The 144,179-nt window shown below is 46.4% G+C and overlaps 4 protein-coding genes across 4 annotated transcripts in view; all 4 read left to right on the top strand.

Moving 5' to 3' along the window:
* The window catches only part of LOC137535014 (zinc finger protein 436-like), a 20,948-nt gene extending 14,691 nt beyond the window's left edge, over positions 1-6,257 (top strand). The window contains exon 9 of the mRNA XM_068256776.1: positions 3,219-6,257. Coding sequence (XP_068112877.1) covers positions 3,219-4,225 — 1,007 coding nt within the window. The 3' untranslated portion in view covers positions 4,226-6,257. The remainder of the gene's footprint in view (positions 1-3,218) is intronic.
* Positions 6,258-53,919: 47,662 nt separating this feature from the next.
* LOC137535010 (zinc finger protein 271-like) lies at positions 53,920-63,367 on the top strand. The gene is made up of 8 exons (XM_068256772.1): positions 53,920-53,968; positions 56,137-56,253; positions 56,381-56,551; positions 56,680-56,758; positions 56,878-56,975; positions 57,057-57,287; positions 57,404-57,548; positions 60,883-63,367. The coding sequence occupies exons 2-8, from the start codon at positions 56,161-56,163 to the stop codon at positions 62,457-62,459; spliced, it is 2,394 nt and encodes a 797-aa protein (XP_068112873.1). The 5' UTR covers positions 53,920-53,968; positions 56,137-56,160; the 3' UTR covers positions 62,460-63,367.
* A 1,610-nt stretch (positions 63,368-64,977) lies between these two features.
* LOC137535011 (gastrula zinc finger protein XlCGF53.1-like) lies at positions 64,978-71,597 on the top strand. Its single transcript, XM_068256773.1, has 6 exons — positions 64,978-65,055; positions 70,118-70,237; positions 70,628-70,762; positions 70,848-70,971; positions 71,104-71,201; positions 71,314-71,597. Exons 2-6 carry the CDS (start codon positions 70,160-70,162, stop codon positions 71,584-71,586), a joined length of 708 nt encoding a protein of 235 aa, XP_068112874.1. The 5' UTR covers positions 64,978-65,055; positions 70,118-70,159; the 3' UTR covers positions 71,587-71,597.
* Positions 71,598-71,686: 89 nt separating this feature from the next.
* On the top strand, positions 71,687-127,920 carry LOC137536979 (zinc finger protein 721-like). Its single transcript, XM_068259143.1, has 13 exons — positions 71,687-71,896; positions 79,083-80,057; positions 84,951-85,121; positions 85,209-85,282; positions 85,320-85,631; positions 87,127-87,333; positions 88,278-88,302; positions 118,700-118,800; positions 119,041-119,175; positions 119,261-119,384; positions 119,520-119,617; positions 119,730-120,312; positions 125,129-127,920. The coding sequence occupies exons 1-13, from the start codon at positions 71,698-71,700 to the stop codon at positions 126,694-126,696; spliced, it is 4,572 nt and encodes a 1,523-aa protein (XP_068115244.1). The 5' UTR covers positions 71,687-71,697; the 3' UTR covers positions 126,697-127,920.
* Positions 127,921-144,179: the final 16,259 nt, after the last annotated feature.

Here is a 144,179-nt window from a genome sequence, read left to right as displayed (position 1 = left end):
CCAGGGATATCAAATCTAACTCAAAAAAGTTTTACAAGTACATCAACTCTAAAAAAAAGAAAGGTTGACTGTATAGGACTCCTAAAGAATGAGGGTGGGAACTCTATGGTGGATGACCAAGGTAAGGCAGAGTTATTAAATGCTTTCTTTGCTTCTGTCTTCACAAAGGAAACAGCACTGTTGCAAATTACAGAGGCAGAATGTAATGATCTGCTCTGCTGTCTGCACAGGCAGACAGCTTTTTGACCATTTTGTAAGTCTGAGTGCTGCAGGTCCCTGGAAAGGAGACCTGTCTTCACTCTGCAACTTGCTGAGCTGCTGCTCTGGTGAGGAGTTTGCATCCACTTGGAATGCAAATTGCTTAGCTGCTTCCTTTGATGGCTTGCAGTATAAATACCATTTCCTCCCAGAATCCCTTGCTGGTCATAGAAGTTTGTTCCTGCTAACTTACCTGGAGTCTCAGCCTTTGCTAATTGTTTGCTAAGATTATCTTAGAGTAATTCCTTGGGAGTGCACTAGCATTCCTTCTAGCGTAGTCAGGTTGTAATTATCTGTATTGCCTTGTCTGTCTATCTGTTGCGATTGTCTGCCAGCGGCAGTCGACAGGAAATCGGTCTGTCTGTTGGGATCGCATTCGCCCTAGCGGTAGTGGCGGTGGTTCCTTTTGTACTCTGTCTGTGAGTGTAGGCCAGAGCTGCGGTTGCTACTGGTTACTCCTTCTGTCTGTCTTGTCTGGATTGAACGCTTGCTGTAGTGTCGGTGAGGGAACCGTTTAGCAAGCGTTCACGTTCTCTTTTGTTTTCGTGTTTCTTTGGTTAGTGAGGGTTGGTACGCTTTGTCGCTATTGCGCTTTTCGTGTGGCGACTGTGCCGGGCACGCGCTTTGTCGTTATTGCGCTTAACGTGTGGGGACCGCATGTAGTTAGTCCTGTCTGTTCCTTTGCTTTGTCTTATTGTGTGTTCACCGTCGCTGGGTGGCGACTAGATTGGTGGACACACATACATTCTGTCGCTGTGCTCACTCTCTCTTTCTCAGGGCTATCTTGCCCTGCATTGTTGCAATTTGTACAATTCCCATCTGGCATCTGTGGCAGTGCAGAGGGGTTGTTCCTCTGCACTCCACAGCTCCATCTGCCGGTGGGAATTTCCCTCTACAAGTGCATTACACCAAAGCTGGGTTCTGTCGTTTTATATGCTTGTGGAGGACTTCTACAGTGTCAGCGCACATCTTATGCGCTGACCACGGAGATAATTCCACAATCGTTACACAGAAGAGTCTCAATCTTCTAACTGTAATATTAAATACTTAACGCAGGTAGAAGTGAAGGCAAGACTAAATAAATAAAAAATAGACAAGGCACCTGGCCCGGATGGCATGCATCCTCTGGTCCTAAGGGAATTAAGTTCAGTTATAGATAAACCCCTTTATCTTATCTTTGTGACTCTTTCAACTGGCAGAGTCCCAGTGGATTGGCGTACAGCCCACATCTTCCCATTATTTAAGAAGGGCAAAAAATCAGATCCAGGAAATTATGGACCTGTAAGCTTAACATCAGTTGTATGAAAACTATTTGAGGGGTTACTAAGAGCTACTATACATGACTTCATAGTAGAAAATAATCTTATTTCTCAGCATCAACATGGGTTTACTAAAGACAGGTCCTGTTTGACTAACATGCTCAGCTCTTATGAGGTAGTGAATGCTAATATGGATATTGGGAATGCTGTAGATGTGATATGCTTGGACTTTGCAAAGGCCTTCGACACTGTTCCCCACAAAAGTCTGGTGCAAAAGTTGAGGATGCAAGGACTGGGGAAGAGTCTGTGTGCATGGATAGGGAACTGGCTAATGGACAGAAAACAGAGAGTTGTGGTCAATGGATCGTACTCAAAATGGGAGACTGTTAGCAGTGGGGTACCACAGGGGTCTGTACTGGGTCCAGTGCTCTTCAATTTATTTATTAATGACCTAGTAGATGCAGTAGTGAGCAATGTTGCTATTTTTGCAGACGATACAAAATTGTGCAGAATCATCAACTCTCAGGAAGATAGTGTCATATTGCAACAGGATCTGGATAGGATGGCTATATGGGCACATACATGGCAAATGAAATTCAATGTTGAAAAATGTAAAGTCATGCATATTGGTCGTACCACTGGTCTAGCACCATACAAAATAAATGGGATACAGTTGGGGACATCAAACTTGGAGAAGGACTTAGGAGTACTCATCGACAACAAGGTAAATAATCGTACTCAATGCCAAGGCGCTGCAGCTAAATCTAACAAAATTTTGGGATGCATTAAAAGGGATGCTAGCATAATATTGCCCCTGTTTGACTCTCTAGTAAGGCCACATCTGGAATATGAAATTCAGTTCTGGGCACCACATTACAAAAAAGATATTGCAGTTTTTGAGCAGGTGCAGAGACAAGCAACAAAATTGATACGTGGGATGGATGGTCTCACTTACCAAGAAAGGTTAGATAAACTGGGTTTACTTAGTCTAGAGAAGAGACGCCTTAGAGGAAATCTAATTAACATGTATAAATACATCAGAGGGCAATATAATAGCTTGGCGGATGATCTTTTTGACCCTAGGCCTTCTCAAAGGACTAGAGGACATGATCTGCGCATGGAGGAAAAACGTTTTAGCCATTTATTTAGGAAGGGTTCTTTACAGTAAGAGTGATTAAGATGTGGAATGCATTGCCACAGGAAGTCATTATGGCAAACTCTATACCTGCATTTAAAAGGGGCTTAGATGTTTTCCTTGTGTTGAAAGACATCCATGGCTACAATTGCTAGGTAATGCTTAATGATGTTGATCCAGGGATTTTATCTGATTGCCATCTGGAGTCGGGAAGGAATTTTTCCCTTTTGGGGCTTATTGGACCATGCCTTGTAAGGGTTTTTTGCCTTCCTCAGGATCAACAGGGATATGTGAGGGAGCAGGCTGGTGTTGTACTTTATACTGGTTGAACTTGATGGACGTATGTCTTTTTTCAACCAAAATAACTATGTAACTTGATGACCACCTGCACTGTACAGTATACATAGCACTTTATGCATCCTTTGAATTCTCAGCAGATCTTAGATGTACTAGTAAAGGTTACCTTAACATTTTAACATTTGTGATTTATTTTAGAGCAGCATACAGGATTCCCAACTACAAAACAGGAACTATAAACATTATTTTATATTTTGTTCCCCCAACAGACAGAAATGATGTGAGGAACCCCTCGGAGGTCCATCCTATTCCACCTCCAGATGGCGCTACAGAAGATGGTGTCACACAATGTTCTCCAATTACTGGAAATACACATCATAGAGATCACAGTGCAGGTGGATCATTCTCTGACCCTGAGGAATCTTTTGACCAATCATATTCTATAAAAACTCCACCTAATGCTGAGGACTCTGCCCGTAACTCAAGTGCTGCTAAGAGTGGAGCTGGTAAACCATTATCATGTTCTGAATGTGGTGAAAGTTTTAATAGGAGAGCCACTCTTATTTTACATCTTAAAACACACATAGAGGGGCATCCTTATTCATGTTCAGAGTGTGGGAAACGTTTTACTGAGAATAACGATCTTCTTCAACACCAGAAGACTCACACAGGTACAAAACGTTTTCCATGCTTACTTTGTGAGAAGTTTTTTGTTACTAAAGGAAACCTTGTTCAACACCAGAAAACTCATGAACACGAGCATCCTTTCTCATGTTCAGAGTGTGGGAAGAGATATTTAACAAAGCGAAATCTTAAAAGACACTTCAGAAGTCACACAGGTGAGAGGCCTTATTCATGTTCAGAATGTGGGAAAGACTTTTTTCAGAGGAGTCACCTTATTAGGCATCAGGTATCTCACACAGGCGAGCGTCCTTTTTCATGTTCAGAGTGTGGCAAGAGGTTTTCAGCAAAGGGGGACCTTGTTGTACACTTCAGACGTCACACAGGGGAAAAGCCTTATTCATGTTCAGAATGTGGGAAAAGTTTTGCCGAGAGTGGAGCTCTTGTTAAGCACATGAAAAGACATAGAGGTGTGCAACCCTTTTCATGTTCAGAGTGTGGGAAGCGATTTGCAGCAAAGAATGACCTTGTTAGACACGTCAGAGGTCACACAGGTGAGAGGCCTTATTCATGCTCAGAGTGTGGAAAATGCTACGGCGACAGTAAAAATCTTCTGATTCACATGACAAAACATATTGGTGAGAGTGCTTTCTAACATTCAGAGTGTGGGAAATGTTATGTTGATAATTTAACTCCTGTATAGCACTTGAGAAGTCATAACATGTTGTTGTCATGTTCAGAAAGCAGGAAAAGTTTCATTCAGACAGAAGGTCTTCTGAGACATCTGAAAACTCACACAAATAAGCCTTCCATCTCATGCTTACCATGTGAGAAATAATTTGATATTAAAGAAAGTATTGATCAACACCAGAATTCATGAAAGTGAGCATATGTTTTGGATGGTGGATGGTGTAATGGTTAAGGGCTCTGCCTCAGATACAGGAGACCTGGGTTCAAATCTTGGCTGTTCCTGTTCAGTAAGCTAGCACCTATTCAGTAAGGAGTCCTTGGGCAAGACTCCCCTACACTGCTACTTCCTATAGAGCGTGTTCTAGTGGCTACAGCTCTGGTGCTTTGAGTACGTCAGGAGCAATGTGCAATATAAATGTTATTTGTCTTGTCTGCTTTCATGTTCAGAGTGTGGGAAATGCTTGAATTTCAAAACAGAGGTGTCATACAGGTGCCTGTTGCTTTGCGTACTTAGTCTATGGAAAAGCTTACACTCGTAAAGACCGTCTTCTAACTCAACAGAAATATCACACAGGCGACAATCATTTTTCATGTTTCGAGTGTGGGAACGATTTCAATGAGAAGAGTCATATGGCATCAGGCAGTCAATCTTCAGTTCAGTGAAGGGAAAGAGATTTTTTGGTAAAGGGTGAATTTTTTTTTAGACTCCTTTGAAGTCATACAGATGAGAAACCTTATGCATGTTCAGAGTGTGGGAAATGCTTCCTTAAAGTGTACCCGAGGCGACATGTGACATGATGAGATAAACATGTGTATGTACAGTACGAAACATATTAATAACCAGGGTGTTTTACTTGTTTTATTTTGCTGCCTGAAATAGTTAATTTTTAAGGCTGGATATGACAGCTTCTGTCTTGTCAGAACCTTGTCAGGAATATAGTAAACATCACTGATAAGAAAATTACAACCATAAAAGTTTTTTGTGGCAAAATACATTTTCTACATATTTCTGAGAGCAGATGGAGAGAGAAAGGGTCAATATAGTTCATGTATTTTCATTTAGGGACACTTAATAGACTGCAACTGAATAGAGACAACAAAACATTCAATCTACTTTCTAAATGTTTAAATATAAAACAAAATCCTGGGATGTCTTAAAAAGTCATTTTTAGGAGTAGGAGGATAATTATAATTGTTCATCTCATCAGTTCATTTTCACCTCGGGTTCCCTTTAAGGGTGGAAACCTTCATCAGCACACGAGGAGACAAAGAGGGGAGCACCCTTTTTCATGTTCAGAATGTGGGAAAGGTTTCTTTGAGAAAAGCAAACTTCAGAGACACCAGAAATCTCACACAGACAAGAACTCATCTACACTGAAATTAGAAACAGGCTGACCTCTTCTGTCACTAGAAAGCTGGATGATGGGGAGGAGTCATTAAGAGATTGCTCCACCGAGAAACTATAAGTGGAGTCTGGTGGGAGGAGAGATTTGCTGGCTTCTTTTATCTCTTGGAGACTCCAGTGGTGACATCACTGTGCCATCATTCCTGGCTCTGCACCTGCTAAAAACTCTCTGGTGTACCCGCCCACCTTGTCATTATTATTATAATAATTGTAAAGTGACTACCCTTGGTTTCTTATTATCAGTTTATGGTGTCCTCGACACTCCCCCCCACCATACCCACCGTGGGCAGCCAATCAGACACAGGTGTGTCAGGAGACATCTCTTGTAGTGTTCAAGACCTGAGTACTACAGCAGTGAGAAGACTTCTGCATACACAACTCACCAGTCACACCAGCAGGAGGCGCTCCATGAAATCAGATGTTAATTTGTAAAACTTCATATGTTACTGATCAATGTTTTCTTTTCTTACTTTCAAATTCCATAATTAAGTAATATGAATAAAGTTAATATATAGAATAACAGTAGATGCTGTCTTCAAAGAAAAAGCGAGTTGAAAATAATGATATAATGAGATAGACCATTCTATTTATCCTTCTACTACTAAAAATTACTTTTTTTTTTTTAATATCCCATGGTTTTATTTGATATTTAAACATTTACAAAGTAGAATTAATGTATTGTTGTCTCTGCTCAGTGGCAGCCTATTAAGTGTCCATAATGAAAATACATGAACTATTGACCTTTTCCCATCTCTCCCTTGTTCTCAGAAGTTGTATTCTGAAGTTGTATTGATGACTGTAATCTGTTTATCAGTGATGTTTACTATATTCCAGAGAAGGTTTTGACAAGACACAAGCTGTCACTTCCATGCCTAAAAATTAACTCTTTCAGGCAGCAAAATAAAACAAGTAAAACAGCCTGGTTATTAATGTTTTTTCACTGTACATACACAGGTTTATCTCCTCATGTCACATGTCACCTCGGATACACTTTAAGATGGCAAGGAATCCAAAATCTCTTTGTAGATGAAATGTTTTCTAGATACTTACAGGTGTACTGTATGTTGTAAGCTTTTTCTTTTGTTGTGGAAAAAGTAATAAAATGTATTTATATATAAAAACCACAAGATTTGTCTCCTATCACCTCAGGCTGGGCCGGAGCAACATAGATTCTGGGGAGGAGCAGCACAGAACTGGGAAGGGGGGGAGGAGCATAGATCCTGGGGAGGAACAGTATACATCCTGGGGAGGAGCAGCACTGAACCTGGGGAGGAGCAGCATAGATTCTGAGGAGGAGCAGCATAGATTCTGGGGGAGAGCAGTGTCTGAGGAGTCACTCTGTGAAGAGCAGTGCATAGATGAGCCAGACAAAACACAAGTTTGACTGGAGTTGAAAAATAAACACTTCATGTGATGTAAACAAATTGATGCATTACATCACAAAGTCAGCTACTACAACTAAGCACTATTGCTCACCTTAGCTGTGACACAGACAACAATAAAATCCACTAACAATATAAGCACAGGATAGTCCAGAGTCTCGGTCCACCTGCCACTTATTACTGTCCCAAAACACTGTGGCTACTTGAAGCTGCCATACATCGCTTAAATGCCTACCTTAACCACATAAGGACTGCAGTCATAAAACCCCTTAAGGACCAGACACTTTTTTTCCATTCAGACCACTGCAGCTTTAACGGTTTATTGCTCGGTCATACACCCTACCACCTAAATTAATTTTACCTCCTTTTCTTGTCCCTAATACAGCTTTCTTTTGATGCTATTTGATTGCTGCTGTGATTTTTAGTTTTTATTATATTCATGAAAAAAGACATGAATTTTGCCAAAAAAATGTTTTGTTTTTTTTACTTTCTGTGCTGACATTTTTTTTCAAATAAAGTAAAATTTCTATATACATTTTTGTCCAAATTTATTCTGCTACATGTCTTTGATAAAAAAAAAATCCAATAAGTGTATATTTATTGGTTTGGGTAAAAGTTATAGTTTACAAACTATGGTGCAAAAAGTGAATTTTTCCATTTTGAAGCATCTCTGACTTTTCTGAGCACCTGTCATGTTTCATGAGGTGCTAGAATTAAAGATAGTATAAATACCCCCCAAATGACCCCATTTTAGAAAGAAGACATCCCAAAGTATTCACTGAGAGGCATGGTGAGTTCATAGAAGATTTTATTTTTTGTGACAAAAAAAATAAATCAAAAAAAGTTTCTATTTCTGCTAACTTGTGACAAAAAAAATGAAATCTGCCACAGACTCACCATGCCCCTCTCTGAATACTTTGGGATGTCTACTTTCCATTTGTGGGGTGTGTTTACTGTCCTGGCATTTTGGGGGGGGTGCTAAATTGTAAGCACCCCTGTAAAGCCTGAAGGTGCTCATAGGACTTTGGGCCCCTTAGCGCACATAGGCTGCAAAAAAGTGTCACACGTGGTATCACCGTACTCAGGAGAAATAGTATAATGTTTATTTTGGGGTGTATTTTTACACATACCCATGCTGCGTGGGAGAAATCTCTGTAAATGATATTTTTTTGATTTTTTTTTTTTTTTTTACACACAATTTTCCATTTACAGAGATATTTCTCCCACCCAGCATGGGTATGTGTAAAAATACACCCCAAAACACATTATACTACTTCCGAGTACAGCGATACTACATGTGTGGCACTTTTTTGCACCCTAACTGCGCTAAGGGGCCCAAAGTCCAATGAGTACCTTTAGGATTTCACAGGTCATTTTGAAACATTTGGTTTCAAGACTACTCCTCACGGTTTAGGGCCCCTAAAATGCCAGGACAGTATAGGAACCCCACAAATGACCCCATTTTAGAAATAAGACACCCCAAGGTATTCAGTTAGCAGTATGGTGAGTTCATAGAAGATTTTATTTTTTGTCACAAGTTAACGGAAAATGACACTTTGTAAAAAAAAAAAAAAAACAATAAAAATCAATTTCCGCTAACTTGTGACAAAAGATAAAATCTTCGGGGGCGTGGCTTGGCGCTTCATGAAGATGGCTGCTTAAGTCTTGAGCTCCCGATCTAGATCCGCCAGAAGCTTAATTTCCAGCGTTCTCTGACCGACTTTCCTTGCTATGAGGAGCACCCGCAAGCAGCAAAGCACCACAGTCGAAACTAGACAGACTTTAGCCCAGTCTTAAAAGACAGTACCGGAGATATTCCGCACCCAGCGTACAAACAACCAGGCCTCCAAGATGGCACCGCCTAAGGAGCCGAAAGCTACGCAGACCCTGGCATACTCACCATCCTCCACAAGCTCGCAGGTCAGTGGCACACAGCACCCCTCTCCCACACTAGCAGACTTTAAGGCGCTGGCCGAAGATATATAATCATCCCTGCATTCAGCCATAGCGGAGGTCCGTATGGAGGTAGCCGCACTGGGAAATAAACTGCTCACCTTAGAATCAGATGGCGCCAAGCGAGACACCCAGATTGCCTCACTTAAACAATCGACGAGCCGCCACAATATCCGCTTGGCAGAACACACACGTCTGATAGAGGACCTAGATAACCGCGGGCGGAGAAGCAATATTCGTATTAAGGGCGTCCCGGAGTCTGTAGCCCCAGACCCAGCAGGCCTTATCCGCCATCTTTAATGACCTCTTGGATCGCTCCTCTGACTCCCCTATTGAGTTTGTCCGAGCTCACAGGGCCCTAAAACCGCGAGGCACAGAAGGGGATCAACCTAGGGACATTATTTGTTGCCTGGCATCATTCACCCTGAAAGAAAATATTATGCGAGCCACAAGAAATCAAGACAAGATTCTTTTTAATGAGAAACAGATTCACTTATACCAGGATCTATCCTTGATTACTTTGTCCAAAAGGCGTATCCTGAAACCACTACTGCAGGCTCTAAAGGAGAGGGGCCTGGCTTACAGATGGCGCTTTCCCTTCGCACTCACGGTGAACCGGGGCGGCAAGATTTTTGTGCTGCGCAATGCAGAGGGACTGACGGAGTTCTGCGTAAGTGCGTAGACCTGGATATCCCTCTAATCAAACTTCCGGACTGGGATTATGATCCCACTGTCACCAATCCTGCTGCCTTTAGAGGAGAGATATCCCGTTATCGCCGTGAGTCAGGTAATCGAGACTGTTCACCCTCTAGGGAGTCCTACTCGGCAACTAAGAAGCCACTAACACCCTCCCTGAGTATTCCAGACCCAAGTGAGGAAGATCGAGCAACTCCCTAACCTCCAACTTCAATTACCAGTTTGATGGCTCCCCTTACCTCTCATGCAGTGACACCTTTATTGCTTTCACGTCCCCCATTGGTGAATTGCCTTCAAACTCCGGTAGCAACTGTTGAACCCACCTTGACATTGACTACCTGGCGCAGCAGACATACGGCACAACTTATTACCTTGCTCTCCTGCAACCTCCACCTCCATATAACTGCTTTGCCTAACACACTTAAAAGATGAGGATCAGACAAATGAAGGAAACCGCTGGATATCCTCCTCCCCCCCCCTCTCTCTCTCCCCCCCCCCCCTCCCCCCAGCCCTTACATCCTACTTACCCCCCCCTCCCTTCCCCCCTCCCTCATCCATATCCCCGGCTTCAGTGGTTTACAACATGCCCAAAAGTGTATATTGCTGTCACAGATGTGGAGACACAAGAACATATTATGTGCTTTATATGTTATTTTGAGATAGATGTGTATACCCCATTCTGGGACCTGAGACAGGTAGAACCGCTATCTACTACGGGACAGCTATACAGAGGTACTGTCTATCCTATTCAAATCTAATCTCCCGTGCCTGTTGCATATGAGAAATGAGATATTCATGTTAATATAAAAGCTTCGGTTATAGCACTGTTATGAGGCGGGAGGGAGGTTGAGTGGAGTCATGAGAAAAGAGGATGATGCTCTCATATTTCTTATGTAATTCTGGTGTAGTTCGGGTTTAAACTGTTAGAACCTGGGCTTATTCAGCAGTTAAAAGAGCTCCCCGAGATGACTGAATCTGAATCGGTTAAGAATGCCTTTTTTCTCTGATCCAGTTGGCGGATCTAGTTGGAGTTCTTTTTTTATGACCATCTTGTTATTTGATATCTTTTATCAGCTTTTCTGGTGATAGACTTCTAGCTCTCTTTTATTGAACACAGTGTGTTGAATATACACTGACCTTTTTTTTCCCACCTTAGTGGTAGGTACGTCTATCCAAGCCGTACCTACGTGGGTTAATATACATGCGACTCTTTAGATTCAGTCTACAGAGTAGCTTTCTGCTCCTGTGCTGGTGCTCTCATATCTATCCTACTGTTCCCTTTCCCTCTACCCCCCCCTTCGCTCCACTGGCACACAGTGACACCAGCGGATACAAAAGACCTGGTCATGATGGACCCACTCCATGCTAACGAGATACAAAGGGTTGGTATGTTGAGATGGAAATTTATGTCGCTCAATGTTAACGGCATGAACACGCCGGAAAAACGATCTATGATTTTTGACTATATCAGAAAGGAAAATGTACAATTTGCTTTTTTACAGGAAACACACCTCAGAACCTCACATATTCCGGGCAGGTTTGATTCTCGCTTTCCTGTGATGTTCCACTCTTCCTCTCCTGGCTCCAAGTCTAAGGGGGTTTCCATTTTTATACGCAGAGATATTCCGTTTAAATCTGAGGAGGTGGTCAGTGACCCAGAGGGGAGATTCCTCTTTGTAAGGGGATCGGTGGGGGATAGGAAGATCACGTTGGCATCACTCTATGCTCCCAATAGACAGCAGCCTTCCTTCCTCTCCGCTGCGCTGTCTAAACTCGCAAACTTCTGTAATGGCATATTAATATTAGGAGGCGACTTTAACATCCCCCTAAATCCGCTACTAGACTGCTCAGATGGATCCTCCACTCTTTCCTACAGAGCACTCAGATTAATCAAATCACGCCTACAAAACATGACACTTATAGACTCCTGTACAAACAAAAGAAAAAGTAGTTCCCTAAAAAACCGCACCACTCAATTCAATAATGAATAATAAACCAACTTTATTCAGTATACAAGGAATTAAAACACTAAATCAATAGATCATGGGGCACATGATAATAGGATGAATGTAGTCACAAATCCACAATGCCAGCAGATATATCACAATAAATACACATATATATAAATTAAAAGAAAGCAACAAAAAAGAGAGAGTTGGCTCTTGGGTGCATGAAAATTCACAACAACTTTATTAGTACAAAAATACAAATATTCTAAAACTAAACATATACACACAATCTAAATATAAACGTTAAAAATTGTAGTCATACAACTCCGCCACAGAGAGGCCACTATGAACTCCAAATCTCCGTCTATACTGTGGGGCTGCAGTCCCCAAAAAAAGTTATGTATAGAGATGTTTCAATTAATGTAAAGGAAACCATGTATGGGGATAAAGATAGTTCTCCATTGTAAAAAACAGGATGTAGAGGTGAAGCAGCTGAGCCCCCCACTCGCAGGGGCTAGTTATACAACAAATGACACAAAAGCACTGTTATGGCTGTTGGTGTTCACATAAGTGCACCCCTCACTCGCAGAGGTGAATGGTGCTAGTAAGTGGTTAGTAAGCCAAGCAGGTTGTCAGGAGGTTGTTAGTGAGCAGTATAGTTTCAAACACAGCAGCACCTGGTGTATGGATCAATGACCACAATATCATCTGTAGCAAGCTGGGAAAACAGTGCGCAGGCAAGCGGTATGTTGATGGAGGCCAACAAAAATCCAGCACTAAAAGTCCCTTGGATCTGAGTGCGGTTATATAGCATATAGCTCAGCAGTACGCAAAGTTCCACAAACAGCAGTTAGCACAGTTCCACTACAGAATCTGTAGCAAGCTGAGAAGCCATATGTAGGCAAGCAGTATGTTGACCAAAGCCAGCAGGAATCCAGCATTAGAGATCCCTAGGATCTGAGTATAATGATATAGCGTATAGCTCAGCATTTGGTAAAGTTCCACACACAATAATGGAGATCCACATAGAGTGATGCATGGGTGGTGATATAGTTACCAAACCGACTGTCCAAATGGTTTCCAGAAGAAAGATGATGTTATTGGAGAGGAGTCCCAAGTGGCAAGGTGGCAGAGTATCTCGCTGTGATGTAGCCTAACATGTTTCGCCGTTTCCTAACGGCCTTATCAAAGGCGGGCAGCGGAGAGCATGTTGAGAGAGCGCCATGACGGCGTTCTTATGCTGGTCGCACTGGCCGGCAGCCCCAGTCACGCCCCCCGCGTCCCCACGCTTGGACGCCCCGCGCGATGACGCGGAGGTGCACAGGAGCGCGTCATTGGAGCGCAAATAGTGCGCTCCACCCTGGCAAATGGGAGAAAATGCCCAGGAACGGAGATCCGCTATGGCGCACTCAGAGGGGACAGGACAGGGGGCGGGAAGGGGCGGGGAGCCAGCGACAAAAGACATGCACAAGTATATGAAAAATTATATATATGTACAGATGTTGTAAAAATAAATAAACAAAAAGAAAATCTAGGTAACACAGTACATATAATGAATGTTGAGACATATAATTCAACCTATAGTGGCCAGCGTAGCAGAGCCTGGTGAAAAAATTGATTACACAAGGAAATCTGCTGTGGTCAAATGTTGAAGAAACATATCTTGTATAAACTACCACATTGGAGACATGTAAACAGCCGTATGAATAAATAAGTACCCGATGGGCATGCAAAAATCCCATGTCCATCATATAGAGTGAGTAGCATATATAGAACAGCGAGGACGAGAACAAAAAGGAAGGGGGGGATATGGGCCCCCTCCCCTAGCAGCTGAGGCAATGGAAGAGCAGGTGTAACAGTAAAGAGACAGGGGAACAGGGTCTGGAAAGCAGCCAATGGCCTCACTCCCTCAACAAGCCTAATTGGGGAGGAAGACCCGATAGTTAATGCTGTCATTAAGGCCTTTGTCTTTAGTGGCGCCCAGATTGAAAATCCATCGGGACTCCAATTGAAGTAAAGCTCTATCTATATTACCCCCCCTAGGATGTCGATGAATCACATCGAGTCCTATAAATCTGACATAATGAGCATCACCGCGATGTTCAAGATGAACATGACGGGAAATGGGGGATTTAAAGTTGCAGCATGTGATATCTCCTACGTGATCCTTAATTCTTTCTTTAAGAGCTCGAGAAGTTTTGCCAATATAAAAACAACCACATCTGCAATAAAGCAAATAAATGACCGCAGGGGTATTGCAGTTCACAAAATGTTGCAAATACCACCTGCGGCCATTGGGCAGAACAACCGATTTCCCAATTTGTAAATATTGGCAGTAAGCGCATCCACCGCAGCTATACGTGCCCTTGACTTTGCAGTGACTATCAGGTCCCTTTTTACCCCAAAAATGGCTTGTGGAGAGCAAGTCCCCTAGTGTCTTACTTCGTCTATAGGTAATCTCAGGTTTATAGGGAACAAATTCATTGATGGTATTATCTTTGGTAAGAATGTGCCAATGCCGCTGGAGAATGCCAACGACCCCCCGATTTTGATCGCTATATCGCGTGATTAAACGAGTTTCTTTGAAATCGTCTAAGGACTTAGGCTTTTTTTGTAAAAGATCCGAACGATTGGTCAATTTGGCTCGTTTGTATGCCTTTTTGAGCCAACGATCTTTATAACCTCTTTCTTTAAATCGGCTTCGCAATAATTTGGCTTCCTTCTCAAATGTAACATCATCAGTACAATTACGTCGGACACGTAAATATTGTCCGGTAGGTATACCACGTATAGTATGTGATGGATGCGCACTACTTGCATGTAAGTAGGCATTGGATGCCGTGGATTTGCGATAAATCTGGGTGGATAAATGGCCCTCTCCATCGGCACTAATGATGAGATCCAGAAAAGGGATCGAGCTGCTGTGACTCTCCATGGTGAATTTCAAGTTCCAATCATTGTGATTTAAGGACATAATGAACTCATCCAGTAGGTCCTTGCCACCAGTCCAGAACATCAGCACATCGTCTATGTACCTATGCCAAGATACAATGTGGCACAGGTACATGACGAGGGCGTCATTTCCGAAAAGGTGGCGTTCCCACTCCCCCAGGTACAGGTTGGCCAGAGAGGGAGCACATGTGGTTCCCATGGCCGCCCCCTGCACCTGGAGGTAGTGGACACCATCAAAGACGAAAACGTTATTCCGAAGAATAAACCTCAAGCAATCCAGGAGGAACTGATTATGTGGAGTCTCGCCCACATCCATTTCACTCAAAAATCTACCCACAGCATCCACACCTTTCTCCTGTGGTATGCTGGAGTAGAGAGCCTCCACATCCAGGGTCACCAGCAGAGCGTCCGTAGGCAATTGCAATCCCTCCAATAGAGTGAGAAGATGCAAAGTGTCCTGTACATAAGAGGGTAACCGATGGACATGTGGTTGTAGGTGTCTATCTACGTAGACACTAATTTTTTCCGTGAGAGACCCATTGCCCGATACAATGGGGCGTCCCGGGGGCCTAAATGGATTCTTGTGAACTTTGGGTAACGCGTAAAACGTTGGTGTAACCGGGTTCTCAACTTTCAGAAAGGCGCCGACTTCCGCCGTAATGACGCCCTCACTTACAGCCGTATCAATAAGATCAAATAGACTTCTCTGATTAGTGATGACCCTGGATGCGGAGACCCTACAGTACCATTCCCTGTTCTTAAGAATTTTTTGGCACATATATATATATTGCTCAGATCTCATGATAACCACATTCCCCCCCTTGTCCGAGGGTTTAATAATAATGTCTCTATTTTGGCGTAGCTCATGCAGCGCTTGAGATTCTTCCAACGATAAGTTGGGAGTATGGTGTTTTTCAGTCCATAATTTACGAATATCCTCCTCTACTAAAGAAACAAAAGAGTTAACACTAGGACATAAGGAGAAGGGGGGGAATGAGGTTGAGCGAGATCTGAACTGTTGATTGATGGAGCCACTCACAGATCTCTCCTCTGAATCAAATCCAAAAAAATCCCCACCATCAATGTGACCACTTTCTTCACTTAGTTTCACAAGGTCCATCAAGGCTCTGTAGTCCTGATTAGACCAATCTTTCCAATCAGTGATCATGCCCCCTAAGGGGGAATTTTCCTTCCTTTTATGCAACATTTTCAAAACAATTTTGCGTGCAAAAAGATGTAAATCTTTAACAAATTCAAATCTGTCCAAGGTGCTATTGGGGCAAAAGCCCAGCCCCTTAGCCAGAAGATCCATCGTATGGCTAGTGAATTCGAAGCCAGATATATTAATAACTTGCATATTGTTATTGGAAGAGTTTGAAGTGGAAGCGCCAGTCACGTTGGCAATATCTGTCTCCCGTCCTCCTCCAAAAAATAGGAGGAGGATGACTGGGAGCCAGAGCCGCCACATGCTCCTCCCTCCACTTCACTCTCCTCCTCCTGTGAGGTGTTAGCGGATAGGTATTTATTAATAGGGCCCCTCCGAGACTTTATTTCCTTCTCTTTTTGCTTGAGAATTTTATTTTTAATTTTCGATGTTGAAGTACCTTGGGACCCCTTTATAACCTTAATGGTTGATCTAGTTGCCGGACGCTGGGGGATGTCTGGGCCGTGTCCGGTGGAGGAGACTGATGTGTCACTCTCACGTCCTACCGATGATTCTGACTCTTCTAAAGGGCTAGAGTCGCCAGGGGCGTCCGCAGGGGGTGCCGCGGGGAGTTTATCGGGGGGATGATTAATCGGAACAGGCTTTTTGCCCCTGGGGGGAGCTTTGCCCCACCTATAGGCGTAGCCAAATTTATAAGCTGCTTTGTCTCTCTCCAATTTATTTTCTTTCCGAGTTAGTAACTCCTTATTATACTTCTCAATATGTAACTTGAGATTCTTATTTCTAGTTAGAAACAATGGATGTTCAGTAAATGAATTTAAAGATTCTCGAATTGCTCCAATTTTTTTATCGATTTCCAACAGATCAGTCTCCTCCAACTCCTGCATCAATCCAAGCATAACCCCAGAGCAATGTTCAAAATTATCCTCCCATTTTTGTTTGAAGTTATCTGTTAAAGGTTTTTTAAAAGGAAAAATCTGAATACGAAGCCATAAGGGAGCTTTCCCCTCTTGCAGATACTTTTCATTAAACTTAATATTCCACCATGTTCTACTCTTCTGTTCATACAGTTTTACCAGCTTTCTAAAGCTGGAATTAATTAGCTGCTCAGCATTGCGTGCCCCTCTGTCTCGTGCACATTCCTCCCCCACCTGCTGTATGATCTCGTCCCACTGTAACATGACCCACAGGTTTCACTGGCTGTTATCATACATATACTCCAATATAATCCCTCAACCCAGGTTTCCCAAAGGCTGGATGCCTCAAACATATATTGTGTAAATTACTCAAAGGGGAACCTGAGATTGATTGGGAATAGTGAATGGATGAATGAACACGTAGTATTAATTATCAGAAAAAATCTTTTTCATGCATCCTGCCAACAAAGATATAAGAAAGCAACAAAAAAGAGAGAGTTGGCTCTTGGGTGCATGAAAATTCACAACAACTTTATTAGTACAAAAATACAAATATTCTAAAACTAAACATATACACACAATCTAAATATAAACGTTAAAAATTGTAGTCATACAACTCCGCCACAGAGAGGCCACTATGAACTCCAAATCTCCGTCTATACTGTGGGGCTGCAGTCCCCAAAAAAAGTTATGTATAGAGATGTTTCAATTAATGTAAAGGAAACCATGTATGGGGATAAAGATAGTTCTCCATTGTAAAAAACAGGATGTAGAGGTGAAGCAGCTGAGCCCCCCACTCGCAGGGGCTAGTTATACAACAAATGACACAAAAGCACTGTTATGGCTGTTGGTGTTCACATAAGTGCACCCCTCACTCGCAGAGGTGAATGGTGCTAGTAAGTGGTTAGTAAGCCAAGCAGGTTGTCAGGAGGTTGTTAGTGAGCAGTATAGTTTCAAACACAGCAGCACCTGGTGTATGGATCAATGACCACAATATCATCTGTAGCAAGCTGGGAAAACAGTGCGCAGGCAAGCGGTATGTTGATGGAGGCCAACAAAAATCCAGCACTAAAAGTCCCTTGGATCTGAGTGCGGTTATATAGCATATAGCTCAGCAGTACGCAAAGTTCCACAAACAGCAGTTAGCACAGTTCCACTACAGAATCTGTAGCAAGCTGAGAAGCCATATGTAGGCAAGCAGTATGTTGACCAAAGCCAGCAGGAATCCAGCATTAGAGATCCCTAGGATCTGAGTATAATGATATAGCGTATAGCTCAGCATTTGGTAAAGTTCCACACACAATAATGGAGATCCACATAGAGTGATGCATGGGTGGTGATATAGTTACCAAACCGACTGTCCAAATGGTTTCCAGAAGAAAGATGATGTTATTGGAGAGGAGTCCCAAGTGGCAAGGTGGCAGAGTATCTCGCTGTGATGTAGCCTAACATGTTTCGCCGTTTCCTAACGGCCTTATCAAAGGCGGGCAGCGGAGAGCATGTTGAGAGAGCGCCATGACGGCGTTCTTATGCTGGTCGCACTGGCCGGCAGCCCCAGTCACGCCCCCCGCGTCCCCACGCTTGGACGCCCCGCGCGATGACGCGGAGGTGCACAGGAGCGCGTCATTGGAGCGCAAATAGTGCGCTCCACCCTGGCAAATGGGAGAAAATGCCCAGGAACGGAGATCCGCTATGGCGCACTCAGAGGGGACAGGACAGGGGGCGGGAAGGGGCGGGGAGCCAGCGACAAAAAACATGCACAAGTATATGAAAAATTATATATATGTACAGATGTTGTAAAAATAAATAAACAAAAAGAAAATCTAGGTAACACAGTACATATAATGAATGTTGAGACATATAATTCAACCTATAGTGGCCAGCGTAGCAGAGCCTGGTGAAAAATATCACAATAAATACACATATATATAAATTATATATGAAAAATAAAATACTAATAAATGTCAAAAAACCCCTGACAAGCTGTCAGCCGATGCGTGCAAAAAGGTAAAGTGCATAGTGCAAAGATGAGGAGGACCAGAGTGATAAACCCCCCAATGAAAATGTGGGATCAATAACCATGAGAAAAAATAGATACAGAAGTCAGTGAGGTGCTAATAGTGGAAAAAGGATAAAGGGCTGTATGCAGATGGTGAGAAACAGATAAGGGCTGTATACTAATAGTATGGCATGGAGAAGGCTGTAGCTTACCAGGTAGGAGAGAGAAAGCAGGCAAGGGAAGGGGGTGCCCCACGCACGCCGTCGCGATTCGCTGCCTCCAATGCGCAGCTTCGACTCCTGGCGGGTATCCCACCCAGAGGAGAAGGACTTTACATTTTTTTTCGCTCTCCATAGGAAATATACCAGGATTGATTATCTCTTTGTGACCCAGAGAGATCTCTCCATGGTCCTCGATTCCTCCATAGGTTCAAAGGTCATATCAGATCACTCCCCGGTCTTTCTCAACATCCAACTCCCTGAGAAACTGGCCAAGTCATGGTGCTGGAGACTCAACCCCAATCTCTTGGCTGAAAAACATAGTATTGAAGAAACCCAGCGGGCAATAGATGAGTATTTCCTTATCAATAAACGCCCTGAAACACCTAATCTGACAATTTGGGAGGCCCATAAACCAGTAGTGAGGGGGCACTTTATACGAATGGGTTCAAAACTTAAAAAAGAACGGGAAGAGGGGATTACCCAATTATCTAACAAAATCCTCCATTTAGAAAACAGTCACAAACGATCATTGGCCACTCAAACCCTGGAGGAATTGACAAACGCTAGAATAATGTTAAACAAGTTACTTTTCACTGAGGCAAAAAGGAAAATCTTAGCTGGTAAGAAGGTTTTTTATGAGATGGGAAACAAGAGTGGAAAACTCCTAGCTAAGGCTTTAAGGAAACAATCTTTCCAGAATCACATTCATTCGCTAATTGACAAAAGACAAGCTAAAGTCATCAAATCTGAGGAGATTGTGGAGGAATTCAGGGTATTCTATCAGCACTTATACAACCTCACCCCTAAGGAGCTCTCTGCAAAAGCCAGAGAAACTAGAGATAGCAAATTGTTAGATTTTCTATCCAAATACTCATCGCCATTACAACTTTCCCAATCAGAAAGAGAGGAGCTTGAAGCTCCCATCTCGGAGGATGAATTCCTCCTAGCGGTAAAAGGTTTAAAAGCAGGAAAGGCTCCAGGCCCGGATGGCCTAACATCCCAATACTACAAACTCTTTAGTAATAAACTAGCCCCAGCCTTCGTTGATGCTTTCAATTCAATTGAACAAGGGACCCTTCCCTCCTCACAATTTCTCGAAGCCCATATAACGGTAATCCCAAAACCCGGGAAGGACCCTCAGTCCTGTGGCAGCTACAGGCCCATCTCCCTGTTAAACCTAGACGCCAAGATTTTGGCAAATATTTTAGCCAACCGTTTGCTCCCTCACATACCCAGTTATGTTAAGCCAGACCAGACAGGATTCATTCCAGGCAGAGAAGCTAAAGATAATGTGATGCGCACAGTAGGAATCATGTCATTTGCCAGGAAAAACTCCATCAAGTCATTTATGCTATCAACGGATGCTGAAAAGGCTTTTGACAGAGTGGCATGGGATTATATCCATGCCACCCTGTCAAGCCTGGGACTAGGCCCTCTTATGAAATTATGGATAGGTCTTCTCTACTCCAACCCCTCAGCAAGAGTAAAAGCTAATGGCTTGCTCTCACAACCATTTCAAATTTCCAATGGGACCTGTCAGGGTTGCCCCCTCTCACCGCTTATATATGTACTAACGCTGGAACCCTTCTTAAATGTGGTTAGAACGGACTCTTCAATTAAAGGTATAACAATAGGATCCACTGATCAAGTAGTCGCTGCTTTCGCAGACGATCTACTTTTCTTTCTTCAAGACCCCTTAATCTCAATCCCAAACCTCATCCGTAGATTCGAGGAGTTCGGGGTAATTTCCAATCTTAAAGAGAACCCGAGGTGTGTTTAAAGAATGTTGTCTGCATACAGAGGCTGGATCTGCCTATACAGCCCAGCCTCTGTTGCTATCCCAAACCCCACTAAGGTCCCCCTGCACTCTGCAATCCCTCATAAATCACAGCCGTGCTGTGAGGCTGTGTTTACATCTGTAGTGTCAGTCTCAGCTGCTCCCCCGCCTCCTGCATAGCTCCGGTCCCTGCCTCCGTCCCTTCCCTCCAATCAGCAGGAAGGGAAGGGATGCAGGCGGGGATTGGAGTTCTGTAGGAGGCGGGGAGAGCAGCAGACTAACACTATAGAGATAAACACAGCCAGCTCTGACAAGCTGTTTGTCAGCAGCGTGGCTGTGATTTATGAGGGATTGCAGAGTGCAGGGGGACCTTAGGGGGGTTTGGGATAGCAACAGAGGCTGGGCTGTATAGGCAGATCCAGCCTCTGTATGCAGATAATATTCTTCAAACCCACCTCGGGTTCTCTTTAAGATCAATTTCCACAAATCCCAAGCCCTCAATATATCTTTAGAGGCCAATGAGGTAAAAATCTGCCGAAACTCCTTCCCATTTAAATGGGAGCCACAGGCGCTTAGATACTTAGGGATTAATATCCCACATTCACTTTCAGCTCTGTTCTCAGCTAACTTTGAAACCATAGCATCAACCCTGCAGCAAGATCTAGCTAAATGGGGTACTCAGAAAAGCCTATCGTGGTTTGGGAGGCTGGCGTCTGTAAAGATGAATCTGCTACCCAGGTTCCTATATATCAGCCAATGTCTACCAATTGCCCTTCCATCTAAGTTCTTAAAAGATCTTCAGACACACATAAATAGATTCATATGGGGTCAGAAACCACCTCGAATCAGACGTACAATACTTACCTTGCCTAAGGAATTGGGAGGGATGGGCCTCCCAGATCTGTTTAAATATCATCTAGCATCTCAGCTGAGTAAGGTTGTAGAATGGGCATGCCCTTCAAATCCCCAAAAATGAGTTTTGATTGAACAAGAAACCGCACAATGCGCGGCCCCTTCCATTGGTTGGGCCGATACTACAAATAAGCAGCGAATGGGATGGACTAACCCGATCCTAATAGCCACAGTTAACAATATGAGGCGATACCTACCTGCCTTGGGCCTGACCTCCTTCCCGGGTAAGCTCACCCCTCTTCATGACAACCCCGCCTTTGCCCCTGCATCGGACATTCCTTTCCTCCAACAATGGCCTAATGACGGGTGCCCCAGAGTCCGAGACTTTCTTACACCTAGAGCCATTAAGTCATTTACAGACATGAGCCACTTAAGAGAGGAGGTAAAATTAACCAACTGGCAATACTTCCAGATCCGTCACTTCCTGAATTCCCTTAAAGAGAATCTGTATTGTTAAAATCGCTCAAAAGTAAACATACCAGTGCGTTAGGGGACATCTCCTATTACCCTCTGTCACAATTTTGCCGCTCCTCGCTGCATTAAAAGTGGTTAAAAACAGTTTTAAAAAGTGTGTTTGTAAACAAACAAAATGGCCACAAAACAGGAAGTAGGTTGATGTACAGTATGTCCACACATAGAAAAATACATCCATACACAAGCAGGCTGTATACAGCTTTCCTTTTGAATCTCAAGAGATCATTTGTGTGTTTCTTTCCCCCTGTTCTCATGCACTGAAGTTTCAGGCTGCTCTTTTCTTCCTGCAAACAGCTTTGCCCTTGTTTGTAATTCCTCAGTATGTGAAAGCCCAGCCAGCTCAGAGGACGATTTATCCAGCTTGTAAAAGAGAAGAGAGAAGCTGCTCTAATCTAAATAACACACAGGCAGTGTGCAGAGAGGGGCCGGGAAGGGGGAGTTCATAGCAGAACCACAACACTGAAGAACTTGGCAGCCTTCCAGACACAGGCCGACAAGTCTGACAGGGGAAAGATACATTGATTTATTACAGACACTGTGATAGTATAAAGTGCTGCAGTTAGCCAGAACACATTAGAATAGCTTTTGGAACTTGTAGGATGATAAAAAACAGGATGCAATTTTTGTTACGGAGTCTCTTTAAAGGAGCCTTTGTATGGTCAAAACCCCTGACACCTGTTGAAAACCTAGTGGTAAGTCCCAATCCACATAGCCACTTAATCTCTCAAATATACTCTATGCTCTTTACTACACTGAGTAATCAAACTATAAAATTCCAGAAAGATTGGGAAGAAGATTTGGGTTCCCCCTTCTCAGAGGATCAATGGGACAAAATTCTTACGCTTAACCACAAAGGCTCTCTTAATGCTACCATTCAGGAACAGGGTTACAAGCTTATTTCCAGGTGGTACAGAACTCCCATACTACTACACAAAATGTTCCCTGCAGTCTGATGTGTGTTGGAGGTGTGGAGGGGGTCCAGGCTCCCTACTTCATATTTTCTGGAACTGTCCGCGGATAATCCCATACTGGCGGGAGATACATAGATTAATGGAACACATTTCAGGTTCCAAGATTCGATTTTTACCAGGCACCCTCCTCCTCCACGACACAACTGAATCAATCAAGTCATACAAAAAATCTCTGGTTCTCCATATGGTAAATGCTGCTTGATCACTAATACCTCTGCATTGGAAATCAGTAAATCCCCCCTCAGTGAAAGCTTGGATTAGGAGATTGGATACAATCGAGTCTCTAGAAGCTATGATTATGCTTTCTCAAGACCGTATGGAAAGATACATGGTCACCTGGGCCTCCTGGGTAGAGTTTCAGTACTCAGATGAGTACAAGGCAATAATGGCGGGATTAGACGATCATCCTCCTCCATCATGACATCACACCATAGCCACTTTGTGCACACTATACACCTATCCCCTCCCCCTATCCTCTCGTCGTCTCTCCATCCTATCCTCCCTTCCCCTCTCTCCCCACTGGCACAGGAGCTAGAATGGCTCAAGCATAGTACCCTTAAAATAGTTGTGTATATACTACAAGTCCTTAACTTCTATATACAGTTTCTATATCAAGTTAATGTATCCTCAGTCATTATATTTTTTTTATATGCATTAAGGCCCTAACTCACTACCTAGGTCCATCCGTGTAGTTATTAACCACCTTTAAGCAAAATATTATGGACTTTTAGTGAGAAGGCATGCTACTTCTAAGCAGACTGTTGATTCATTGTTCATGCTGATCTGTTAACTACCTATTATGTGTTTTTTTTACTACTGTTCAATAAACTTTAAGAGTGGAAAAAAAAAAAGATAAAATCTTCTATGAACTCGCCATACTCCTAACGGAATACCTTGGGGTATCTTCTTTCTACAATGGGGTCATTTGTGGGGTTCCTATACTGCCCTGGCATTTTAGGGGCCCTAAACCATGAGGAGGAGTCTTAAAACCAAATGTCTCAAAATGACCTGTGAAATTCTAAAGGTACTCATTGGACGTTGGGCCCCTTAGCACACCTAGGTTGCAAAAAAGTGTCACACATGTGGTATCACCGTACTCAGGAGAAGTAGTATAATGTGTTTTGGGGTGTATTTTTACACATACCCATGCTGGGTGGGAGAAATCTCTCTGTAAATGGACAATTGTGTGTAAAAAAAAAAATAGTCATTTACAGAGAGATTTCTCCCATCCAGCATGGGTATGTGTAAAAATACACCCCAAAACACATTATACTACTTCTCCTGAGTACGGTAATACTACATGTGTGACACTTTTTTTGCAGCCTAGGTGCGCTAAGGGGCCTAACGTCCTATTCACAGGTCATTTTGAGGCATTTTGTTTCTAGACTACTCCTCACGGTTTAGGGCCCCTAAAATGCCAGGGCAGTATAGGAACCCCAGAAGTGCCCCCATTTTAGAAAGAAGACATTCCGTTAGGTGTATGGTGAGTTCATATAAGATTTTATTTTTTGTCACAAGTTAGTGGAAAATGACACTTTGTGAAAAAAAAACAATAAAAATCAATTTCCGCTAACTTTTGACAAAAAAATAAAATCTTCTATGAACTCATCATACACCTAACGGAATACCTCGGGGAGTCTTCTTTCTAAAATGGGGTCACTTGTGGGGTTCCTATACGGCCCTGGCATTTTAGGGGTCCAAAACCGTGAGGAGTAGTCTAGAAACCAAATGCCTCAAAATGACTGTTCAGGGGTATAAGCATCTGCAAATTTTGATGACAGGTGGTCTATGAGGGGCTGAATTTTGTGGAACCAGTCATAAGCAGGGTGGCCTCTTAAATGACAGGTTGTATTGGGACTGAAGTGCAGGAAGCATAGGATGTTCTCAAATGTTGACCTGGACATGGCAGCAGAGAACATGGGTATGTGATGTATTGGGTGCGTAGACCAATAAGACCGCAATACATTCTTTTTGACTAGACCCATGTTAAGGAGAAGGCCCCAGAAAATGTTACATTCAGAAACTTGGAGTGGCTTCCACCGAAAAGGCTGGGCATAGTAGCTTCTTGAATTGGCGGTTGCGTATTGTGTGGCATAATGGTTGGTCTCAGCCACAATTAAGTCGTACCAGCAGTGATCAGAAAAAAAAAATTGTCACTGCGGTGGGGCGGGTGAGGGTTTGACCGGGTGATCAGAAGCCCGCAGGGGGGCAGATTAGGGCCTGATCTGATGGATAGGAGTGCTAGGGGGTGACAGGAGGTGATTGATGGGTGTCTCAGTGGGTGATTAGAGGGGAGAATAGATGCAATCAATGCACTGGGGAGGTGATCGGAAGGGGGTCTGAGGGGGATTTGAGGGTTTGGCCAAGTGATCAGGAGCCCACACGGGGAAAATTAGGGCCTGATTTGATAGGTAGGTGTGCTAGGGGGTGACAGGAGGTGATTGATGGGTGTCTCAGGGTGTGAATAGAGGGGGGAATAGATGCAAGCAATGCACTGGGGAGGTGATCGGGGGTATCTGAGGGTGTGGGCCGGTTATTGGGTGCCCGCAAGGGGCAGATGAGGGTCTGATCTTATTGGTATGATGGATAGCAGTGACAGGGGGTGATTGATGGGTCATCAGTGGGTGATTAGAGGGGAGAACAGATGTAAATAATGCACTGGGGAGGTAATCAGAGGGGGTCTGGGGGGCTATCTGAGGGTGTGGGCAAGTGATTTAGTGCCCGCAAGGGGCAGATTAGGGTCTGATCTGATGGGTAGCAGTGATGGGGTGATTGATAGGTGATCAATAGGTGATTAAAGGGGAGAATATATGCTAGCAATGCACCGGCGAGTTGATCAGAGAGGATCTGGGGAGGATATCTGAGGGTGTGGGCGGGTGATTGGGTGCCCGCAAGGGGCAGATTAGGGTCTAATCTGATGGGTAGCAGTGACAGGTGGTGATGGGGTGATTGATAGGTGATCAGTAGGTGATTACAGGGGAGAATATATGCAAGCAATGCACTGGCGAGTTGATCAGAGGAGGTCTGGGGGGCTATCTGAGGGTGTGGGCGGGTGATTGGGTGCCCGCAAGGAGCAGATTAGGGTCTAATCTGATGGGTATCAGTGACAGGTGAAGACGGGGTGATTGATAGGTAATTACAGGGGAGAATACATGCAAGCAATGCACTGGCGAGTTGATCAGAGCGGGTCGTGGGGGTTATCTAAGGGTGTGGGCGGGTAATTGGTTGCCCGCAAGGGGCAGATTAGGGTCTGATCTGATGGGTAGCAGTGACAGGGGGTGACTGGGTGATTAATAGGTGATCAGTAGGTGATTATAGGGCAGAATATATGCAAGCAGTGCACTGGCGAGTTGATCAGAGGGGGTCTGGGGGGCTATTTGAGAGTGTGGCGGGCGATTGGGTGCCTGCAAGGGGCAGATTAGGGTCTGATCTGATGGGTAGTAGTGACAGGTGGTGACGGGATGTTTGATGGGTGATCACTGGGTGATTAGAGGGGAGAGCAGATGTAAACAATGCACTTTCGGAGGTGATCTGAGGGTGGGTCTGCGGGCAATCTGAGGGTGTAGGTGGGTGATCAGGTGCCCACAAGGGGCAGGTTAGGATCTGAGCTGATAGGTGGCAGTGACAGGGGGTGATTGATTTGTGATTGACAGGTGATTACAGGGGAGAATAGCTGTATACAGTACACAGGAGGGGGGGGGGCCTGGGGAGGACCTGAGGGTGTGAGGGGGGGGGGGTGATCAGGAGCCCCCAGGGGGCAGTTTAGGACCTAATCTAAAAAATTGTGTTGACAGATAGTAACAGGGAGTTATTGATGGGTGATTAGGGGGGTGATTGGGTGCAAACAGGGGTCTGGGGGGTGGGCGGGGGGGGGGGTCTGATAGGTGCTGTGGGCAATCAGGGGGCAGGGGGGGGGGCAGATCAGTGTGCTTGGGTGCAGACAGGGAGGGCTGCAGCTTGCCCTGGTGGTCCCTCGATCATTACAAAGCGTATTATACGCGTCAATTGCGGCGATCAAGGGGTTAACAACCCGCCGGCGCCTCTGAATGGCCGGCAGGTTGACGTCGCGGGTGGCTGGAGCCTATTGCCGACGGCACGATAGAGTCCCAGGACCCGATGTCCTTCGGCGTTACGTGGTCCTGGGCATGCCACTTTGCCGCCGCCCATAGGTTGGGCGGGCGGCAAGTGGTTAAAGGATACCCGAAGTGATGTGACATGATGATAGACATGTGTTTGTACAGTGCCTAGCACACAAATAACTATGCTGTGTTCCTTTTTTTCTTTCTCTGCCTGAAAGAGTTAAATATCAGTATGTGTTTGACTCAGTCCTGACTCAGGGCTGGGGCACACCGAGCGGGTTTTCAGGCGTTTTTGCAGCCGCTTGCGGCTGTGGATACGGCTAGGGTAATGTATTTCAATGGGGTGGATCACACCAGAGCGGGAATCGTTTTGCTTAAAGAGGAGCTGTTAGGTATAAGGTCTCAGAGAAAATAAACACATATATCAGTAGCTAAAGATTGGCTGTACTTACATTACATATGCATTTCACTGTCCACGTTTGGATTTCACAGAATTTGTATATAGTATATGCAGAGATAGATGCTCCTGACAGCTCATGGCAGGCTCCATGTTTTTCTGTCAAATGTGTCGTCATGTCCTGCCTGCTTCCTGATCACAGATAAGCTCGTACTTGAACAACACAGTGTGCAGTGAATATTAATGAGCCATGTGGCTAGGAACAATAGCTGACTCCTGCAGTGTACTCTGCCCGAGATTTATCAGTGCTACGCGATTACAAGCTGCTGTAACGTCTCATTAGCAGCCGAGGGGAGAGCCCCAGAATGCTTTGCAGTATGGTATGCGGCTTGCGTCTTCTTAAGAATAACAGCCTTGCTGATAAGCACACATCAAAGGTAACTGAGATTTTTATCTTCACTAATTGCTTTTGGGCTTCCTTCTAAACTAGGAAAACTTAAGTCAAATAAAAAAAATGACATTTACTCACCTGGGGCATCCCTCAGCACCCCGAAGCTGGATGGTGCCCTCGCAGCCCCGCTCCGATCGTCCTGTCCCCGCCGGCGGCTACTTCCGGTTCGGCGACAGCCGCCGACAGGCTGGGAACGCGGCTGATTTTCCGCGTTCCCAGCCGCTGCTATCACCCTCTATGCTGCTATAGCGTATATATAGACGCTATAGCAGCATAGAGGGTGATAGCAGCGGCTGGGAACGCGGAAAATCAGCCGCGTTCCCAGCCTGTCGGCGGCTGTCGCCGAACCGGAAGTAGCCGCCGGTGGGGACAGGAGGATCGGAGCGGGGCTGCGAGGGCACCATCCAGCTTCGGGGTGCTGAGGGATGCCCCAGGTGAGTAAATGTCATTTTTTTTATTTGACTTAAGTTTTCCTTTAACACAGGAGAATAGAGGTTTAAATTAGCTTCTGCAGCCTGACAGTTACTCTTTAACCACTTCCCGACCGCCTAACGCACAGAGGCGGCCGGGAAGTATGCCCTGCAAGGACCGGCTCACCCACAGAGGCGGCGGTCCTTGTAAGGGCATGGGCGGAGCGATCGCGTCATCCGTGACGCGATCCTCCGCCGGCGCCTGCCGCCGCTCACCCGCCGCAACATCCCGCGGCCATATGGAAGCGCCGGCGGGATGTTAACCCGAAGATCGCCGCATACAAAGTGTATAATACACTTTGTAATGTTTACAAAGTGTATTATACAGGCTGCCTCCTGCCCTGGTGCTCCCAGTGTCCGAGGGACCACCAGGGCAGGCTGCAGCCACCCTATGTCGCACCCAAGCACACTGATTCCCCCCCCCCTGCCCCAGATCGCCCACAGCACCTCTCAGGACCCCCCCTGCCCACCCCCCAGACCCCTGTTTGCACCCAATCACCCCCCTAATCACCCATCAATCACTCCCTGTCACTATCTGTCAATGCTATTTCCCCCCCCCCCCTTGCCCCCTGCCCCCTCCTGATCACCCCCCACCCAAGCGCAAGTTCTATGAACTCACCATACTCCTAACGGAATACCTTGCGGTGTCTTACTTCTAAAATGGGGTCATTTGTGGGGTTTCTATACTGTCCTGGCATTTTAGGGGCCCTAAACCGGGAGGAGTAGTCTTGAAACAAAATTTCTCAAAATGACCTGTGAAATCCTAAAGGTACTCATTGGACTTTGGGCCCCTTAGCGCAGTTAGGGTGCAAAAAAGTGCCACACATGTGGTATCGCCGTACTCAGGAGAAGTAGTATAATGTGTTTTGGGGTGTATTTTTACACATACCCATGCTGGGTGGGAGAAATCTCTATGTAAATGGACAATTGTGTGTAAAAAAAATCAAACAATTGTCATTTACAGAGTTATTTCTCCCACCCAGCATAAGTATGTGTAAAAATACACCCCAAAACACATTATACTACTTCTCCTGAGTACGTCAATACCACATGTGTGGCACTTTTTTGCAGCCTAACTGCGCTAAGGGGCCCAAAGTCCAATGAGCACCTTTAGGCTTTACAGGGGTGCTTACAATTTAGCACCCCCCAAAATGTCAGGACAGTAAACACACCCCACAAATGACCCCATTTTGGAAAGTAGACACTTCAAGGTATTCAGAGAGGAGCATAGTGAGTCCGTGGCAGGTTTCATTTTTTTTTTTGTCGCAAGTTAGAAGAAATGGAAACTTTTTTTTTTTTGTCACAAAGTGTCATTTTTCGCTTACTTGTGACAAAAAATAATATCTTCTATGAACTCACTATGCCTCTCAGTGAATACTTTGGGATGTCTTCTTTCCAAAATGGGGTCATTTGGGGGGTATTTATACTATCCTGGAATTCTAGCCCCTCATGAAACATGACAGGTGGTCAGAAAAGGCAGAGATGCTGGAAAATGGGAAAATTCACTTTTTGCACCATAGTTTGTAAACGCTATAACTTTTACCCAAACCAATAAATATAGGCTGAATGGGTTTTTTTTTATCAAAAACATGTTTGTCCACATTTTTCGCGCTGCATGTATACAGATATTTTACTTTATTTGAAAAAGTTAAAAAAATCATTTTTTTGCCAAAATTCATGTCTTTTTTGATGAATATAATAAAAAGTAAAAATCGCATCAGCAATCAAATAGCATCAAAAGAAAGCTTTATTAGTGACAAGAAAAGTAGCCAAAATTCATTTAGGTGGTAGGTTGTATGAGCGAGCAATAAACCGTGAAAGCTGCAGTGGTCTGAATGGAAAAAAGTGGCCGGTCCTTAAGGGGGGTAAAGCCCTAGGTCCTCAAGTGGTTAAACGCGTACTCACGGGCTGAGGCATTTTTTGGATTGCGGAGGCGTTTCTGCCTCCAATGTAAAGTATAGGTAATACGCAAACCGCTCTGAAACACGCCAGTTCAGAGTGGTTTTGCAGTCGTTTTTGTTACAGAAGCTGTTCAGTAACAGCTTTACTGTAACAATATATGAATTCTGCTACTCAAAAACCACTACCCAAAACTGCAAAATGCTAGCTGAAATGCTTTAGAAAAATAAGAAAAAGCGTTAGCGGGTTTTGGTGTGCCACAGGCCTCAGACAGGAAGTGACTACAGTGTGACCCTCACCGATAAGAAATTCCCCTTTCTACCTCTTTCTTGCTCTCAGAAGCCATTTTCTGCAGTGAGGGTCACACTGTAGTCACTTCCTGCTTGAGTCAGGATCGAGTCAGCCACTTACATACCTGATGTTTAACTCTTTTAGGCAGAGAAAGAAAAAAAAGGAACACAGCAGAGTTATTTGTGTGCTAGGCACTGTACATACACATCTTTCTCATCATGTCACATGTCACTTCGGGTATCCTTTAAAGGGGAACTGAAGAGAGAGGTATATGGAGGCTGCCATGTTTATTTCCTTTTACGCAATACCAGTTGCCTGGCAGCCCTGCTGATCCTCTGCCTCTAATACTATTAGCCATAGCCCCTGAACAAGCATGCAGCAGATCAGGTGTTTCAGACTTTAAAGTCAGATCTGACAAGACTAGCTGCATGCTTGTTTCTGGTGTTATTCAGATACTACTGCAGAGAAATAGACCAGGAGGGCTGCCAGGCAACTGGTATTGATTAAAAGGAAATAAATATGGCAGCCTCCGTATACCTCTTACTTCAGTTCCCTTTTAAAATGCAGACTGACATTGCTGCACTCTTTACACATAAATGGTCTTCACAGGGCTGATAACTGTCCTCAGACAACTGAGATTGAACATATTCAATTCACAATCATTATTTGACTACCTTATATATTCGTCTATGTGCTTGAAAAGTCACCGCTTTGGCTTATATGTGAGTCACAGCTTTAGCAGTGCAGCTTAATGAATCAAGTCCATTGTAAGCAGACTGCTCATTAACAAAGAGTATAGTGGCCCATCCCCCGCCATGAGGATCGGGAACGGTATGCCTCTTGCAGTGAACCTAATTTTACTGGTATGTGATATCTCCCCAGCGTATTAACCCCCCCCCCCCCCCCCCACTGCGATGGAGCAGAGAGAGCAGCAGAGTCATGCGCAGTGCCCGGGGGATCCCTTTGCCGCTCTGACACAGTTACTGTGTCTCATATCTATGACACTATCTAGTGGCGTCTTGAGACTGTGACTGTGTCAGAGCGGCAAGGGAATCCGCAGGCACTGCATGTGACTGCTGCTCTCAGCTCTGCTCCATTGCAGACATAATTATCAGGGGCACAGTTCAGTGCACCTATTGCAGCGCTCTGATCACCACATTGGAGGGGGGGGGCGGGGACAAGGACACAGCAGGGGTATGAATCTACAATGAAGACAACACCTAAAGGTATTTTGGACCATAACCCTTTACAAAACATCTCTAGTTAATTCAGATTTGATGACTTCTGAGCATGGACAGCTTTCTTTAACTCACACCACAGATTTTTAATTATATTCAGGTCTCGGGACTGAGATGTCCATTCCAGAATGTTGTACTTGTTCCTCTGCATGATTGCTTTAGTGGATTTTGAGCAGTGTTTAGGGTCATTGTCTTGTTGAAAGATCCAGCCCTGGCACAGCTTCAACTTTATCATTGATTCTTGGACATTGGTCTCCAGAATCTGCTGACTCCTCTGTATCTCCAAGTCAGGGCAGACAGTGTGTGACTTTCTGATCTATGATTTGTCCAACTATTCCTTATTATCACTCTACAGGGAAAGGCCTTTCCAATAAATCACATGACCACATCACTGAGGATGGAGGACTGGAGTCACATGACTGAGAGGATATTAGACCTCACCGTGGAGATCATCCTACTAGTGACTGGAGAAATGAGGAGGATTCTGGGAGGGTTATATGACATCACTCTTATCTCTTTTAATAAGACACAACTAGTCTTTAAAGCGGTTTAACACCCAGCATTACAACTTTGCTTTAAAAGATTGCTTACAGCTTAGAAATTATTATACCAGATTTTTTTTAAGCAGAAATTCACTGAATGGGTTAAACATGACATTTTAGTGTTGGATTTAACTAGGAATCCGCATCCGTTCTTATCTTTAGTTACAAATGTATCTTTGTTTGGAATGCAATTAGACCTCTGAAAAGCCTGCTGGGGAAGCCCTCTTTGTTCTCTCAGAGCAGTGTTTGTTTATTACTTTGTAAATAGATACATTTGTAACTAAACCTAAGCACTGAGGAGGATTTCTAGCTAAATGCAGCACTAAAATGTCATGTTTAATCCATTCAGTGAATTTCTGCTAAAAAAAAAAAATCTGGCATAATCGTTTCTAAGCTGTAAGCAATCTTTTAAAGCAAAGTTGAAATGCTGGGTGTTAGACCACTTTAATTCTAAAAGAGGCCTTTGTTCCCACCAGAGGTGTCATACAGGTGACTATGGAAAAGCCTGTTCTCGTAAAGAACACCTTCTTACTCACAAGAAATGCCACACAGACAAGTATCAGTTTTTATGTTCAGAGTGTGGGAAATGCTTTACTCGCCGTGGACATCTTCTTGAGCACATGAGAAGACACACAGGCGAGCGTCCCTTTTCATGTTCAGAGTGCAGGAAATGCTTTGCTCACAAGCCTAACCTTGTTAGGCATCAAGCATGTCACACAGGCGTTCAACGTTTTTCATGTTCAGATTGTGGGAAAAGCTTCACTCGGAAGAGTCAACTTATTGGGCATCAGGCTTGTCACACAGGCACACATTCTTTTTCATGTTCAGAGTGTGGGAAAGGATTTTCTGAGAAGGGTAACCTTCTTAGACACCTTAGAAGTCACACAGGTGAGAGGCCTTATTCCTGCTCAGAATGTGGGAAATGTTTTCTTGATAATTATAGCCTTCGTATGCACATGAAAAGACACACAGGGGAGCGTCCTTTTCGTTGTTCAGAATGTGGGAAAAGCTTTTTTGAGAATAAAAATCTTCAGAGACACCAGGAAACTCGCACAGGTGGGAAGCCTCATGTATGTTCTGTGTGTGGGAAATGATTTCTTGAGAGAAATCTTCTTCAGCACACGAGGAGACGCAGAGAAGAATCCTTCTGAAACACCAGAAAACTCACACAGGCAACTAGAATGAAATTAGAAGCAGCTGATCCTGCTGGCTGCTGATAGCGGAAGGGGAGCAATGATTGGGGATGGCGATTTGTTCTGGCAGTTGCCGGACCCTGAATTACATCTCCTTGTGAGTTCCAACAACTCGGAGGGGGAATAGTATTTAATGCGGCCGGTGAGTTTTGCGGCAGCAGGGAGAGCCGTCATTCAGCTCTCCCTGCGCCCAGCTCACCGGTGACTCATGTGTACATATACGCGACACATCTGGGTCTGTTGAGATTCTGGGTCTGTGGACTTTATAAAAAGAAAGATGAATTTATTGTGTAATCTGAGCTGCCTTTCCTGCACAGGAAGTGATGTCTGTGAGCTCATAATTTATATCTGTATTTCTGGAGTGATAATTCCTTCTGCCACTAGAGAGGTGGATAGTGGGAGGAGCCTCTAAGAGATTGCTCCACCCAGAAGCTATAGGCAGAGTCTGGTGGGTGAAGGGATTTGCTGACTTTTTTTTATCTCTTGGGGACTCCAGTGGTGACATCTCTGTGCCGTCATTCCTGGCTCTGCTCCTGCTGACATTTAGCTGTTGCTAAAAACTCTAGTGTCCCCGCCCACCTTGACATGTGACTGCCCTTGGTTTGCTATTCTCAGTTTCTGGTGTTCCCGCCCCCCACAGTGACCAGCCAATCAGACACAGAGTCAGGAGACTTGGCACTTGTAATGTGGGAGGCCTGTATGCTACAGCAGTAAAGTGATAAGACTTCTGGTTACACAAATCACCAGTCACACCAGCAGGAGGCGCTCCATGAGATCAAATGTTTATTTGTATTATCATAATTAATTAAAATGTATACAATTAACAAAAAGAAAAACAGTAGATGACGGCTTTTGGATGGTGAAGAATCCCAGATGTCTTTGTATATAAAATGCGATTTGGATGATTATAGGCACACACGTGATGTAAGTTGTAAGCTTTTACTTTTGTTGTGTAAAAATAATAAAAAGAACGTATACAGAAAACCAACAAAACTTGTCTCCTTTCACCTTAGGCTGTGGAGGAGCAACACAGATCTTGGGGAGGAGCAGCATAGAACCTGGGGAGGAGCATACATCCTGGAGAGGAGTTGCAAAGATCCTGGGGAGGAGCAGCATTGATTGGGGGGTAGAATCTGGGGAGGAGCAATGTAGCATCTGGAGAGAAGCAGCATAGATCTTGGAGAGGAGGAGCAGCATAGATCGAGGGCGTAGAATCTGGGGAAGAGCAGCATAGAATCTGGGGAGGAGCATAGATCCTGGGGAGGAGCTGCATAGATCCTGCGGAGGAGCAGCATTGATTGGGGAGGAGCAGTGTAGCATCTAGCGAGAAGCAGTATAGATCTTGGAGAGGAGGAGTAACAGATTGAAAGGTTAGAATCTGGGGAGGGGCAGCATAGAATCTGGGGAGGAGCATAGATCTTGCGGAGGAGCAGTCTTTTCAATAACTTTCCCCAGGAAGGGGAGGTTGGAGACGGGCCCATAACTTCTCAAAGCATCTGGATTGAACGATGGATTCTTAAGGATGGATAATTTTTTGCTGTACTGCAATAATCCATCAAATACCGATTGAAATACCTCATGATTCCTTAAAGGAGTTGTCAGCCATAAAATGCTCCCATCTGATTTACTTACTCAGGACTTCCTCCAGCCCCTTGCAGTTGACATGTCTCACGCTGCATCTCCGCTCGCAGCTGCCGGCCAGTGCAGAGGCCGACCTTCTCTACTGCGCCTGGCTAGCTGGAGGACGCCCCGGGTAAATATATTGGGGGCAGAATTTTATGGCTGACAACTCCTTTAAAATACCAAATGAAATACTGCATCTTTGTGAATTTATCATGAATGTGTTTTTGGTCATTTACCAAACTATTACCTCATGTGTGAAAATCTTAGTGAATGCCAAAAAAGTTTTGTTTTTCTGCATGAGGAGATTTACCTCACATGAAATTCTTACCAAACAGGTGAATTGAGCCCTTTGTCTACGAAGAACAGGGCAAATTCTTTCATTGGTTCTTTGAGGATGTGATGTTAGGTTTCTGGCTAGATGGGTTGCATAGACTGTCAGCTGTGCGGAATAGCTGGACAGGTTTGTTGGCCACGTTTGCAATTTCCTGAGATACAGTAATAAGCAGGACTTTGTCTTGTTTAATTTTTTGAGTGAAGAATTAGGGAGTGTTTTTGCTTTGAGGAGTGATGTTTACACCATTGTTGTTCCAGTCGGCGTCTCTCTTTAGTTATTTGATACAGTTGTCAAATCATCATGTGTGATGTAATGGTGTGGGCCATTAGGGGTAACATAGATCCTGGGGAGGAGCAGTATAGATCCACAGGGGGGAATGGGGGGAGAAGCATAGTTCCTAGTTGGAATGGTGTAGTGTCTCAAGATTTGCAACAAAAACAAGCATATCTAATACTGCTATCTAGGCACACACAGCTACCTAATACTGCTATCTGGGGGCATACACAGCTACCTAATACTGCTATCTGGGGGCACACACAGCTACCTAATACTGCTATCTGGGGGGCACACACAGTTACCTAATACTGCTATCTGGGGGCATACACAGCTACCTAATACTGCTATCTGGGGGCACACACAGCTATCTAATACTGCAATCTGGGGGGCACACACGGTTACCTAATATTGCTATCGGGGGGGGGGGGAGAGAAAAGAATATGATTAAACTATCGAATACTGCTATCTGGAAGCACACAGAGCTCTTGGATACTGCTATATGGGGATAAATACAGCTACATAATACTGCTATCTGAAGGGCACATGCAGCTAATACTTCAATCTGGGGGCACAAGGATGTGCCTAATATTGCTATCCGCGAGGAGGGAGACACACTTAGATATCTAATACTGCTATCAAATAGACATCAAACAAATGACAGCGCTCATAGGCTGCAACTGAATTGTAGACCAACAGAGGCATGCAGAGCCCAACAGGGCTAAATACATGCCTTGAAAGCAAATCAGATGCAAATCATGTACTATCCTAATCTATAATTTGAATGCAAATTGATGCACATGGATGCAGCTAGCCATAAGTATACTTACATAAGTTTTGTACAGCAGGAGACATTGGCAGCGCTTCCAAACAGAGGCTGCACCCGAATTGACTACCTGCAATATATGTGCAGAGCTCCACAATTGTGGACTAAAATACACAACATGCATTCAAAACAGGTACAGCAAAGGAGGACGTTAGCTTCAGTATATATAATATGTGCACAAATTATTCCTTACTAGACTTCCCCACGGCGGTGACGGGTCCTCTTGGGGAAGACCTACCGCTAGTCTAGTGGAGCTCTGCACATCTATTGCAGGTAGTCAATTCGGGTGCAGCCTCTGTTTGGAAGCGCTGCCAGTGTCTCCTGCTATCTAATACTGCTATCTGAGGGGAACACAGCAACTGAATACTGCTTTCTAGAAAGACACACACAGCTACTTAATACTCCTAAATGAGAAGCACACACAGCTCCCTAATACTGCTATCTGGGGGCACACACAGCTCCCTAATACTGCTATCTGGGGGCACACACAGCTACCTGATACTGCTATCTGGGGACACCCACAGCTACCTAATACTGCTATCTGGAGACACTCACAGCTACCTAATACTGCTATCTGGGGGCACACACAGCTCCCTAATACTGCTATCTGGGGGCACACACAGCTCCCTAATACTGCTATCTGGGGGCACACACAGCTACCTGATACTGCTAAAAATCAACACATTGTTGAATGATGGGCTTAGACAAGGTATTTTGGACCAAAAGGAGTATGTTTATTTAAATATGCAGTAGGCCAGAATACCTGAACTGTATGGCTTACTATATTTCTCACCCTCACCGGGAGGCCAATTGTGTTGCGTATACACTCCAACTCAAAGCGCTTGAGCTGCAGCCACTAGGGTGTGCTCAGTAGGCAGCAGCAGTGTTAGGGAGTCTAGCCCAAGGACTCCTTTCTGAATAGTTGCAGGCTTACTGAACAGGAAGAGCCAGGATTTTAACCCAAGTCACCTGTATGAGAGGCAGAGCCCTTAACCAGTACACTATCCAGCCACTTCAGCAACTTCCTGGTCACTGGAGAGTGCCGGAAGATGACTTCTGAAGGGTATGGCAGGAAAGAGGAGACTTTCAAGTCCTCCAAACCAACCCATCCTGGGTGTGGCTGAACCAGAAAGAGTCATGCAAGTCATCTCCACCCCCCCGGGCCACCATAAGAAATGTCTGGTTCCCATACTGACAAACCTAGTGGGCCCCCACAAACAGGTAAAAAGTGCACCACCATAGACAATAATGTTAAAAGCAGCCTTTAGTAGCTAGCAGCAGCAATTTGAGCCGATAAAATAGCGGCCACCAGGTCTGTCCAGTATGCAAACTATGACTACAAATAAGGGGTTTAAAATTGGTGCTTATAGTCGCTATTTGTGACTTGACATTGCCACCTATGGTGAGACCCAATATAGCATAGGGCTAGGCGGTAGGGGGGTTAGGCACTGGTGGAAGTCCCATAGTATTGGGGGGGGGGGGGGGGGGGAGGGGGGGAGGGGGGTTTAAGGCTTAGGCATCACCAGGAGGGGTCTTCTTAACTGAGAGGGATACAGATATTTCCTTTAAACACTACCAGTTGCTTGGCAGTCTTGCTGATCTTTTTGGCTGCAGTAGTGGCTGAATAGCACACCTGAAACAAGCATGCAGCTAATCCAGTTTGACTTCAGTCAGAGCACCTGATCTGCATGCTTGTTGAGGGGCTGTGGCAAAAAGTATTAGAGACAGAGGATCAGAAGGAGAGTCAGGCAACTGGTATTGTTTTTAGAGATGGCCCGAACGGTTTGCCGGCAAACGGTTCCCGGCGACCTTTCAGGGGGTTCGCGATCGTTGAAAACCACAAACTTTCCCGGAAGTTCGGTTCGCCCCCATAATGCTCCATTAGGGTCAACTTTGACCCTCTACATTACAGTCAGCAGGCACATTGTAGCCAATCAGGCTACACTCACTCCTGGAGCCACTCCCCCCTTATAAGGCAGGGAGCGCCGGCCATTACACTCACTCGTGTGCCTGCAGTAGTGAGAGAAGGGACAGTTGCTGGCAGACTCTCATAGGGAAAGATTAATTAGGCTCTTGTAGGCTTGTTAGCTTGCTCCTGGCGGATTCTTATTGCTAAAATAGCACCCCACAAAGCTCTTTTGAGAGCTAATCTTGTTCTTCTGATCTATTTTTTTTTCTGTGTGTTCCACTGACACTTGTGTTGCATTATAGACAGTCTTGATAATTCATACTGTGTGTGTGCCACTGCCAGGCCCAGCACATTCAGTGACTACCTGTGTGACAGGTGCACATTGTAATACCCAGTACTGCATATATCTACCTGTTGTTTTTAGTGAACCCACCTCATCACTGCATATACCTACCTGTTGTGTTCAATGAACCCACCTCATCACTGCATATACCTACCTGTTGTGTTGAGAGAACCCACCTCATCACTGCATATACCTACCTGTTGTGTTTAGTTAACCCACCTCATCACTGCATATACCTACCTGTTGTGTTTAGGGATGGTCGGAAAGGCCAATTTCCGATTCCGCGGTAAATCCGCATTCCGCCAATGCCAATTACCGATTCCGCTTTCCGGTACCAATTTCCGCATGCCAATGCGGAATTTCCGCCGGAAATCGCGGAAATTCCACCCGACTTTACCATCGATTTTCTCAAAAACTATAAGGTCTTTTTGAAAACTTTTTTTGGTGTTTGTAGGACATACGGGGGCTTTGCTATTAACCACTAAAGTCGGTGGATTTTTACTGTAATATAAATGCAGAAAATAGGCAGATGCAGATTTTCTGCATTTTACTTTACAATAAGTAAAAATCTGCTGATTTTAGCGGTTAATAGCAAAGCCCCCGTAAGTCCTAGAAACACCAAATTTCAGGGTTTGTTAAACTGAATCTTGTGAACAAGATGCAAAAAAAGTTTTCAAAAATACCTTATAGTTTTTGAGAAAATCGATGTTAAAGTCGGGCAGAATTTCTGCGATTTCCGGCGGAAATCCGCCTAACACACTTGCATTACCGATTTCCGCATTCCGATGTGGAAATGCAAATTCCGAACGGAATTTCAGAAATTGCATTTCCGCGGAATCCGAATGAGCATCCCTAGTTGTGTTGAGTGAACCCACCTCATCACTGCATATACCTACCTGTTGTGTTGAGTGAATCCACCTCATCACTGCATATGTCTACCTGTTGTGTGCAGTGAACCCACTTCATCACTGCATATACCTACTTGTTGTGTTCAGTGAACCCACCTCTTCGCTGCATATACCTACCTGTAGAGTTGGGCCGAACGGTTCGCCTGCGAACGGTTCCATGCGAACTTCAGTGGTTCGCGTTCGGGTCCCGCAGGCAAACTTTTGCTGAAGTTCGGTTCGCCCCATAATGCACCATGAGGGTCAACTTTGACCCTCTACATCACAGTCAGCAGGCCCAGTGTAGCCAATTAGGCTACACTAGCCCCTGGAGCCACTCCCCCCCCCCTAATAAAAGGCAGGCAGCGGCGGCAATTACGCTCACTCGTGTGCCTGCGTTAGTGAGAGTAGGACAAGCTGCTGCAGACTGTCTCTCATAGGGAAAGATTAGTTAGGCTTAGCTTGTTCCTGGCTGCATACCTGTTCTGTTCAGTGAGCCCACCATACCTGTTCTGTTCAGTGAGCCCACTGGATACCTGCATACCTGTTCAGTGAACCTGCCACTGCATACCTGTTCTGTGAACCCACCACTGCATACCTGTACTGTGAACCCACCACTGCATACCTGTTCAGTGAACCCACCACTGCATACCTGTTCAGTGAACCCACCACTGCATACCTGTTCAGTGAACCCACCACTGCATACCTGTTCTGTGAACCTGCCACTGCATACCTGTTCTGTGAACCCGCCACTGTATACGTGTTCTGTTCAGTTAACCCGCCACTGCATACCTGTTGTGTTCAGTGAACCCGCCACTGTATACCTGTTCTGTTCAGTGAACCTGCCACTGCATACCTGTTCTGTGAACCCACCACTGCATACCTGTTCTGTTCAGTGAACCTGCCACTGTATACCTGTTCTGTTCAGTGAACCCACCACTGCATACCTGTTCAGTGAACCTGCCACTGCATACCTGTACTGTTCAGTGAACCCACCACTGCATACCTGTTCTGTTCAGTGAACCTGCCACTGTATACCTGTTCAGTTAACCCGCCACTGCATACCTGTTGTGTTCAGTGAACCCGCCACTGTATACCTGTTCTGTTCAGTGAACCTGCCACTGCATACCTGTTCTGTGAACCCACCACTGCATACCTGTTCTGTTCAGTGAACCCGCCACTGCATACCTGTTCTGTTCAGTGAACCTGCCACTGTATACCTGCTCTGTTCAGTGAACCCACCACTGCATACCTGTTCAGTGAACCTGGCACTGCATACCTGTACTGTTCAGTGAACCCGCCACTGCATACCTGTTCTGTTCAGTGAACCCACCACTGCATACCTGTTCAGTGAACCCACCACTGCATACCTGTTCAGTGAACCTGCCACTGCATACCTGTACTGTTCAGTGAACCCGCCACTGCATACCTGTTCTGTTCAATGAACCCGCCACTCTTTCCTGTTCAGTGAACCCGCCACTGCATACCTGTTGTGTTCAGTGAACCCGCCACTGTATACCTGTTCAGTGAACCTGCCACTGCATACCTGTTCTGTGAACCCGCCACTGTATACCTGTTCTGTTCAGTGAACCCACCACTGCATACCTGTTCTGTTCAGTGAACCCGCCACTGCATACCTGTTCTGTTCAGTGAACCTGCCACTGTATACCTGTTCTGTTCAGTGAACCCACCACTGCATACCTGTTCAGTGAACCTGCCACTGCATACCTGTTCTGTGAACCCACCACTGCATACCTGTTCTGTGAACCCACCACTGCACACCTGTTCAGTGAACCCACCACTGCATACCTGTTCAGTGAACCCACCACTGCATACCTGTTCAGTGAACCTGCCACTGCATACCTGTACTGTTCAGTGAACCCGCCACTGCATACCTGTTCTGTTCAGTGAACCCGCCACTGTATTCCTGTTCAGTGAACCTGCTACTGTATACCTGTTCAGTGAACCTGCCACTGCATACCTATTCTGTGAACCCGCCACTGTATACCTGTTCTGTTCAGTGAACCTGCCACTGCATACCTGTTCTGTTCAGTGAACCCACCGCATCAGTGCGCATACCTGTGCAGTTAAGTGAACCCACCTACCTACGTGAGTACACGCAGTGTGATATACCACTCCGTGCATACCCAGGGGCGTACCTACCGCCCCTGCAAGGGATGCGAAGGCGGGGGGGCCCCGAGGGGAGAGGGGGGCCCGCAGCTCTGGGAACCAACACCCGCCCGCATGCATTAACTAGCAAGCGGACGAGTATATGACACAAATTGGGAGCAGGCTTTTGCTGTCTGGTGCGGAGGCGGGCACTAGGACCTGGAGGCATACTTCTCGTCAAGCTCTGTATGCTTCCTTATAGTGATGGGAATTCCGGCTCTTCTCGGAGAATCGGCTCTTCTGAATCGGCTCCCAGTAAAGAGCCGGCTCTTACGGCTCTCAATCGGCTCTTCATTAAATATCACTGGACACCACTCAGAATCGGAGTAAAAGCCCCGCCCCCGTCTCCATGACAACTCCAGACTGCTTTGCTGACTGCCCCAATCCCTCCTGCTACTGCTCTGCTCTGCCCCATACACTCCTACAAGCTGCAACTACAGGACTACATCTCCCAGCATGCCTCAGCCCCCTTTATTACACAGCAAATCAGAGCTGTGTGGGGCGGCTGAGGCATCGGCTCTTTAAAAACTGAGAGCCGGCTCTTGTCATTCACAGCAAAGAGCCGGCTCTTAGAGCCGGCTCGTTCGCGAACGACCCATCACTACTTCCTTATCAGCCCCCCTCCCCGCATCCTCAAGCACGCTAGACTCGCATGGCGAGGTACTCCGTTGTAGGCTGCCACAAGTCTTCTTTCTTCTGTAATCTCCTGCAGACAGGGTGATAAATGAGGCCAAATGTCATGTCTGCTGCTGCGGAGGCTGTCTGTGTGTATGTAGTGTGTGTGTGTCTCTGTGTGTGTCTGTGTGTGGCTATGTATGTAGTGTGTCTGTGTGTCTCTCTGTGTGTGGCTACCTATGTATGTAGTGTGTGTCTGTGTGTGGCTATGTATGTAGTGTGTGTGTGTGGCTATGTATGTAGTGTGTGTGTAGTGAGTGTCTGTGTGTGGCTATGTATGTAGTGTGTCTGTGTGTCTCTCTGTGTGTGGCTGTGTATGTAGTGTGAGTGGCTGTGTATGTAGTGTGAGTGGCTGTGTATGTAGTGTGAGTGGCTGTGTATGTAGTGTGTGTGGCAGTGTATGTAGTGTGTGTGGCTATGTATGTAGTGTGAGTGGCTGTGTATGTAGTGTGTGTGGCTATGTATGTAGTGTGAGTGGCTGTAGTGTGTGTGGCTGTGTATGTAGCGTGTGGCTGTGTGTGTCTCTGGATCTGCTCTCTGCCTAATTTCTGTTTTGTGGGGGCGCCTCAGCTGCCTGGTTTCTGTTTTGTGGCTGGGGGTGCCTGCGTTTAAAAAAAAAGTCATTTTGTTTGTGGTGTATTGCCTGGGGGTGGGGGGCAGATGGGTTTGATGGGGGGGCCCCATCCAAAGTTTCGCAGGGGGCCCAGTGGTTTCTAGTTACGCCCCTGTGCATACCCGATATGGACAAAACAGGTAGAGGAAGAGGTAGTGCCAGAGCCAGAGGAAGGCCACCCGGCAGGTCTGTGCGAGGTCGTGTAAATGTAATTTCGTGTGGACCTGGCCCACAGTACAGTGCTCGGAAGAAGGCACGTCCCATCACCTCCCAAGATTGTCAGGACGTGGTTGAGTATTTAGCGACACAGAACACCTCATCTTTCTCAGCCACCAGCGCTACTACTAGCACCACTTCCGCTGCATTTGACACTTCGCAAGAATTATTTAGTGGTGAAATCACTGATGCACAGCCATTGTTGTTACAGCCAGATGAATTTTCACCAGCTCATATGTCTGAGTTACACGCCAACACTATGGATGTAACGTGTGAGGAGGATGAAGGACCTACTGATGGTGCATGTTTGGATTTTTCTGAGGCAAGTGAAGCTGGGCAGGACGATTACGATGATGATGATGATACGGATCCTCTGTATGTTCCCAATAGAGGAGATGAAGAGGGGGACAGTTCAGAGGGGGAGTCAGAGAGTAGTAGGAGGAGAGAAGTTGATGAAAGAAGCTGGGGCAGCTCTTCGTCAGAAACAGCTGGTGGCAGTGTCCAGCACCATGTATCGCCACCTATGTACAGCCAGCCAACTTGCCCTTCAGCATCAGCTGCTGAGGTCCCCATAGTGCCCACATCCCAGGGTGGCTCAGCGGTGTGGAAATTTTTTAATGTGTGTGCCTCAGATCAGAGCAAAGCCATCTGTTCGCTCTGCCAACAAAAATTGAGCCGTGGAAAGGCCAACACTCATGTAGGGACAAGTGCCTTACGAAGGCACCTCGAGAAAAGGCACAAACAGCAATGGGATGGCCACCTGAGCAAAAGCAGCAGCAGCACACAAAAGAAAAGTCACCCTCCTTCTCCTCTTCCTCCTTCAGGTGCATCATCTGCTTCTGCCGTTTTCTCCCTTGCACCTTCACAGGCACCCTCCTCCACTCCGCCTCTGCCCTTGAGCGGTTCCTGCTCCTCTGCCCACAGCAGCAGACAGGTGTCCGTGAAGGAAATGTTTGAGCGGAAGAAGCCAATTTCGGCCAGTCACCCCCTTGCCCGGCGTCTGACAGCTGGCGTGGCGGAACTGTTAGCTCGCCAGCTGTTACCATACCGGCTGGTGGACTCTGAGGCCTTCCGTAAATTTGTGGCCATCGGGACACCGCAGTGGAAGATGCCAGGCCGCACTTATTTTTCTAGAAAGGCCATACCCCAACTGCACCGTGAAGTTGAGAGGCAAGTGGTGTCATCTCTTGCGAAGAGCGTTGGGTCAAGGGTACACCTGACCACGGATGCCTGGTCTGCCAAGCACGGGCAGGGCCGCTACATTACGTACACAGCCCATTGGGTCAACCTGGTGAACGATGGCAAGCAGGGCGCAGCGGACCAAATTGTGACACCTCCACGACTTGCAGGCAGGCCTCCTGCCACCTCCTCTCCTCCTGCTACATGCTCTTCGCTGTCCTCCTCCTCCTTGGCTGGGTGGCAGTTCTCCTCTACAGCTACACAGCCCCAGCTCCGCAGGGCCTATGCTGCATGCCAGGTACGACGGTGTCACGCCATCTTAGACATGTCTTGCCTCAAAGCGGAGAGTCACACTGGAGCAGCTCTCCTGGCTGCTCTTAAGAAACAGGTGGATGAGTGGCTGACCCCACACCACCTGGAGATAGGCAACGTGGTGTGCGACAACGTTAGCAATTTCCTTGCCGCTTTGCATATGGAGAAGCTGACACACATACCCTGCATGGCACATGTCATGAATCTAGTTGTTCAAAGATTTGTGTCAAAGTACCCTGGCTTAGCGGATGTCCTGAAGCAGGCCAGGAAGTTCTGTGGGCATTTGAGGCGGTCTTACACAGCCATGGCACGCTTTGCGGAAATTCAGCGGAAAAACAACTTGCCGGTGAGACGCCTGATTTGCGATAGCCCGACTCGCTGGAATTCGACCCTGCTCATATTTTGTTCCGCCTGCTAGAACAGGAGAAAGCCGTCACCCAGTACCTCTACAACTACAGTAGAACGAAACAGTCTGGTAAGATGGGGATGTTCTGGCCTGACAACTGGACACTGATGAGAAATGCATGCAGGCTCATGCGGCCGTTTGAGGAGGTGACCAACCTGGTGAGCCGCAGTGAAGGCACCATCAGCGACTTGATTCCCTACGCTTACTTCTTGGAGCGTGCTGTGCGTAGAGTGGTGGATGAAGCTGTGAATGAGCGTGACCAGGAACAGTTACGGCAGGAACAGGCATGGGACCAATTTTCATCAGACCCAGCTGTTTCCTCAACACCTGCGACAGCACAGAGGGGGGAGGAGGAGGAAGAAGAGAAGTCGTGTGCAGAAGACGAGTCAGACTCAGAGGATGATGAGCAAGGTGTTTCTTTGGGGGAGGAGGAGGAGGGGACGGCGGCAGGAGAACAACCGCAGCAGGCGTCGCAGGGGGCTTGTGCTGCTCAACCTTCCCGTGGTATTGTTCGCGGCTGGGGGGAGGAGGTTGACTTACGTGACGTCACTGAGGAAGAGCAAGAGGAGATGGATGGTACATCTGGATCCGACTTTGTGCAGATGTCGTCTTTTATGCTGTCCTGCCTGTTGAGGGACCCCCGTATAAAAAACCTCAAGGAGAATGAGCTGTACTGGGTGGCCACACTACTAGACCCTCGGTACAGGCACAAAGTGGCGGACCTGTTACCAACTCACCTGAAGGTGGGAAGGATGCAGCACATGCAGAACAAGCTGTCAACTATGCTTTACAATGCCTTTAAGGGTGATGTGACAGCACAACGCCAGCAAGGTACCACTGCCACTAATCCTCCTCCCGTGTCCACGCAGTCAAAGACAGGACGCTCCAGCGATCTCATGGTGATGTCGGACATGCGGACGTTCTTTAGTCCAACGCCTCGCCGTAGCCCTTCCGGATCCACCCTCCACCAACGCCTGGAACGGCAGGTAGCCGACTACCTGGCCTTAAGTGTGGATGTAGACACTGCTGTGAACAGCGATGAGGAACCCTTGAACTACTGGGTGCGCAGGCTTGACCTGTGGCCAGAGCTGTACCAATTTGCCATCCAACTTCTCTCCTGCCCTGCCGCAAGCGTCCTGTCAGAAAGGACCTTCAGCGCAGCTGGAGGCATTGTCACTGAGAAGAGAAGTCGCCTAAGTCACAAAACTGTTAAGTACCTCACCTTTATCAAAATGAATGAGGCATGGATTCCGGAGGGCTGCTGCCCGCCCCAAGACTAAGTCAGTCCCCGCACACACAGCATCTCTGCCTGCACGCCGTGTGACTGGCTGCCTGGCCTGCCCCAAGAAGACTAAGTCACTTCCAGTCCCTCAACACAGCATGTCTGCCTGCAGGCCGCTTGACTACCTTCTCCGCCACCACCAACAGGGTCCGGGACTCCAGGCGGATTGCTGAATTTTTTAGGCTGTAATAATTTTTCTGGTGCGTGTACATGACTGCCTAATTTTTCTGGCTGCACTGCGGGCAGCTGCAACAACAAAAGAAAAGGCATGTACATGCACCCATTCCCCTTCGTGATCATTACCTTGCCGTGGTGAAGGGGCTTGCGTATCACAATGAAGCAATAACCGGCGCCTAGATGAGTGTCTCGGGGGCACACCCACGATAATAAGGTCGTTGCCTCATTGTGGTTAGACCACATTTGATCAGCTGGACAGTCACTGTTCTGTCATTCAGCTACATCAGCCAGGCGACCATATGGGCTGTAAAGCCACCAAAACCTGCACTCTCGCCATGGTGCGCACCAGTCCAGCACGGCCGTCACTACACAAACAGCTGTTTGCGGTGCGTTACACGGTGAGTTTGGTGTGTCAGTGTGAAGCAGTACCTTAATTACACTACCTGATTGATGTATACACATGCAAGATGTTTTAAAGCACTTTAGGCCTGTCATTTAGCATTCAATGTGATTTCTGCCCTTAAAACGCTTCTTTGCGTCCAGGGACTTTTGGCATGTATCCCACTCCTCCACCTGGGGGTCCAGGTGTTAGACCCCTTGAAACATCTTTTCCATCACTTTTGTGGCCAGCATAATTTTTTTTTTCAAAGTTCGCATCCCTATTGAAGTCTATTGCGGTTTGCAAACTTTTACGCGAACCGAACCTTACGCGGAAGTTTGCGAACCCGGTTCGCGAACCTAAAATCGGAGGTTCGGCCCCACTCTACCTACCTGTTGTGTTGAGTGAACCCTCCTCATCACTGCATATACCTACCTGTTGTGTTCAGTGAACCCACCTCATCACTGCATATGCCTACCTGTTGTATTCAGTGAACCCACTTCATCACTGCATATACCTACTTGTTGTGTTCAGTGAACCCACCTCATCGCTGCATATACCTACCTGTTGTGTTAAATGTGAACCCTCCTCATCACTGCATATACCTACCTGTTGTGTTCAGTGAACCCACCTACCTACATGAGTGCACGCAGTGTGATATACCACTCTGTGCATACCTGTTAACTGCATCTGTGTGACTGCACATTGTATTAGTCAAATCAGTGCATACCTTTCACTTCATCCCCCCCCCCATATGGACAAAATGGACAAAACAGGTAGAGGAAGAGGTAGTGGCAGACCCAGAGGAAGGCCACCCAGCAGGTCTGTGCGAGGTCATGTTGATGTGATTTCGTGCGGCCCTGGTCCAAAGTACAGTGCTCAGAAGAAGGCACATCCCATCACCTCCCAAGATAGTCAGGACGTGGTTGACTATTTAACACAGAACACCTCATCTTCCGCAGCCACCAGTGCTACTACAAGCGCCACATCCACTGCATTTGACACTTCGCAGGAGTTATTTGGTGGGGAAATCACAGATTCACAGCCACTACTGCTACAACAAGATGAAGGCGCTAAGCAAGTTACACCACCTCATATGTGTGAGTTAGGCGACACTATCGACGTAACGTGTGAGGAGGGGGATAATGAAGTACCTGCTGTTGGTGCAGTTTTGGAGGTGTCTGAGGCAAGCAAAGCTGGGCAGGATGATTATGAGGATGACGATTATGCCACGTATGTTCCCAATAGAGGAGATGAACAGGGGGACAGTTCAGAGGGGGAGTCAGAGAGGAGTAGGAGGAGACGAGTTCCTGAAAGAAGCAGGGTGAGCTCGTCCTCAGAAACAGCTGGTGGCAGTGTCCGGGCGCCATGTATCGCCACTTATGGACAGCCAGCCAACAAGCCCTTCAACGTCAGCTGCTGATGCCACCATAGTGCCATCACCCCAGGTGGGCTCAGCGGTTTGGAAATTTTTTAATGTGTCTGCCTCAGATCAGAGCAATGCCATCTGTACTCTCTGCCTCCAACAATTGAGCCGTGGAAAGGCCAACACTCACGTAGTGACAAGTGCCCTACGAAGGCACCTGGAGAAAAGGCACAAATTGCAATGGGAAGAACACCTGAGCAAAAGCAGCACATGAAAGAAAAGCCTCCCTCCTTCTCCTCTTCCTCCTTCAGGTGCAGCATCTTCAGCCGCTTTCTCCCTTGCACCTTCACAGCCATCCTCCTCCACTTTACCTCTGCCCTTGAGCGGTTCCTGCCCCTCTGCCCACAGCAGCCAGGTGTCCGTGAAGGAAATCTTTGGGCGGAAGAAGCCAATTTCTGCCAGTCACCCCCTTGCCCGGCATCTGACAGCTGGTGTGGCGGAACTCTTAGCTCGCCAGCTGTTACCATACAAGCTGGTGGACTCTGAGGCTTTCCGTAAATTTGTGGCCATTGGGACACCGCAGTGGAAGATACCAGGCTGCAATTATTTCTCTAAAAAGGCGATACCCAAACTGTACCGTGAAGTTGAGAGGCAAGTGGTGTCCTCTCTGGCACACAGCATTGGGTCAAGGGTCCAACTGACCATGAATGCCTGGTCTGCCAAGCACGGTCAGGGCCGCTACATTACTTATACAGACCATTGGGTCAACCTGTGAACGATGGCAAGCAGGGAGTACGTGGCTGTGCAGCGGACCAACTTGTGACACCTCCACGGCTTGCAGGCAGGCCTCCTGCCACCTCCTCTCCTTCTCCTCCTACTCCTCCTGCTAAATCCTCTTCGCTGTCATCCTCCTCCTCCTCCTTGGCTGAGTGGCAGTTCAACTCTACTGGTGCTGCCATCTCTTCCTCTCCAGCTACACAGCCCTATCTCCCCAGAGCCTACGCTGCATGCCAGGTACGACGGTGTCACACCATCTTAGACATGTCTTGCCTCAAAGCGGAGAGTCACACTGGACCAGCTCTCCTGGCTGCTCTTAACAAACAGGTGGATCAGTGGCTGACCCCGCACCAGCTGGAGATCGGCAACAGCATTGTCGTCATATGTGGCGTGTGGTTTGGCATATCTATGCAAGCAGCTAGCATTGTTTAAGATGCTATGGTTGCGGAGAATGCTAGGGGCATTGTTTACATCACGTGGGTATAACCATGTGACTGTAACTGCACAGTAGGAGAACGGACGAGTGTGATTCACAGACGGATGGGGGCTATAGACACGCCCACCTCGATCTCCCAAACCACACGTCGCATATGACGACAGCGCTGTTGGCAAGGTGAAGCATGCGACGTAGACATCGCATTTGCAGCTCTACGCCTCAATATGATGCTCCACCACTTGGATTAGGGAGCAGAACGGAAGCCACGCTCACGAGCTCGTATACGCCCGGGTTTAGACTTGGAAATTTCCATCCGAGGGAGGCAGTGGTTGTGGAGTAACGGACGGAGGGGAAGGCATTGGATTTCAAATATTTTCAATTGGAACAAAAGTGCACCGAGGGCGATCTGGGCGCATCTGATGATGGTAGGTCCAGAGGCAGAGTCGCACTGTGTGCACTCAGCAATGTATATATAATGCGAACAGCTCTATGATGATTTATATTGTGCAAAGTTAGATTGTATTTAGTTATGCAAATTACCATGATGTCATTGTGAGGTCACTTTTTCTAGGTGGGGTATTGGGGATTAGAAGCTTATATAGAGGAATTGTTTTGTATGTGCGGTGTAACCACATGCCTTGATAAAGGGGGACCCTGCGCGGCCCCCGAAACAATTGTTGGAACACTGTGGAAACTGGCACAATAAAAGGTGTGCTTTAATCTGAGGTGTGCTGGTGAGATGTTTTGGGATTTAAGTGTGGATGTAGACACTGTGAGCAGCGATGAACCCTTGGACTACTGGATGCGGAGGCTTGACCTGTGGCCAGAGCTGTCCCAATTTGCCATCCAACTTCTGTCTTGCCCTGCCGCAGGCGTCCTGCCAGAAAGAACCTTCAGCGCAGCTGGAGGCATTGTCACTGAGAACTTGAAGAGAAGTCGCCTAAGTCACTAAAGTGTTCAGTACCTCACCTTTATCAAAATTAATGAGGCATGGATCCCGGATGGCTACTGCCCACCCAAAGACTAAGTCAGTCCCCACACACAGCATCTCTGCTTGCACGCTGTGTGACTGCCTGCCCAAAGACTAAGTCGTTCCCCACACAGCATCTCTGCCCGCAGGCCACTTCACTGCCTTCTCCGCCACCACCAACAGGGTCCAGGACACCAGGCGGATTCCTGAATTTTTAAGGCCACTGCTAGCAGCGGCCGCTATAATAATTTTTCTGGGCCATGTACATGCATGCCTAATTTTTCTGGCTGCGCTGCAGCTGCAAGCCTGCAACAACAAAACAAAAGGCATGTGCATGTGCTAATTCCCCTTCATGATCATTACCTTGCCACAGTGAAGGGGCTTGCGTATCACAATGAAGCAATGACCGCTGGCTATATGAGTGTCTCAGGGGTTGGCACACCAAAGATAATAAGGTTGTTGCTTCATTGTAGTCAGACCAAATTTGATCAGCTGGACAGTCACTGTTCTGTCATTCAGCTACCTCAGCCCGACGACCATATGGGCTGGAAAGCCGCCATCACCTGCACTCTCGTCATGGTGCGCACCAGTCCAGCATGGCCATCACTACACAAATGGTTGTTTGCAGTCACTGCAAACCTTTCACTGCATCTGTGACTGCACATTGTATTATACCTGGCAGTCAGTGCATACCTTTCACTTGAATGGATGGCAGACTTGCCCTCCATAACAGATTCTCATGAAAGGCAAGTGGTGTCATCATTGTCCGCCATAACAGATTCTCGTTAAAAGATTTAAAGTTGATTCATCTCAAATACAGCAGGGCCTCGAACGTCCTCCTCCTGTATTGTTATTTTAGGTCACTCACTACCTCGGGACGTGCATGCCATGCCTGCTGCCCTCCTTGTATGTGTGGTGGTAGCCATTTCTCAGGCTCCGGCCCGGAATTGAACCCTGATTCCCCGGCCATTACCTGTGGTCACAATGGTAGACTTGCCCTCCATATGATTCCCGTAAAAGGCAAGTGGTGTAATCATTGTCCGCCATAACAGATTCTCATTGAAGGATTTAAAGTTGATTCATCTCATATACAGCAGGGCCTCGATAGTCCTCCTGTATTGTTATTTTTTGTCACTACCTCGGGACGTGCATGCCATGCCTGCTGCCTTCCTTGGATGTGTGGTGGTAGCCGTTCCTGCTCCTTTGCCCACAGTGTGCCTGCTGCCTTCCTTGGATGTGTGGTGGTGGTAGTCGTTTCTTAGGCGCCCACTCCAGACCGGAATCGAACCAGGATTCCCCGGCCATTACCCGTGGTCAGTCACCATGGTACTGAGAAAGTACCATCGAAAGTTTCACACAGTTGAATGAATGTCAGACTTTCCCTCCATAACACATTCTTGACAAATGCTTTTGATTTGGTTTGTCTTCCGCTTGGTCAAGGGTCCATCTGACCACAGATGCCTGGTCTGCAAAGCATGGTCAGGGCAGGTACATTACTTATACAGCATGGGTTTCAGGTTCCCCCTTCGGACCGGAATCGAACTCTGATTCCCCGGCCATTACCCTTGGTCACAATGGCAGACTTGCCCTCCATAATAGATTCTCGTTGCAGGTACTGAACAGCAAGTAGAAAATGTAATTTATAAAAAAAATAGATGTAAGCTTTAACAATGGTAGAGAAAGAACCATTGAAAGTTGATAAGCATCAGAAAAGAAAACAGTTGAGTCAGGCACTGCAGTGATTACTGTTTTAATGGTGTTCCGAATTGATGGTGATTCACTTCAATTCGGAACACCATTAAAACAGTAATCACTGCAGTGCCTGACTCAACTGTTTTCTTTTCTGATGCTGATCCTATGTGTATACTCCATTTATCAGTTATGAGCACGCAGTATTTATTGCAATAAAAAGGTGGCCTTTAGAACATCTCTTCATCCTCATACCCAGTGATACGGCTACAGATTTTGTAGTGTCGGCAACCCTTCACTCTTTGAATTGATCTGAAAGTTGATAAGGCAGTCAGACATTACCTGATATCACTGAGGAAGAGCAATCTCACCATGGTGCGCACCAGTCCAGCACGGCCATCACTACGCAAACAGCTGTTTGTGGTGCGTTACACAGTGAGTTTGGTGTGTCAGTGTGAAGCAGTACTCTAATTACACTCCCTGATTGATGTATACACATGCAAGATGTTTTAAAGCACTTTAGGCCTGCAATTTAGCATTCAATGTGATTTCTGCCCTTAAAACGCTGCTTTGCGTCAAATCCAGATTTTTTCCTGGGACTTAGGGCGTGTATCCCACTCCGCCATGCCCCCCTCAAGTTAGACCCCTTGAAACATATTTTCCATCACTTTTCTGGCCAGAATAATTTTTTCTAGTTTTCCAAGTTCGCCTCCCCATTGAAGTCTATTACGGTTCGTGAAAGTTTGCACGAACCGAACCTTTCGCGGAAGTGGGTTCGCGAACTGAAAATCGGAGGTTCGGGCCATCTCTAATTCTTTTAAAAGGAAAAATTCATATACTTTTCAGTTTAGGTTCCCTTTAAAGGTAATATCTGAGCTAGAAAAAAATGACAGTGACTCCAGCCTTTATCACCCACTATGTCCCTCGCCACAATTTCATTCTCAGCCGCGGGCTCCTGGTCCCCGATGCTGCAGAGGCCAACCTAGCCAAGTCGTCCTCTACTGCGCTTGCGCGAGTGCCGCTGTCAATTAAATCCACGTTGTGCAGAGTGTACTGCGCCTGCGTAGTACACTCCAGACAACGTGGACTTGGACCGGTGGGACCAGAGCTGGGACATAGTGGCTGTTAAGTGCTGGAAGAAGCCCCAGGTAAGTCACTGTCATTTTTTTCTAGCTCTGATATTCCCTTTAAGGTTAGACATCACCAAGGGATTGATTAGTGATCAGCATCAAGAGGCAAGGTTGTGGTTAGGGTAAGCTTAGATTAGGTCATAGTAAAATATTGGTAAATATTACAGATATTTTACTTTTGGAATTAACTAGGAGAATATTGGTAATTTTACTGATATTATTCTAGTGGCTATCTGCAGTTTGCTTTTTTACTGTGTTTGCCAAATATAGCATGTAAGTGCACACATACACACAAACATACAACAATGCAATGCAGGGCCAGGAAGGGGAGGAGTCACAGACAGGAAGTTATAGAGGAGGCTGGAGGAAGTAGAGTGGAGACATTGCTGGTGCTGGCAGCAGAGGAGGTAATGATGAAACAGAACTTTATTTTATATGATTTATATGCAGATATCATAATACAGGAAATATTTATATACCTGTAACACATAACACCCCTGTGTCTCCTCACCATCACCAGCTGCTGCTACATATACACTGTACAGAGATCACTGATCCCTTCCCATCATCTCTGCACTACAGGAGCTTACATTCTAATATCCTCACCACAGTCACATTATTATTATTATTATACATTTATATAGCTCTGACATATTCCACAGGGCTGTACAGTGATCACTGATCCCTTCACATCATCTTTGCACCGAAGGAGCCTATGCTCTAATGTCCTCACTACAGTCACACACTACTATTATTATTATACATTTATAGAGCTAAAGCTATCACATATTCTACAGACATATTCTACAGACAAAGATCGCTGATTCCTTCCAATCATCTCTGCACCTCAGGAGCTTACACTCTTTATCACAGTCTTTATCACAGTCACTCTCTATTATTCTTATTATACATTTATATAGCTCTGACATATTGCACAGCGCTGTACAAAGATCACTGATCCCTTTCCATCAGTCTCTGCACAACTCAGCTTACAACTCTAATATCCCTAGCACAGTCACACACTGATAATACACTGCTATTCTATTCCCTGCAGTCAGTGCCCCTTTTAGCCATTGCACTTTTCCTCTCAGTCCTGCTCTCAGATATCAGCACAGGGAGGCATCCAGCAGTCTAGGGGAAGGTGTCCTTCCTCCAGTTTCCATTGTAGATGCATGAGCTGGCCGGTCACGTGATACTGGACAGAAGACTTGTTGGAATGCCTCTAGTCAGTGTGACTGGCTATAGACTGCTTCTGCTATGTGCAGCCAGTACAGGGTGATAGGTGGTGAGAGCCATGTCTCCATACCTCCCAACATTTTAAAATAAGAAACTGGGACACTGGCCACACCCCTAACCACACCCCCAACACGCCTACCATCGTTTTTTGAAGATTTTTTTTTATTAAATATTTATACCCTTATATTTTTTTTTATAAGCATACCCTCATACACCCTGCCCGTGGGTGGGGAGGAGGGTAAGGGTGCCTGTGGGTGGGGAGGAGGGTGCCACTTTTAGGTTGGGGGGATTGCCTGGGCAGATAATGGAGGCGGAAAAACTGATCGAGGCTCCAGCCGCGGTAATGAGGGATGCGGGAGCTTCACTGCTTCCTCCCTCCCTCCCTCTCTCTGAATACCCCCCTATGTATGTCTGTGTGCCCCCCTCCCCTTCCTGTAGGCAGAGTGAGTGCAGTGGAGCGGGCAGTCGGGTCCTGTTACCGCTGATGCACACCGCGCGTACTGTCTCTCTGGCATCGGACCTCCATGTGCTTCCTGTGACGTCATAGTAAACAGAAGGCACATGGAGGTCGGATGCCAGAGACAGTATGCGCGGCGTGCATCAGCGGTAAGAGGACCCGACTGCCCGCTCCGCTACGCTCACTCTGCCTACAGGAAGGGGAGGGGGGCACACAGACATACATAGGGGGGTATTCAGAGAGAGGGAGGGAGGGAGGAAGCAGTGAAGCTCCCGCATCCCTCATTACCGCGGCTGGAGCCTTGATCAGTTTTTCCGCCTCCATTATCTGCCCAGCCGGCCGGGATTCAAGAGGGGGGGCCCGGGACAGCGGGAGGGCCCCCCCAAATTGGGAGAATCCCGACCAATCCGGGACGGTTGGGGGCTATGATGTCTCTGCAGTGACCGGGCACAGAGATAATGCCTTGTTACCAATTAGTGAGTCCCTGGCTCTGGGACCATTATGTCACCTCCTGTTCCCCCGTGTCACTTGGAACATCATTCCCATCCTAAAAAAACATAACTAGCAATATGTAAGGAACATTGAAACACTAGTCTCCCAATGGAAGAGGTTGGTTATTAATTTTGTAGTAAGATAAAGATATAAATTCATATAGAACTGTACATCTTACAATGAAAACAATCTTCTTATGCACAGTGCCTGAGATAAAAGTACAGAAAATAGGTATAAAACTTGATAGATGACAATTTCATAAGTGGCTCCTACATACGTGTCACAGAATAGTGACCAGGGACTCCTCCTCTGTATCTCCAAGTCAGGGCAGAAAGTGTGTGACTTCCTGATCTATGATTTGTCCAACTATTCCTTATTATCACTCTACAGGGAAAGGCCTTTCCAATAAATCACATGACCACAGCACTGATGATGGAGGACTGGAGTCACATGACTGAGAGGATATTAGACCTCACCGTGGAGCTCATCCTACTAGTGACCGGAGAGGTGAGGAGGATTCTGGAAAGGTTATATGACATCACTCTTATCTCTTTTAATAAGACACAACTCACTGGAGAGGTGAGGAGGATTCTGGGAATGTACACAGTGACTGTTATTGTATATGTTTGTGCAGCATTATAAACTAGTGAAGGAAACATCTGGTGAACTCCTGACACCCAGCAGCCATCTCCATGGACCATCCCCTATCATAGTGTGGTCCCCTCACTCCCTGATATTTGAGAGAAACAATGTGAAGAAGATTGTAGAAGTCATCAACAAGATGATGGAGCTGCTGACAGGAGAGGTGAGCAGTGTAGAGAATTATGGGACGTTATCCAGTAACAGTAAGAGATGTGCTTGTATGGTAACTATCACTGTATGTGTCAGCTTCCTCTAAAGTGTCAGGATGTCTCTGTCTTTCTCTCCATGCAGGAGTGGCAATATTTAGATGTAAAGAAGGAGTTCTATAAGGACACAATGATAGAGATTCAGCCACCCCTCATAGCACTGGGTAAGAGGAGACTTTACATTCTTGTAAAGGAGAGAGCAGTATGGAGGGTTCACCTAGATCCCCCATCATCTGATAAACACCTACAGACAATGTATTCACCCAGTGTGTGTCTCCTGCAGATGGATCCAGTAACAGAAACCCACCAGAGAGATGTACAGGTCCTCTTTATTCTCAGAGCTTTCCACAAGAAGATCTCACCAACTCTCAAAATTATCAGGTAGAATAATGATTAAAAAACAAATAATGAATTTAATTTTTTTTAACTTTAATATGGATATTATCTCTATTCTATATTCAGGATGGAAAGCAGAACAATGTAAGCACTACTGGTAAAAACGAGGTGAAAGAGGAGAAGGAGGGAGCAGACAGTGTGATGGAGGAGGCGGAGCTCTCAGGAGGACACAAAGATCTCTGTAGTGACTTTAAGATTGAATCATCCATCAGCACAAACCTATCAGAGAGCAGTACAGGTCCTCTTTATTTACGGAATTGTCCACTGGATGATCACATGAACTCCCACCATGATCAGGTAGATGGAATTGTGAGTCTACTGTGCTGAACATGTACTGAACAGTCACTCCACATAATTCTTTTATGAATTCTAATGTGTTACATATGGTTTCTTCCATTACTTTGTGGTTTCAGGCTGAAGAACTGATTGATATAAAACCTAAAGTTGAACAAGAAAAGGAAGAAGACATAGAAGAGGAGACAGAAGTGACGGGTGGCTGGCAGTGTGTGGAGGAGGGGGACATGATGGTGACCAGTGAATTAGGAATGCCAGTTTTAGGTAAGGAAATAACTTTACTGACCTATTGTAAACTGATACTGAAGTAGACTCAACTTACTTAAAACATTATAGTACCAACAAATGAGGAGGAGATGCTTTTTACCATATGAAAGGCCCATCCCTATTCCTCAGTATAACATCATAGCACCAACAAATGGGGAGGAGATACTGTACACCATATGAAAGGCCCATCTCCATTCCTCAGTATAACATCATAGCACCAACAAATGAGGAGGAGATACTGTACACCATATGAAAGGCCCATCTCCATTCCTCAGTATAACATCATAGTGCCAACAAATGGGGAGGAGATACTGTACACCATATGAAAGGCCCATCTCCATTCCTCAGTATAACATTATAGTACCAACAAATGAGGGAGAGATACTGTACACCATATGAAAGGTCCATCTCCATTCCTCAGTATAACATCATAGTGCCAACAAATGAGGAGGAGATACTGTACACCATATGAAAGGCCCATCTCCATTCCTCAGTATAACATCATAGTGCCTACATATAAGGGGGAGATACTGTACACCATATGAGAGGCTTATCTCCAATCCTCAGTATAACATCATAGCACCAACAAATGAGCAGGAGATGCTGTACACCATATGAAAGGCCAATCTCCACTCATCAGTATAACAGCATAGTGCCAACAAATCAGGAGGAGATACTGTACACCATATGAAAGGCCATCTCCATTCCTCAGTATAACATCATAGTACCAACATATGAGGAGGAGATACTGTACACCATATGAAAGGCCCGTCTCCATTCCTCAGTATAACATCATAGTACCAACATATGAGGAGGAGATACTGTACACCATATGAAAGGCCCATCTCCATTCCTCAGTATAACATCATAGCACCAACAAATGAGGAGGAGATACTGTACACCACATGAAAGGCCCATCTCCATTCCGCTGTATAACATCATAGTACCAACACATGAGAAGGAGATGCTGTACACCATATGAAAGGCCAATCTCCACTCATCAGTATAACAGCATAGTGCCAACAAATCAGGAGGAGATACTGTACACCATATGAAAGGCCATCTCCATTCCTCAGTATAACATCATAGCACCAACAAATGAGCAGGAGATGCTGTACACCATATGAAAGGCCAATCTCCACTCATCAGTATAACAGCATAGTGCCAACAAATAAGGAGGAGATACTGTACACCATATGAAAGGTCCATCTCCATTCCTCAGTATAACATGATAGTACCAACAAATGAGGAGATTCCGTACACCATATGAAAGGCCCATCTTCATTCCTCAGTATAACATCATAGTACCAACAAATGAGGAGGAGATACTGTACACCATATGAAAGGCCCATCTCCATTCATCAGTATAACACCATAGTACCAACAAATAAGGATGAGATACTGTACAACATATGAAAGGTCCATCTCCATTCCTCAGTATAACATCATAGTACCAACAAATGAGGAGGAGATACTGTACACCATATGAAAGGCCCATCTCCATTCCTCAGTATAACATCATAGTACCAACAAATGAGGAGGGGATACTGTACACCATATGAAAGGCCCATCTCCATTCCTCAGTATAACATCATAGTACCAACACATGAGGAGGAGATACTGTACACCATATGAAAGGCCCATCTCCATTCCTCAGTATAACATCATAGTGCCAACACATGAGGAGGAGATACTGTACAACATATGAAAGGTCCATCTCCATTCCTCAGTATAACATCATAGTACCAACAAATGAGGAGGAGATACTGTACACCATATGAAAGGCCCATCTCCATTCCTCAGTATAACATCATAGTACCAACAAATGAGGAGGGGATACTGTACACCATATGAAAGGCCCATCTCCATTCCTCAGTATAACATCATAGTACCAACACATGAGGAGGAGATACTGTACACCATATGAAAGGCCCATCTCCATTCCTCAGTATAACATCATAGTGCCAACACATGAGGAGGAGATACTGTACACCATATGAAAGGCCCATCTCCATTCCTCAGTATAACATCATAGTACCAACAAATGAGGGGGAGATACTGTATACCATATGAAAGGCCCATCTCCATTCCTCAGTATAACATTATAGTACCAACAAATGAGGAGGAGATACTGTACACCATATGAAAGGCCCATCTCCACTCATCAGTATAACAGCATAGTGCCAACAAATCAGGAGGAGATACTGTACACCATATGAAAGGCCCATCTCCATTCCTCAGTATAACATCATAGCGCCAACAAATGAGGAGGAGATACTATATGAAAGGCCCATCTCCATTCCTCAGTATAACCAAATATTATGATTATACAAGGATGTGTCACAGCATACTATGGTTAGTTTGTTTGTTGATTGTACTCACTACCAGGTTTAATGCTAAAGTGAAAGTAGTTGTTTAGATGAACAAATGTTCTACTAGTCCTAATAATCCTAATTAGAACTTTATGGAATATCATAGTTTTATTTTAATGTTACGTTTAAAATTGTAGGTTTAAAGTTTTGTGCTATCTTTGGTGAGTGATGCCCATTTTTAATACTTTTTAGCTCTTACTCTTATCAGACAAATCTTGAACTATTCAAGTTTTGAATCTGTTCCCAGCACTCAGAAGCATTTCTCTGCTAAAGAGATTTTTCAGTGATGGTTACTACTCTCTAACTGCAGAAATACTATCATGTAGAGCCAAAACGTCTTTTCCCTTAGGACCGATTTACACTAGTCTTGCAGGTCAGCACTTGTAGTGATGCAAGAATGCATCCAGATTGTCTAGCCTTGTGTTATGTCTGGAGATCAGGAGCAGACCCTGTTGACCCAGTCACAAGTGGTAGGCGTAGGCTCTCCCAGGGCGTGGAGTCTAAGTGGTCACGGGTCTTCACCAGAGCACACAACAAGGGATGATGGGCTTCTACCCCTAGAATCGCGCTCTACCCCTAGGATGTGCCCCTAGAAAGTGTTCAGAATCCCACCACAGTGCGATTAAGATGGCAATCTATGGAAAATAGATTCAGGTTTTGCCCGAGTCGCCTGTGGGGAAACCCTGCCAATACGGGCCACATTCGGGAAGTGGAAAGAGGCCCTTGACAGTGGGAAAAATGGAACACAGCCTTGTTGTAAGTATTATTGGGACTTTGCATACTCGTGTATCTCATCATGTTACGTCACTTCATATGTTTTCATTTCATGTCTTTATTTTCTTCTGCCACCAAATCTATGCTGGAGCTCTGTGACACTTCTGCCTACTAGAGCAGCATACAGGATTCCCAACTACAAAGCAGGAACTGTAAACATTGTTTTATATTTGTTCCCCCAACAGACAGAGATGATGTGAGGAACCCCTCGGAGGTCCATCCTATTCCACCTCCAGATGGTGCTACAGAAGATGATGGCATCACACAATGTTCTCCAATCACCGGAAATACACATCATAGAGATCACAGTGCAGATGGATCACCCTCTGATCCTGAGGAATCTTCTGACCAATCACATTCTATAAAAGCTCAATCTATTGCTGAGGACTCTGCCAATAACATAAGTGAAGACAGGTGTGGAGTTGGTAAACGATTATCGTGTTCTGAATGTGGTGAACGTTTCAGTAGGAAATCTGCTCTTACCCTACATCTTAAAACACACATAGAGGGGCATCCTTATTCATGTTCAGAGTGTGGGAAGATATATTCAACAAAGCAAAATCTTCTTAGACACATTAGAAGTCACACAGGCGAGAGGCCTTATTCATGTTCAGAATGTGGGAAAGACTTCTTTCAGAAGAGTCACCTTATGAAGCATCAGGCACGTCACACAGGTGAGCACCCTTTTTCATGTTCAGAGTGTGGGAAGAAGTTTTCAGCAAAGGGTGACCTTGTTGTACACTTCAGACGTCACACAGGGGAAAAGCCTTATTTGTGCTCAGAATGTGGGAAAAGTTTTGCTGAGAGTGGAGCTCTTGTTAAGCACATGAAAAGACATAGAGGCGAGCAACCCTTTTCATGTTCAGACTGTGGAAAGCGATATTCAGCAAAGGCTGACCTTGTTAGACATTTCAGAGGTCACACAGGTGAGAGGCCATATTCATGCGCAGAGTGTGGGAAAGACTTCATTCTGAAGAGTCACCTTATTAAACATCAGGTATGTCACACAGGGGTGCAACCTTTTTTATGTTCAGAATGTGGGAAGAGTTTTTCAGCAAAGAGTAACCTTGTTAGACACTTCAGAAAACATACAAGTGAGAGGCCTTATTCATGTTTGGAGTGTGGGAAAGACTTTCTTTCTAAAACAGATCTTTGTCCCCACCAGAGCTGTAGAAAAGCCCATGCTCATAAAGAACACCTTCTTACTCACAAGAAATGCCAAACAGACAAGTCTTCATGTTCAGAGTGTGGGAAATGCTTTAGTCGCCGCGGACATCTTCTTAAGCACATGAGAAGACACACAGGCGAGCGTCCCTTTTCATGTTCAGAGTGCGGGAAATGTTTTGCTCACAAGGCTAACCTTGTTAGGCATCAGGCATGTCACACAGGCGTTCAACCCTTTTCATGTTCAGAATGTGGGAAAAACTTCACTCGGAAGAGTAACCTTATTAGGCATCAGGCTTGTCACACAGGCACACATTCTTTTTTATGTTCAGAGTGTGGGAAAGGGTTTTCTGAGAAGTGTAATCTTCTAAGACACCTTAGAAGTCATACTGGTGAGAGGCCTTATTCATGCTCGGAGTGTGGGAAATGTTTGTCTGATAAGAGTAGCCTTCATAGGCACATTAAAATCCACACTGGGGAGCGTCCCTTTTCTTGTTCTGAATGTGGGAAAAGTTTTTCTGAGAATAGAAATCTTCTGAGACACATGAAAACTCACACAGGTGAGAAGCCTCATGCATGTTCAGCATGTGGGAAATGATTTCTTGAGAGTGGAAACCTTTATCAGCACTTGAGGAGACACATGGGAGAATCCTTCTGAAGCACGTGAAGACACGCAGACAAGAACTCATCTGCACTGAAATTAGAAGCAGCTGATGTTGACGGCTGGTGATGGGGGAAGGGGAACAATGATTGGGGATGGTGACCGTTCTGGGTCTGTTGTGATTTTGGCTCTGTGGACATAAAAAAATAATAATGTGTAATCCAAGCTGCCTTTCCTGCACAGGAAGTGAGGTCTGTGAGCCCAGAATTTATATCTGTATTTCTGGAGTGATATTTCACAGGCTGACCTCTTCTGTCACTAGAAAACCAGATGATGGGAAGGAGTCTTTAAGAGATTGCTCCGCCCATAAGCTATAGGCGGAGTCTGGTAGGAGGAGGGATTTGCTGGCTTCTTTTATCTCCTGGGAACTCCAGTGGTGACATCTCTGTGACATCATTCCTGGCTCTGTTCCTGCTGACATTTAGTGGCTGTTGAAAGCTCTCAGATGGCCCCACCCACCTTGTCATGTGACTGCTCTTGGTTTTCTTTTCACAGTTTCTGTGTTTCCGCCCCCCAGAGTGAATTGTCACTCATACACAGAGTCAGGAGACTTAGCACTTGCAAGGTTAGAGGTCTGTATGCTACAGCAGTAAAGTGAGAAGACTTTTACTTACACAACTCACCAGTCACACCAACAGGAGGTGCTCCTTGAGAACAAATGTTTATTTGTTATACTTCACATGTTCCTGATTAATGTTACTTTTACTGCTTAATATCATAATAAATTAAAATGAATAACATTAAGTAGAAAAACAGTAGTTGATGGCTTTAAGACGGCGAGGAATCCCAAAACTCTTTGTATATAAAATGATATTTGGATGATTATAGGCACATGTGATGTAAGTTGAAAGCTTTTATTTTTGTTGTGTAAAAAATATTAAAAGCATTTATATATAAAACCAACAAGACTTGTCTCTTGTCGCTTCAGGCTGGGGAGGAGCAGCATAGATGTGGAGAGAAGCAGCACAGATCCTGGGGAGGAGCAGCATACTGTAGATGTGGAGAGAAGCAGCATAGATCCTGGGGAGGAGCAGCATAGAACCTGGGGTGAAGCCGCATAGGTCATGGGGAGGAGGAGCATAGATGGCGGGGCTAGAATCTTGGGAGGAGCAGCATAGCATCTGGGGAGAAGCAGCATAGATCCTGCGGAGGAGCGGCATAGATCCTGGGGGAGAGGAGCAGCATAGATCCTGAGGAGGACCTGCATAGCATCTGGAGAGAAGACGCATAGAACAGTAATGGCTAACCTTGGCACTCCAGTTGTCACCAAACTACAAATCCCATCATGCCTCTGTTTCCCAGAGTTATGCTTAGAGCTGTCAGAGTATTGCAATGCCTCATGGGACTTGCAGTTCCAACACATCTGGAGTGCCAAGATTAGCCATCACTGGCACAGAATATGGGGGCGAGCGACATAAATCCTGGGGAGTAGCAGCATAGCATCTGGGGAGAAGCAGCATGAATCCTGGAGAAGAGGAGCAGCATAGATCTGGATGGGGGAGGGTGTGAGGTGGAATCTGGGGAGGAGCAGCATAGAATGTAGAGAGGAACATAGATCCTGGGGAGGCACAGTATAAATCCTGTGGAGGAGCAGCATAGATTCAAGTGAGGAGCAGCCTTTTCAATAACTTTCCTCAGAAAGGGGAGGTTGGAGACAGGTCTGTAGCTGCTCAAAGCATCTGGATCTGAGGATGCTTTCTTCAGCAGCGGTCTGGAGGGACCAATGAAAGGGGGGGGGGGGGGGACAAACAGGACTCTCCCACTATGTAATTTCTGCTACCTAATACTGCTATCTGGTGGCCCACACCGCTACCTAGTACTGCTATCTGGGTGACACACACAGCTACCTAACACTGCTAGCTGGAGGGCACACACGCCTACAGTGCCTTATGCTACTATCTGGGACACACACACAGCTACCTAATATTGCTAACTGGGAGGCACACGCAACTAACTAATACTGTAATCTGATGGACACATATAGCTTCACAATACTTCTAGGAAGCTGTATTTTCAGCCTGACTGAAAAATAAAGGAGGGCAGGGGGCTACCACAGCAACAGCCTGCTGCCACTTATCCTGATTCTGTCTAATTATTGCTTCAATGTACCAAAAAAATAATAACAACAAAAGAAAAACAAGTCTCACTGAGACACTGGGCTTGCTATAATTATTTATTTCATTCTACAGTGTTTTCCCTGAGAGAAGGTAAGCTCATATCTACTTTCACTTTTTAAACTATTTCTAAATATTTTATTTCATTTCGGCTCCTCTGAAGCCTAAGTGTATGGCTACCTTTTATATGGCTAAGTGCAGGTGAGTCTACAAACAGAGGTTGCAGTTAGCCTATTCACCACAAGATGGCAATCTTACCTCTCCTAAGTGAAAAGCACAAACAAGACGAAAATAAACCAAAGACAAAAAGTGATCATGTGACACAGGCAGGAAGTGGTCTAACAGAGGCAGTAGTAAGGGCTGTAACGGCAGGAAGATACGTTGGAGTAAGTGGCGAGGAGATATTGTTGTTGAAACAGGTAATTCTTATTATATATTGAGTAGATCAGAGGTCAGGGTGGATATACTTTGTTGCAGAGGAGGTCATAGTAATGGTTAAGGGCTCCTCCTCTGACATAGGAAACTTGGGTTAAAGGGGTTCTTCGGTGTCTTTTAAGAAGCAAAAACTGACTCTTACCTCATGCTTCTATCGGCCCCCTGCAGCTGTAATGTCCCACGCTGTCCTCCACCGATCACGGTGGCGGGGAACGAGTGATCGGAGGAGGACAGCACAAGTAGGGTTGCCACCTTTTGGGTAAAAAAATACCGGCTTAGGGTGGGGCCTAAAAGTGGGTGTGGTCTGTTACGCCGCTTAAGATGACTGCCAAAATTGAACAAGAACAGGAAGAAGAGGGCATGATTACAACAGATTATGGTTGATTATAGGCATAACATTAAAATATAGAAAACCTATCCATGGTATCCCATAGATGGGACTCCCAACCTGTGAAGAGAAATTAAAAGGTCCTATCTATCATACAGCCAGCCATTATTGTTGCATATTTATATAGCGCCAACATCTTGTGCAGCACTTTACATAGTCATGTCACTGACTGTCTTCAGAGGAACTGACAATCTAATCCTACCATAGTTATAGTTTAATGTCCTACCATATTATTATTATTATGTATTTGTATAGCATTGCCATCTTCCGCTGCACTTTACAGAGTACATAGTCATGTCATTGACTGCCCTCAGAGGAGCTCACAATTTAATCCCTACCATAGTCAAATGTCCTACCATATTTGTGTTCTGTACATACAGTGGCTGGATGGTGTACTGGTTAAGGGCTCTGCCTCTGACATGGGAGACCTGGGTTCGAATCTCGGCTCTGCCTGTTCAGTAAGCCAGTAATTCAGTAAGGAGTTCATTGGGCAAGACTCCCTAACTCTGCTACTGCCTACTGAGTGTGCTCTAGTGGCTGCCTCGCAAGCGCTTTGAGTCCGACAGGAGAAAGGCGCTATACAAATACTGCCATTATTATTATTATTTATATAGCACTACCATCTTCTTCAACACTTCACAGAGTACATAGTCATGTCACTGACCGTCCTCAGAGGAACTCACAATCTAATCCTTCCATAGTCATAGTCTAATGTCCTACCATATTATTATTATGTATTTATATAGCACTGACATTTTATGCAGCACTTTAGAGAGTACATAGTCATGTCACTGTCCTCACAGGAGCTCACAATCTAATCCTACCATAGTCATAGTCTAATGTCCTACCATGTTATTATTATGATATATTTATACAGCACTGACATCTCCTGCAGCACTGTACAGAGCACATAGTCATGTCATGGCTGTCCTTAGAGGAGCTCACAACCTAATCTCACCTCTACCATAGACCAGGCTTGCTCTCACAAGTAACCACTCGTGGTTACTCGTGATTCAAATGAGGATTAATTGCTGCAGGTGTGCGGCAGGGATATAAGGTGTTAATTACTAATAATGCCCTGCGCTTCAAGCAGGCTGCACGCGTCCTATTGGATGCGTTGCAAGCCTCACTACAGGCACTTCCTCCTTCAAGCCGTAAGGAGGAAGTGCCCATAGTGAGGCTTGCAACGCATCTTATAGGTCGCATGCAGCCTGTTTGGAACGCAGGGCGGATGGCGGAATTATAGGTAATTAACACCTTATATTTCCGCTGCGCACCTGCAGCAATTAATCCTCATTTGAATCATGGTTACTAGTGAGAGCAAGCCTGCCGCAGACACAGTATGTTACCATTAAAGCTTAGAGGAATTGTGAGGGGCGTGCTGGAGAAGACCGGAGCTGCAGCAAAGGACACAGGCTGGAAGTAGCTCCAGGTAAGAAACAAAAAGCTTAGTTCACCTCACAACTCAGGTTCAACTTTAGATAGTTACCTAAAGAGGTGGAAGCCTCAGGATCCTATTAAGGTTTCCCTCGCTGCTCTGATGTCCCCTGTCGCTGAGCGCAGCCCTCCTGGAAGATTACCAACAACGCATTGTCACTAATCCTATCGGGGCCCCGCAGTACATCTCCCTGGACCATGGCCACGCGAGGCAGCTCGCACATGCGCAGTAAGCCGGAGTCTCGGGCTCCATGTTACTGCGCAATTTCGGACAGGCTTGTGCTGCCACGATCCAGGAAGACGCGCTGCGCAGCCCCGATGTGTGTATGTGGGGGGGGGGGGGGTGTTGGCTGCACTCAGCAATGGGGAACTTCAGACCACCTTGAGGAGCCTCAATAGGATGCTGAGGCTTCCCTCTCTGCAGGTCAGGAACCTACTTTGAATTACTTTAAATATCTTTGACATGCACCTAGGGGGGCAGGGTTGCTTTGCTCCCTCAAACAGCCCCAATCTCTCTCCACAGCTCAGGGAACTAGAGAGCTATTCCTATAATGCAACAATGACATATTCCTGCTAATATAGAACACAAAATGATGTCATTGGTGCACTATAAGAATAGCTCTGTTTCCCTGACCTGTATAACGGCAGCACTGGCATGATTCATCTTGTCTTTCCCTGCTCTAGTCTGAGGCTCCTCTGCTCACCTCTTCTCTGACTGACATACCTCCCTGTATTCTCCTACACAGCCCAGCTGTTCCTCACACAGCAGCACATTGTACTGCTGCTGATCCTATCCCTGCTCTCCTCTGAGGCTTGTCTGCTCACCTCTGACTGATATTCCTCCCTGTCCTCTCCTTCACATCCCAGCTGTTCCTCACACAGTACATTGTACTGCTGCTGATCGTGTCTCTGCCTTTTCCTCCCCTAGCTGTGGAGCCTGCAGAGGCCGGGCACACTTACATGCTGCTCACACAGGCAGCAAGGACTGTCAGCTGCTGACTTCTCCTCCTACTACACCAGCCTGTACGAGTAGTGAACAACACAGCCAGGGGGCGCTGCAACACTTGCTCACGATTGGCTGGAATTTATGCCTATCTTAGAAGAGAGGGGAAAGGAGTCAGATAAGCTTAGACTTTTAATACTAAAAAATCTAAACACATATGGATACTCAGGCCACCTTAATATACAAAGTATCAAAATTTATTGTTAATAAATCAAGGACATGTAAATACTCAGATAATCACAAAGGAACGAAACACACATGATTCAAGAATAAAATTGTGTATGCAAAGCTACCGTTTAGCCTTCAATCTGCCGCTATGATAGATATACCAGCTTGACAATGCATAGAGGGATTACCCATTCACACATCTCAAGCATGCCGCGCTTCCGTACTGGTGCCATGCACTATGGATGAAATATAGTGGGGGCCCCCCTTCCTCCTAGAGACAAAGCTGCAAATTCCTGTTGTAGTCCACCACGATCAATTAATAAGTAGACTTGGGAGCTGGCAGAGGTTCATTCCCCCAGAGATGATACAGTTCATATGTTTGTCAGCAAGGAATAAAAGGATGGGTCTCACCACATGATATCACTAGCGTCCGTCCTGCTCTCCTGATAGTCGTGTATCCAATCTGTGTACCACTGTGGAGTCACTGGATGGAAGGAAAGCCGCGTCTCGGCCTGAACTCCCCAGTGGTTAAGATGCCTTGTCCTGGCAGTCTAGTTTGCTGCTTCAACCGACCCGGCATACGAGCGAGACGGGACGCCACTCCATGCGCTCACCAACACGGAAGCACAGCCGAGGAGCAGGCTGCGTGGCTCCGCCCACCGACGTTTCGCGTCACTTGCGACGCTTCATCAGGGTGTCAGACTTTTACCGGCAAATGACATGCCAGTAAAAAATTTTTTTTAGCGCCGGCTTTATACTGGAATTTCCGGCTGAGCCGGCCAGATACCGGCTGGGTGGCAACCCTAAGCGCGGGACATTACAGCTGCAGGGGGCCGATAGAAGCTCCAGGTAAGTGTCAGTTTTTGCTTTTTAAAAGACACAGAGAACCCCTTTAAGTTCTAAACTCTTTCTATTCAATAAGACTGCATCTTTTCAGTAAGGAGGTCTTGGGCAAGACTCCCTAACACTGATACTGCTTGCTGAGTGTGCTCTAGTGGCTGCCTCGCAAGCTCCAACAGGAGAAAAGCCCTAAACAAATATTGGAATTATTATAGCACACCTGTCACTATCCTGATCATCCATCTTGAAGTAATTGCCATACAGGAGACTTTTACATTACAGCTGTGACTTGTTTGTCATTTTTTTTACATCTCACCTTACTAGTAATAATTCAGTCTCATTACAGAGTCAAGAAAAATCTGGTCTCAGGGACAGTACTTGACACCAATTTAGCAATTTTTGGAATACAGGATGCTGATATAAACCAACTTTTTTATTGCTTTCCCCACCCCACTCAAGCCATTTTTCCTCCAGTATAGCCATGTCCACCCTGTGTCCCCAGCTTTGCCATCATCCTCCTGTATGCAAGACCCCCACTCTAGTAATGCCATTTATTCCCCAGTATAACCGTGTCCACCCTGTATCCCCCCAGCATTGCTATTATCCTCCAATATGTAATGTCCCCCCACCCCAGTAATGCCATTTCTCCTCCAGTATAGCCATATCCTCTCTGTGTCCTCCAGCATTGCCATTATCCTTCAGTATGTAATGTCCCCCCACTGCAGTTTTGCCATTTTTCCTCCAGTATAGCCATGTCCACACTCCAGTATTGCTCTCTTCCCCCACCTCCATGCAGAGTAGTAAAAGGAAGGATTTACATTGGTTTATGGCTACCTGTCACAGTGTGCTCCATTCCTCTGCTCCCATTAGCCTCAGTCTCTGCCTCTTCTCTCCTCATATTCTCATTCATCTACCACTACCAGCACTGCTGTAACATCACAGGAATGGTAACAGTGGGAGGTAGATGTGAGGAGAGAAGGCCAGCTGGAGAGGAGGCAGAGGGAGGACAGGACTTCAGCAAGCTGTGAGTATAGTGCACAGGTAGCTATAAACCAACTTATTATGCTTTCCTGTGATATACTGCATGGCCCTACCACCCACATGTTACCCCAATGGGGGAGTGCTGGTGGGATCCTGTACCGACAGTTTCACCACTGACAACTGTACAACCTGGATTATATCCCCCCCCCCCCTTAATATCTATCAAAAGGTTGGGGAATCTTGAACAGATCACATAACCACATCACTGAGGATGAAGGAGAACCAGAGTCACATGACTGAGAAGATATTCAACCTCGCACTAGAGATCATCTATCTGCTGATGGGACAGGTGAGGTACTCTTATCTCTAATAATAAAGCACACACATGACTGGAGAGGTGAGGAGGATTGTGGGAGGTTACATGAAATCACTCTTATCTCTAATAATAAAACACACACATTACTGGAGAGGTGAGGAGCATTCTAGGAGGTCACATGATGCCACTTTTATCTCTAATAATAAAACACACACATGACTGGAGAGCTGAGGAGGATTGTGGGAGGTTACATGAAATCACTCTTATCTCTAATAATAAAACACACACATGACTGGAGAGCTGAGGAGCATTCTAGGAGGTCACATGATGCCACTTTTATCTCTAATAAGGAAACCGCTGACTGTTGGGGTGAGAAGAATTCTGTGAGAGCGGTGTGACATTATTGTTGGACTTTCTACACAGAGTTTTCCTCCAGTGAAGTCTGGTAATCATGTGACCATCACAATGCCCCCACCTCACTCCCTGATATCTGAGGGACACAACAAGCAGAAGATTCTGGAAATCACCAGGAAGATGATGGAGCTGCTGACAAGAGAGGTGAGTGGTGCTGGGAATGTTGGTACATTATCCAATAACAACAAGAGATGTGTCTGGTTGGTAATTGTATCGTTGTATGTTTCAGGTTCCTAAAAGGTGTCAAGATATCACCATCAGTCTCTCCATGGAGGAGGGGCAGTATTTAAAAGGACAGAAGAACCTCTATAAGAACACCATAATGGAGAATCAGCTGCCCCTCACATCACCAGGTAAGGGGAGATGTTAATTACTAGTGAGGGATGAAGCAGTACAGAGAGTCCGGCTAGAACCCCCCCTTCTCCCCCAGTCTTCTGATAAACACATAGAGACATTGTATTTAGTCAGTGTGTGCTTTTCTGCAGATGGATCCAGTAAGAGAAACCCACCCCAGAGATGTACAGGTCCTCTTTATTCCCAGGATTGTACACAGGAAGATCTCACCATCCCCCACCATTATAAGGTAGGTGGGGCTGAGAGTCCCCAGAGACTCTAAACCATGACACATTTCTTTCTTCTGTTTATGCTGTTATCTGTTTTCACATTGAAAATGATCTCTCACTTTGTGCACTTAGGATGGGGTACATGGACATGCTGTGGTTAAAGAGGAAGAAGAGACATATGTGAGGAGTGATCAGCAGTCTATGGAGGAGGGTGACATGATGAGGACAATTAAAGAGGAAGAAGAAGACACATTTGTGAGGGGTGATCAGCAGTCTATGGAGGAGGGTGGCATGATAGGGACAATTAAAGAGGAAGAAGAAGACACATTTGTGAGGGGTGATCAGCAGTCTACGGAGGAGGGTGACATGATGAGGACAATTAAAGATGAGGAAGAGGAAAGTTAGCTGAGGTGTGATCAGCAGTGTACAGAGGAGAGCGATAGGAAGACGACTATTAAAGAGGAAGAAGAAGAGACATATGTGAGGTGTGATCAGCAGTCTGTGGAGGAGGGTGACATGAAGAGAACAATTAAAGTGGAAGAAGAAGAGACATATGTGAGGTGTGATCAGCAGTGTACAGAGGAAATGGATATGATGATGACTATCAAAGAGGAAGAAGAAGAGACTTATGTGAGGAGTGATCAACAGACTATGGAGGAGGCTGACATGATGAGGACAAGTAAAGAGGAAGACAATGTTACAGAGGGCAGAGCAGGTGAGTAGTCTGCATTACATATAGAATAAATGTGTATCTTATTGCTGTTATGACTGTCACTGCTCACAGACTGGCCATATTATGGGATATGCTACATACTCATGTTAGACCTTTGCCATGTAAAACTATCATTTATGATTGTATTTGGTGGCAGTAACAATAACAGTACAGACAACCTGCTGGCTTTGGAGTGCCCTGTACTGGTGTGTGGAGAGGTGAGGTGGTGGATGAGTGAGAAGCATCCCACTACATCTCACAGCAGTAATACAATGCTGATCAGGCCAGGACTTTCCAACTCTGAGAGTGATTATTGTGTCACATGTAGCTATAATCACAAATTAAATGAGTTCTATCAGACTGTAACAAGCTGATAATGGTCACTGTACATTTCTGTACACAGATCTTTGTTGGGGTTACTTGGTAAATGCAGATTTAGATCTGGGGAAAGAAGTAGATGTGGTATACCTGGACTTTGCAAAGGCTTTTGAAACTGTTCCCCACAATAACAAAAGCAAGAAAGAGGCAGCACACCACTGGCTGCAAAGATGCTTTGTATGGTGGAACAGATGCACTACATGTTACGGCCCCTCCCAGGTGTACAACAGCAACTGATCACACATAATGCATATAAAGGCTCTGAAGTGTGCAACCACACCCAGGCCACATAATCGCATTCCCCGCCCATTCCAATCCATTCCCCGCCCATTCCAATCCATTCCCCGCCCATTCCATCCATTCCCCGCCCACTCCATCATTAACCATTTGTGCACGACACATAATACAAAACCAACACATACGCTCCGGAATATAAGACACACCTAGGTTTAGAGGGGAAGAAAAGGAAAAAACAGGGAATATATTGTGCTTCCCCAATAATTGTCCTCCTGTGTTCCATTTGTCCTCCTGTTCCCCCTTCTGTCCATCCACCATGTGTCCCCTTCTGTCCCCCTGTGTCATCCTTTGCTTCCCCTGTATGTCCCCTTCTTTCCCCGTGTCCTCCTGTGTGTCCCACTGTGACCTCTTTTGCCCTCTTATGTCCCCCTGTGTCCCTTCCTGTCCCCCTGTGTTCCCTCCTGGCCCCCCATGTCTCCTCTGCTCCCCTGTGTCCCCCCTGCCCCCACCCCCACATGCCTTCTCTGCTCCCCTGTGTCCCCCCTGCCCCACCCCCACGTGTCTCCTCCGCTCCCCTGTGTCTCCTCCTGACCCCCCCCCCCCCCCCCGCATGTCACCACACGGGGGACAATATTCTGAAAAACACAGTATTGCAAATGTAAAAGACACCACAGCCGATGGCACTCCTTTGGGCTGCCAATAAAACAATATTAATTAACATTCATTCATCATGGGAACACACGGGCCTGTCTACTCAGACTGTTACGTGCCAAACCACAAAAGTAAAGTGGATGGGAGGGCCTAAGAAACAAGAGATCAATATTCATAAAAGTTATCAGGTGGGCCCATCAGTCAAAAATGCTGCAGTTAATAATGTGTGTGGGGGAGCGTTTATAAGCAGAGCAGCCTGGTAATGCTGCCACACGTATCACCACGCCCATGGGGAAGCGTGCCGAGAGGTTGTGTCACATACCAGAGGGAATGGACCCATCTTCTTATCTTCACGTACAAGTGCTTCCTGTTACTGGGCATGCATGGTTCGTGGGACCCATAAGGCAGGCCCCCTACAATCAGCACATACAGTGGCTTGCAAAAGTATTCGGCCCCCTTGAAGTTTTCCACATTTTGTCACATTACTGCCACAAACATAAATCAATTTTATTGGAATTGCATGTGACAGACCAATGCAAAGTAGTGTACACGTGAGAGGTGGAATGAAAATCATACATGATTCCAAACATTTTTTACAAATAAATAACTGCAAAGTGGGGTGTGCGTAATTATTCAGCCCCCTGAGTCAATACTTTGTAGAACCACCTTTTGCTGCAATTACAGCTGCCAGTCTTTTAGGGTATGTCTCTACCAGCTTTGCACATCTAGATACTGAAATCCTTGCCCATGCTTCTTTGCTAAACAGCTCCAGCTCAGTCAGACTGCATTTGTGAACAACAGTTTTCAGATCTTGCCACATATTTTCGATTGGATTTAGATCTGGACTTTGACTGGGCCATTCTAACACATTGATATGTTTTGTTTTAAACCATTCCCTTGTTGCCCTGGCTTTATGTTTAGGAGGGTTGTCCTGCTGGAAGGTGAACCTCCGCCCCAGTCTCAAGTGTTTTGCAGACTCCAAGAGGTTTTCTTCCAAGGTTGCCCTGTATTTGGCTCCATCCATCTTCCCATCAACTCTGACCAGCTTCCCTGTCCCTGCTGAAGAGAAGCACCCCAAAGCATGATGCTGCCACCACCATGTTTGACAGTGGGGATGGTGTGTTCTGAGTGATGTGCAGTGTTAGTTTTCTGCCACACATAGCGTTTTGTATTTTGGCCAAAAAGTTTCATTTTGGTCTCATCTGACTAGAGCACTTTCTTCCACATGTTTGCTGTGTCCCCCACATGGCTTGTGGCAAACTGCAAACGGGACTTCTTATGCTTTTCTGTTAACAATGCCTTTCTTCTTGTCACTCTTCCATAAAGGCCAACTTTGTACAGTGCATGACTAATAGTTGTCCTATGAACAGATTCCCCCACCTGAGCTGTAGATCTCTGCAGCTCGTCCAGAGTCACCATGGGCCTCTTGACTGCATTTCTGATCAGCGCTCTCCTTGTTCGGCCTGTGAGTTTAGGTGGATGGCCTTGTCTTGGTAGGTTTACAGTTGTGCCATATTCCTTCCATTTCTGAATGATCGCTTGAACAGTGCTCTCTGGGATGTTCAAGGCTTTGGAAATATTTTTGTAGGCTAAGCCTGCTTTAAGTTTTTGAATAGCTTTATCCCTGACCTGTCTTGTGTGTTCTTTGGACTTCATGGTGTTGTTGCTCCCAATATTCTCTTTGACAACCTCTGAGGCCGTCACAGAGCAGCTGTATTTGTACTGACATTAGATTACACACAGGTGCACTCTGTTTAGTCATTAGCACTCATCAGGCAATGTCTATGGGCAACTGACTGCACTCAGACCAAAGGGGGCTGAATAATTACGCACGCCCCACTTTGCAGTTATTGATTTGTAAAAAATGTTTGCAATTATGTATGATTTTTGTTACACTTCTCACATGTACACCACTTTGTATTGGTCTTTCAAGTGGAATTCCAATAAAATTGATTCATGTTTGTGGCAGTAATGTGACAAAATGTGGAAAACTTCAAGGGGGCCGAATACTTTTGCAAGCCACTGTGTGCTGATTGTAGGGGGGCCGGCCTTATGGGTCCCACTAACCATGCATGCCCAGTAACAGGAAGCACTTGTACGTGAAGATAAGAAGATGGGTCCATTCCCTCTGGTATGTGACACAACCTCTCGGCACGCTTCCCCATGGGCGTGGTGATACGTGTACCAGCATTACCAGGCTGCTCTGCTTATAAACGCTCCCCCACACACATTATTAACTGCACATTATTAACAAGGCACTGTATAAAAAAAAATTCATCCTGTTTGGTTAGTGAAGCATTTATGGCTATTTGTGCTGCAAAAAATAGGATTTGTGCTGTTTTCACTCTGAAGATAATAGCAATAATTTTTTTCCAGATGCTCTCACCCCCCCCCCCCCCCCCCCATAACAGCGCAGGGCCAAAAAAAAATTGTGTGGTTAGTTCAGGTCGGGGCAAACTTTGCTTGACCCAGGCCGCATTCTGAGGGGCACGGTCCGCATTCCTACAATTCCTGGCCTCCTCCTCTCTCTATCCCCCCTTTCTCCCTGCAGAGTCGCAAGCGGGCACACAGGAGGTGCAGAGGAAGCACTGAAGGGGGCACACAGGAAGTGCAGAGGAAGCACTAAAGGGGGCACACAGGAGGTGCAAAGGAAACACTAAAGGGGTTCACAGGAAGTGAAGAGAAAGCACTGAAGAGAGCACACAGGAAGTGTAGAGGAAGCACTGAAGGAGGCACACAGGAAGTGCAGAGGTAGCACCAAAGGGGGCACACAGGAGGTGCAGAGGAGGCAGTGAAGGGGGCACACAGTAAGTGCAGAGGAAGCACCAAAGGGGGCACACAGGAGGTGCAGAGGAGGCACTGAAGGGGGCACACAGGAGGTGCAGAGGAGACACTGAAGGGGGCACACAGGAGGTGTAGAGGAAGCACTGAAGTGGGCACACAACAGGTGCAGAGGAAGCACTGAAGGGGGCACACAGGAAGTGCAGAGGAAGCACTGAAGGGGGCACACAGGAAGTGCAAAGGATGCCCTGAAGGGAGCACACAGGAGGTGCAGAGGAGACACTGAAGGGGGCACACAGAAGGTGCAGAGGAAGCACTGAAGGAGGCACACAGGAAGTGCAGAGGAAGCACTGAAGGGGGAACACAGGAGGTGCAGAGGAAGCCCTGAAGGGGGAACACAGGAGGTGCAGAGGAGACACTGAAGGAGGCACACAGGAAGTGCAGAGGAAGCCTTCTGAAGGCACTGAAAAATTTCCTACATTTTATTGACTTATCTAAACCTCCTGTGTGCCACAGGAGGTTTAGATAAGTCAATAAAGTGTAGGAATTATTTTTTTAAATTGAATAGTTGGGAGTGTTTGTATATGAGTATGGAAGCTCTTAGCACTTTTACTTCCTCTCTTATTCTGGAGGACATTCATATCCTTTGCACAGGAAGAAACTGTGAACATGCATTTCCTGTGAGCAGGCATGGCTTCCTGAGCTGCACATGCCCAGTAATAGGAACTCCCTGTGTATGGAGGAAAGAAGACAGCATGAGTAATTCCTGTTACTGGGCAGACAGGGTTCAATAAGTTCCCAGAATCCGCCCATTCATGTCCGCTTACAGTATACAGAATTCATAACCACTTCACCAACCGGGAACGGGAGGGACTGAGGAAGCCAGTGAAAGCTACACAATTCTATGGACATTAACTATGCGGGGGAGGACAGTGATTTCTAGTCCTCACCCTTCCCCACCCCCCACTGTTCTCCTGTCCAATAGGAGCTGCAGTGTGCAGCAGGTCAGTTCTTCGTTGGACAGAAGGCTGGGAGGAGAGATATGGCTACACTTAGGCACCAATTCATCAAGGCTGTTTGATAAAGAAAAAGTCGTGAAAATACCGGATTCGGTATTTAAGACTTTTGTGTGCTAATTCAACAATATTTTCACAGGTGTAGTAGAAGTTCGGTAATTTACCGAAGCCCAGTTGTCAGTAACAGCAGAAGAGTGTGAATTGTCTGTGTCGTTACATCTGTTCTCCGTGCAGAGACAACATTACAATAGTAAGAGGCATCCTGACATCCCTTTAGATGTACATGTTTTGTTATACTGCCTCTGGTTGCTCTTAGGCTTCTTTCACAGTGAGACGTTACAGGCGCACTTTAGTGCTGCCTGTAACGCAGCCCCACCGCACAGTAATGAAAAATCAATGGGCTGTTCACAGTGCCCACGTTGCGTTACATTGTAACGCAGCACATCCGTTGAGAGTGCTGCATGCTGTGCGTTATGCGCGGCTAAGCCGTGTTAGACTGTGCACACATGCTCAGTAGTGTTGGGGAGGAGTGGAGAGCGGCCAGGCACATGGCTAATTAATATTCACTGCACGGTGTGACGTGCAGTGTTTACTTCCTGGAGCGGCCACTCTGTGCGGCGATTGGCCGGGAGGGACCACGTGATGCCGCATGCGTCCAAGATTACACATCACGGCATCACGGATGCCAGAGTGAGCTGCACAACACGGCTCACTCTGACGTCCACATCAGAGAGCACCAGGTGTTGCGTTAGGGGCAGGTTATGTGCCCTATAACGTCCCCTAAACGCAACGTCCTGGAGTGTAAGTAGCCTGAATCTATCAGTCTCCATTAGTCTTTCTTAACCTTTTATTTCTTTGCCACAGTTTAGATGAACTTCCAAGAAACTTTAAACATGCCCTGCTTAGGGGATTTCCCCACTAGCTACTCTGCATCTTCAAACAGCAACAGAAGAGGTTAAACTGGCAAAGGGAGGCACGGGAAGCGTCTTTTGTTGTATCTATCTCTGCTCGCTGCCTGGGGGGTAGGAAAGCGTGACGACCCCCTCCCCACCCAAGAAGGCTTCGGGTCCAATCAAAATCATTTGCAGGAGACAGTCTGTTCCTATTGGCTTCTGCTCCTGTCAGTCATAGAGAAAGATCTCTGCTTCTGTGTGAGTTCTGTGAGTCTCACACTGATTCTGACAGAGGAGAACTGCCGGTAATCATCCAGGGCTTTACTGCATGCTGTAACCTTGATGAATTGACATTTACCGACATTTGTTGAGGTGTTTACTGCACAAGACGGTAATGACCTCACTGCTCGGTAATTTCAGCTTTCCATGTGGTAACGGCCACGATGAAGTGATCGGTAAAATCGGCTCTTTTCAGCATTACCAATTGCTTGGTGAATTGACGCCTGTATATATACAGTAGGATTAGTGATTTTTGTACTCACACCATAGCTCTGCACAGGCTGCGGAGATGGAGCAATTTGGGGTACCTGGAGTCGGAGTCAGCGGTTTCATAAACTGAGGCGTGGAGTTGGAGGCGGATGATTTTTGTACCGACTCCACAAGGGGCATATGAGTGACACGAGTAGAAAATGGTAATGAGAATGAAACCACATTGCTCTACAAACATAAGGCAGATTTCTTGCTATCAGTACATAAAGCTTCCACTGTCTCATCAAGCTGGAGTTTACTGCTTTTCAATGTATGGCCAATGCTTTAGGTGTAGGGATGCTCAATGAGAAGCAAATACCTCTGACTTGTATGCAAATAATATGCAGCTAATCCCATTTCTCAGGAAATGCATCTGATTGGCTGAATTTCAAGCTACATACAATTTGTATGCAAATCAAAGTTTATGTCATGTGATTGGCCGCCTGTAATGAGCACAACCTTCCGCAGTTCTCTGTCAGGCTGAAAACTGTTGATGGTCAGTGACATGCCAATAAACCTGAGATGGTGCCGATTGTATGCTAATTATATGCAAAGCTATTAAGCTGCTGCATCTGGCCCATTTCCAACATGCATATACTTTGCATCAACTTGGAATTATCAGCAACTCACCGAACATCCCTAATGATAATTGTTTCTCACCTCAGAATTCTCTAACAGGAAGTGATGGTTTTTCTCTATTTGCAGGGCGGAGTCCCGGGATCAGGAACCTCTCAGAGACTCGTCTCTCTGTATTCACAGACTGTACAATGGATGATGTCATTGGGCAAGAGTCTCCTGCAAATATCCTAATTACCACAAATATTCCCCCAGACTTCCCTCACCTGTCTAACTTTGAGGGGCTTCATACCCAGAAAAGTTCTTTCACTGCTGGAGGGTCTTATTCATGTTTCAAAAAGCCCTATTCATGTGCTGAGTGTGGGAAATGTTTTCTTACTAAATCAAACCTTGTCACACATGAGAGATGTCACACAGGTGAGAAGCCTTATTTATGTGCTGAGTGTGGGAAATGTTTTGGGGATAAATCATATCTTGTTAAACACAAGAGATATCACACTGGTGAGAAGCCATATTCATGTGCTGAGTGTGGGAAATATTTTGTAAACAAATCAGATCTTGCTTCACATAAGAGAACTCACACGGGTGAAAAGCCCTATTCATGTGCTGAGTGTGGGAAAAGTTTTGGGCTTAAATCAATTCTTATTGCCCATGTAAGAACTCACACTGGTGAGAAGCCCTATTTATGTGCTGAGTGTGGGAAATATTTTTTGAAGAAATCACATCTTGTTTCACATAAGAGAACTCACACAGGTGAGAAGCCCTATGCATGTGCTGAGTGTGGGAAATGTTTTGGGGATAAATCATATCTTGTTAAACACAAGAGATCTCACACTGGTGAGAGGCCATATTCATGTGCTGAGTGTGGGAAATGTTTTGGGACTAAATCACATCTTGCCAGGCATGAAAGCTCTCACACTGGTGAGAAGCCCTATTCATGTGCTGAGTGTGGGAAATGTTTTGGGGATAAATCATATCTTGTTCAACACAAGAGATCTCACACTGGTGAGAATCCATATTCATGTGCTGAGTGTGGGAAATGTTTTGGGCGTAAATCACATCTTGCCAGGCATGAACGCTCTCACATTGGTAAGAAGCCCAATTAATGGGTTACTAAGTATCATATACATAGTATCCAGGCCCCAGGCAGTTTGGCGCTGGGTGAGCTACATAACTGCTCTCCCTGCTGCCGCTAAACTCCCCGGTGGCGTTAAATACTTTTCCCCCTCCCAGTTGTAGCAACTCAGAGGGAAATGTAATTTGGGGTCTGGTGATCGCCCTGAATTACCCTTACACGGGGCGCAGCATAACATTGTTTCTATGACGGCGATCAGCTTCAGCGCTCAGTGTAAACACTTTTATCTGGATGAAGAAACATTCCAAATAACAAAAGGGAGTGCTGAAAAGAAAATCATTTGTTCTTGTTGGGAGCTGAAAGACTCAGATTTTAATCACAATTCAAAGTCAGAATTTAACAGTGAAAATAAGAAGCTGAGACTCAAGGAAAGTTTTCACTTTGAAACAGAAATAAAACAAAAAAAAAGTTTCCATTTCTGCTATCGTGTGACAAAAAAAAAAAAGAAATCTGCCACGGACTCACCAGGCCCCTCTCTGAATACCTTGGGGTGTCTACTTTCCAAAATGGGGTCATTTGTGGGGTGTGTTTACTGTCCTGGCATTTTGGGGGCTGCTAAATTGTAAGCACCCCTGTAAAGCCTAAAGGTGCTCATAGGACATTGGGCCCCTTAGCGCACCTAGGCTGCAAAAAAGGGGTCACACGTGGTATCGCTGTACTCAGAAGTAGTATAATGTGTTTTGGGGTGTATTTTTACACATACCCATGCTGGGTGGGAGAAATATTTCTGTAAACGAGATTTTTTTTAAATTTTTTTTACACACAATTGTCCATTTACAGAGAGATTTCTCCCACCCAGCATGGGCATGTGTAAAAATACACCCCAAAACACGTTATAATACTTCTCAGCGTACGGCGACACCACATGTGTAACACATTTTTGTAGCCTAGGTGCGCTGAGGGGCCCAACGTCCTATGAGTACCTTTAGGATTTCACAGGTCATTTTGAGGCATTTGGTTTCTAGACTACTCCTCACGCTTTAGGGCCCCTAAAATGCCAGGGCAGTATAGGAACCCCACAAATCACCCCATTTTAGAAAGAAGACACCCCAAGGTATTCTGGTAGGAGTATGGTGAGCTCATAGAAGATTTTATTTTTTGTCACAAGTTAGCGTAAATAGATTTTTACTCTTTTTTTTTTTTTCACAAAGTGTCATTTTCCGCTAACTTGTGACAAAAAATAAAATCTTCTATGAGCTCACCATACTCCTACCGGAATACCTTGGGGTGTCTTCTTTCTAAAATGGGTTCATTTGTGGGGTTCCTATACTGCCCTGAAATCAAATGTCTCAAAATGTCCTGTAAAATCCTAAAGGTACTCATAGGACGTTGGGCCCCTTAGCGCACCTAGGCTGCAAAAAACTGTCACATGTGGTATCGCCGTACTCAGGAGAAGTAGTATAATGTTTTTTGTGGTGTATTTTTACATATACCCATGCTAGGTGGGAGAAATATCTGTAAATTACAATTTTTTGAATTTTTTTTATACACAATTGTCCATTTACATAAATATTTCTCCCACCCGACAAGTGACCCCATTTTAGAAAGAAGACACCCCAAGGTATTCCATTAGAAGTATGGTGAGTTCATAGAAGATTTTATTTTTTGTCACAAGTTAGCGGAAATTGATTTTTATTGTCATTTTCCACTAACTTGTGACAAAAAATAAAATCTTCTATGAACTCACCATACAACTGTAACGCACAAGATGTGCGCTGACACTGCGGAAATCCTCCACAAGCGTGTAATTGAACAGAACCCAGCTATGGTGCTATGCACTTGTAGAGGGAAATTCCCACTGGCAGATGGAGCTGTGGAGTGCAGAGGAACACAGCCTCTGCCCTGCCACAGGTGCCAGATGGGAATTGCACGAGTCGAAGCAATGCAGGGCAAGATAGCCCTTAAAGAGAGAGAGAGAGCACAGAAACAGAATGTATGTGTGTCCACCAATCTAGTCGCCACCCAGCGACGGTGAACACACAACAGCGGAAACGAAGTGGGAACGCAATCGCAAGAGTGGCGATTGCCAATAGTGACACAAGACCGAATCAGACAGAGCACAAGTGTAGCAAGGAAGACAAAGCAAAAAACAATGATCAGAACGTCAAAGAAAATAACAAACGCTAGCTAAACGCGAACTCTGCACTAATTTCCAACAGCGAACGCGTTAAAGACACGATCACCGCACGTTAGGCGCCCAGTGATAAGCGTGCCACTCTAACTAACCAATGTAACACAAACACGAAAATAGAGAACGCGAACGCTTGCTAAACGGTTACCACACCAAGCCTACAGCAAGCGTTCGTACCAGACAAGACAGAGAGAAGGAGTAGCCAGCAGCAACCACAGCTCTGGCCTACACTCCCAGACAGAGTACAGAAGGAACCACCACCACTACAGCTAGGGTGAATGCGATCCAGACAGACAGACAGATGGGGCTACCAGTAGCAACCGCTGCTCTGGTTAGCACCCCTAAGGCAGAATACAGAAGGAACCACCGCCACTACCGCTAGGGCGAATGCGATCCCAACAGACAGAACGATTTCTTGTCGACCGCCGCTGGTGACAAGACAATAGCAACAGATAGAAGTCAAACAGATAATACAACCTGACTACGCTACAAGGAATGCCTAGTGCACTCCCAAAGAATTACTCTAAGATAATCTTAACAAACGATTAGCAAAGGCTGAGACTCCAGGTAAGTCAGCAGGAACAAACCATCATGACCAGCAAGGAACTCTGGGAAGAAATGGTTTTTATACTGCAAGCCATCAGAGGAAGCAGCTAAGCAATTTGCATGACAAGTGGATGCAAATTCCTCCGCAGAACAGCAACTCTGCAGCTTGCAGAGTGGAGACAGGTCTCTTTTCCAGGGACCTGCTGCACTCAAATTTACTAAATGGTCAAACAGCTGTCTGCCTGTGCAGACAGCAGAGACGATCATTACAACAACTAACGGAATACCTTGGGGTGTCTTCTTTCTAAAATGGGGTCACTTGTGGGGTTCCTATACTGCCCTGGCATTTTAGAACAGAAACAAAGAGATCACCTCACCTCGGGAATAACCAACAATAAGTCGGCCAGCCGGTGCTCAGTGTCATGCAGGTCCACCACACCTGCAAACAAACAGGCAAACACGAAAGGAAGACACGGCACTCAAGAGCTGTGTGCAGCAACAAGCTGTATTGAAGCAGGCAGTACACTACATGTTTCGGGCGGAGCTTGTTGCTGCACACAGCTCTTGAGTGCCGTGTCTTCCTTTCGTGTTTGCCCTGGCATTTTAGGGGCCCTAAACCGTGAGGAGTAGTCTAGAAACCAAATGCCTCAAAATAACCTGTGAATAGGACGTTGGGCCCCTTAGCGCACCTAGGCTGCACAAAAGTGTCACACATGTGGTATCACCGTACTCAGGAGAAGTAGTATAATGTGTTTTGGGGTGTATTTTTAAACATACCTATGCTGGGTGGGAGAAATATCTCTGTAAATGGACAATTGTGTGTAAAAAAAAAAAAAAAAAAAAAAAAAAATCTTATTTACAGAGATATTTCTCCCACCCAGCATGGGTATGTGTAAAAATACACTCCAAAACACATTATACTACTTCTCCTGAGTACGGCGATATCACATGTGTGACACTTTTTTGCAGCTTAGGTGCGCTAAGGGGCCCAACGTCCTATTCACAAGTCATTTTGAGGCATTTGGTTTCTAGACCACTAACGGTGTAGGGCCCCTAAAATGCCAGGGCAGTATAGGAACCCCACAAGTGACTCCATTTTAGAAAGAAGCCACCCCAAGGTATTCCGGTAGGAGTATGGTGAGTTCATAGAAGATTTTATTTTTTGTCACAAGTTAGCGGAAATTGATTTTTTTTTTTTTCACAAAGTGTCATTTTCCACTAACTTGTGACAAAAAATAAAATCTTCTATGAACGCATCATACACCTAACGGAATACCTTGGGGTGGCTTCTTTCTAAAATGTGGTCACTTGGTGGGGTTCCTATACTGCAATTGTCCACACCCAAATTGAAAGACCCTCCTCTTTGGTCAGCTGACCAACCTCCAAATTAACCCCTCAGGGTAAGTCCAAGTCCATCATATTGGGCACTACAATCAGATGTCTACCCAAATAAACACCTTCAGAAACATAAGTGTGAGCAACCGTATAGGCACATGCCTACTCTATACACAGACTTTACAGGGAATACATGAACTTCACAGGATAGACCATGCATCAACTCACTGCACCAACGATGCAGATGTTCCCTCTCTCCACCCACCACAGCGATGATAATTCATCACAACCTGTAAGAGAGAAACAACAACATGACATCCTGACATTTTAAGATTTTAACATTTACCTATAAGAAGCATTTTAAACTGAACATTTCATTAAGACCTCTAGGTGTAATTGAGTCTAATTTTCTCATCCACCGAGCTTCTTTTTGCAGCAGTAATTTGTCTCTGTCTCCTCCTCTTTTCGGCGGGGGTACGTGGTCCAACACCATCCACTTAAGCTGCAATACACCATGTCCACGGACAAAGAAATGTTTGCCCACCGGGGTATGGCTGCTTACTTCCAATGGCTTGAATCCACGGATGGAGCCTCTGTGCTCCTGTACTCTGGTTCTGACGTCTCTTGTCGTCTTCCCCACGTACAGGAGCCCACATGTCGTGTCTGCTACTGTTCTTATAAACGCAAGTTTAAAACGCCATTTGAGTGCCTCCTTCATTTCTATTTGGATCCAGTTGAGGTGGAGTGGTGAACCACGAAAGAGGGATTGTGCACCGGCGGACCAGGTGAGATACCTGGTGGTGAAGCCCAGCTCAGCAACCCCTGATTGTTTTTTGTGCATTTTCACCAGCTGAGCGTGGGGTTTGTGTTCAAATAGACGACAACACAGAAGTTGGAGTCAACAATACAGATACACAGGCTGGGGAGACAGTGAACTTCGCAGTGACTTTTGCATACAATGATGAGGATGTGTCCAGGATTTTAAGCCAAGTGGAATGTGAGCCGTTGGAAACTACTACAGGTACTTTGAATACAACTTGTCAAAGGGAACTATTTGACTTGAAAAAAACGGCCTTGAGCTACACCTTGCATCAATCATTCTTGGCAGATTACATTAAGAACAAACGCATCCCGAGAGGATATCGCATCAGCCTGAGATCTACCCTTCTGAATGATGACCAGGTGTTTACTACACGTTTTTTTTGAAATTCTCAACAAGGGGAGTCTTGATGTGATGCTCCTAACTGTGGAGAGGCTACAAGTTAAACTAGCTACCATTAAGAAGCAGATCTCTGACGTAGAGTTGAAGGTGCTAGCAGCCTTACCTGAGGAGGATTACGAGAAGCTGTGTGATGACCAGCAGGAGAAACTGGATGAGGCGCGCCGCGTGATTCTGCAGAGAAAGCAGGGCAAGCAGACTAGAGACGCGGAGGATTATAGGCTGAACCGCGTCTATACTTGGAAGAAGGAACGCCGCAGCTCTCAGCAGCGTCCCCGACCGAGCCCAGGAACAGGAGGCCCGACCGGAAGTGTGAGCAGAGGCGCAACCGGAAGTGATAGAGCGGGCAGAGTGGAAGGTAGCAGCAAGGGATCTGAGCATCGGCCACAAAGACGCAGACAACGGCGCAATCCCTGTTCTGAGTGGAGGAATCCGGCCAGTGGGGGGAGTACAGGAGGATATAGTAGTGGATCGGCCTCGGACTCTCTGATTCCGGATTTTCAGGAGGAACAAGCTTTGGCCGACACTGGTGGACAAAGCAGCAGAGGAGGGGCAGGCGGAGGAGTGGGTTCTATGAAACCCCGCTGCAATCCGAGAGCCCCATTGCCGCGGGACCACTACCCCAGGAGGGACAGAGTACAGAGGTAAGCACCCTTGTGGTGAACATTTCCTCCTATACCCTCACGGAAAGTGAGCAGTGTGTGCTGGACAAAGGGCTGGGGTATATATCAGTATTTGATCTGGAGTTTTTTGACTGGGAAATAGACTTCCATAGGTTTGTTAGGAGTCTGCAGTTAAAGATGTGCTTTAAAGACACTACGGGCAATATAGGGGTGGTCCCCCTACGTAAAAAGAGCACTTGGATGCCAGACTTAATGACCCCCGCTTTACAAACATTTAAAAGCTTAGTATACACTGAAGTGCAAAGGCTATGGAAGGGGCAGGAATACACAGTTAAAGAGAACCTGTCCTCCAGGGAAAAGCAGGCGCTGAGGTCCTTGAAGAATAATGAGTCGATCATCATCATCATTAAGGCAGACAAGGGGGGGGGGGGGGGCACAGTGGCCATGGATAAGCGGATGTATATACAGGAGGCATGCAGACAGTTGCAGGTTCCAGGTCACTATGAAAAGTGCAGAAGTGATCCCACATGGGTAATTAAAAGCAAAGTAGATCATATGGTGCAGGATGCCCTGTTACTAGGATTGATTACCAAGAATACAGCTGAGTTCCTGGAGGTGATGCACCCACAGGTGCCGCTGTTATACTTACTGCCTAAAATACATAAAAGTTTGAGTGCACCTCCAGGGCGCCCCATTGTGTCTGCCGTTGGGTCAGTGCTCTACCCCTTGTCCAAATTCGTGGATGTGTATTTGCAGGAATTGGTAAAGGGTATATTGACTTGTTTAAGGGACACCACTGATTTGCTGCAAAGGCTGAAAGAGGTTGATATCAGGGGAACAGGGCTTATCCTTGCCTCCCTCGATGTACAAAGTCTGTTTACCTCTATCCCACATGATGAGGGGATGAGGTACATAGAAGAGATGCTGCTTGATACATCCATGGAAAATCGTTATATTTTGTGTTGGATTGTCTGGAGATGATATTAATTAACAATTACTTTAAATTTGGAAATGACTTCTATTTACAGAGACAGGGTACGAGTATGGGGTCCCCTGTAGCCCCGTCATTTGCTAACCTGTTTATGCACAAAATTGAGCAATGCATGTTTTTGAAGAATGAGAAGTATTGTCGAAATATTGTGGGGTATTATCGATTTGTGGATGATATTTTGATATTGTGGCAGGGAAAGCAGGAGGAGTTACAAGTGATGGTGGATGAGGCCAATGCAGCACATCCTACAATCAAATTTACGATGGAGTCCTCTGATAGAGAGATCCAGTATTTGGACGTCTCCATCAAGATCACAAATGAGGGGTTGCAGACGGATCTATATACTAAATCCACAGATCGAAACAACCTGCTCAGGGTTGATAGTTTCCATGATAGGAATGTAATTAAAGCCACCCCCAAGGGACAGTTCTTAAGGGCCAGAAGAATAGCCTCCACAGATGGAGGATATCAAGTCGCTGCTGACAGGTTGACAGAGAAATTTCGATCAAAGGGGTATGATCCCTAAATGTTGGATAAAGTACAGGGAGAAGTTGGTGAGGTCCCCAGGGAATCCCTATTGCTAAGTAAGCCCATGCAGGAGAGGGGACTTGATCGTATCCCATTTGTGCAGACCTATTGTAAACAGTCCAAAATGGTCAGACAGGTGGTCAATAGGTATTGGCCAATATTGCAACAGGATCCAACATATGGAGGGATCTTTAAGAATGCCCCACTGTTTTCGTTTAAACGGGGGAGGACTATTAAAAATATAGTTAGCAGGGTAGATCTTGCTGAAAGATGTGTTGAGATGCACAAACTAACAAAGAAAAGGGGTACCTTCCCGTGCATGAATTGTAACTGCTGTGGAGCCATCATTAAAGGGGATCATATCAGTCACCCACATACGGGAGAAAAAATTAAGATTAATTCTATGTACACCTGTGATAGCACGTTTGTAGTGTATGCTTTGAAATGCCCATGTGGGCTCCTGTACGTGGGGAAGATGACAAGAGACGTCAGAACCAGAGTATAGGAGCACAGAGGCTCCATCCGTGGATTCAAGCCATTGGAAGTAAGCAGCCATACCCCGGTGGGCAAACATTTCTTTGTCCGTGGACATGGTGTATTGCAGCTTAAGTGGATGGTGTTGGACCACGTACCCCCGCCGAAAAGAGGAGGAGACAGAGACAAATTACTGCTGCAAAAAGAAGCTCGGTGGATGAGAAAATTAGACTCAATTACACCTAGAGGTCTTAATGAAATGTTCAGTTTAAAATGCTTCTTATAGGTAAATGTTAAAATCTTAAAATGTCAGGATGTCATGTTGTTGTTTCTCTCTTACAGGTTGTGATGAATTATCATCGCTGTGGTGGGTGGAGAGAGGGAACATCTGCATCGTTGGTGCAGTGAGTTGATGCATGGTCTATCCTGTGAAGTTCATGTATTCCCTGTAAAGTCTGTGTATAGAGTAGGCATGTGCCTATACGGTTGCTCACACTTATGTTTCTGAAGGTGTTTATTTGGGTAGACATCTGATTGTAGTGCCCAATAAGATGGACTTGGACTTACCCTGAGGGGTTAATTTGGAGGTTGGTCAGCTGACCAAAGAGGAGGGTCTTTCAATTTGGGTGTGGACAATTGAAGTTCATAAGTTTGCTGTGTTGGGGAAGTTGCATGTACACTTGAGGAAGGGGGAAACCCCGAAACATGTCGTGTCTGCTACTGTTCTTATAAACGCAAGTTTAAAACGCCATTTGAGTGCCTCCTTCATTTCTATTTGGATCCAGTTGAGGTGGAGTGGTGAACCATGAAAGAGGGATTGTGCACCGGCGGACCAGGTGAGATACCTGGTGGTGAAGCCCAGCTCAGCAACCCCTGATTGTTTGTTGGGGTTCCTATACTGCCCTGGCATTTTAGGGGCCTAAAACCATGAGGAGTAGTCTGGAAACCAAATGCCTCAAAATGCCTGTTGAGGGGTATAAGCATCTGCAAATTTTGATGACTGGTGGTCTATGAGGGGCCGAATTTTGTGGAACCGGTCATAAGCAGGGTGGCCTCTTAGATGACAGGTTGTATTGACACTGAAGTGCAGGAAGCGCAGGATGTTCTCAAATCATGACCTGGACATGGCAGCAGAGAGCATGGGCATGTGATGTATTGGGTGCGTAGACCAATAAGACCGCAATACATTCTTTTTGACTAGACCCATGTTAAGGAGAAGGCCCCAAAAAATGTTACGTTCGGAAACTTGGAGTGGTTTCCACCGAAAAGGCTGGGCATGGTAGCTTCTTGGATTGGCGGTTGTGTATTGCATAGCATAACGGTTGGTCTCAGCGACAATTAAGTCGTAGAGACCAGCAGTGATCAGAGAAAAAATTCTGTCACTGCGGTGGGGCGGGTGAGGGTTTGGCCGGGTGATCAGAAGCCCGCAGGGGGTAGATTAGGGCCTGATCTGATGGATAGGAGTGCTAGGGGGTGACAGGAGGTGATTGATGGGAGTCTCGGGGTGATTAGAGGGGTGATTAGAGGGGAGATTAGATGCAATCAATGCACTGGGGAGGTGATCAGAAAGGGGTCTGAGGGGGATCTGAGGGTTTGGCCGAGTGTTTAGGAGCCCACACGGTGCAAATTAGGGCCTGATCTGATGGGTAGGTGGGCTAGGGGGTGACAGGTGGTGACAGGAGGTGATTGATGCAATGCACTGGGGAGGTGATTGGGGGGGGGAGGGAGATCTGAGGGCGATCCGAGGGTTTGGGCGGGTGATTGGGTGCCCGCAAAGGGGCAGATGAGGGTCTGATCTGATGGGTAGCAGTGACATGTGGTTATTGATGGGTGATTGATGGGTGATTCAGGCGGGGTCTGAGGGTGATCTGAGGGTGTGGGCGGGTGTTTGGGTGCCCGCAAGGGGCAGTTTAGGGTCTGATCTGATGGGTAGCAGTGACGGGGTGATTGATAGGTGATCCGGGTGTAAATAGAGGGGAGAATAGATGCAAGAAATGCACTGGCGAGGTGATCAGGGCTGGGGTCTGAGGGCGTTCTGAGGGTGTGGGCGGGTGATTGGGTGCCGGCAAGGGGCAGATTAGGGCCTGATCTGATGCTTAGCAGTGACAGGTGGTGACGGAGTGATTGATGGGTGTTCAGTGGGTGATTAGAGGGAAGAACAGATGTAATCAATGCACTGCGGAGGCGATCTGAGGGCAGTCTGCGGGCGATCTGAAGGTACAGGCGATTGATCAGGTGCCTGCAAGGGGCAGGTTAGGGTCTGATCTGATGGGTGTTAGTGACAGTTGGTGACGGGGTGATTGACAGGTGATCAGTGCGTGATTACAGGGAAGAATAGTTGTACGGGGGGGGGGGGGGGGGTGTCTGGTGCGGATCTGAGGGTGTGTGGGGGGTTGATCAGGAGCCCCCAGGGGGCAGTTTAGGACCTAACCTAAAAAATAGCGTTAACAGAATGTTGACAGGGAGTGATTGATGGGTGATTAGAGGGGAGAACATATGTAAACAATGCACTTCGCGGGCGATCTGTGGGTGTGATCAGGTCCTCGCAAGGGGCAGGTTAGGGTTTGATCTGATGGGTGTTAGTGACAGGGGGTGATTGATAGGTGATTGACAGGTGATCAGTGAGTGATTACAGGGAAGAATAGATGTATACAATACACGGAGGAGGGGGCGGTTCTGGGGAGGATCTGAGGGTGTGGGGGGTGATCAGAAGCCCCCAGGGGGCAGTTAGGACCTAAACTAAAAAAATATTGACAGATAGTGACGGAGTAATTGATGGGTGATTAGGGGGGTGATTGGGTGCAAACAGGGGTCTGGGGGGTGGGCGGGGGGGGGGGGTCTGAGGAGTGCTGTGGGCGATCAGAGGGCAGGGGGGGGCAGATCAGTGTGATTGGGTGCACACAGGGAGGGCTGCAGCCTGCTCTGGTAGTCCCTCGATCACTGGGACCACCAGGGCAGGAGGCAGCCTGTATAATACACTTTGTATACAATATTATACGCTTGTATTGCGGCAGATCGGGGGTTAACAACCCGCCGGCGCTTCCGAACGGCCGACGGGCTGACGTCGTGGGTGGGCGGAGCCTATTGCCGGCGGATGCGCGTGCGATCCCCGGCAGGACAGCGCAGAATGAGCCGCTGCCAATTGGCGTATTGCGGCCGTTCTGCGGGCCCCTTTGCCGGCGCCCATCGACTGTGGGCGGTCGGCAAGTGGTTAAACGACCGGTTTGAATGACAATTCGTTCAGAAGTATCATACGTGTGTGCACACCTTTATTCCCAGATCATATACTCCAGCACAAATAATGCTGATATACAACAATGCCTCTGTGCTGCACCCCAAATGTAAATTAGGAGACAATTGGATACACTGTGTGGGGCTTGAGTTAAGATACAGCAATTCTGGAGGGCGGGGGGGGGGGGGGGGGGAGTGGATAGTCTATTTTTATATTTGTGTTACAATCATATGCTATAGACAAATGATGGAAGCTGTTGCTGGAAAAGAATTCTGCATTGTATAACAAATTAAATCCTATTAGAATGGAAATCTGATGTATAAATGGATTGAATTGGACAAAGATGCATTGTATGTTTATCTATATACAGTATATTGTACTTTGTGTGTGTAGTGTGTGCATGTAATGTGTGTATGTACATAGCGTGTGTGACAGAGAGACTGTATGATCATTCAGTATATTTCTTTCACTGTGAGAAGTTTTTTTTTTTATCCTCTGCATGTAATGTAAGATGTACTATGAAAGGGAACCTGATGTGAGGGAGATATGGAGACAGAGCCCCACCTCCAGTGCTCAGGAGGAGGTGAGGGTCGCTACAGGTGGCCCCAGGGGGTGACTAATGGTGGAGTCTGTAAGCCTGCTTGATGTAACATCAAGAGGGCCCCAAGATTTCCCCATCTGGTGAAACTGCCATAGGAAATATCTGAAAAATGTAATACTTACCTGCAGGTAATTTTCCTTCCCTGGTACAAAAGCGTGGTGGCAATAGATGGGTTAAATCCTAGCCACTTAACAATGGACATCCTACCAATAAAAGTTACAGGATCCTCCCCCCCCCCCCCCCATTCTTGTATATAGTAACTCAAATGGACAAGAAGGGTGGGAACCCTTACCAGCATGCTTTTGTACCAGGAAAGGAGAATTATCAGCAGGTGAGTATTCAATTTTCTGGTACATGCATGGCGCAATGGATGGGAATTAATTTAAACTCACAAGGGAGGGCAGAGAGAAAACAAAACCTTTAATCAGATATTTTTAGACACAGATTGTACATTTATATTTTCCCCAATATCAAGGGTAGATAAAGATGCTGGGTCTACCAGATAACGTCTCTGGAAAGTACTGGCTGATGGCCAGCCCCCAACTTTGCATATTGTCTCTATGGAGACTTTGGAGAACCCCTCAGTGTTGCCAACCTTTCACGTTATTTTTTACTGACAAATACCTAAAAATTTACTGACAAAAGATTTTTTTTACTGACAAAACCCCCTGCGCCGAAAAAATGGGCGTGACCACGCAACAGAATGTGGGCTTGGTCATGGGTGGAGCCAAATATACATGATTTTAATATTGCTGTGAAAGGTCTGACAGGGAAGTTTGAGCTCTGCCATAGTGTTTCCCCCCTTCCCCCAAAATACATGTAATCTTACAGCATTTCACCAAAAATCCACGTAATCTGGCAGAGGTTCTTCCAAAATACAGATAATAGGGCAGTGGTTCCCAAAAAATAGATGTAATCTGGCAGCAGCGATTCCCCCAACATACACATAATCTGGCAGCAGTTCCCCAAAATACATTTAATCTGACAGCAGTGGTTCCCCAAAAATAGGTAGCCCCAGGTCTATAGGTGTCCCCAGAATAGGTGGCCAGGGGTATAGATGTCCCCAGAACAGGTAGCCAGGGGGAGAGATGTCCCTATAACAGGTAGCCAGGGGTATATGTGCCCAGTATATGTAGGCAGGGGTACAGGGCCGGTTCTAGACTGGCACATATGAGGGGGCAGTCAAATGGGTAGGGGGCAACATGTTCGAGGAAATTTGCGGCGACTAAAGTGGGCATGGCAAGTAAATACACATAATGAGAGACAGCTTTTCACCAGTAAATGCACATAAGAGACCGCCTTTCACCAGTAAATGCACGTAATGACAGACAGCTTTTCACCAGTGAATGCACGTAATGAGAGACAGCTTTTCACCAGTAAATGCACGTAATGAGAGACAGCTTTTCACCAGTAAATGCACGTAATGAGAGACAGCTTTTCACCAGTAAATGAACATAAGAGACAGCTTTTCACCAGTAAATGCACATAATAAGAGACAGCTTTGCACCAGTAAATGCACATAATAAGAGACAGCATTTCACCAGTAAATGCACATAATAAGAGACAGCTTTTCACCAGTAAATGCACATAATGGCAAACAGCCAGTGTCCTCAGTATATGTAGCCAGCAGATATATGTGCCCAGTATATGTAGCCAGAGGTATATGTCCCCAGTATATGTAGGCAGGGGTATATGTACCCAGTATATGTAGCCAGAGGTATATGTGCCCAGTAGATGTAGCCAGGGTTATATGTGCCCAGTAGATGTATGCAGGGTTATATGTGCCCAGTAGATGTAGCCAGGGTTATATGTGCCCAGTAGATGTAGCCAGGGTTATATGTGCCCAGTAGATGTAGCCAGGGTTATATGTGCCCAGTAGATGTAGGCAGGGTTATATGTGCCCAGTAGATGTAGCCAGGGTTATATGTGCCCAGTAGATGTAGCCAGAGGTATATGTGCCCAGTAGATGTAGCCAGGGTTATATGTGCCCAGTAGATGTATGCAGGGTTATATGTGCCCAGTAGATGTAGCCAGAGGTATATGTGCCTAGTAGATGTAGCCAGGGTTATATGTGCCCAGTAGATGTATGCAGGGTTATATGTGCCCAGTAGATGTAGCCAGAGGTATATGTGCCCAGTAGATGTAGCCAGAGGTATATGTGCCCAATAGATGTAGCCAGGGTTATATGTGCCCAGTAGATGTAGCCAGGGTTATATGTGCCCAGTAGATGTAGCCAGGGTTATATGTGCCCAGTAGATGTAGCCAGGGTTATATGTGCCCAGTAGATGTAGCCACAGGTATATGTGCCCAGTAGATGTAGCCAGGGTTATATGTGCCCAGTAGATGTAGCCAGGGTTATATGTGCCCAGTAGATGTAGCCACAGGTATATGTGCCCAGTAGATGTAGCCAGAGGTATATGTGCCCAGTAGATGTAGCCAGGGTTATATGTGCCCAGTAGATGTATGCAGGGTTATATGTGCCCAGTAGATGTAGCCAGAGGTATATGTGCCCAGTAGATGTAGCCAGAGGTATATGTGCCCAGTAGATGTAGCCAGGGTTATATGTGCCCAGTAGATGTATGCAGGGTTATATGTGCCCAGTAGATGTAGCCAGAGGTATATGTGCCTAGTAGATGTAGCCAGGGTTATATGTGCCCAGTAGATATATGCAGGGTTATATGTGCCCAGTAGATGTAGCCAGAGGTATATGTGCCCAATAGATGTAGCCAGGGTTATATGTGCCCAGTAGATGTAGCCAGGGTTATATGTGCCCAGTAGATGTAGCCAGGGTTATATGTGCCCAGTAGATGTAGCCAGGGTTATATGTGCCCAGTAGATGTAGCCACAGGTATATGTGCCCAGTAGATGTAGCCAGAGGTATATGTGCCCAGTAGATGTAGCCAGGGTTATATGTGCCCAGTAGATGTATGCAGGGTTATATGTGCCCAGTAGATGTAGCCAGAGGTATATGTGCCCAGTAGATGTAGCCAGAGGTATATGTGCCCAGTAGATGTAGCCAGGGTTATATGTGCCCAGTAGATGTAGCCAGGGTTATATGTGCCTAGTAGATGTAGCCAGGGTTATATGTGCCCAGTAGATGTAGCCAAAGGTATATGTGCCCAGTAGATGTAGCCAGGGTTATATGTGCCCAGTAGATGTAGCCAGGGTTATATATGCCCAGTAGATGTAGCCAGATGTATATGTGCCCATGGGTAGCCAGGTGACCCCCTAAAGCAGGAGGGGAGCAGCTCGCTCTCCCCTCCTGAACTGAGTGATTGAGTGGCTGGCAGTGGCAGGCGGTAGTGAGCGGAACTTACCTGCGTCTTCTCTCATCGCCGGCGCGGGATGATCTGCCGCTACTCTGGTCCAGACCAGAGCAGCAGAACTTCCGGCGCAGGAGCGAGACGGAAGGTAAGTCCCGCCCGCTGCAAAGCGCCACTCCGCACAGATCAGAAGGGGGACAGTCAGCGAGGGAGGGAGAGCACTAAGGTGAGAGAAGGGGGGGGAGATTGCCCCCCTTCTCCACCGCTGCCCACAGCTCTCCCTCCACTGCGCCGCTGTCCTCCAGAAACAGAGCGGGCGGCCAATTGGCCGCCCTTTTACAGACGCTGCTGAATTCCTTACGGAATTCACGGGCAGCTTAATTTGTATAAAAAATTACGGGCTGCCCGTAAATTTACGGGCGGTTGGCAACACTGGAACCCCTTGTACAATACGCATGCACTTCTTGAGGTATCAGAAGAGTCTTCTGCTTGTAGGCTCGTTGGATTGTCTTCAAATAGCCAGTTTGCAATAGAACGAGCCATGATCTTTTGTGCCAGATTGGTATTATTGCAATTACCGTTGTCGCTTCTGACTGAAGTTTCTTAAGAAACCTGAGAACCAAATGAATGGGAGGAAATGCATAAGCAAGGTTGAACTGCCACGGTTGAGAGAGAGAGAGAGAGAGTCCGCTGCTGCTGCTGCAGAACTATTGATGCCAGGCCGTAGTGCTGGATAGGCAAGTGAACACACTTTTCCTTTTAAAGTAAGTCACACACTAAGTCTCGTGAGATCTTAGACACCATTTTGTTGGAGACTCGTGGTGGACTGCGCCATCTTGCAAGAGGCCAAAAGGTCCAGCAGAGAGCAGCGCTAGCCTATAGAACAGCTATTTAAGCCACAGAGAAAGTCACAAAGCCCACTGTTCCCTGTGTACAATTTAGCAGACATAAGTAACAGAGGAGAGTGATGGTGCCCAGCGGTGAAAAGGAGAAGAAAAAACACAAGAGTAAATGGTAGACTCGTCAATGCAGAGTGACAGAGGAAAAAATAGTAAAAGGGGGGGGGGGGGGAACTTTTATTGGTGGGCTGTCCACTGTTAAGTGGCTAGGAATTAAGCCCTCCGTTGCCGCCATGCATGTACCAGGATATACTGTATACCCCTTCCCTATTCCCACAAAGGGTTACAAGTACAAAAAAATCCCACAGACACGGCTTTTATATCTATTTTATTCTTATTTATAATACATACTTACCCTTAGTAAATGCTCTAATGTCAGTATCGTCTAGAGCCAGATTGAAGAGCTCCATGATGCACATCCACACACGCTGCTCACACACCACATTATTAGAGGCCGGCCTCCCAACCCTCTCGGTTTTGCCGGGCCTGTCACAGGTTCGGAGGCATGGATCTTTGTCCTGCAGCAAGGATCATTTGACAACACAGCATGATTAGAAGATCGCAGCTAACTCTCCTATTGATTGTAGCGGCTGTACAGAAATCTTGGCGCTAACTGCATTAAACTGGTGCTGTGATAAGCCACTATTTGTAGCTGCTATTTGTAGCTGTTATTTTCTATGTGTAGCTGCTATTTGTAGCTGTAATTTGTAGCCGCTATTAGTAATTGCTATTTTCTATGTGTAGCTGTTATTAGTAACTGCTATTTTCTATGTGTAGCCACTATTTGTAGCTGCTATATGTCACTGCTATTTGTAGCTGTAATTTGGGTGCCCTTTTAAACTAGATGTTGGGGTTAAGGTTAGGTGGGGGGGGGGGGGGGGGTTAAGGTTAGTTTCTCACTGGGGGGGAGGGTTGCTCACTGGGGGGGGGGGTGGGTTTAAGGGTTAGGCACCACCAGTGAGGGATTAAGGGTTAGGCACCACCAGGTGGGGGGTTAAGCGTTAGGCACTGCTAGCAGAGGGTTCTGTGTGAGAGTAGAGAGAGTTTTTTCAAATGTAAGCCCTGCAGCACCCTTTTGTGTCCTGATGCCAGCTGAGGTGCAGAGCGAGCGGCAATGGAGGGATCACAGCTCCACACAAAGTCAGCTGAATGGGAGCTCATATTCAGATCACGCCGCATCACCCGGGCTGTCAGGGACGTACTATGCCCCAAGGCAGGGCTGCAGAGAAACACTCAAATCGTAACAATGGGGCAAACCCTATGGGGTGATTAATACCTGGGGGCCCCCAGCACAAAAATCCATCATGTCTCTTTCCCAGCCGAGGCAATCAAAATAACCTCCTCTAATGGTTTAATGTATCTGGTCCAGCACACAAATATACCGCTAAAGTCTCCTCCATTCAGTAGGTTGAAGCGCCTGCTGACAGGAGAAGAGGAGTGATTTTCTATATCACCAATATACATGTTCTGAGATTCTTGCCATAATCTCCCGCTTAGACTTACCTTTATAAAAAAAAAACCCAGAGGGCAACAATAACAGGTAGACGTCCAAAGTCCTATTACAATTCACAAAATGGGACAACAGCCTTCAGGCAAAACAGCGGCGAACACAGTGACTCCAGTGCAGGAGACTTGGGCGCAGCCGGCGCCACCATAATAGGAATTACGGCTATAGCAGCGCACAGGGAGGAACGTCGGCACCGTCAGAAGACGGAGCTGAAGTTACTTTTAACCTCCTTGGCGGTAACCCCGTGTGTGACACCAGGTAAGCCGCCGGAGGGTGCCTCTCAGGCCCTGCTGGGCCGATTTACATAATTTTTTTTTTCAAACACGCAGCTAGCACTTTGCTAGCTGCGTGTTTGCTCTGATCGCCGCCACCGATGCGCCGCTACCCGCCGCGGAAACAGCCCCCCCGCATACCCCTTGCGCAGCCTGGCCAATCGCCGCCAGGCTGCACTATGGGGTGGATCGGGACTCCCTGTGACGTCACGACGTCCGTGACGTTGTGACGTCACTCCATACGTCGCCATGGCGACGGGGGAAGCCCTCAAGGAAATCCCGTTCAGAACGGGATTTCCTTATGGGCAAGCGGCGCCGGCGGCGATCGGAGGGGACGGGCGGACGCCGCGGGGAGGGGGGAAGCATGTAGCTAGCGCTAGGGTAGCTACATGCTAAAAAAAAAAAATGGAGAAAAAAACCCTCTCGCGGCTGCGCAGCCGCGGGAATTATACCGCCAGGGGGTTAGAACACAATAATTCGGCTTCAAGCAATTGCTGGAAGCCGATTTATTTCATTCCCCACCATCCATGGCGGCCTGGAGGGGGAATAGTATTTAAAGGGGCACTTAAGTCTGCTAAAAAAAAAATGAGTTCTACTTATCTGGGGCTTCCAGCAGCCCCCTGCAGCTGATCGGTGCCCACGTAGACTCACTCCGATGCTCCTGGCCCCGCCGGCAGCCACTTCCGGTTTCGGCGACAGGAGCCGACAGGCCGGGAACGCGAGTGATTCTTCGCGTTCCCGGCCACAATTGTGCCCTCTATGCTGCTATAGCATATAGCACATAACATATAACAGCATAGAGGGCGCTATTGTGGCCAGGAACGAGAAGAATCACTCGCGTTCCCGGCCTCTTGGCTCCTGTCGGCGAAACCGGAAGTGGCTGCCGGCGGGGCCAGGAGCATTGGAGCGAGTCTACGTGGGCACCGATCAGCTGCAGGGGGCTGCTGGAAGCCCCAGGTGAGTAGAACTCATTTTTTTTTAATAGACTTAAGTGCCCCTTTAACACGGCCGGCACTTGTGCAGTAGCAGGATCAGCCATATACCGGCTGTATCCTCCGCCCAAGTCTCCTGCGCTGATTCCTCTCCTGCACCGATTCCTCTCGTACGCAACCAGCGGTGCTGCCCTTACCCAAGTAACATCAGTCTGTGCACTGACCGTACGTATATGTGCTGTGACCTTACAGTGAGATATCTGAATAATAATACCAATATTTGTATAGCCCTTTTCTCCTCTTGGACTCAAAGCACTTGGGAGCTGCATCCACTAAGAGCGTGCTCAATAGGCCAACCTGCGTTGTTAGGTAGTCTTGCCCAGGGACTCCTTACTACATAGGTACTGGCTTACAGAATAGGAAGACCTTTAAACCTTGGTCATATATGTCAGGGGTGGTGCTCTTGACCAGTACACTATCCAGGCATATCTTGGAAATGACCCTGGAACAGATAATGGGAGTCCAAGGAGAGATCTCATAATTATTACTAGTTAAAGGGCCTGCCCATTGATAAACATGCGCTATGCCTTGGCCATGTAACCCTCCCCCCCCCCCTCCTGCAACACGTGCATGCGCGCGACACCTGCATTTGCACTTCCGCGACCCACACGTATGCCCGCACCTCCTCCGATGTCCTGAGTCTGTCCGTGTGCCACTCATGCACAACGCAGGGACACAGGTGAAAGCAGGACAGGCACTTTATTATATAGGATAAGAGATGTTCACCACTAGTCTCATCTGTTGTTGGTTGTGGGGAGACCTGTGATCTCTGCAGCCTCATCCCACACACATGTGTAGTGCAGGGCCAGGAAGGGGAGGAGCCACAGACAGGAAGTTATAGAGGAGGCTGGAGAAAGTAGAAAGAAGACATTGCTGGTGCAGGCAGCAGAGGAGGTAAGGACAGAGAACTTTATTTTATCTGTTTTGTTTGTAGATATAGTACAAGAAGAATTTATATACCCTGTAACACATAACACCCTTGTGTCTCCTCCCCATCACCAACTGCTGCGACATATACACTGTACAGAGATCACTGATCTCTTCCCATCATCTCTGCACCACAGGAGCTTACACTCTAATGTCTGTTATAATTTAAGTAGGCCTCAGTTACTTGGCCTGAGTTTTATGTAAAAGGCTTGTCCGCAGTGTATGCCTTTAAAATCAATAGAGGTTTTGTGATGCAGGCAGAGGCATCTCAGGGTCTGCGTGTAGCAGAGGATACGCGCAGATACTGAGAACATGTTCCTAAAAGAAGGCCATCGGCCTACTCTGACCTCCACGTACACCACAGGAACAGTAAACATCGGCCATATTTACTAAACATCCACATTCCTGCATTTAGGTCAAATGCCTCATTGATTATTATTCAAGTAGGTGGGTATGATGACACCACGAGTGGGTCCACCAATAATCTGATCTAGGGGGTGGCGAAGATGATGTCATATTTAACTCTTTCCTAGTCGGTATTAAACCCGGAGTGAGCGATGGAGAGAGCATTCTGCTTCTTCCTTCAGCACTAGCTCGCAAGGCCGACTGGGACCTCTAAGCATGTTCTTCCTTTCTGTAATCTGATATAATGTATGCTGTACATAGGTAGTTTAGTGTAACGTAGTTAGGAAGAAGGTACCTGATTGACTTCAGCAGGGAGTCTAATCACGAGCTTGTAACGCAACATGAAGATTGGCATGGCTAGGATATGATGAATGTATCTATCTGTATTCCTGTTTCCTGAATAAATAACGTAAACCTTGAAGAAGCCTGAGAAAGTCTATCTCCTGCTTGCTGTGTGGAGAGTCAAGTGATCTCCCAGTCTGTGAGACGTAACTGTAAGAAGTTACTGGTGTCGAAGCAAGGTGATATAAGAACAGTTTATAATAGTGGCGCTGAAACCCTTCCCTGCCTAGCAAAACAGGCAGACGGGGCCGGGGCCGAAGAAGTTTTCAAGATATTCCACAGCAAAACAAGCGGAATAGACGCGGACTGTTAAGCTTATCAAGCTGAGACTGATAAGCTGGTGTGAGTGTGTGGGAGCCGAGCACACGGGCTGCAATTCGAGGAAACCAGCGGCGAAACTCGTGGATGTTAAACTTTGACTGTAAGTGCACGCAGTCATAGCCTAAACCGGATGGCAGGTGACTGGAAGGCTCCGAGGCCGGCTGGCAGCTGCCGCTGGAGATCGATCCGCTGAGCCAGTGTGGGTACACAGAGATGACGCTCAGTAGTTCCAGGGATCCACTCAGTTTCGTGGAGTTGCCAAAAGCTGGTCGAATTGGCAGGCGTACGAAGTCCTCTCAGGCAAGTATGATTTACGTTGTTATTTGGCGTTATCTGTGTTGTATTTGGTGTTATAACAAGGAGAGGATAATGTGGTCATATGTACAGTCTGTGTTAATTGCAGCGTGGAGGCTGCGTGCTTTATTTTTTTTTTGTTTTTGTTCCTCCTTCTATGTTGGTTTTGTTTTTTTTCTCCCCGTCCAGAGACTGGGAGTGATGCCAGCTGTGTTTTAGCCTAGCAGAGAGCGCCCGCGGAAGAGATAGGGGGGGAGGGGGGGCGGCTGTCGAGCAGGTGGAGGGGGGAGAGAGGGGATAGAAGAGGAAAGCGAGTGTCTTTCTGTTTGTGGGATGTTCTGCAAGTTTCTCGCATTTCCAGTCGGTGCTGCTGCTAACATGTTTTTCAATGTCTGTATTGTGTTGTTGGGTGTGTGGCGAGCTCCGGCTGATAACGGTTTCAGAAGAAGTTCTAGCTGGGATGTTAACAGTTAAAACAGTTAAAGTGGTTTGGAGTCGTATAGCTCGCTCGGGCGGTTCTTAGTTATGTTTGTGATAGAGTGAGAAAGATTCCTACGTCTCTGGGGATCCGTATGTCTGATTGCAGTTCGGATTACAGCTGAGACGTGAAGGAATGCTGAGGCTGATCTTTGTGCACTGTGGATAGATGCTGTGTAACTATGCATAAAAAATGTTTGTTCTGTTTGAGTTTGTTTTTTCTCCTAAGGTATAGGAACGAGAGGCTGCTATGGGAGCAGCCATCTTAGCTGGCAGTCCAGGACTCAAAATGGCGGCAGTGGAGAGAGCCTGCCCCCGAGAGTCATGGCCCCCACACGTCATGGCAGGGGGGAGGAGGGACTGGGGGATCCACGTCACGTCAGGCTGTGCTCGCGGCTCCGGGCAGAGCAGCTGAAAGGGAGGGGGGTAGAAATACAGAGACATGCTACTGTGTGTCTTGGTTCTCGAAGTATTTCCCCAGAGGTTTTCCCTGGGTCCATGGAAAGGAATGCCAGGATACATGCACCAAGCTATTACTGTAAGATTAGCAGGAGCACGGATAGAAAGAGTGTCCCAGCTAGGTGCAGGGACGCACGTAGCAGTGCAGGTCAGGAAAGTGTCTGTTACTGAGTTGCTTACGGGATTATTCCTGTAAGTGGGGCATCTTAATGGGTGGTGCAGCATGAGTTCCCAATAGAAGGAAAGGGGGACAGTGCATCAGGGGGGTGCCGGAGGTGGAAAAAAGGGAGTTGACCAATCCGGGTTTCCGTCGCCGCTGCTGCCGAGCGGTAACGTTTTTTTCCGTTTTTTGTCGTGGACAGGGCCAGAGCTTGACTGAGAGGTCTATGCTGGGCTGGGGCTGTTTTTGTGCGTTTTTTTTCATCCACTGATTGGTCAAATATGTTTTTTCCAGCTCCTATCAATTGTAGCACAAAGAACAAAAACTGACCGCAGTTCATGGGGCAATTATACAGATGATAGAATTGCCATGTACAGAGTGACAGTGTATCAGTACGCTGTTTGCCATGTGACTACCTACCATGTGGGCATTCAGGGATCTGCATACAGGCATGTGACACTGGTATGCTTAGCCCTGCACCCTGTGTAGTTTAAGTGCAAAGTGCTCCTTCCTACAGGGAGGCAGCCGTTTTTTGTGAAGTCTGGGGGTAGTGGCACGGCAAACATTGGTCAGAGGGTACAACACACAGAACTTCTAGCAGAGCTGGTATCGCGATGAAGTTCTAGATAAGTAAATGCGATAATGAGTAAGAGCATTGCAGGCTCACCTGCAAAGCAGCATCAGGTGTGGCATCCGTAATCTGTGCATGCGACGGCCGCGCATGGACAGATAAGGGGGGATGTGGAGTGAGCTGCAATGAGGTGAGAGCTTCCAAAGGTGAAGTCCGCGGGAGCATATTTTAAACAGGTAAGTACTGAGGATAGTACTGAGGTAGGGGGGTGAAGTTTAACTCCAATCTACAAATAAGAGTAAACAGAGTTCATGAGAACCATAGTGCAACGAGATCAATTACGATATATATTGATCAATTTCAAGTGTACAGAGTACAAGCCGCAGGGCGAATCCCAAATCATTAATAAGAATTGATTTGTTTGTATTTCGATTTCAGGAGTTGGGCAATATGGAATCGAGACAGCTGCAGTGCTGGCAGCAAAGATGGAGATGTCAGTCGGATAAGCGAAAGGTTCCAGATGCCAATCTAAGTTTGGAGAAACACGAGATTCCTGACATTGGAAAGAGACTAAAACACGAGATTCCTGAAATTGGAAAGAGACTAAAAACCGAGGTTCCTGAGATCGGAAAACGTCTAAAAAAACTGACTGAACAAAGCATAGTGCAAATTGCTAATGTTTTTCTTTCCCAAGGTGGTGCTTTTATAATGAAGAGTACCGTGCTGATGGTGATCCTAGGTTGCCATTCCGTCCTAGGAGAACGAAGAGAGGACATTCTCATGTATAATAAGGGGTTAATGAGAATGCAAGGCCCAAGCATGTTAATGTTGGGTGACAAAGGTACTAATCCTTTCACACCTCCCTCCGCTTGGCACAGAAGGACCATGCAGGGACGGAGGAAAAGAGCACTTGTGCCAGGAGAAAACAAATTTCATGGCACAATGTGGGTGAAAGGGCTGAAAGGTCAGGTGTGCTGGAAGGGTGACGTGAACGGCAGTGTAAACCTGCTATTGAATGTCACACTCCCAGAATCGATGCACCGATCCAAATGTTTGTTAAAAGGTACATTGCAGTACAATGGGTACATGCAAAAGGTGGAGTGTGTGATTCAGGGGTACCTTGTCTTGGTTGTGCAGAGTGAGATGGTTCCAGATTGGAGAGGAACGAGCAGGAGGCGTCAATTCTCTTACCAGAGAGACGCAGGGGACAACATCACACTCTGGAGCTACCAACAGAGAGTGCCTCTGAAACAACTATACACACGTAAAGGCTGGAAAGCCGAGGGTGGGTGGTTCTCGAAACAAGAAGTAAAAATCGAGATCAAGCCACATTTCCAGGTGACAAAGAGGGTGGGGAGAGCGGTCCTGGGGGAGGGAACGCCAATACAGGGAACCCCATTCACACCACACGGGTCACAACAGGGGACGATATTACACAGTCCATATGCAGCAGCTTATCCTCATGATAGTTGGGTAAGTGAAGAGGTACTCTTAATTGAAAAATTGCAGAGAGTACAGTCTTCCCGACCTCAGGTACATATTGTGCCTCGGGACATAAGGGGGGAAGAGGTCCAATCAGGACAGTTGGGGACATATGTTGTCAGGGAGATGCTAAAAGATCCTGTGCAACTGAGATTGGACAAGGGGAGGTATATCGATTTTTCTGGAGAAGGATCTTTTGCATGGCAGCTTCGAGATGTTTGGGTGAACAAATGGAAACGGTGCAAGATTCCTTTAGGCACCGCCACTTCCTTAGTTCCCACCTCAACCCGTGTCTCACACCAGGACCTGAGAGGTCAACCTTTTTTGGTGCTAGACGGGGAGGTGAAGCAAGTAGAGTTGTCCTCATGCGGGCAATTCTTGCAGAAGTACCTGCGTTGGCCGGGGCAAGTCAAATTTAGTGAAGAAGCCTGCAGGCTCAAGAACGCAGAATGCGAGGATACCATTCAAAAGATCCACCCTGAAGCCCGACCGATAGTTCCGGTGGCTGAAGGAAAGGTTTGGTTTTTTAACATAAGGTCTAATGATACATTCAAGGTATATTCTCATAATTGTTCCGATAAGGGAGATTTTCCAAGGGGAACATATTGTGGGAGCGGAGATCCCATATGGATCCAGTCATCCAGGTTGGATGACGTTGTTTCTCAAATTGTTAAGAGAACTCTAAAGTGCAAAGTTTCAGGGGTAGTTCCCGTCCTGAAAGAGAACACGACATGGCACAAAGGGGAACAGGGTTTGATCCAAGACGACCACGTTTTGTTACAAAGGTTAAACAAACAGTACACTAAGTTAGAGGTAAGATTTCACCATGATACAGGTGATCTTAACGAGGTAGAACACAAAAATGAGCAGGTGAGTGCCAGTCTGACCTGGTGGACAAAGGTTCCGGTGATGTTCCAGGGACACTCGGACTGGGCCTCTGCAGTTCCAAAGTTTTTTCTACACCCACTGGTCGTCTGGATGGGGATGACAACGTTAGGCATCATTATCCAGGTGAGGTTGCGTGTTAAAATTACGTAAAACAAATTAACCTGGTCCAGAGATTGGTGCCTCATAAACAATCTCCTGAACCGATATTTTCAAATTAAGGGATATACAGGGTCACGGGTATAGGTTTAGTAGTACCGGTGATGGAGTTGATTGTATAAAGGCGCTCTTTTAGAAGGCACCTGGCACTGCTCCATTGAGTAACAACCAAACGAGTTTCACTTCTCTGTGGTCATGCAAGTTTGTGAGTGATACGCAAGTGATGCAAATGCTGAGCATGTGGTATAGAGGGACTTAGAAGTAGGGCATCCCCAGAGAGCCTGTTTACAGGAAGACCAAGAGGTCTTGCTCTCTCTATTCCAGGAGTAACAGCCTAGAGCAGAGAAGTTGTGTGAGCACGAACATCGAAAAGTGAAACCTAAAAGAAAGAAACCAGGTACTGGGAGGTTCAGACGTTGGGATCTGCGGGTCAAGCCGTTTTAGGGGGGATTGTTATAATTTAAGTAGGCCTCAGTTACTTGGCCTGAGTTTTATGTAAAAGGCTTGTCCACAGTGTATGCCTTTAAAATCAATAGAGGTTTTGTGATGCAGGCAGAGGCATCTCAGGGTCTGCGTGTAGCAGAAGATACACGCAGATACTGAGAACATGTTCCTAAAAGAAGGCCATCGGCCTACTCTGACCTCCACGTACACCACAGGAACAGTAAACATCGGCCATATTTACTAAACATCCACATTCCTGCATTTAGGTCAAATGCCTCATTGATTATTAATCAAGTAGGTGGGTATGATGACACCACGAGTGGGTCCACCAATAATCTGATCTAGGGGGTGGCGAAGATGATGTCATATTTAACTCTTTCCTAGTCTGTATTAAACCCGGAGTGAGCGATGGAGAGAGCATTCTGCTTCTTCCTTCCGCACTAGCTCGCAAGGCCGACTGGGACCTCTAAGCATGTTCTTCCTTTCTGTAATCTGATATAATGTATGCTGTACATAGGTAGTTTAGTGTAACGTAGTTAGGAAGAAGGTACCTGATTGACTTCAGCAGGGAGTCTAATCACGAGCTTGTAACGCAACATGAAGATTGGCATGGCTAGGATATGATGAATGTATCTATCTGTATTCCTGTTTCCTGAATAAATAACGTAAACCTTGAAGAAGCCTGAGAAAGTCTATCTCCTGCTTGCTGTGTGGAGAGTCAAGTGATCTCCCAGTCTGTGAGACGTAACTGTAAGAAGTTACTGGTGTTGAAGCAAGGTGATATAAGAACAGTTTATAACAATGTCCTCATCACAGTCACACACTATTATCATTATACATTTATATAGCTCTGACATTCCACAGCAATGTACAGAGAGCACTGATCTATTCCCATCAGTCTCTGCACCACAGGAGCTTACACTCTAATGTCCTCACCACAGTCAAACAGTATTAGTATACATTTATATTTATTTATTTAGGTATTTATAAAGCACCAACATATTACGCAGCGCTTCACAGAATAGGGTTGATCAATGAGATGCAAATTCTTCTGAAATTATGCAAATGTATGCTGTTTGAAAATGGACCAATCAATTTAAACCCAAGTTTAAATTGATTGGTCCATTTTCAAGCTGCATATATTTACATAAACATTTGCATCAACTAACTATCCCTCAGAGGGGGCTCACAATCTAGACCCTACAATAGTCATTGCTCACACAACGCTTCCAGGGCTGTGAAAGCAATCCAGCCTGAGACTTGGCACCGGCCTGTGACCAGGTTTAGTATACCTGAGGAGCTGTTGTCCCTGCATTACAGTGTGTGGATTACTTATCTATATGATTGTGCCACGCCCCCTTTGAGAAAGCCGGAAGTCCGGCGAAACATGTCAGGAACGCGTGGCTTGGCGTCCTGAGGCCGTTTCTACCCACCTCTCATGCCGTTCTGCCTCACCCGACTGAACCTCCCTTGGTTGGACATTTCCTTGCTGTTTGCACGCTGCACCATGCTTCTCTGGTCCCTAGTGTGACCTTACCCATGCAAACCGTCTGGAAACTTTAACAGAGCAAAGGGAGTCTGGCTCTGTTTACTGTGTCTGCCCCTGGCTGCATCTGACCTTGGAACTGTTTGCTGCAATATGGATTCAAGCTGAGCTGAGAGGACATTCAACACAGGGTATCGTATGAACGGCACATGTTCATTTGGACAAATCATCCATGTCCATGTATAGCTCTTGCATAGGCTGACTCTGCTTGCTGCCTTTTGCTTATGTCCATATAGACTCTGCTGTGCTCTGGCTTTGTTCACAACTGTACACCAACATATACCTATGCTTTCTGGAACTGTGGCTTGCATCACGGAGACAGGGGGACGCCCCTGTTTTTGTATCTCCCTCTTGCTTATATGGCTGTTGTGCATTGCTGAACTTTGATTTATTTATCCCGAGCTCCTCACCACACTCAAGGTTCCAGCTGGGGACACCAGACTCAAAATTATACGCCAGGTTTTCCCCCCCTTTGCATGAGATATCAACTGAGCAAGTGCATGTGTTCTAATCTGCTGGCCAGGTGTGAATGTGTAGTGGGTGTGAGGTTGGGTATGGCTGATGGTGGGATGGCGGCCACTGGGTTGCCTCTTTCTTTTTAATGTTTTTTCTTTTTTTAATATGTATGTTCTATTTGCTTATTTGATAATTAATAAAAGTTTTTGGTATTTTTCTAAAAAAGTTTGATTTGTTTCTTGCTTGGAGCATATGACCCGCCTTTTGCACCTCCTACATTTTTTTTTTTTTTTTTTTTTTACTTATCTATATGTTTGTGGGATATGGGATGAAACCAGAGTGCCCGTATGAAACCCACGCAGATACGAGGAGAACATACAAACTCCTTGCAGATGTTGACCTGGCTGGGATCACTGCGCCATTGTGCTGCCCAATATACTGTATATACAGCTGTGTATGTATGTATCTATCTATCTATATATATATATATATATATATATATATATATATATATATATATATATATATATATATACACACACATACTGTATGTCTCGGACATATTCCACGGTGCTGTACAGTGATCCCTTCCCATCATCCCTGCACCACAGGAGCTTACACTCTAGTGTCCCTACAACAGCCACTCATTATTATTGTTGTTGTACAATACTATACACTACTATTCTCTACCCTTTAGTCAGTACCCACTGGCGTAACAATAGGGCCTGCAGTTCCTGCTCCCGTTCGGGGCCGTTTTTTGGGGGCTGGAGGGGTGGCAGCATGAGGGGAAAGCCTTGACCACAGTCGGCGGGGAGAGGGGAAGATCTCTCCCTCACCTCAGGGCTCTCCCCTCTGTGCTCCCCTCCAGCTTAAGTTACAGTGTGGGCAGCGGCTGAGCGGGCAGCGGCGGGCAGATACATACCTTCCGTGCGTTCCACCGCATACTCCTCGCTCTATCGTCTGTTGTCACTTCCGGAAGTGACGTCAGACGCTAGAGCGAGGAGTATGCGGTGGAACGCACGGAAGGTATGTATCTGCCCGTCGCTGCCCACACTGTAACTTAAGCTGGAGGGAAGCGGAGAGGGGAGAGCCCTGATGTGAGGGAGAGGGGGGAACTTCCCCTCTCCCTGCCGACTGTGGCCAAGGCTTTCCCCTCATGCTGTCACCCCTCCAGCCCCCACAAAATGGCCCAAGCGGGCCCCAGGGAGGGGGCGCTCTGAAATTCTGCAGGGGGGCGCCCCTGTCAGTACCCCTTTTAGTTTAGCCATTGCACTTTTCCTCTCAGTCCTGCTCTCAGATATCAGCACACAGAGGCATCCAGCAGTCTAGGGGGAAGGTGTCCTTCCTCCAGTTTCCATTGTAGATGCATGAGCTGGCAGGTCACACGATACTGGACAGAAGACTGGTTGGAATGCCTCTAGTCAGTGTGACTGGTGATAGACTGCTTCTGCTATGTGTGGCCAGTACAGGGTGATAGGTGGTGAGAGCCATGTCTCTGCAGTGACCAGGCACATAGATAATGCCTTATTACCAATTAGTGAGTCCCTGGCTCTGGGACCATTATGTCACCTCCTGTTCCCCCATGTCACTTGAAACATCATCACTATCCTAAAAAACATAACCAGCAATATGTAAGGAACAGTGAAACCCTAATATCCCAATAGAAGAGTTGGGCTATTTATGGTGTAGTAAGAGAAATATATAAATTCATATAGCACCATACATACTACAATAAAAACAATCTTCTTCTGCACATTGACTGAGACAAAGTCACTGAAGTACAGAAAGTAGGTATAAAACTTTGAGCCACCAGAATAGTGACCTGGGACACCTCCTCTATAAGTCAGGACAGAAAAGTGTGTGGTTTTCTGATCTATGATTTGTCCACCTATTCTGTATTATCCCTCTACAGGGAAAGGCCTTTCCAGTAGATCACATGCACATGCACATGTAGCTCATCCAGATTCCGGATATCCAAACATTTTTCAGCTATCCGATCGAATGCCGGATACCTGGGCCCAAATCTGGATAGCAAACCGCGGATAGTTGGCAGGAAATGCGGATATCCGAAAATTGAGATACTGTAACCATGGAGATGACCTCCATGACATCATTGAGCCAATCAGAGGGCTCCCAGCCTAAGCCCAAACAACCAATCACAGAGGGGAACCTTGGCCAGTCCCTCCTGTATATAAGGAGGGGGGCCATGATGAAAAATTGTCCTTGCTTGTGACTGCACACTGAGAGACACTCCTGTGCCGTTTGGCTAAGCAAGTGCATTATCACACTGTTAAACCCAGCGTTTTTGAGTGGAAACACCTTCACTACATCACTGTTACATTGTGCTATAGTTATCTAGCCTGTGTAATTTGTTGTTAGTCTCAGCCAGTCAGACTTTGAGCCACAGCAGCTGCTAGTTAGGTCCTGTGTCTGTGTATGCTATCTGTGTGTGCTGTGCACAGTCAGTCCAGACCTCCTGCTGCTGGCTGGCCTGCTATTAGCCTTAGCTAGCTAGTATTTGTATATGTAGAATTACTGTGTTATTTTGTAGTTACTGCAGTGCTATTAGTTGTTAGAGAGTAGTACTGTGTTAGCTAGTAGCTACTACAGATTATTGCAGTGCTGATTGAGCAGTGAGCTGTGTCAGTGTGTCTTGTTCTACTCTGCTGTCTGTCGCTCCGTGCGGATTCAAAGTCCAAGCCTGCTATTAATAATGTACAAGTACCCCACACATCATCTGTGACATCACATATCTTGTACTATGTCTGACAATGGCAGCCGTTGGAGGGTCAACAAGGCCAAGAAGACGAGAGGGAGCAACATTGCGACCTCCATCAGCAGTTCTGCCGCATCAGTCTCCATTCCGCCGCTAGCCAGCTGTTAGGGGGAGTCACACTGCAGAGACGCAGCAGCGTGTAGCGGCCATTTTCAACCAGGGTCAGCGGCGCAAATTGGAGGAGAAAGACGCCGCGCCTGTGATGAAGATGATGGCGGATGAAGAGCAGGCCACCACCAGCCCTAGAAAACACATTCTGTGCACAATGGGCTTTGCGGAATAGTCTGAGATGGTGACAGTGATTGTTGGGGGGGGGAGTCCATCCATGATGTGTCAGCAGAAGAGGAGTTTGAGGCGGGCTGATCATCATCCCAGCAGTTGTTCGAGGAGGGGGAGTTTGATGTTGATGACGAGATGAAGGACCAGGACTACCATCCACAGGAGGTGGATAATGTCAGCTCTGACTCTGAGGAGGACGATGCGTCAGTGGGTCTGGCATGGAGGATCAGAATTGCAGGGATTGGCAGAATCAGCAGTGGACATGGAATGCGTGACCCAAAGCCTGCTGCTTCAACTGCCACTACTACCACCAGCCGCACCACTCAACACCAGGCCCCAACCTCCACAGGGACAAAATCAGCAGCAGCATCCCATTCTGGGCGACGTAAGGGAAAATTGCAATCCCCAATATGGCAGTTTTTTTCATCTGCCCTCACTGGAAAGCAAGTTTGTGACTTGTAATGTGTGCCATGTGAAGATGAGCAGAGGGTCTAACCCCTCCAACTATGGCACCTCCAGCTTCATAAACCATCTGGCCAATAAGCACAAACCTGAGCATGAGGTATTCAAGAGGCTGAAGGAAGCTGGCGCTGGGCCTTGCAGTGGTCAGAACACCATAATCCACTTTGCCACTCCTGTCGACACTGAGGCCTGTTCAGGCAGCCAGTCCTCCTCAGTGGTCTCTGCTCCCTCCTCGCAGTCCTCGGCTTCCCGTGTAAGCCAAAAACGTCATCACCACCACCAGACACTGCTGAGTGAGTCGTTTGTGGTCAGGGCTCAGCCTCCCGGCAGCCGACGCATACACCAGCTGAATGGCTTGCTTACATGGGCCATGTCCTCCCAGCTCCTCCAGTACTCGTTTGTGCAGGAGGGGAGCCAGATGCATGCGCTCCTGCAGTGTGCAGCGCCGGATTGGCCAATCCTGAGCCGGCACTACTTCGCACGTACGGCCATCCCTGCACTGCACCAATTTGTAAAGGCCAATGTGGAACGTGGGCTTGACCATGCGTCGGGTGCACGCGTCCATGTGACCATGGACTCATGCTCAAGCCAGTTTGGGACAGGCTGGTACCTCTCTTTCACCGCGCACTGGGCCAGTTTGGTGGAAGGGGGTGAGGATGGGACAGCATCATTATCACCCCAGGGGGTGGTGCCACCCCGCAGCAGGGTCAGGGGAAGTACAGCAGGTTCCAGCTCTGATCCGGTTCCATCCTCCGGCAAACACGCCACAAAACACCCCCGCCTCAGCAGCAGCGTGAAGGCCCACCAGTGCCAAGCACTGCTGGAGATGGTCACTTTGGGGAGGAATCGACTGACGGCAGACCATGTCCTAGTCAAACTCCAAGAGCAGGAGAGGAGTTGGCTGACCCCAGAGGCCTGAAAGTCAGAGAGGTGGTATCTGACAATGGGGCCAACCTGGTTGCCGCCATTCGCCAGGGAAACCTCACCCACATCCCCTGTCTGGCCCACGTCCTGAACCTGGTGGTGCAGAAATTCCTGCGCACCTCCCAGAGGATGGACACTCTTTTGGGAGCGGCAAGGCGAACTGTGGGTCATTTTCGGCGCTCGGGTTGTGCCACAGCGTCCCTAGAAGCCATGCAGCTGGAGCTGAACCTCCCACAGCACCGGCTCATCATAGACGTTCCAACACGCTAGAATTCCATCCTGGCAATGTTGGAACGTCTGGTTGAACAAAAGCAGGCTGTCAACCAGTGGTGCTTACCGAGAGGTTGTGATCACGAGTTGCCGTGATTTCACGACCATTTTCACGCTATCCGCCACAGGTATTCGTCGCCGTGGATCAATTTTCAATCACTAAAATCCGTTTCGACAGACCGTGAATGCGTACATTCGAACGCATTCACGCTCGTGAAACCCGGCGCAGAAGCCGTGGTTAGCGGACATGCGTACAAATGGGCGGAAGTGACTTTCCTGGCCAATCAGAGGCCCCCAGCCAGGCCCTAGCAACCAATCACAGGAGGGGAGGCTCTGCCCTCCCCTCCTGTATATAACGCGGCGGCCATCATGAAATGCTCTGTCCTTGCTAGACTCTGGTACTGAGAGGATTATCTCCAGGCCATTGTTGCTTCAGCAAGTGCATTTTTGTGTGAAAAACGTAGCGTTTTTACTGCTAACAGTGCTCTCATACTACACTTGTATGCAGTTAGCTAGCCAGTGAGTCATTGCTGTAGTTAGTTGTAGTCAGTGTAGTCAGAGTGTACTGGTGATTACTGACTAGTGTGTGTAGTGCAGGCAGGCAGGTTCAGAATGTACTGCTCACTTGTATTCAGCTAGCCAGTCATACACTTCAGCTACTACTTACAGTCACACTGCCACTGCCAGGGCTGGTCATTCAGCAAGTTTCGTGAGTGACATTGTGTACTGTGCTCACTGCTCACTGTTATTCATCTCATTTGGCAGTGATACCCTTCACTTACGTTCTACTGTGCTCACTGCTCACTGATATTAATCATTTCATTTGCCATTGATACCCTTCAGTTACATTCTACTATGCTCAATGCTCACTGGTATTAATCATCTCATTTGGCAGTGATACCTTTCAGTTACGTTCTACTGTGCTAACTGCTCACTGGTATTAATCATCTCATTTGGCAGGGATACCCTTCAGTTAGGTTGTACTGCTCACTGGTATTAGTCAGCTCGTTAGCCAGTGATTCGCTTCAGTTACTATTTACAGACAGTCAGACTGCCACTGCAGTTCATTCACCATGTTTCGTGAGCCCATCATGAGTTCCTCACAGACCTCCGCTGTGAGCAGAACTCCCAACAGCAGCAACAGCCAACGCCCCACGCAAGTTATAACATCCACCCCAGCAGCCAGTGGTCAGCAGCAGCCCTCCCCGGACAAGAGCGTTGTGTCTCTCGGTCCGGCGCCAGGGCGATTATTGAGGGATGCCGTTGAGGAGATGATGGGGCCTCATGTGGAGGAGGAGGTTGGGCTCAGGCCAGCATCACATGTTCATGTTGAGGACGATGAGGGGTCTGTGTCTGGGGATGTTGGGGTAGTGGTGGTGGTGGGGGGGGGGGGTCAGGAGAAGAGTTTGATGATGATGATCGGGACCATCTGTATGTGCCTCAGATCCCGGAAAACATGTTGTATCGTGTGTTTAGGTATTAAAGTCTGCATTCCCACTGCCTGGGTCCACGGAAGCATATCATTTTTTGGGCAGCACTATCAAACTGGTACTATCAGTGAGTTGCCATGGTCCTCTGTCCGCTTTGTCCTCCTCAGGGCCGGCCTTGGGTTTCACAGCGCCCTGAGCGCAACCAAATTTTGGTGCCCCCCCCCCCCCCATTCATCCTCTTCACGCACACAGAGACACACACATGCAGATTACACACACATGCAGATCAAATACACACACACACATGCAGATGACACACACATGCAGATCAAATACACATACAGATCAAATACACACACACACATTCAAATCTCACACACATGCATGCAGATCACAGAGACACTCATACCACACACACACACACACACACACACACAGATCAAATACAGACGTGCAGACCACACACTCAGCTTCCCTCCCTCCGATAAAAGTGTTTTCCCCGCCGCACAGCTTCCCTCTGATTAATGTGCCCCGCTCTGAGCTCCCCTCAGTTCCCTCCCTACCTCCCTCCTATTTTAAACAAACATGTGGATAAGTACCATCCTATTAATAACATTCAATTAATAGGAGGAACGGAATGTGCTAATTGGGTAACCAACAACTAAAGAAAAACAAGTCTCACTGAGACACTGGGCTTGCTATTATTAATTAATTTATTCCTCAGTGTTTTCCCTGAGAGAAGGTAAGCTCATATCTACTTTCACTTTTTAAACTATTTCTAAATATGTTATTTTATTTCGGCTCCTCTGAAGCCCAAGTGTATGGCTACCTTTTATATGGCTAAGTGCAGGTGAGTCTACAAATAGAGGTTGCAGTTAGCCTATTCACCACAAGATGGCAATCTTACCTCTCCTAAGTGAAAAGCACAAACAAGAAGAAAATAAACCAAAGACAGAAAGTGATCATGTGACACGGGCAGGAAGTGGTCTAACAGAGGCAGTACAGTAGTAAGGGATGTAATGTATCGGCAGGAAGATAAGTTGGAGTAAGTGGCGAGGAGATATTGTTGTTGAAACAGGTAATTCTTATTATATATTGAGTAGATCAGAGGTCAGGGTGGATATACTTTGTTGCAGAGGAGGTCATAGTAATGGTTAAGGGCTCTGCCTCTGACATAGGAGACTTGTGTTAAAGGGTTTTTTTGGTGTCTTTTAAAGAGAGTCTGAAGTGACAATAAATCTCGCTTTAGACCTCATAGTCAGCAGGGGCATGTGTGCCCCTGCTAAACCGCCGCTATCCCGTGGCTAAACGGGGGTCCCTTACCCCCCGAAATCCTTTCCGAACAGTGCTTCCCCTCTTCTGCATAGAGGCAGGGCTAACCGCCGCAGCCCTGCCTCTTGCGCATCTGTCAGCGTGTATCTCCTCCTCTCCCCCGCCCCTCTCAGTCTTCCTTCGCTGAGAGGGGCGGGGGAGAGGCGGCGATGCGCCGCTGATAGACGGCGCTGAGAGGCAGGGCTTCAGCCGTTAGGCCTGCCTGAAGAGCAGCAAAATCTACGACCAAGTTGGCGGTTGATTTTGCAGGTGGGGGGGAGTTGGGGGGTCAGGGACCCTCGTTCAGCCGCGGGATAGCGGCGTTTTAGCAGGGGCACACATGCCCCTGCTGACTATGAGACAAGAAACGAGATTTATTCTCGCTTCAGTGTCTCTTTAAGAAGCAAAAACTGACTCTTACCTGGGGCTTCTATCGACCCCCTGCAGCTGTAATGTCCCACGCTGTCCTCCTCCAATCACGGTGATCGGAGGAGGACAGCGCGGGTAGGGTTGCCACCTTCTGGTTAAAAAAAAATACCGGCTTGGGTGGGGCCTAAAAGTAGGTGTGGTCTGTTACGCCCTTTTTTCTCAAAATCGCTCAAGATGACTGCCAAAATTGAACAAGAACAGGAAGAAGAGGGCATTATTACAACAGATTATGGTTGATCATAGGCATAACATTAAAATATAGAAAACCTATCCATGTCATCCCATAGATGGGACTCCCAACCTGTGAAGAGAAATTAAAAGGTCCTATCTATCATACAGCCAGCCATTATTGTTGCATATTTATATAGCGCCGACATCTTGTGCAGCACTTTACATAGTACATAGTCATGTCACTGACTGTCTTTAGAGGAACTGACAATCTAATCCTACCATAGTTATAGTCAAATGTCCTACCATATTTTATTATGTATTTATATAGCACTACCATCTTCTTCAGTACTTCACAGAGTACATAGTCATGTCACTGACCATCCTTACAGGAACTCACAATCTAATCCTACCATAGTTATAGTCTAATGTCCTACCATATTATTATTATGTATTTATATAGCACTGACATCTTCTGCAGAACTTTACAGAGTACATAGTCATGTCACTGACTGTCCCCAGAGGAGCTTACAATCTAATCCTTGCCATAGTCATACTCCAAATGTTCTACCATATTATTATGTATTTATATAGCACTGCCATTTTATGCAGCACTTTAGAGAGTACATAGTCATGTCACTGTCCTCACAGGAGCTCACAATCGAATCCTACCATAGTCATAGTCTAATGTCCTACCATGTTATTATTATTATATATTTATACAGCACTGACATCTCCTGCAGCACTGTACAGAGCACATAGTCATGTCATGGCTGTCCTTAGAGGAGCTCACAACCTAATCTCACCTCTACCATAGACCAGGCTTGCTCTCACAAGTAACCACTCGTGGTTACTCGTGATTCAAATGAGAATTAATTGCTACAGGTGTGCGGCAGGGATATAAGGTGTTAATTACCAATAATGCCCTGCGCTTCAAGCAGGTGGCACGCGTCCTATTGGATGGAACTAGAGAGCTATTCCTATAAGGCAACAATGACATATTCCTGCTAATATAGAACACAAAATGATGTCATTGGTGCACTATAAGAATAGCTCTGTTTCCCTGACCTGTATAACAGCAGCACTGGCATGATTCATCTTTTCTTTCCAGTCTCTAGTCTGAGGCTCCTTTGCTCACCTCTTCTTTGACTGACATACCTCTCTGTATTCTCCTTCACATCCCAGCTTTCCTCACACTGCGGCAGCACATTGTACTGCTGCTGATCCTATCCCTGCTCTCCTGAGGCTTGTCTGCTCACCTCTGACTGATATTCCTCCCTGTCCTCTCCTTCACATCCCAGCTGTTCCTCACACAGTACATTGTACTGCTGCTGATCGTGTCTCTGCCTTTTCCTCCCCTAGCTGTGGAGCCTGCAGAGACCGGGCACACTCACATGCTGCTCACACAGGCAGCAAGGACTGTCAGCTGCCTCCTCCTCCTCCTACTACACCAGCCTGTACGAGTAGTGAACAACACAGCCAGGGGGCGCTGCAACACTCGCTCATGATTGGCTGGAATTTATGCCTATCTTAGAATAGAGGGGAAAGGAGTCAGATAAGCTTAGACTTTTACCGGCAAATGACATGCCAGTAAAAAAAAATTTGGGCTCCGGGTTTATACTGGAATTTCCGGCTGAGCCGGCCAGATACCGGCTGGGTGGCAACCCTAAGCACGGGACATTACAGCTGCAGGGGGGGATAGAAGCTCCAGGTAAGTGTCAGTTTTTGCTTTTTAAAAGACACGGAGAACCCCTTTAAGTTCTAAACTCTTCCTATTCAGTAAGACAGCACCTTTTCAGTAAGGAGGTCTTGGGCAAGACTCCATAACACTGATACTGCTTGCTGAGTGCGCTCTAGTGGCTGCCTCGCAAGCGCCTTGAGTCCAACAGGAGAAAAGCCCTAAACAAATATTGGAATTATTATAGCACACCTGTCACTATCCTGATCAACCATCTTGAAGTAATTGCCATACAGGAGACTTTTACATTACAGCTTTGACTTGTTTGTCATTTTTTTTTAAATCTCACCTTACTAATAATAATTCAGTCTCATTACAGAGTCAAGAAAAATCTGGTCTCAGGGACAGTACTTGACACTAATTTAGCCATTTTTGGAATACAGGATGCTGGTATAAACCAACTTTTTTTTTGCATTCCCCACCCCACTTAAGCCATTTTTCCTCCAGTATAGCAATGTCCACCCTGTGTCCCCAGCATTGCCATCATCCTCCTGTATGCAAGACCCCCACTCTAGTAATGCCATTTATTCCCCAGTATAACCGTGTCCACCCTGTATCCCCCCAACATTGCTATTATCCTCCAGTATGTAATGTCCCCCCACCCCAGTAATGCCATTTCTTCTCCAGTATACCCCTATCCTCTCTGTGTCCCCCAGCATTGCCATTATCCTTCAGTATGTAATGTCACCCCAGTAATGCCATTTCTTCTCCAGTATACCCATATCCTCTCTGTGTCCCCCAGCATTGCCATTATCCTTCAGTATGTAATGTCCCCCCACTGCAGTTTTGCCATTTTTCCTCCAGTATAGCCATGTCCACACTCCAGTATTGCTCTCTTCCCCAACTTCCATGCAGAGTAGTAAAAGGAAGGATTTACATTGGTTTATAGCTACCTGTCACAGTGTGGTCCAGTCCTCTGCTCCCATTAGCCTCAGTCTCCGCCTCTTCTCTCCTCATATTCTCATTCATCTACCACTACCAGCACTGCTGTAACATCACAGGAATGGTAACAGTGGGAGGTAGATGTGAGGAGAGAAGGCCAGCTGGAGAGGAGGCAGAGGGAGGACAGGACTGCAGCAAGCTGGGAGTATAGTGCACAGGTAGCTATAAACCAACTTATTATGCTTTCCTGTGATATACTGCATAGCCCTACCACCCACATGTTACCCCAATGGGGGAGTGCTGGTGGGATCCTGTATGAATAGTTTCACCACTGACAACTGTACAACCTGGATTATATCCCCTCCTTAATTTCTATCAAAAGGTTGGGGAATCTTGAATAGATCACATAACCACATCACTGAGGATGGAGGAGGACCAGAGTCACATGACTGAGAAGATATTCAACCTCACACTAGAGATCATCTATCTGCTGATGGGACAGGTGAGGTACTCTTATCTCTAATAATAAAGCACACACATGACTGGAGAGGTGAGGAGGATTGTGGAAGGTTACATGAAATCACTCTTATCTCTAATAATAAAACACACGACTGGAGAGCTGAGGAGCATTCTAGGAGGTCACATGATGTCACTTTTATCTCTAATAAGGAAACAGCTGACTGTTGGGGTGAGAAGAATTCTTTGAGAGCGGTGTGACATTATTGTTGGACTTTCTACACAGAGTTTTCCTCCAGTGAAGTCTGGTGATCATGTGACCATCACAATGCCCCCACCTCACTCCCTGATATCTGAGGGACACAACAAGCAGAAGATTCTGGAAATCACTAGGAAGATGATGGAGCTGCTGACAAGAGAGGTGAGTGGTGCTGGGAATGTTGGTACATTATCCAATAACAACAAGAGATGTGTCTGGTTGGGAACTGTATCATTGTATGTTTCAGGCTCCTAAAAGGTGTCAAGATATCACCATCAGTCTCTCCATGGAGGAGGGGCAGTATTTAAAAGGATACAAGAACCTCAATAAGAACACCATAATGGATAATCAGCTGCCCCTCACATCACCAGGTAATGGGAGATGTTAATTACTAGTGAGGGATGAAGCAGTACAGAGAGTCCGCCTACACCCACCCCCCCTTCTCCCCCAGTCTTCTGATAAACACATAGAGACATTGTATTTAGTCAGTGTGTGTTTTTCTGCAGATGGATCCAGTAACAGAATTTCACCCCAAAGATGTACAGGTCCTCTTTATTCCCAGGATTGTATGCAGAAATATCTTACCATCCCCCACCATTATCAGGTAGGTGGGGCGGAGAGTCCCCAGAGACTCTAAACCATGACACATTTCTTTCTTCTGCTTATGCTGTTATCTGTTTTCAAATTGAAAATAGTCTCTCCCTTTGTGCACTTAGGGTGGGGAACATGGACATGCTGTAGTTAAAGAGGAAGACGAGACATATGTGAGGAGTGATCAGCAGTCTATGGAGGAGGGTGACATTATGAGGACAATTAAAGAGGAAGAAGAAGACACATATGTGAGGGGTGATCAGCAGTTTATGGAAGAGGGTGACATGATAGGGACAATAAAAGAGGAAGAAGAAGACACATATGTGAGGGGTGATCAGCAGTCTACGGAGGAGGGTGACATGATGAGGACAATTAAAGATGAGGAAGAGGAAAGTTATCTGAGGTGTGATCAGCAGTGTACAGAGGAGAGGGATAGGAGGACAACTATTAAAGAGGAAGAAGAAGAGACATATGTGAGGTGTGATCAGCAGTCTGTGGAGGAGGGTGGCATGAAGAGAACAATTAAAGTGGAAGAAGAAGAGACATATGTGAGGTGTGATCAGCAGTGTACAGAGGAGGTGGATATGATGACGACTATTAAAGAGGAAGAAGAACAGACTTATGTGAGGAGTGACCAGCAGACTATGGAGGAGGGAGACATATTGAGGACAAGTAAAGAGGAAGACAATGTTACAGAGGGCAGAGCAGGTGAGTAGTCTGAATTACATATAGAATAAATGTGTATCTTATTGCTGTTATGACTGTCACTGCTCACAGACTGGCCATATTATGGGATATGCTACATACTCATGTTAGACCTTTGCCATGTAAAACTATCATTTATGATTGTATTTGGTGGCAGCTTAGTAACAATAACAGTACAGACAACCTTCTGACTTTGGAGTACCCTGTACTGGTGTGTGGAGAGGGGAGGTGGTGGATGAGTGAGAAGCATCCCACTACATCTCACAGCAGTAATACAATGCTAATCAGACAAGGACTTTCCAACTCTGAGAATGATTATTGTGTCACATGTAGCTATAATCACAAATTAAATGAGTTCTATCAGACTGTAACAAGCTGACAATGGTCACTGTACATTTCTGTACACAGATCTTTGTTGGGGTTACTTGGTAAATGCAGATTTAGATCTGGGGAAAGAAGTACATGTGGTATACCTGGACTTTGCAAAGGCTGTTGAAACTGTTCCTCACAATAACAAAAGTAAGAAAGAGGCAGCACACCACTGGCTGCAAAGATGCTTTGTATGGGGGAACAGATGCACTACATGTAACGGCCCCTCCCAGGTGTACAACAGCAACTGATCACACATAATGCATATAAAGGCTCTGAAGTGTGCAACCACACCCAGGCTACATAATCGCATTCCCCGCCCATTCCAATCCATTCCCCTCCCATTCCATCCATTCCCTGCCCACTCCATCCATTCCCCGCCCACTCCATCATTAACCATTTGTGCACGACACATAATACAAAACCAACACGTACGCTCCGGAATATAAGACACACCTAGGTTTAGAGGGGAAGAAAAGGAAAAAAACAGGGAATATATTGTGCTTCCCCAATAATTGTCCTCCTGTGTTCCATTTGTCCTCCTGTTCCCCCTTCTGTCCATCCACCATGTGTCCCCTTCTGTCCCCCTGTGTCATCCTTTGCTTCCCCTGTATGTCCCCTTCTTTCCCCGTGTCCTCCTGTGTGTCCCACTGTGACCTCCTTTGCCCTGTTATATCCCCCTGTGTCCCTTCCTGTTCCCCTGTGTTCCCTCCTGGCCCCCCATGTCTCCTCCGCTCCCCTGTGTCCCCCCTGCCCCCACCCCCACGTGTCTCCTCTGCTCCCCTGTGTCCCCCCTGCCCCCACCCCCACGTGTCTCCTCTGCTCCCCTGTGTCCCCCCTGCCCCCACCCCCATGTGTCTCCTCTGCTCCCCTGTGTCCCCCCTGCCGCCACCCCCACGTGTCTCCTCTGCTCCCGTTTCCCACCTGCCCCCACCCCCACGTGTCTCCTCTGCTCCCCTGTGTCCCCCCTGCTCCCACCCCCACGTGTCTCCTCTGCTCCCCTGTGTCCCCCCTGTCCCCACCCCCACGTGTCTCCCCTGCTCCCCTGTGTCTCCTCCTGCCCCCCCCGCATGTCACCACACGGGGGACAATATTCTGAAAAATACAGTATTGCAAATGTAAAAGACACCACAGCCGATGGCACTCCTTTGGGCTGCCAATAAAACAATATTAATTAACATTCATTCATCATGGGAACACACAGGCCTGTCTACTCAGACTGTTACTTGCCAAACCACAAAAGTAAAGCGGGTGGGAGGGCCTAAGAAACAAGAGATCAATATTCATAAAAGTTATCAGGTGGGCCCATCAGTCAAAAATGTTGCAGTTAATAATGTGTGTGGGGGAGCGTTTATAAGCAGAGCTGCCTGGTAATGCTGCTGCTGCCTCCCACACGTGTCACCACGCCCATAGGGAAGCGTGCCGAGAGGTTGTGTCACATGGCGGAGGGAATGGACCCATCTTTTTATCTTCACGTACAAGTGCTTCCTGTTACTGGGCATGCATGATTCATGAACTCAGCTGGGATCCATGAGGCTGGCCCCCCTACAATCAGCACATATAAAAAAAATGCGTCCTGTTTGGTTAGTGAAGCATTTATGGCTATTTGTGCTGTAAAAATTAGGATTTGTGCTGCTTTCACTCTGAAGATAATAGCAATATTTTTTTTCCAGATGATCTCACCCAGCCCCCCGTATAACAGCGCAGGGCCAAAAAAACTGTGTGGTTAGTTCAGGTCGGGGCAAACTTTGCTTGACCCAGGCCGCATTCTGAGGACCGCAGGCCGCATTCCTACAATTCCTGGCCTCCTCCTCTCTTTTTCCCCCCTTCCTCCCTGCAGAGTTGCAAGCGGGCACACAGGAGGTGCAGAGGAAGCACTGAAGGGGGCACACAGGAGTTGCAAAGGAACACTAATGGGGGTTCACAGGAAGTGAAGAGAAAGCACTGAAGGGGGCTCACAGGAAGTATAGAGGAGGCACTGAAGGGAGCACAGAGTAAGTGCAGAGGAAGCACTGAAAGGGGCACACAGGAGGTGCAGAGGAGACAGTGAATGAGGCCCACAGGAAGTGCAGAGGAGACACTGAAATGGGCACATAGGAGGTGCAGAGGAAGCACTATAGGGTGCACACAGGAGGTGCAGAGGAAGTCCTGAAGTGGGCACACAGGAAGTGCAGAAGAAGTACTGAAGCGGGCACGCAGGAAGTAAAGAGGAAGCACTGAAGTGGGCACACAGGAAGTACAGAGGAAGCACTGAAGGGGGCACACAGGAGGTGAAGATGAGTCAATAAAGTGTAGGTAATTTTTTTTTAATTGAATAGTTGGGAGTGTTTGTATATGAGTATGGAAGCTCTTGGCACTTTTACTTCCTCTCTTATTCTGGAGGATATTCATATCCTTTGCACAGGAAGAAACTGTGAACATGCATTTCCTGTGAGCAGGCATGATTTCCTGAGCTGCACATGCCCAGTAACCGGAACTCCCTGTGTATGGAGGAAAGAAGACAGCATGAGTAATTCCTGTTACTGGGTGGGCAGGCAGGGTTCATGAAGTTCCCAGAATCCGCCCTTTCATGTCCGCTTACAGTATACAGAATTCATAACCACTTCACCAACCGGGAACGGGAGGGACAGAGAAAACCAGTGAAAGCTACACAATTCTATAAACATTAATAATTCATTCAAAAAAATATATTTGGTCATATCAGGTTTGCTGGGGTTTCCCACGTTTTGCGGGGGAGGACAGTGATTTCTAGTCCTCACCCTTCCCCACCCCCCACAGTTCTCCTGTCCAATAGGAGCTGCAGTGTGCAGCGGGTCAGTTCTTCATTGGACAGAAGGCTGGGAGGAGAGATATGGCTACACTTAGGCGCCAATTCATCAAGGCTGTTCGATAAACAAAAAGTTGGGAAAATACCGCATTCGGTATTTAAGACTTTTGTGTGCTAATTCAACAATATTTTCACAGGTGCAGTAGAAGTTTGGTAATTTACCGAAGCCCAGTTGTTAGTAACAGCAGAAGAGTGTGAGTTGTCTGTGTTGTTACATCTGTTCTCCGTGCAGAGACAACATTACAATAGTAAAAGGCATCCTGACATCCCTTTAAATGTACATGTTTTGTTATACTGCTTCTGCTTGCTCTTAATCTATCAGTCTCCATTAGTCTTTTTTAACATTTTATTTCTTTGCCACAGCTTAGATGAACGTCCGAGAAACTTTAAACATGCCCTGCTTAGAGGATTTCCCCACTAGCTACTCTGTATCTTCAAACAGCAACAGAAGAGGTTAAACTGGCAAAGGGAGGCAGGGGAAGCGTCTTTTGTTGTATCTCTCTCTGCTCGCTGCCTGGGGGGTAGGAAAGCGTGATGACCCCCTCCCCACCCAAGAAGGCTTCAGGTCCAATCAAAATCATTTGGAGGAGACAGGCTGTTCCTATTGGCTTCTGCTCCTGTGAGTCATAGAGAAACATCTCTGCTTCTGTGTGAGTTCTGTGAGTCTCGCACTGATCCTGACAGAGGAGAACTGCCGGTAATCATCCAGGGCTTTACCGCATGCTGTAACCTTGATGAATTGACATTTACCAACATTTGTTGAGGTGATTACCGCACAAGACGGTAATGACCTCACTGCTTGGTAATTTCAGCTTTCCATGTGGTAACGGCCACGATGAAGTGATCGGTACAATCAGCTGTTTTCAGCATTACCAATTGCTTGGTGAATTGACGCCTGTATATATACAGTAGGATTAGGGATTTTTGTACTCACACCATAGCTCTGCACAGGCTGCGGAGATGGAGCAATTTGGGGTACCTGGAGTCGGAGTCAGCGGCTTCATAAACTGAGGCGTGGAGTTGGAGGCGGATGATTTTTGTACCGACTCTACAAGGGGCATATAAAGGGACACGAGTAGAAAATGGTAATGAGAATGAAACCACATTGCTCTACAAACATAAGGCAGATTTCTTGCTATCAGTACATAAAGCTTCCACTGTCTCATCAAGCTGGAGTTTACTGCTTTTCAATGTATGGCCAATGCTTTAGGTGTAGGGATGCTCAATGAGAAGCAAATACCTCTGACTTGTATGCAAATGACATGCAGCTAATCCCATTTCTCAGGAAATGCATCTGATTGGCTGAATTTCAAGCTACATACAATTTGTATGCAAATCAAAGTTTATGTCATGTGATTGGCGGCCTGTAATGAGCACAACCCTCCACAGTTCTCTGTCAGGCTGATAACTGGTGATGGTCACTGACATGCCAATAAATAGATGGTGCCGATTGTATGCTAATTATATGCAAAGCTGTTAAGCTGCTGCATCTGGCCCATTTCCAACATGCATATACTTTGCATCAACTTGGAATTATCAGCAACTCACCGACCATCCCTAATGATAATTGTTCCTCACCTCAGAATTTTCTAACAGGGAGTGATGATGTTTCTCTATTTGCAGCGCGGAGTCCCGGCATCAGGAACCTCTCAGAGACTCGTCTCTCTGTATCCACAGACTGTACAATGGATGATGATGTCATTGGACAAGAGTCTCCTGCAGATATCCTGATTACCACAAATATTCCCCCAGATTCCCCTCACCTGTCTAACTTTGAGGGGCTTCATACCCAGAAAAGTTCTTTCACTGCTGGAGGGTCTTATTCCTGTTTCAAAAAGCCCCATTCGTGTGCTGAGTGTGGGAAATGTTTTCTTACTAAATCAAACCTTGTCACACATGAGAGATGTCACACAGGTGAGAAGCCTTATTCATGTGCTGAGTGTGGGAAAGGTTTTGTGAATAAATCACTTCTTAACGCCCGTGAAAGAACTCACACTGGGAACAAGCCCCATTTGTGTGCTGAGTGTGGGAAATGTTTTGTAAACAAATCATATCTTGTCACACATAAGAGATCTCACACTGGTGAAAAGCCCTATTCATGTGCTGATTGTGGGAAATGTTTTGGGAGAAAATCATATCTTGTCCAACACCAGAGATCTCATACTGGTGAGAAGCCCTATTCATGTGCTGAGTGTGGGAAATGTTTTGGGCTTAAATCAATTCTTATTGCCCATGAACGAACTCACACTGGTGAGAAGCCCTATTTATGTTCTGAGTGTGGGAAATGTTTTGCAAATAAATCAGATCTTGTTTCACATAAGAGAACTCACACTGGGGAAAAGCCCTATTCATGTGCTGATTGTGGGAAATGTTTTGGGAGTAAATCATATCTTGTCACACATACGAGATCTCACACTGGTGAAAAGCCCTATTCATGTGCTGAGTGTGGGAATTGTTTTGGGAGTAAATCATATCTTGTCACACATACGAGATCTCACACTGGTGAAAAGCCCTATTCATGTGCTGAGTGTGGGAAATGTTTTGGGAGTAAATCATATCTTGTCACACATACGAGATCTCACACTGGTGAAAAGCCCTATTCATGTGCTGAGTGTGGGAAAAGTTTTGGGCTTAAATCAATTCTTATTGCCCATGAACGAACTCACACTGGTGAGAAGCCCTATTTATGTTCTGAGTGTGGGAAATGTTTTGCAAAGAAATCAGATCTTGTTTCACATAAGAGAACTCACACTGGTGAAAAGCCCTATTCATGTGCTGAGTGTGGGAAATGTTTTGCAAAGAAGTCAGATCTTGTTTCACATAAGAGAACTCACACTGGTGAGAAGCCCTATTCATGTGCTGACTGTGGGAAATGTTTTGCAAAGAAGTCACATCTTGTTTCACATAAGAGAACTCACACTGGTGAAAAGCCCTATTCATGTGCTGAGTGTGGGAAATGTTTTGCAAAGAAGTCAGATCTTGTTTCACATAAGAGAACTCACACTGGTGAGAAGCCCTATTCATGTGCTGAGTGTGGGAAATGTTTTGGGGATAAATCATATCTTGTTCAACACAAGAGATCTCACACTGGTGAGAATCCATATTCATGTGCTGAGTGTGGGAAATGTTTTGGGCGTAAATCACATCTTGCCAGGCATGAAAGCTCTCACATTGGTAAGAAGCCCAATTAATGGGTTACTAAGTATCATATACATAGTATCCAGGCCCCAGGCAGTTTGACGCTGGGTGAGCTACATAACGGCTCTCCCTGCTGCCGCTAAACTCCCCAGCGGTGTTAAATACTTTTCCCCCTCCCAGTTGTAGCAACTCAGAGGGAAATCTAATTTGGGGTTTGGCGATCGCCCTGAATTAGCCTTACGCGGGGGGCGCAGCATAGCATTGTTTCTATGACGGCGATCAGCTTTAGCGCTCAGTGTAAACACTTTTATCTGGATAAGGAAACATTCCAAATAACAAAAGGGAGTGCTGAAAAGAAAATCATTTGTTCTTGTTGGGAGCTGAAAGACCCAGATTTTAATCACAATTCAAAGTCCGAATTTAACCATTTACAGTGAAAATAAGAAGCTGAGACTCAAGGAAAGTTTTCTGTACCATTGTTATTTACCTACTGTGAGCTGCAGATGTGGGAATATTAGACGTTCCAATTCATCCAAAGTGAGCTGAGGAAAGGAGTTTGTCTGTCTGTGAAGAGTTTTGAGCTGAATGTACAAAGTCAGGTAAAATAAGAAGGGAGGGATTTATCTTCCAGCAGTGCTAAGAGACACACACAGGACTGATATGCAGAAGGATTGGATCACTTTGACTGTGATGGGATCTTCCAGAGATCTCTTGACTTCTTGACATAATTTTGGAGATAACATTACAGATCTATATTGTTACACGCTAGGTATCAAAATTCAGACTTAAGGTGCATACACACGTCGATTTTATGCCAGATTGTCATTCAAACCGGACGTTTGAACGACTTGCCGTTCAAACAAAATATACACACACACACACCCGACAAAATGTTTGAAATGCTAATTACAGGTAATTTACATGTCGTTTGACTGGTCAATGGAATTTATAGAACAATGGACTAGATCAAATGACTGATTAAATGACTTGTTGTTTGAAAGTCTTTTAGTGTGAAACTAATAGGGCTTTTATCCACTACAGGCAGATTGGATGCTGATTGGACGCAGAAAAAATGACTCCAATGAATGCCTATGGGAAAATCTGCATCAGAAAAATCGCGTGTAGTGGAAACAGACCCATAGACTTTCAAACAAGTCGTTTGTAGACATGTATGGACCTAACTGTTGTTTGAATAACAGTTAGTCCACGGATCCGCCAAGCGGACCAGTCAAAACTGCTGCTATCAGTCTAAAGGTCCGTACACACGCCGGACTGGAGGCAACGACGGGTCCGTCGTCACCTCCCGCTGGGTGGGCGTTCCAACGACAGTCCGGCGTGTGTACGCACTGTCGGCGGACTGATACGGCTGTTTCTGATCAGAAACAGCCGTATCAGTCTGCAGACAGACTGTACACACGCCGGACTGTCGCTGCAACGCCCACCCAGCGGGAGGTGACGACGGACATCCATGGCTACAATTACTAGGTAATGCCTAATGATGTTGATCCAGGGATTTTATCTGATTGCCATCTGGAGTCGGGAAGGAATTTTTCCCTTTAGGGGCTAATTGGACCATGCCTTGTAAGGGTTGTTTCGCCTTCCTCTGGATCAACAGGGATATGTGAGGGAGCAGGCTGGAGTTGTACTTTGTACTGGTTGAACTCGATGGACGCATGTCTTTTTTCAACCAAAATAACTATGTAACTATGTAATTATGTTGCCTCCAGTCCGGCGTGTGTACGGACCTTAATGATCATTCATACATATGCCAAACTGTTGTTTAAACGACCGGTTTGAATGACAATTCGTTCAGAAGTATCATACGTGTGTGCACACCATTATTCCCAGATCATATACTCCAGCACAAATAATGCTGATATACAACAATGCCTCTGTGCTGCACCCCAAATGTAAATTAGGAGACAATTGTAAACACTGTGTGGGGCTTGAGTTAAGATATAGCAATTCTGGGGGGCGGGGGGGAGTGGATAGTTTATTTTTATATTTGTGTTACAATAATATGCTATAGACAAATGATGGAAGCTGTTGCTGGAAAGGGATTCTGCATTGTATAACAAAATAAATCCTATTAGAATGGAAATCTGATGTATAAATGGATTAAATTGGACAAAGATGCATTGTGTGTGTGTATTTATATGTATATAAATTGTACATTGTGCATATAATGTGTGTATGTACATAGCGTGTGTGATGGAGACACTGTATGATCATTCTGTATATTTCTTTCACTGTGAGAAGTTTTTTTATCCACTGCATGTAATGTAAGATGTACTATGAAAGGGAACCTGATGTGAGGGAGATATGGAGACAGATGCCCCACCTCCAGTGCTCAGGAGGAGGTGAGGGTCGCTACAGGTGGCCCCAGGGGGTGACTAATGGTGGAGTCTGTAAGCCTGCTTGATGTAACATCAAGACGGCCCCAAGATTTCCCCATCAGGTGAAACTGCCATAGGAAATATCTGAAAATTTACCTGCTGGGAATTTTCCTTCCTGGTACAAAAGCATGGTGGCAATAGATGGGTCAAATTCTAGCCACTTAACAATGGACATCCTACCAATAAAAGTTTCAGGATCCCCCCCCCCCCCCCTCCTCATTTTTGTATATAGTAACTCAAATGGACAAGAAGGGCGGGAACCCTTGCTGCATGCTTTTGTACCAGGAAAGGAGAATTACCGGCAGGTGAGTATTTAATTTTCCGATTTTCTGGTACATGCATGGCGGCAGTGGATGGGAATTAATTTAATCTCACAAGGGAGGCCAGAGAGAAAACAAAACCTTTAATCAGATATTTTTAGACACAGATTGTACATTTATATTTTTCCCAATATCAAGGGTAGATAAAGATGCTGGGTCTACCAGATAATGTCTCTGGAAAGTACTGGCTGATGGCCAGCCCCCAACTTTGCATATTGTCTCTATGGAGACTTTGGATAACGCAGCCCATGATGCTGCAGTCCCCCTTGTAGAATACGCATGCACTTCTTGTAGTATCAGAAGAGTCTTCTGCTTGTAGGCTCGTTGGTTTGCCTTCAAGTAGCCAGTTTGCAATAGAACGAGCCATGGTCTTTTGTGCCAGATTGGTATTATTGCAATTACCGTTGTCGGTTCTGACTGAAGTTTCTTTAGAATCCCAAGAATCAAAGGAATGGGAGGAAGTGCATAAGCAAGGTTGAACTGCCACGGTTGAGAGAGAGAGAGAGAGAGAGAGAGTCCAATGCTGCTGCTGCAGAACTATTGATGCCAGGCCGTAGTGCTGGATAGGCAAGTGAACACACTTTTCCCTTTAAAGTAAGTCACACACCAAGTCTCGTGGTCTCGTGAGATCTTAGACACCATTTTGTTGGAGACTCGTGGTGGACTGCGCCATCTTGGCCAAAAAGTCCAGCAGAGAGCAGTGCTTGCCTACAGAGCAGCTATTTAAGCCACAGAGAAAGTCACAAAGCCCCACTGATCCCTGTCTGCAATTTAGCAGACATAAGTAACAGGAGAGTGATGGTGCCCAGCGGTGAGAAGGAGAAAAAAGAAAACAGTAAAAAAAAGTAAATGGTAGACTCGTCCATGCAGAGTGACAGAGGAAAAAAGAGTAGGGGGGGGGGGGGGGGAGAGATCCTGAAACTTTTATTGGTAGGCTGTCCACTGTTAAGTGGCTAGGAATTAAGCCCTCCGTTGCCGCCATGCATGTACCAGGATATACCCCTTCCCCATTCCCACAAAGGGTTACAAGTACAAAAAATCCCACAGACACGGCTTTTATATCTATTTTATTCTTATTTATAATACATACTTACCCTTAGTAAATGCTCTAATGTCAGTATCGTCTAGAGCCAGATTGAAGAGCTCCCTGATGCACGTCCACACACGCTGCTCACACACCACATTATTAGAGTCCTGCCTCCCAACACTCTCGGTTTTGCCGGGCCTGTCCCAGGTTCGGAGGCATGGATCCTTGTCCTGCAGCAAGGATCATTTGACAACACAGCATGATTAGAAGATTGCAGCTATCTCCCCTATTGATTATAGCGGCTGTACAGAAATCTTGGCGCTAACTGCATTAAACTGGTGCTGTGATAAGCCACTATTTGTAGCTGCTATTTTCTATGTGTAGCTGCTATTTGTAGCTGTAATTTGTAGCCGCTATTAGTGACTGCTATTTTCTATGTGTAGCCGCTATTAGTAACTGCTATTTTCTATGTGTAGCCACTATTTGTACCTGCTATATGTCACTGCTATTTGTAGCTGTGATTTGGGTGCCCTTTTAAACAAGATGTTGGGGTTAAGGTTAGGAGGGGGGGGGGGTCAGGTTATTGCTCACTGGGGGGGAGGGTGGTTTACGGGTTATGCGCCACCAGGTGGGGTTAAGGGTTAGGCACCACCAGTGAGGGATTAAGGGTTAGGCACCACCAGTGAGGGATGAGGTTGAAGCACCTGCTGACAGGAGAGGAGGAGTGATTTTCTATATCACCAAGATACATGTTCTGAGATTCTAGCCATAATCTCCCGCTTAGACTTACCTTTATAAAATAAAAAACCCAGAGGGCAACAATAACAGGTAGACGTCACAAAATGGGACAACAGCCTTCAGGCAAAATAGCGGCAAACACAGTGAATCCAGCGCAGGAGACTTGGGCGTACAGGGAGTAACGTCGGCGACGTCAGAAGACGGAGCTGAAGTTACTTTTAAAACACAATAATTCGCGTTCAAGCAATTGCTGGAAGCCGAATTATTTCATTCCCCACCATCCGTGGCGGCCTGGAGGGGGAATAGTATTTAAAGGGGCACTTAAGTCTGCTAAAAAAAATGAGTTCTACTCACCTGGGGCTTCCAGCAGCTCCCTGCAGCTGATCGGTGCCCACATAAACTCACTCCGATGCTCCTGGCCCCGCCGGCAGCCACTTCCGGTTTTGGCGACAGGAGCCGACAGTCCGGTAACGTGAGTGATTCTTCGCGTCCCGGCCACAATAGTGCCCTCTATGCTGCTATAGCATATAGCACATAGCGTATAGCAGCATAGAGGGCACTATTGTGGCCGGGAACTCGCGTTCCCGGACTGTCGGCTCCTGTCGCCGAACCCGAAAGTGGCTGCCGGCGGGGCCAGGAGCATCGGAGCGAGTCTACGTGGGCACCGATCAGCTGCAGGGGGCTGCTGGAAGCCCCAGGTGAGTAGAACTATTTTTTTTTAACAGACTTAAGTGCCCCTTTAACATGGACTTGTGCAGTAGCAGGATCAGCCATATACCGGATGTATCTTCCGCCCAAGCCTCCTGCACTGATTCCTCTCCTGCGCCCAAGTTTCCTGCGCTGATTCCTCTCGTACGCAACCAGCGGTGCTGCCCTTACCCAAGTAGCAGCAGTCTGTGCACTGACCGTACGTATATGTGCTGTGACCTTACAGTGAGATATTTGAATAATAATACCAATATTTTTATAGCCCTTTTCTCCGCTTGGACTCAAAGCACTTGGGAGCTGCATCCACTAAGAGCGTGCTCAATAGGCCAACCTGCATTGTTAGGGAGTCTTGCCCAGGGACTCCTTACTACATAGGTACTGGCTTACGGAATAGGAAGACCTTCAAACCTTGGTCATATATGTCAGGGGTGGTGCTTGTTATAAACTGTTCTAATCACCTTTTCAGGCACCAGCAACTCATCAGCAAGAGTTGCACACACGACTCATCACAGCAAGCAGGAGATAGACTTTCTCAGGCTTCTTCACTATTCACGTTATTTATTCAGGCAACAGAAATACAGATAGATACAGTTCATCATATCCTAGCCACGCCAATCTTCATGTTGCGTTACAAGCTTCTTGATTAAACTTCCTGCTGAAGTCAGTCAGGTACCTTCTTTCTAAACTACGTTACACTAGACTACCTATGTACCAGACTATTGGTTGAGCCCCCTCGTGGTGTCATAATACCCACCTACTCGATTAATATTCAGTGTCACTTTTCCCATACATACTGGAATTTGGTATTTTGGTAAACATGGCCTATGTTGATTGTTCCTGTGGTGTACGTGTTGAGGTCAGAGTAAGCCTGTGGCCTTCTTTTAGGAACATGTTCTCAGTATCTGCGTGTATCCTCTGCTACACGCAGACCCTGAGATGCTTCTGCCTACATCACAAGAACTCTATTTATTTTAAAGGCATACACTGCGGACAAGCCTTTTACCTAAACTCAGGCCAAATAACTGAGGCCTACTTAAATTATAACAATCCCCCCTAAAATGGCTTGATCCGCAGATCCCCGCTTCTGAACCCCCCAGTACCTGGTTTCGTTTCTTTATGTTTCACTTTTCGATGTTCGTGCTCACACAACTTCTCTGCTCTAGGCGGTTATCCCTGGGAGAGAGAGCAAGACCTCTTGGTCTTCCTGTAACCAGGCTCTCTGGGGATGCCCTACTTCTAAGTCCCTCTATACCACATGCTCAGCATTTGCGTCACTTGCGTATCACTCACAAACTTGCATGACCACAGAAAAGTGAAACTCGTTTGGTTGTTACACAACGGAGCAATGCCAGGTGCCTTCTAAAAGAGCGCCTTTATACAATCAGCTCCATCACCGGTACTACTAAACCTATACCCGTAACCCTGTATATCCCTTAATTTGAAAATATTGGTTCATGAGATTGTTTATGAGGCACCAATCTCTTGACCAGGTTAATTTGTTTTACGTAAGTTTAACACACAACCTCACCTGGATAATGATGCCTAAAGTTGTCATCCCCATCCAGACGACTAGTGTGTGTAGGAAGAACTTTTGAACTGCAGAGGCCCAGTCCGAGTGTCCCTGGAACATCACCGGAAACCTTTTCCACCAGGTCAGACTGAAACTCACCTGCTTATTTTTGTGTTCTACCTCGTTAAGCTCACCTGGATCATGGTGAAATCTTACCTCTAACTTAGTGTACTGTTTGTTTAACCGTTGTAACAAAGTGTGGTCGTCTTGGATCAAACCCTGTTCCCCTTTGTCCCATTTCGTGTTCTCTTTCAGGAGGGGAACTTCCCGTGAAACTTTGAACTTTAGAGTTCTCTTAACAATTTGAGAAATAACGTCATCAAACCTGGATGACTGGATCCATATGGGATCTCCGCTCACCCAATATGTTCCCCTTGACAGATCCCCCTTATCGGAACAATTATGAAAATGTACCTTGAATGTGTCCTTAGACATGATGCTAAAAAAACAAACCTTTCCTTCAGCCACCGGAACTATCGGTTTGGCTTCAGGGTGGATCTTTTGAATGGTAGCCTCGCATTCTGTGTTATTGAGCCCGCATGCTTCTTTACTAAATTTGACTTGCCCCGGCAAACACAGGTACCTCTGTGAGAATTGCCCGCATGAGGACAACTCTACTCGTTTCACCTCCCCGTCTAGCACCAAAAAATGTTGACCTCTCAGGTCATGGTGTAAGACATGTGTTGAGGTGGGAACTAAGGAAGTGGCGGTGCCTAAAGGAATGTTGCACCGTTTCCATTTGTTCACCCAAACATCTCGAAGCTTCCATGCAAAAGATCCTTCTCCAGAAAAATCAATATACCTCCCCTTGTCCAATCTCAGTTGTACAGGATCTTTTAGCATCTCCCTGACAAAATATGTCCCCAACTGTCCTGATTGGACCTCTTCCCCCCTTATGTCCTGAGGCACAATATGTACCTGAGGTCGGGAAGACTGTACTCTCTGCAATCTTTCAATTAAGAGTACCTCTTCACTTACCCACCTAGCATGAGGATAAGCGGCTGCATATGGACTGTGTAATATCGTCCCCTGTGGTGACCCGTGTAGTGTGAATGGGGTTTCCTGTGTTGGCTTTCCCTCCCCCAGGACCGCTCTCCCCACCCTCTCTGTCACCTGGAAATGTGGCTTGATCTCGATTTTTACTTCTTGTTTCGAGAACCACCAACCCTCGGCTTTCCAGCCTTTACGTGTGTATAGTTGTTTCAGAGACACCCTCTGTTGGTAACCCCAGAGTGTGATGTTGTCCCCTGCATCTCTCCTGTAAGAGAATTGAAGCCTCCTGCTCGTTCCTCTCCAATCTGGAACCATCTCACTCTGTATAACCAAGACAAGGTACTCCTGAATCACACACTCCACCTTTTGCATGTACCCATTCTACTGCAATGCACCCTTTAACAAACCTTTGGATTGGTGCATCGATTCTGGGAGTGTGGCATTCAGTAGCAGATTTACCCTGCCATTCAATTCATACTGCCCGCACACCTGACCCTTCAGACCTGTCACCCACCTTGTGCCCTGAAATTTGTTTTCACCTGGCACAAGTGCTCTTTTCCTCCATCCCTGCTTGGTCCATCTGTGCCAAGCAGAGGGAGGTGTGAAAGGATTAGTACCTTTGTCACCAAACATTAACATGCTTGGGCCTTGTGTTCTCATTAACCCCTTATTATACATGAGAATGTCCTCCCAGATTCTTCACTATTCACGTTATTTATTCAGGAAACAGAAATACAGATAGATACAGTTCATTATATCCTAGCCACACCAATCTTCATGTTGCGTTACAAGCTTCTTGATTAAACTTCCTGCTGAAGTCAATCAGGTACCTTCTTTCTAAACTACGTTACACTAGACTACCTATGTACAGCATACATTATATCAGATTACATATAGAATGAAAATACTTAGAGGTCCTAGTCAGCATTTAGAGCTAGTGTGAAAGTAAGAAGCAGAGTGAGCTCCGATCGCCCACCCGGGGTTTAATACTGACTAGGAAAGAGTTAAATGTGACATCATCTTCGCCATCCCCTAGACCAGACTATTGGTTGAGCCCCCTCGTGGTGTCCTAATACCCACCTACTCGATTAATATTCAATGTCACTTTTCCCTTACATACTGGAATTTGGTATTTTGGTAAACATGGCCTATGTTGATTGTTCCTGTGGTGTACGTGTTGAGGTCAGAGTAGGCCTGTGGCCTTCTTTTAGGAACATGTTCTCAGTATCTGCGTGTATCCTCTGCTACACGCAGACCCTGAGATGCTTCTGCCTGCATCACAAGAACTCTATTTATTTTAAAGGCATACACTGCGGACAAGCCTTTTACCTAAACTCAGGCCAAATAACTGAGGCCTACTTAAATTATAACAGTGCTCTTGACCAGTACACTATCCAGGCATATCTTGGAAATGACCCTGGAACAGATAATGGGAGTCCAAGGAGAGATCTCATAATTATTACTACTGTAGCTAAAGGGCCTGCCCATTGATAAACATGCACTATGCCTTGGCCATGTAACCCTCCACCCCCCCTCCGCAAAACGTGCATGCGCGCGACACCTGCATTTGCACTTCCGCGATCCACGCGTATGCCCGCACCTCCTCCAATGTCCTGAGTCTGCCCGTGTGCCACTCATGCACAACGCAGGGACACAGGTGAAAACAGTACAGGCACTTTATTATATAGGATAAGAGATGTTCACCACTAGTCTTATCTGTTGTTGGTTGTGGGGAGACCTGTGATCTCTGCAGCCTCATCCCACACACATACGCAGTGCAATGCAGGGCCAGGAAGGGGAGGAGCCACAGACAGGAAGTTATAGAGGAAGCTGGAGAAAGTAGAAAGAAGACATTGCTGGTGCTGACAGCAGAGGAGGTAAGGACAGAGAACTTTATTTTATCTGTTTTTGTTTGTAGATATCATAGTACAGGAAGAAGTTATATACCCTGTAACACATAACATCCCTGTGTCTCCTCCCCATCACCAGCTGCTGCTACATATACACTGTACAGAGATCACTGATCCCTTTCCATCATCTCTGCACCACAGGAGCTTACACTCTAATGCAGAGGCGTATCTGGGTAATATAGCGCCTATGGCAAACACTGAAATTGCACCCCTGAGGTAGCCACCCAGTATAAGCAGCCAGATGGCCAGAGGTCACCCCCTAGTATAGATAGCCTGAAGTAGCTTTCTCAGTATAGGTAGTCAACCAGTTTAGGCTGCCCTCTCAGCAAAGGTAATAAGACAAGTTTACCCCCTCCCCGTGTAAGTAGCCCCCCCAAGTATAGCTTGCTAGAGCTAGCCCCCCAAGTATAAGTAACTTTTCATAGAGGGTGGTGCTCACGGTGCTTTGCAAGACTCATTGACTGTATACATATTCATTAAAAAGCATTCAAAAGTCCATCAAGGAAATAAAAACATAGAAGATTCTTCATCAAAGACTGGATTGCAGATCTTCAAGATGTATATGGGCCACCACCACACCCTTTGTGTGCCACTCACCGCAACAAACAGACCAACCAATGGTCTATATGCACGTCGGGACCGTTCCCGGGTCGTCCCCCACCTCTCTGGCACCAATAAGTGGCAAAGTCCTCCCTTTAGGCCGACTGTCCTCTTGGTTACCTCAATAAAAAGCCTCATATAGTGCAATATTGCTTTAAAAGGTTTATTATTAAAAAATACAGGTTACACTCACATGCTTCTCCATAAAATGCTCGCTCAGAGTAATTTGTTTATACGGGCTCTCCCCCTTAATTGATGGCCATGGCTGGCAGGCTCCGGATAAGCGTATGCTCCCTCTCACCTCCGCCGCGCGCTCGGTGGATGAAAGGACCTTCCGCGTTCGCCGCCTCGCCACCGCTGATAGACGCTAGTATTCCTTCCGCATCAGACTCCGCGGATATTGTTATAGAGGAGGCGAACTAGTGTTATATACATGATAGGAGTTTGGATAGTCTCTCTGCTGTGAGCGCTAACCTCTTGCTGCAAAATTTTTTACCCCAAGTATAAGTAACCAGAGGTAACAGCCTAATATAGGTAGCCAGAGGTAGTTCACCCAGTATAGGAAGCCCCCAGTTTAGGTTGCTCTACCAGTATATGTAGTTAGAGGTGTCTCCCCAGTATAAGAAGCCTTCTTTAGCATAAGTGCTGAGAGTTGACCCCCAGCATATGCAATACAGGTGAGAGGGTTTCCCTAGTATGTGTACCCCCCAAAGATTCCCTCAGTATAGGTGGTGACAGGTGTCCCCCTAGTATAATTACCTCCCTCCCTCCCCCAAGTATAAGTAGTGAGAGATGTCCTGCAGTATAAGAGTATAAAGGTGAAGCACGAGGGAGGAGGAGGCAGCCATGGCGCCCATGGTGCTTTGGTGCCCATGGCACGAGCTATGCCTGCACCCCTCTAGATACGCCTCTAATGTCCTCATCACAGTCACACACTATTATTATTATACATTTATATAGCTCTGACATTCCACAGCACTGTACAGAAAGCACTGATCCCTTCCCATCAGTCTCTGCACCACAGGAGCTTACACTCTAATGCCGTATCTGGGTAATATAGCGCCTATGGCAAACACTGAAATTGCACCCCTGAGGTAGTCACCCAGTATAAGCAGCCAGATGGCCAGAGGTCGCCCCCTAGTATAGATAGCTTGAAGTACTTCTTTAGCATAAGTGCTGAGGGTTGACCCCCAGCATATGCAATACAGGTGAGAGGGTTCCCCTAGTATGAGTACCCCCCAAAGATTCCCTCAGTATAGGGGGTGACAGGTGCCCCCTTAGTATAATTCCCCCCCCAAGTATAAGTAGTGAGAGATGTCCTGCAGTATAAGAGTATGAAGGTGAAGCACGAGGGAGGAGGAGGCAGCCATGGCGCTTTGGTGCCCATGGCACGAGCTATGCCTGTACCCCTCTAGATACGCCTCTGCTCTAATGTCCTCATCACAGTCACACACTATTATTATTATACATTTATATAGCTCTGACATTCCACAGCACTGTACAGAGAGCACTGATCCCTTCCCATCAGTCTCTGCACCACAGGAGCTTACACTGAAATGTCCTCACCACAGTCAAACACTATTAGTATACATTTATATTTATTTGTTTAGGTATTTATACAGCACCAACATATTATGCAGCGCTGCACAGAGTAGGGTTGATCAATGAGATGCAAATTCTTCTGAAATTATGCAAATGTATGCCGTTTGAAAATGGGCCAATCCATTTAAACCCAGGTTTAAATTGATTGGTCCATTTTCGGGGGCGTGGCCAAGATGGCGACCTGTTAGCAGCTAAGGGAAGGAGCTCCGTAACCCGGCATTCATAAATACTGACTTCTACTGCAAAGTTGCACTCCAAAAGGCTCCCAGTCACGCATTAACCTGCCTAGACCACGCAGCTACAAAACTGGAGTGGTACGATCCTCCACATCCCCCTGCCAAAGAGAACTCTGCGCCGCCACTCCCGTGCAGAGGGGACTGCCCAGGCCCGATCATAACGCAGAGACCGGACGAAAGATTCTCTCCTTACGACTGACATGTCGCAGCGCAACAAGGGGAGAGAAAAGGACAAGGAGAAAGATAAGGGAGATAAACATGCTTCACCGGGGAAGGCAGCTCCGCCATCTACTACAGCAAAAGCCTCTTCAAAGCAGAACCAGGAGGGGCAGGCCGAGATACATGTGGCTCCTCAAGATGGTGACGACAATGCCTCTACGCCTCCTCCTGCTCCGCATGAGATCCTGGAGGCTATCAAGCAATGCCAAGCTACCCTAACGCTTAAAATGGATAATTATGAGGCTGGCCTCGACCTACACAGACATGATGTGGCTAACATCCGTGACCGCACTAAAGAAGCTGAGCGCAGAATCTCAGCCATAGAGGACATTCAATATAGTCACTCCTGCACCATCCCGAGAATGGAGAAGAGGCTGGACGAGCTAGAAACCAGAGCGGTGGACCGCAACCGCCGCAACAACCTAAGACTTCTGGGCCTTCCTGAAGGATCGGAGGGTGACAAGGCCCCAGACTTCATCGAGTCCCTGCTCCGCAAACTCCCGCCGGAGGATACCTTTTCACCTTACTTTCTCATCGAGAGGGCACACCGTATGCTGGCAAAGAAGGGCCCACCAGGAGGTCCCCCCAGGCCGGCAATCTTTAAATTGCTCAACTATAGAGATCGGGATGCGATCCTCTCCGCAGCACGAAAAGCAAAGAACCTAACCTATGAAAATACTCGGCTTATGCTTTTTGCAGACTTCACTGCCGAAACACAAAAACTGCTGAAATCTTTTCACTCAGTGAAGCTTAAGCTCCGTGAAAAACAAATTAAATACACAATGCTGTTCCTGGCCCGACTGAGAGTAGAGGATGGGGAATCAGACATATTTTTTGAAAAACCGCAGGATGCAATGACCTGGATAGAGTCGCGTCGTTAACATCTATGTACTGCCTCTGCATATATTACCTTGCTCTTCACCTCAGGTACTGATTCTCTTGATAACTTTTCCTAATAATGGAATATATTACTTATTGGCCTGGGCTTGGTGTTCTTGGTGCGCGTTCTAAGTTTAGACATCTAGTTGCAGCCTTCTGCAGGGCGGGAAGAGGGCAATCCTCCATTACTCCTTTGTGGCGTGAAGAATCCCTGATACTTTATACTATTGCTAATGCATCATGTGTATGCTTATCACAGAAACTATGCTGCATATGGAAATACTGATATTTGCCTAAATACGGACTGAATATCTGCCCAAACCCCAGCGAAATCACAATACGAACTTCGCACTTATAGGGACAAAGCAGTACCAGGGGCCACACTACTCAAATTACACATTTCATGTATACTCTCTTTGGTATTCGTATACAACTGCTTCGAAAACTGTACCATGAAAGATTGCCATGTTGTCTATGTTAAACGTATTGCATTTGACCCGAGAAATGGCACCAACAAAATAACCGCTAACTGAATATAGTGGCGTAGTGGTAAATTTATGTGTATATGTGCTGGCGGGGGGGCGGGGCCGGTGGCCAGCTGCCGCTGGGTCAGCGTTTTAGATGGCGCATCTGTGGCTGGAGCCTACCCCGTCCTCACGTCGCTCCCTGAAGCAACATGGGAATGCCATCTGTCTATTGTGAACTTGCCATGTGGTGATGTGTCCCTGAGAGAGCTGCGGGTCATTCGAATGTGTGGCGGTGCCCTGCCGTGGGGTGAGCGGATATGGACGCTTAGGGTGATGGGCCCGGTCACTGGGCAGTACTAGGTGCGGTCTATACCCCGGCCCGAGCCCACTGTGTCTCCCTCCGCCCCCCCTGCGGCGACGGCGAGACAGCGTTATATTCCACCTAGGCCAACTGATGCCCTGCCGCGGGGTGGGTGGATGTGGATGCCTAGGGTGACGGGCCCAGTCACTGGACCGTACAGTGTGCGGTCTATACCCCGGCCCAGGCCCGCGGTGTCCCCCTCCACCCCCTCTGCGGTGGTGACATGACGGCCCACTGTCCCCCCTAAACTGATTGGTGCCCTGCAGTGGGGTGGGCGGATGTTGAGGCTTAGGGTGACGGGCCCCGTCACTGGGCCGCTTTTACATGCGGTCTATACCCTGGCCCGGGCCCGCTGTGTCCCCCTCCGCCCCCCCTGCGGCGGTGGTACGACCTAAGCAGACTTGGGGCTGCACTGGGATGCGCGCTGGGGGCCCAGGCACATATTTCTTAACACAAACTTATCCGTATATATCACAGGTGACGGGGGAAATTCCCCTTGTGAGCCAAGTAAGGGGAATTTACTGATTCAGTTGCAAATAAGTACATAGCACCTTTAGTGGTATAAAACTTATGTCTTTACACAGTTATGAACGTTGCAAGTATATTGGTCCTCACAGGGGGGCAGCGATGCCGTGAACATAATACTACTGTAATTCCGTACCTCTACGAAAGCAGCCCTAGAGTTTCTCCTTGAAGAGGACCCATCTGTCAAAGGGAACATAGAAACTATAGATATGTCAGCAAGATAACTTCCCCCTAGGGGTCCACAGAGAAACGGCAGACAACCTGCGAGACCCTAAACTTATAATGTAATCTGGGTCAGAGTTCATTTCTGTTAAGGCTCCTCTTTCATTGTCATCACATAAGTATTTAGTGTATTGGGACTAGTTGTAAAAATGCATACTGAGATAATATACACCTGAGAGCAATGGTTTACCTTCAGTTACAGTTAGCAACGTTTTAAAATATGTACCCCCGGTTATACCGGGTGCAGCCGGGTGAGGTCCTCCTGGCCATCACACGCCCTCACAACCTCCACCTGACCTTCCCCTTACTGATCTCTTCACTTTCTAGAGAGTTCTCTACTCTCTACATTGTTCTGCCCTCTCTTCAATCTCTTTTCCTTTCCACTTTTCTATAAACCTCTCCTAAATTAGTGTCTGGTAGTTGTGGGTTAGTGTTAAGTGCTAGCGGCTCAGTACCTGGCATTTGTAACCAGGTTCTACGCTGCTACATTACTAGTAGTTGGGATTAAAGCTGTGGTGCTGTTAGTTCTGCCTTGACTACAGCAGGGTTTTTTCTTTTTAGTTTCTGTTGTTATTTTAAGCTAAATCTAGCACTCCTCTTTTCTGTGGTTAGGTTTAGAGTCTCAATCTTTACACATGTCTATGCATAAAGGCGATGGTTGCAGTTTGGCTCCGTGGGTGCCCCCCACCTTTGCCCCGCCCAGCTCACATTGGATATCAAATTATGTACTCCCCCTGGCTACTAACATGAGCAACTGGTATAAATGGAAACCCCCTTGAAACTCTTGTCCTGGAATGTCCGAGGGCTAAGATCACCATTTAAAAGATCACTTATGTTTCAGTATGTAACTAAATATAAACTGCATATCTTAATACTTCAGGAGACGCATTTGGAGGGATCCAGCACTAAAGCCTTAAATAAACAATGGGTCAGTAAAGCACTACACTCCTCGTACTCCACCTTCTCTAGAGGGGTGTCCATCCTAATAAACAAAAGTCTGACGTGTAAAATCCTCGGATCGTATACAGATCCAGAGGGCAGATATGTAATTATTCATATGCTAATCCTAGGCTCCCCCTTTTGTGTAGTAGGTCTGTATGCACCTCCCATACTGCAAAAATCACTCCTCAATACTATTACCGAATCCATTCAAAAATACCTCCCAGCAAAACTATTAATTATGAGGGACTTCAATGACATACTAACATCAGGCAAAGACTCATCGAACCCTACCAGGCAGGCTAATCTAGACTTGTCTGGGTGGGCTGAGGCGCTTTCGTTGACTGAGGTATGGAGGTGGAAAAACTCACAGGCAACTGCATATTCTCACTTTTCAGCGGTGCACCGCTCGGCCTCAAGAATAGACCTGGCATTTGCAAGTGCGGATATACTAAACAGTGTAATGGGGGCTTAATATCTTCCCAGTGGTCTCTCCGACCATGCGCCCTTAGAGATAACATGCAAGGTGGGTATTACTCATAATAAGTCACTATGGAGACTAGACCCTAAATGGATAAACGACAAAGAAATAGGAGAGAAAATATCATCTGCAATTCAACAATACTGGGATCTAAATAAGGGATCAACAAATGATCAAATGCTATGGGATGCCTTTAAGGCTACTATCAGGGGCACCTATATAAATCAGATTACTGTTAAACGCCAAAATTATAACGAAGCACTAGATTCTCTAATAAGGGCTGAATCCCAGGCCTCCAGAGTATATGCAGACGCTCCTGGAGAGGACACATTTCATGATGTTATGCAAACCAAGCGTAATATCAATCTCCATCATGTAGACCTCACTAGTACCTCTCTCCAGGAGTGGAAACAGTTGACCTTTGAGAAAGGGGATAAAAATGGGCAACTCCTTGCAAACATTTCAAGAGACCCGAATACCATATCTACCATACCAGAAATTAGGCTCCCATCCGGAGAATTAACCTCAAGCCCACCTATTATTCTACAAACTTTTCGCTCTTACTATGAACAACTATATAAATCACAATATAAAGACCTCAATAATGAGCTATCAATCCAGTTAGGCAAATTAGTTATGCCCTCTATTTCAGAGGATGCTGCTAAAGAAATAGAACAGGAGATTACTGAGGAAGAAATTATAGACTCAATATCCTCCTTTCCCCCACAAAAATCGCCAGGCCCAGATGGAATACCTATTGAGTTTTATAAGAGGTACTCCCGCATTCTAGCCCCTTCCCTCAAAATTACCTTTAACGAGTCCCTCAAAAATGGTTGCCTCCCCCCTCCTTTTATCACGCCCATATCATCTTAATATTAAAATCATTTATCATTTATTCATTTATTTCATTTATTTCATTAAAACCGGACAAGGATCCCCTAGCATGCCAATCGTATAGGCCCATATCATTACTAAACAATGATTTAAAAATACTAACAAAGATCCTTACGACCACAATAAACAAACATATTGCGGACGTGGTCAGTCCGGACCAAACTGGGTTTATGCCCCACAAAACAACTGATATCAATCTCCGCAGAATATTCACCCATATTCAGTCCTCAACAGATTAGTACTAATTCAAAGGCTCTAGCGTTTGTAGATATACAAAGAGCATTTGACTCTGTCGAATGGTCATATTTATGGGCCACACTTGGGAAAATGGGGTTTGGAGAAAGACTTATTTCTTGGCTACGAGCCATATACAAATCGCCCTTAGCGCAAATTAAAATAGGCTCTGAGCTCTCTGGCCAGATAGGACTATACAGGGGCACTAGACAGGG

The sequence above is a fragment of the Hyperolius riggenbachi genome, chromosome 10, assembly GCF_040937935.1.
Source record: "Hyperolius riggenbachi isolate aHypRig1 chromosome 10, aHypRig1.pri, whole genome shotgun sequence".
Classification (NCBI taxonomy): domain Eukaryota; kingdom Metazoa; phylum Chordata; class Amphibia; order Anura; family Hyperoliidae; genus Hyperolius; species Hyperolius riggenbachi.
This window is presented reverse-complemented; position numbering and strand designations above follow the sequence as displayed.

Coding starts and splice junctions, on each gene's coding strand:
- LOC137535010 (XM_068256772.1), top strand. CDS start 56,161: ATGACCACAGCACTGATGATGGAGGACTGGAGTCACATGACTGAGAGG. Junction 57,288..57,403: donor TGAACTCCCACCATGATCAG/GTAGATGGAATT, acceptor TTGTGGTTTCAG/GCTGAAGAACTGATTGATAT. Junction 57,549..60,882: donor ATTAGGAATGCCAGTTTTAG/GTAAGGAAATAA, acceptor TTCCCCCAACAG/ACAGAGATGATGTGAGGAAC.
- LOC137536979 (XM_068259143.1), top strand. CDS start 71,698: ATGAAGAGAACAATTAAAGTGGAAGAAGAAGAGACATATGTGAGGTGT. Junction 85,283..85,319: donor CCCTTCTGAATGATGACCAG/GTGTTTACTACA, acceptor ATTCTCAACAAG/GGGAGTCTTGATGTGATGCT. Junction 87,334..88,277: donor ATAGTTTCCATGATAGGAAT/GTAATTAAAGCC, acceptor TCTCTCTTACAG/GTTGTGATGAATTATCATCG.
- LOC137535011 (XM_068256773.1), top strand. CDS start 70,160: ATGAAGGAGAACCAGAGTCACATGACTGAGAAGATATTCAACCTCGCA. Junction 70,763..70,847: donor TGGAGCTGCTGACAAGAGAG/GTGAGTGGTGCT, acceptor TGTATGTTTCAG/GTTCCTAAAAGGTGTCAAGA. Junction 71,202..71,313: donor CCATCCCCCACCATTATAAG/GTAGGTGGGGCT, acceptor TTGTGCACTTAG/GATGGGGTACATGGACATGC.